Raw genomic sequence first — 144,179 nt, 5'->3', positions numbered from 1 at the left:
ACTGATGCCTGTTTTTAGACAGTATTGATTGTTTTATCACCATCCTTCACATGTGAAATAAGCGCATTTTCCAGGGACGTTTTATTATACACATTCATACCGCCTGACTACCTTAACACTTGTTGTTATCCTGAGCTGGTATTATTACGCCCTATTATGAATGCTGTATTTTAAGGGTGGTTTCACACACCACTGTAGTTGTTTCTATGTAAAGCACTAAGGGCACAGCACTTTTCCGTTTACACTTGCTTTTGTTGTGTTTTTTACAGGTTCCTAGTGGAGAGCAAGGCGCTCTACTACTTTTTCACATAGTAAGTTACTCAACAAGGGTTTCTTCCCTCTACCCCTCGAACTAAGGAGGTAGGGTTAGCACCTTTGGGATCATTGAGTAGTGAGTCCTGATGAAAGCCGGGGTATTAGATTGTGCCGGCTGAAACATGTTGACGGTTCTTGCAGAGTGGAGGGGTTGGTAACTCATAATAGGTTTTCCAAACCTTCATCCACGTGTCCTGGAGTGACCATTTTTTATTCTGGACTGGGTACCCAGTATTAAAATTGTTAGACGGGACTCCCTGTGGGCAGTTTTAAACACTGTTTCTGCATTAATTGTCACTTATGCTCCCCACAATAATTACCATTTATTTGTTGTATTGTCTTCCCCCTCCCTATTTCTCCACCTCCAGCATTGGTCTGCGCGGAGGTGTGTTAGCAGCCCTATGATGAAGCATGACATAGATGTATGTGTGTGAGGGCAGTTTTAACTGTGTGATTCCCTACTTTTCTCTGATTTTAAGCATCCTATGCACACAGTCCCTCTTCTATGTAGTGGTTTCATAGTTGTTGAAGGAGGTCGAAGCGGGACTTAATCCTCCTACCCCTTTTTGTTGTGATTTAACTAAAAACAAGCAGACCTGATCCCCGATACTTTCAGTCACAACTTTCTGATATTGTTACTACCTATCCCGTGGGAAACCTGTGCCAACAATGGTTGGAACATTCTATACTACCTGCATTGAAACAATCTCATTCTCTCTTGTCTGAAGTCATGAATTTATCCGATTTTCTTTTGGGTCCCAAATCTCTACATTCTAAAAAATGTATTTATGCTACCTATAGTTAAATTTGGAAATCATCCCAGATGGAAGCTGCTGCACGTTTAAGAGAAATTGACCAAGATAATTTGGATAAAGTGCTGTTGTTGATGATAGTATTAATACGTTCTTCTTGTATTTACAATTTAGCGCTTCGACGCGGCGCACATTCCTCCGCTGTGCGAGCGAATTGCAAGCGTGCGCAAATCGGACAGTCCCCTGCCATCCGACGCGCATGCCCACTGAGACATTGGATGGCCGGGGGCCATCCGGCACATGGAAGAGGTTACATAACATTGTATCATTTGTTACTGATATTATGCAAAGTGACATGTCAACGTGCATCATGGGCAAAGCCAGCTTAGATCTATTATGCAATTTGGCTAGACACTAAAAACACCTAAAAATGGGTGCATACCATGGCACTACTTGAATTGAAGTCATTTATTCCTGCCTTTTAATTTAACATGCAAACGACTGATGGTAATCAAAGACGCAGTTTATACATTGTTACACAAAGAGAAATTAGAATATCTTCCATTTGCTATAGCTGAGGCAAATTTGGCTAAGTGGTTGATACATGGCGTTATTTCTTTACTTGTCTCAACATTCCAGTTCACAGCTTGTATGAAACATTTTCCTGTTGGTAGATATAAACCCCTAGGGAGCGGTTTTCCTTACTGGAGAAGAATCGAACACTTCTGTTGAGCATTCACCTGTTTGCTAACACATTAAAATCCACAGCGCATGTAATACTTCAGCACTGAATTTGGCCTGTTATTTAAAAGGAAATCCAATTCCTGCAATTCTTCCTCTGATTACGGTCCTTTTAAATGGGAGTTATTTAATGCTTAGTGATCAGGATTGCTGCAGTATGTGAGCGAGTGTTCCCTATATTTTGTCTGTTTTCCAGCTCGTTACTCATTGCAACAATGTCTTGTTTCCCCCTCTGCAAGGGATCGTAAATAGCTCGTTGTTGGCTTCCATTCCAACTTTGCAGGCACACTTCAACAAGCTAAGCAGACTCAAAGCATTATTGCTTCCGCATGAGTTAGCTCTCACATCTGCCCGCAAAACCTTTGAATTGTGGGTGAGTAGAACTTCTAGTAAAATAGAGCCATTGTTAAACACAAACATTCCCCAGCATTTTGGTGAATTAGTGCATCAAGGGACAGATGTATGACCCATTTTAGCGCTTACAAACGTGAAATCGTCCCATTTGTGACTTCTAAAAAGTGTGGTGTTATGTGCAAACCCTAGTTTGTGAGTCAGTTACCAATTACTGACTCCCAAAATAGGGTTTGCGAGTCTCTATAAGGAAGGTGCATGCCAAGGGCATCCATTCTTAATAGCGAGTCGCACTTGTATGTGCAATTGTTTTGCTACCACAATTGCAGTTGCAAAACGCTTACAGGTTGCCAACTACTTCAAGTAGGTGGTAAGCCACTCTCAAACAGGAAGAGGTCCACTGCCTACTCTTAAAAAATGAAACAGAAGTGTTTCATTTTTTTTTTTAATGCATCCCATTTTCCTTTATGGAAAACGGGCTTCATTTAAAAAAAAAAAACAGCTTTATTGAAAAAGCAGTCACAAACATGGTGGTCTGCTGATCACAGCATTCCATCATCCATGCAAGTGCTGGCCATTACCAATTGGTTGTAAATTGCGACCTGCCTCATGAATATTGATGAGGCAGGTCATGTGCGACCTCATTAGGAATCGCAAATAGTGTCTGAGACACTGCTGTACATGTTGCGAGTCGCAAAACTTTGCAATTTTCGACTCGCAAAATGGAATGGTTGTACATCCGGCCCCAAATCTTTAATGCCACTATTACGGCCGATCTTGTGCACTTTTTTAGTGTCGGATCTGACCTTGTCGGTTTGTTCCAAACTGTTTTTGGAGTAATACTGGCTTTTATCCATTCCATTTTCCCAGTGTATTTGGAGAATTTCCACTGCTGTTATTCCTTATTTGTGGAATTCTCATCCTATTTCTGCTTCTCTGCGATTGATGTTCCTTTCGTTGGCCCTTTGGAACTACAACCACTCCAACACTATCATGAGCATATACTTCAGATTTCTGAATTCTTTCTACTGCAAGAATTGGATCTTGACTGGATCTTAACATTCTAGCCTGCTTGGTTTACCTGCGTAGAATCCGTGTTCCACTGCCTCTGGTGCCCCTTTGAATGGGCACTAGATATTTGCCTGACCTCACAGATATCCGCTGCCTTGGACATTGACCTACTAATGAGTCCCTTATCGACCCTTTTTTAGGACTGTCTCTTGGGTTTGAGACTTCTCCACAATGTGAGGTTTGAACCACTTACCCTCAAAGAAATATGTGCATCAGCACATGTATCAATGAATACAGGCCATACAAACACGGAGGCAAGTTGCCCAATAATTATTTCTGCATTGATTGGAAGCAAGGATCATGTCTGTTCTTTGAAACTTGAGACTTGGGCTGTTGATCAGTCACCCTTTTCTGAATCAAACTCCTTTGTGGAGTCCCTGGCCTTTGAATTGGTGAGTGAATCAAATGATTCCTCTGAAGCACCATGATTCAATTATTTCAGAATATTATTTTGCCAGTTATGCTTTCAGTTTGGTTACCTTTTAATTACATTCATATTATTTAGCTCTTTCTATAGTGCTATATATCCTGACCAAAAGGAGTGTGCTGTGTGGTCCGTTGTTGTTTTTCCTATATTTGCCTAATTGTGCACATTATAGGCCACTTTTATTTTGCACACATTACTATATAGTATGCTTGTTATTGTCACACAGAGCCTGCACATGTTTCTGTGTTTTATTCTTTTCCTGCAATTTAGTCTGAACACACTAGACAAGGTCAAATAACAATGCCTCTTGTTATTCTCTCTCATCAGACACTAGCACCTAGACATGACAAGAGAATGCACCTGCTGTTTGTGAACACACATATCTTGTCATATAACTGATGACAGGGAGACTGAAAAGAAGATACACTGAGCAAAGATGCTGAGGCAAGAGTGCTGTACTTAAACAAAGGGATCCACCCGCATGTATAACATACCAAGAGATTCCCATTCATACCATGTGTGTCCCACGGTCGTGGAGAATACACATCTGTTGTTAAAATACCCCTCACACACCAAAAGGGCCCTTGGTGTCATGCTTCATCATAGGGGTCTTCCCGCCCCTCTACGGGACGGGGCGTGCTACGACCAGCGTGTACGTGGGAGCACTGTTCTTGGTAGGACTACTATGTGTAGTGCAGGGGTGTGCAAGGAAGGGTCAGGAGTGAGTGGAGAGTGATGTTAAAAAATACCTGGCTTACTGGACTAGGAAAAAATTTTTATTCTGCCATCTAAGCTGGTATTAGTAAAAATGTGGGGATGGAGGGTGTATGCCTCAATGAGCTTGACCTCCTGATGTCGACATGTTTCGAAGCTTACCCCAAGCTTCTTCGTCAGGACCTAAGAAGATCCCTTCCAACAATGCACTGTGATGTGGTGAGAAATAGTGGGTGTAAAAATAAACATAGGAGGTAAATAGCCTCCAAAAGTTGGTACCGCCCCACTGGGTCTTACGTACTCCTTGTGACCTAAATGGAGAAAATGGTATGATATGAGAGACATACAGGACATTACTGTTATAAGGACAGACGCTCATTCCGTGGTGTTTAAAACAGTGATCTGAAAAGGAAGTGAGCAATGATCGTCTTCTAGCCTTATCACGTGATCTGTGATAAAAAACATAGTGTGACATACTACATTTAAAATACACAATAACAAAACAACAGAAAACACACACTCTACTCATAAAGGAAACGAAGTTCCTGTAGGGCGAAAATGTCATTTGTGGTTGTTTGCATGCCCAACAAAGCAGAGAAATGAACACATACTTGCTGCAAAAAGGATAATTTCCTCATGAGCTCATTTACCGGGTGGTTGAAGTGCCAAAATAGGCTACCTAAATAGCGAGAGAGAGGAAAATGTACTCCCATTGTCATTTTTAGAAGGTTGACCTTCCACCTGCCGGCTGTGCCGTACTTACGCCTCCTAGGATCAATGTCCTGCTGGAAAAACCACCCCGGTCGGCTCCGTCGATAAATTAAGATCGGAGTAAATGTACTTTAAATACCCCCTCCAATCAGGGAATGAGTGTCAGAAAACGCCCCGTATGGCGGACCAATAGACGGTCCCTGCTAGTAGAGTAACCTAAAGCGCGCAGGCGCTGCTGCACGAGACCCGGAGCCGGAAGGTAGAGGCAGACGGGTCATTGCAATGAGACTGTAAGGACCCCCAGGGAGGTGTCTAAGTAGGTGCCTGATGGAGCGCCTTACATAAACTCATAATTAAAAGAGTAAAAGAGGCTATGGGGTGTGTGTAAAGGATAATCTACATAACACAAAATCGAGTGTAATGGGACCTAGCAAAATAAATGAACTATGGAAGATATCATTATTAAGAAAATAATTAGGTGTCCAAATACTTTGCCTGTAACATACGGATTAACAGATATTGATCTGGAAGGTTGATATAAAAATAAATCTAAACATATGTAACAGGTAGGAAAAATGCCCCAACCAAGCCTAGTGAAGACACACAGCTGGTGTATGGCTGCATCAAGAGGTATGTGTATGTATCGGATAGCTACTACAGGGGGGCTTCGGCTGTGGTCAGGGGGCAAATGACAAGTACATGTAAAAACGAAAAGAGATAACCCAGTGGTCCTGGAGTGGTACCATGCTGGTTCTAGGCAGATACGAGGGGCAAAAGAGAAGGAAAGAAGGCAGACTTGAAGGGGTATCTCTAGTCAGGTAGATAACCGGTAGTTGAACAGTGCTTAGTTAAGTATGATGACGGTGGTTATACTCGGAACTGATTCCATGGTATATCCTCATTTAGTCCATGGATGTGTGTTTTGAGACGGAACACCCAACGTTGTTCCTTCTCTAGGAGGCTGTGTTCGTTACTCAATTGTTCTATCACTGTCCACTGTAAATCATCTATACAGTGGCTTTTGGAAATATAGTGATTGGACATCTTGGTAGTGCTCCTACCACATCTGACATTGCTGCGATGTTCGCCAATACGTACCTTGATTGGTCTGGATGTCATACCCACATACTCAAGGCCACACGGACAAGTAATTAGATACACAACATTTTTGCTGTTGCAATTCGTGAAGCTCCTCTGATCCCACTTATCGCCATTCCGGAATGTAATGTGTGTACTTTTTCTCGTCAGATGACAAGTGCTGCAGTTCCCACAGGGATGATGCCCCTGTACTGGGGGTAGTAGACCAACAGGTCTTGGTCGAGATATGTTCTTAGGTCTTGTATGAACAAGCATGTCTCTTAAGTTGCGTCCCCGCTTGTGGGCAAACATAGGTTTCGTTATGTTTAATCCGCAGGAATTGAGTAGACGCCAGTGTTTATTCACTATCTTAGTGATCTGGTTAGAATGTGTATTGTAAGTTGTTACACATATCGGTCTCTCATCGATCTGGTTTGCCACTTTGTCTTCCAAAAGAGCCTCTCTGTTATTATTCCTTGCTCTTTTTAAGGCTTTGTCAACGATTTTCTTAGGGTAATTGCGTTTCATCAGTTTGGTACGTAGTTCAGATGCTTGTTGTTTGAAGTCACTGAGTTCAGTACAGTTTCTCCGCAGACGCAGGAACTGGCCGTACGGTAAGTTTTCCCTCAGGTGACGGGGGTGAAAACTGTCAAACAGAAGTAAACAGTTCTTAGCTGTTGCTTTAAAGTGTGTCGTGGTTTTGAGTTTCCCCTGTTCAGGGTAGATATTCAGGTCCAAGAATACCAGGTTTTCCGCTGACACACTGTGTGTAAATTTCAGAAAAGCATTCTGTTGGTTAAGCCACAGCATGAATGCCTCTGTTGATTCCATGTCGCCCTCCCACACGACCAAGACATCGTCAATGTACCTTTTCCATACTTTGATGTGAGCAAGGTATGGGTTCGTCGTGTGTAGGATCTTGTTGGTTTCCAGATGGTGTACATAGAGCCCGGCTAGACTTGGAGCAAAGGTACTCCCCATGCTGGTACCGTGGCGTTGTTCATATATGTTGTCAGCATACATAAAGAAATTGCGGGTGAGAGCCAATGAAACACATTCCATCACCAGACTACAAGGTGTCTGGTACTCCCAGGGAGTAGAGAATAGAACCTCCTCAATGATTAGCAGTGTTTCGTCGTGTGGGAGACTGGTATATAGGCTCTCCACGTCTAATCCCATGAGTAAATTTTTGGTGGGGTCAAAATCAATATCCCGCAGAATTTGTAGGACGTTCTTGGTATCACGTAAGTATGTACTGGTGCTTTGAACCAACGGTCGAAGGAACGCATCTGCGAATCTAGACAGAGGTTCCAAAATGGAATTCACACCAGAGACGATGGGTCTACCAGGTGGTGAGACCAGATTCTTATGGATTTTAGGTATGGTGTAGAAATAGGGGATCCTGGGATTGGTATTAACCAGGAATTCAGCCTCCTTCTTGGAGATCCAGTCGTTGGCTAGGGCCTCCTCTACCATTGTGACAATCCTGACCCTTATCGACTCAGTGGGATCAGTCAGCAGGATTCCATAGTTCCTGCGGTCATCCAGCAGTTTCCTACATTCAATGTCATAGTTGACAAGAGTGCTGTGTCAGCTTCAAAGTAGAACATCCACCAGTGTATGCTGAGGTATGGGGTCTGTCACTAATCCCAGAGATATGTAATATATAATCATTTAGCCTCAGTAGAAAAAAGGGGGTGGGGGGTTGAACCTAATCTGTTTTATAACATGACACAACTTTTTATGATATATGGTCTGATAAAAATGCGAACGATATTTTCGATATGCATTTGTTTTCTAATTGTGGTACAAATACTGTATCTTAGAGCACAATAGTTTAAATAAATATCACAAACTGCCTTTGGGTCTCTTGTGTTTCTAATTGTGGATATTGTGGATCCTTCGAGACCGCTACCTTCCCTGAGAACTGGAAGCACGCAGAGAACAACGCTCTACTGAAGAAACCCAAGGCGGATCCGAGCGACCTCAAGAACTTCCAGCCCATCTCCCTGCTTCCGTTCCAGCAAAGGTCATTGAGAAGATAGTTAACATCCAGATCTCCCGTCACCTCGAAGACAACAACATCCTGCACCCCTCCCAAACAGGATTTCGCAGCAACCACAGCACCGAGACCGCCCTCATCGCCGCCACAGACGTCATCAGGATCCTACTAGACAACGGCGAGACGGTGGCCCTCATCCTCCTGGATCTCTCTGCCGCCTTCGACACCGTCTGCCACCGCACACTATGCACGGGCCTCCACGACGCAGGGATCCGTGACAAGGCCTTGGACTGGACCACCTCCTTCCTCACCGGCATAACTCAGAAAGTCCGCCTCCCCCCGTTCTGATCCGAAGCCTCCGAGATCATCTGCGGCGTCCCACAAGGATCCTCCCTCAGCCCGACGCTGTTCAAAATCTACATGGCACAACTAGCACGCATCGTCCGACAGCACGACCTCAACATAATCTCCTACGCAGACGACACGCAGCTGATCCTCTCCCTCACCAAGGACCCTCTCACCACCAAATCCAACCTCAACCAGGGAATGAAGGCCATCGCCGACTGGATGAAGGAAAGCCGTCTTAAACTGAACTCAGACAAGACAAGACGGAGATCCTCATCCTCGGGCCCAACCCCTAATGTTAGGAGTCCTAACTTTACTACTCCTAAACTGATAAAAATCCTAACTTTAAGACTTTCGGTATTCACAGAAGGCATTTAGGAGTTCTAAAGTTAGGACTCCTAACTTCTGTGAATACCGAAATGAGTAAGTGCCTTCTGTGAATATCAAAATGGGTAAGTGCCTTCTGTGAATACCAAAATGGTAGTAAGTTTAGGATTTTGTCTTAAGGTAGTTCTGTGAATCGGGCCCTGTGACTTTTTCCTGTGTAGAAATAGATTGAAGAAGAGTCTGTGGAGTACCCATAACTCAGGGGTTTGTGGGTGTTCTTGCATATGAATACCCCCACCCCACTGTTTTAGGAGATTTACCTATCTGTCATCGTACACCTCACTGGACATGACTACATTGATTGGAGAGCAAATTTACCCCTTGTTAATGTATTGCTCTGAGGAAATATGAATTTTGTGATCAGTTATGTCCCCTATCGTAGACCCCAACGGCTCCATGTGCATGCTATAAGTACATGTATGTTCCCTCCAGTTCCAGTTTTGAAGACGCAAATACATGTGCGTCCACCGTCAACATGTCCTCTTTCTGATCCGCCATGAATGGGTCAGATATTCCATTCCTAAGTATGAAAGGCCACCGACTTTATGAGGTTCACTTTCCACATTTCACAGATTCAGGCGAGTAGGCCCTGAATTCTGCCATCAAGCCTTTCCTGCTTTCTGCCTCTGGAAGCTCCAGCCCGAGCCTGCATCTGTATCCATGAACTTTGTCCTACTCCCTGCGCGGCTAACGGTGCCTGATCCAGCCTGTTGCCTGCCAAAAAACTGTATTTCACCTTCAAGATTATCTGCTCAGCTCCTCATCCGATGCATTCCTGTCTAGTAGTTTAGGTAAACATTCCTCCAGCTACCGTGCAAGGGGCCAGGCCTCACTGTCCTCGTGCAAGTAATTCATAGCCCCTGTTACCATGGAAGATTCCTGCCCCCTCGCATTTCATGTAGACACTTAGACGCTTGTACACGCACTAACAGTCAGTATAGAATAGATTTCATCCTAGAGACCTTTCCTTTTGGATAATACAGTTCTTTAAACATAAGATATTAGATATGATTTGGGATTAGGTTGACATGACCCTTCAGACTTCTGTCTCCACATGTAGAGCTAAATGTCAAGTCCCCTTCACCCTCTAGTTGCACGTCAATCACACGTCATGCGGCTGCGCGCGCATCTCTGCCAAGTATTTCTGCTGACATTGCAGGATTCTCTTATGGATCCACCCACTTGTGACATCATGTTTAATGACGTATTTTAGTTACACCCATGTTTACGCCTTTTTTCGTTACGTATGTGTATTATATCTGTATTATCAGCTGTTACGCCTCTTGCATCTGTCTTAATGTAATGCTTTCCATATAAATACCATTACTTGTCAATAATGTATTGCCTTCCTTCCTGAACCTTCATGGTGATGGAGTGTGAAGCCTGCAATTCGAATTGTATTTCCTTTGTAGAGGAATAAAGCCTTTTAGAACCTCTAATACCACGGATTCTGCCTCTTATATTTACTGAGTTATTCTTACTAGACTTTACCGCATAAAAAATAGTACCGGTAATGAAATATTTACCACAGAAATTGGCGCCCGAATAGGGACACTTTCTCATCTCACGCGCCGGAGGTGCGTTGCAGGCCCGGTCTCCTGCCACAGCTGAACGGACAAAAACGCGTACCTGCAGGATTTCCTGTATCTCCCTCCGGCCAAGCGGAGGTGACTGAGGCTGCGATCAACACCCAGACGAGGCGGTGAGAAGTGCGAAGTATCCCGACCAGAGCCTAGCTGAGAGAGCAAGATCCGAGGTATACAGAGGCCCACCAGGTTCCGAAGTTCCGAGTCCAGTCGAGTCGAGTCCAGTCCGGTCCAGTTTCAGTTCAGTTCCGAGGCCTTCCGTTCCGCGCTACCCGGTGAGTACCATTGCCGGGGAGGCATTTAAACGTGCACATAGTCTGTGCCGGTCAAGACGGGTTTGGGTACACAAATCCGGTCTGCACTGTTTTAGCAGTGTATCTGTACTGTTTAGCAGTATATCTAGTATGTTTTGCATATAAATAAGTATTACCTAGTGTCAGTATTATGTCAGTAACTAGTTTCCTATTAGTCATCATTACTCGTTAAATGTTAAATGTTTTAATACGTTCTATACATTGTGGTGTGAATGACTGTTCATTATTGTGTTTATTTGTATTAAGTGTGTTTAAGATTAAGTAACCAGATCTAAAAATGCCGCTCTTTTCGAAATTAAGACAGATCAAAACTAGAAAAGGGGTACTCGAAGAAGCTGTTCCCATTCCACCTAGGGACACTCCAGGATATTTTATGTATCATAAACATGGCCTAGATGCCGTGTTATTTCTTGATTTATGGGTGGACTACACCAAAGATTTACCAGAAAGTCAAAGATGGTCCGCAGCGGGGACCTGGGATGCAGATTGCATTATGAGAGTGGGAGAAGAATTATGGAAAAAGAAAGCCAGACAGTCACAGAAAGATGCCATTGAATTATGGCGTAAAGAATCATATAGACGTACAGAAAAAGCGCTCAGACAGGAAGAGAAAGGTAGGGAGAATTCAAATAAAACCCGAGAAAATTTATTAATAGAGGAAGGTACCCGAGTAAAAACAGAACAAGTAGATAGACAAAGAAATACTCTTATCAATGGTATGTATCCTCTTCTGGCCGAAGGATTACCTAAGGCTACCCCGGAAATACCAAAAGACTTGACTCCTCCATTGCTCCCGATAAAAGCACATCCTAAAACAGCAAAGGACGTTTTCCTTTCCTCCTATTTAGATGACGTAGCTCCCGAGTATGCTAATACCATACCACACACACCGCTTGCCGATGGTGTTCAACACCAAGAGCATCCGTCTGTATCTCCGCAGCAACAAACTCCTGCACTAGTTCCAACAGGTCCGTCCGTTTCTACTGTTTTTCCCGCATCTACAATTTCTATCTTACGCCCAACGAATCCTTTCGTGCCCAGCACCTCAGATGGTGCTACAGGAGGTACGACAGACACGTTTGCCACACCGCCACGAAATAAACAGACCCTTAGAGATTTAGCACTCCAACGTACACCCCAACTAGTGACATCCGACATGTTTAAAGAACATCTTGTGGATTGTAGATACGATCCAGTGCCAGGTAAACAGGACAGATTGTTAATATCATCACTACGTATACGACGAGCTACATTATATTTAATGACGATACCAGGAATGGTTGAACATCTAGACAATATATATCACTTTGTCCAAACAGGGCGAGGCCCAGAAAGTATTAACGAAGCTATGGAATACCAGAAAGTGGATGTACAAAGACAACTACTACGTTTTTTCATAAACTGCGTGATCAGGAACCAAGACAGGCCTGGGGCAGATCATGATACCATGCAAAAACTCGCCAAATGGGGTCAGAATATATCAGAAGAGAAACATGATAAACAGGCGTGTATAATCGCCATGTATCGAAAAATCCGCAAGGAAGTAGAACGAATACATAAAGAAAGACGAGAAGCAGACAGAATTGAATCAGAGGGAGAGGAGGAGCAAGAATCAGAACAAATAGAAACGATAGCTTACGTAGGTAGAGGAAGACCCCATAATAATACTAGAGGCTTTAATGATCCGATATGTCCGATACGTCCAGAATGTAATAGACCTTTTCAAACCCCTATGTTAAATACAAGGTCCCCTGAACACCTATTCCAAGCCGCTGATAAATTACTCCGAGATCGAAGGGGGTACCATATGCTCGATTCCATGGATGAACAAGAATTAGCCAGGTCAGCAGTACAATGGGCTGACAGTCCCAGCAAATACAGTGATGATGCACTAGCACACACGTTTCTGAATCTTGCCCCAGACGAACAGCGTTTAGCCAGTATATACATGATACAACACCTCCTTATATTATATAAAAGCCAACACTCCGATCCAGGACCCTTACCTGACATATTGATAGAACTACTCACGAATAAATGGAGAGGTTCAGGTACTGATTTGATTAAAGAAATTCTAGAATTTCGAAACCAGTATATAACTTTCGTGTGCCCAGAACACGTTCCAGTTCCCATTATGGGAAGAAAAATGTATCACATAGATAGACAGAACCCGTTACGCGAAGTACACCCAATCAGAGGTGAAGGTAATAACTTTACACGCGTGTTTGTGTACACGCCTATAACTAAAATCGAATTATTAGAAATGAAGAAAGTAGTACCCAGCCATGACAAGGATCCAGCAGGTTTCCACCGTGAGATAAAAGACATGCTACTCATGGGAGAATATACCTACCCCGACATTATGAAAATACTGAAAGTGTTAATGCCTGCCGGTGTTTACGAGAAACTCAAAGAAAAGGAATGGGAGGTGGGAGACCAAAAGATAGATTGGACAGCATTAGAAAACGAAGAAAAGGCCCGAGCTGCAGGAGCAGGGCTTGGGGAAAAGACTACAGCACTACCAGGATTACTAGTACAGGTACTGCCACGTTTATTAACTACGAAAAAAGAGGACTGGGGTGCAATCTCAGCCTGTAAACAAAAGCAAGATGAAGACACTAGTGATTTCTATTCCCGATTTGAAAAATGTTTTGGTATAAATAGTGGCATAAAAGCAAGTAGCGAGTCATATCCACATCTGTTTGTGACAAAATTAGTTGAAAATTCTCTGCCGCAAGTTAAGAATAGAGTATTGAAATTTGAGAGTACCTGGCAGGGTAACACCCCGTCACAGATGTTACAGATGTTACAATATCACCACAATAGAATTAGAGAAGAACAAGAACACGAACAAAGACGTATGAAAGATACAAAAATGAAAATGCTTGTTGCTCAGTCAGTTCCAGCTGATGGTCATCAAAAGGGTGATTCCGCAGGTCCAATGAAAGGGACATGCAACTATTGTAAACAACAAGGTCATTATATACACGATTGTCCAGTTCTGAAACATAATATTGCCACAGGTAGAACTCAGGAAAGACCACGTCCACCTAGACAGGATCAGAATCAACAACAAATTCCTCAGCATGCACAACCTAGGTCAGCTCCGCAACAACTAGCTCCGCAACAGGTACCTCCACAACAGACCGTAGCACCACCACAAGCGCAGCCTATTGCTGCCACACAAGCAACAACGCAACAGATGTACCAGTATGCACAAGCAGATTATCCTGATTATCAGCGATACACATGAAATAGCCTAGAGAGGGAAGTTGGCTTACCCCTTATTGAGGTTCCTGTAGATCAAGAGGGACCTTATGTACATAGTGAACTATTAGGGGAAGACAGAAAGTTTTTACTTGATACAGGGGCAAGCAGAACAACTATACGACGCAGTGAAGTTCCAGGGGCACCCCTCTCAGGCTCACAAAATATTTCCCTTGGATTCTCAGGAAAACCTATAATTAATGAAGTTACGCAACCTCTTCCACTTACGGTTGGTCCATTGACACGTACTACAGATTTATTGCTTACTAAATCATGCCCAGAAAACTTGTTAGGTATAAAAACATTGAAAGCTCTAGGAGCTATAATATGTTGTTCTCCGGAAGGAGTACGATTATTTTTACGTGATTTTAAAGGTCACTACGTGTCCAGAGACATGGATCACCGGCTGCAGAGTTTACCTACGCATTTATGGGCACAAGGCCCAACTGATGTTGGTTGCATGAACATTACACCATATCGAGTCACACTAAAAACAGGAGTAGTACTACCACGAATGCGACAATATAGGTTACCACCAGATGCTGTTGTGGCCTTACTGCAAATCATTGACGAGCTCATTGCACAAGGAGTGGTTGTAGAAACCGACTCCAATGTATGCAATTCCCCGATAATTCCGATTCTTAAAAGAACGGATCCAAAAGCACCGCCAGTATATCGATTAGTTATTGATCTGCGCGAATTAAATAAATGTATTGTACCACAATACCCTGTGGTCCCAGATATCTCTTCATTACTCACAGCTATTGACTCAGAAGCAACGTTCTTCACTGTAATTGATCTCAAGAATGCTTTCTTTAGCGTCCCAATAGATCCGGAAAGTCAATATCTGTTCGGATTCAGTTTAAATGGACGAAGTTTTAAATTCACACGCGCACCTCAAGAATTTACAGAAAGCCCCAGCATCTATAGCCAAGCACTGAAACGAGAACTTGACAGTATCCACATGCCAATTAACACTGCCTTGCTTCAATATGTCGATGATCTGCTGATCACCGCCCGAAGCGAACCTGAATGTGAAAAAGCGTCACTGACGGTTTTAAAATTTCTGGCTGACAAGGGGCACAAGGTGTCCCCTTCTAAGCTGCAATTCTGTGTCCAGCGAGTTGTTTACCTTGGGCACTCGCTGTCCAAGGAGGGAAGACAGCTTACACCTGATCGCATCCAGTTAATCGCTAACATGTCACCACCCAAGACACAAAAGGAAGTACGGGCTTTTATAGGTCTCACTTCATACTGTAGGCAGTGGATCCCTCAATATGCATTTCTAGCTAAACCACTCATCCAGTTGACAACACAGGAGACAGCCACATCGACTGTCCTCCCTTGGACTCAAGAACACACATATGCCTTTGAAAGCTTAAAGAAAGCTTTATGCCAAGCACCTGTTTTAGCAACACCATGTTACAGTAAACAGTTTACACTCTTTGTTACAGAACGCGAAGGTACTGCCTTATCAGTACTCACTCAGGAACAAGCAGGATCACACAAACCATGTGCTTATTTCTCTAGTACATTAGATCCAGTAGCTCAGGCTCTTCCTGCGTGCCTGAAATCAGTGGCAGCAACAGCTTTAGCAATCAGACAAAGCGATGCCATAGTGTTAGGACATCAATTGACAGTACAAGTACCACACGCAGTAGAGGTTCTCTTGAACCGCACACAAACACAACACTTGACTATAGCGAGACTCACCGGTTATGAATTAACATTGTTTCAACCACACATAGAAATCAGACGTTGTAATACGTTAAATCCTGCCACACTGTTGCCAGTAAACGGAACAGATCCATTAGCACATGATTGTATTGAAGTCATTACTATCACGACGAAACCCAGACAAGACTTGACAGATATCCCTTTATCAGATCCAGACTTGACATTGTATGTAGATGGTTCGTGTATGAGAACAAGTACAGGAGAGTTAGTGGCCGCTTACGCAGTCACAACAGACACTAAAGTCATTGAAACAAATTGTATTAACACTTTGTCAGCTCAAGCAGCAGAGCTCATCGCTCTGACACAAGCCTGTACTCAAGCTAAATATAAAAAAGTCAACATATACACAGATTCACGTTATGCATTCGGAGTCGTCCATGACTTCGGCGTGCTGTGGCGAGAGAGAGGTTATCTAACTTCTCACGGTGCCCACATCCAACACGGACCCCTCATTCAAGCCCTATTAGATGCGATTCATCTACCTACTGCAATATCGATTATGAAATGCAAAGCTCATACAAAAGTTACCGATATCATTTCTCAGGGTAATGACCTAGCTGACAGAACAGCTAAACAGACTGCTCAGAACCAGACTCATACAACTGACGCGACAAGGACAATAGTTCTGACACCAACACATTGCATGACAGTTAAGGATCCCGCCCTTGATATAATTGACATACAGACACATGCTACACCAGAAGAAATAAAGAAATGGACTGAATTAGGAGGGATCCAAACGGATCAAGGATGGATGACGAAGGAAAAATCTATATGGTTTCTTCCCGACTCCATGGTTCAAGTCATCATTAACACAATACATAGTCCAGCGCACCTAGGAGAAAAAGCTATGCTAGACAGTATTCAACACATTTGGTTCAACAAACACTTGCGAGCAGCAGCCAAACAGAAAGTACGTACCTGTATGATATGTTGTCAGTTTAATCCAGGTAAAAGCATCCCCGTAGAGCAGGGTGGATTTCAACCTCCCAATCATGCTTTTGAAGTCCTCCAGATGGATTATATCCAGATGGAACGATGTCGAGGATTCAAATATGTTCTCGTAGTTGTCTGTGCTCTTTCCCGTTGGACAGAAGCCTACCCGGTTTCAGATTACACCGCCCCGACTACTGCCAAACAGTTAGTTCGAGAATTCTTCCCACGGTATGGTTTGCCACGTGTTGTCTACTCAGATAACGGCCAGCCATTCTCATCGGAACTAATGAAACACGTTTCACTCTTATTAGGCTACCAATGGAAATTCCACTGTGTCCGACATCCTGAGGCAGCAGGTCTCGTGGAACGCCATAATCAAACTCTGAAAATTAGATTGTCCAAAATATGTAGAGAAAAAGGTGTCGATTGGATAGTAGCCTTACCAGTGGCACTCTTTTACATGAGAATGGTAGCACATTCTCGAACAGGGCTATCCCCGTACGAGGTGATCTTCGGTAGACCACCAAATATGTGGGGGACGCCTATACCTCGCAAAATCACTGATGTTGACTGTAATATGCTGACAGATTACCTGGCTTCCTTGATGTCTGCACTACAATCTTGTCGTTCACAGGTAGCTGCAGCTTTTCCCGATAACACTGAGGTAAAGCCCCATGACGTGGTTCCAGGTGATATGGTCCTAGTGCGGAATTTCGACCGGAAGACCCAACTGGAGCCTAGGTGGAAATCGCCAAAGCTTGTTCTACTGGCAACAAGGACAGCCGTGAAGATCGAGGGACGTAAAGGGTGGTTGCACTCGAGTCATATCAAGAAATTTTATGGACTACCGTCCAGTGTGGACACTAAGCCCTGCATTTCCTCACAGACTGATTCAAAGCTCCCCTTGGTTGAACCCATGAAAACTGAACTTTATAAACTAAAATTAAGGTCTAGTAAGTCAGACAATTTGATTGTTTAAGTCCTCTCCAAGGTGAATCGGTTGAATTTGTCTCTGACATGTATCCTCTAGACCGGAATAGAGAAAGAAATCAACAGATGCAGCTTAAAAAGCATGCGTATTGTAAATCACTTCGTAGTCACTGCACAGTAACATTATTAATTTTGTTTTTTCTAAGTCTTCTGATCATCATTTTTAGTATATTGCTGCATATGTATTACCCTATTTCTAAACGTGCTTACAATGTTACTGCTGAACATTCTTTTAGCGAATTACTTCCGCATGAGTTGTCCTATAGATTTGCGCTGCGCAACAACACTTTTATTAGTATGTTACATCATTCCCATCAGACCAGCAACGCTACAAATTGTTGGATATGTGGCCGACTCCCTCCCTATCAGAACTACAAGGGAGTTTTGCCCCTCTTTCCATATCCGTTCACACACAATGGCTCCTGTGGAGCATGGTTTAGTTTGATTAATTCCCTAGATTCAAATTCCGCAGTTTATCAAGACAACTGGGTATGGGGAAACCTGAACCTAGTTTTGCTTAAAGTCTGCTACCCTAACAAGGAGGGACTTCCCAAAAGAACAGGAACTGATCTAGAAAATGAAGTATATGGATTAGGTAATTTTACACTTAACCTCATGATCCTGAATGTTGAATCCGAAGCCACACCAATCTTGCCCGCTATGTCAGTGTTCCCAGTTAAAGGGGAATTATGTGTAAGAAAGAATGGTTCCATACACATGGGCCATAGTAAATGCACCACTGTAATAAAATTCAGTGATCAAGGCAAATCTACATTTAGAGCTTCTCGTCATTCCTACTTCATATGTGGCCAGACCGCATACATACGCCTACCTCTAGATTGGGATGGTACCTGTTACATAGCATTCCTTCTGCCACCTGTTTTCCTAGCTCCTCCTGATTATCACAGAAATACCCATTTAGTACACAATAGGCAGCAGAGAGATCTCCCGATTGTCGATTACACTGAAACGGCATGGGAACAATACACAGATTTCAATAAAGGTTTCTTTCCTTATATAGGTACAGTCACTAATAGTAAACTGATACGTAGATTAACTAGAACCCTTGAAGCAGTAGTGAACGAGACTACGTCCGCCTTAGGCAATTTAACAGAAGAGCAGTCTGCTATGCGGATTGTTGTGCTTCAAAATCGTCTTGTCCTTGACGTCATCCTGGCCGATAGGGGCGGAGCTTGTAGGGTCATCGGATCAAGTTGCTGCATTTTCATACCAGAAAATTCACCGTCAGTATATAAAGCCATAACCCGCCTTCATAAGATTATAAGCCAGATACACCAGAGTCCAGGCACCTGGACTTGGTCCGGTTGGTTCTGGAGCGTGTTGTCCACCTGGGGATGGAGGATCCTATCCTTCCTAGGTATTGGCTTTCTCATACTATTCAGTTGCTGCTTATGTCTACAATGTGGGCCAGCGATTTGTGGCCTGTGTGCCACATCGTGTATCCCACCTCCAAGTTTTCGTTCAAAATCCCGGAAGAAGAAAGAAGAACAAATGATGCTATATGAACAGATCGATGGATTGATGAAGATCGATATCTCCTGAGGGTCCGTAGGGGACAAGGAGGGAATGAGGAAATATGAATTTTGTGATCAGTTATGTCCCCTATCGTAGACCCCAACGGCTCCATGTGCATGCTATAAGTACATGTATGTTCCCTCCAGTTCCAGTTTTGAAGACGCAAATACATGTGCGTCCACCGTCAACATGTCCTCTTTCTGATCCGCCATGAATGGGTCAGATATTCCATTCCTAAGTATGAAAGGCCACCGACTTTATGAGGTTCACTTTCCACATTTCACAGATTCAGGCGAGTAGGCCCTGAATTCTGCCATCAAGCCTTTCCTGCTTTCTGCCTCTGGAAGCTCCAGCCCGAGCCTGCGTCTGTATCCATGAACTTTGTCCTACTCCCTGCGCGGCTAACGGTGCCTGATCCAGCCTGTTGCCTGCCAAAAAACTGTATTTCACCTTCAAGATTATCTGCTCAGCTCCTCATCCGATGCATTCCTGTCTAGTAGTTTAGGTAAACATTCCTCCAGCTACCGTGCAAGGGGCCAGGCCTCACTGTCCTCGTGCAAGTAATTCATAGCCCCTGTTACCATGGAAGATTCCTGCCCCCTCGCATTTCATGTAGACACTTAGACGCTTGTACACGCACTAACAGTCAGTATAGAATAGATTTCATCCTAGAGACCTTTCCTTTTGGATAATACAGTTCTTTAAACATAAGATATTAGATATGATTTGGGATTAGGTTGATATGACCCCTCAGACTTCTGTCTCCACATGTAGAGCTAAATGTCAAGTCCCCTTCACCCTCTAGTTGCACGTCAATCACACGTCATGCGGCTGCGCGCGCATCTCTGCCAAGTATTTCTGCTGACATTGCAGGATTCTCTTATGGATCCACCCACTTGTGACATCATGTTTAATGACGTATTTTAGTTACACCCATGTTTACGCCTTTTTTCGTTACGTATGTGTATTATATCTGTATTATCAGCTGTTACGCCTCTTGCATCTGTCTTAATGTAATGCTTTCCATATAAATACCATTACTTGTCAATAATGTATTGCCTTCCTTCCTGAACCTTCATGGTGATGGAGTGTGAAGCCTGCAATTCGAATTGTATTTCCTTTGTAGAGGAATAAAGCCTTTTAGAACCTCTAATACCACTGATTCTGCCTCTTATATTTACTGAGTTATTCTTACTAGACTTTACCGCATAAAAAATAGTACCGGTAATGAAATATTTACCACAGCTCCAATGGCCTTGTGAATTGAGTCCATAACGTAATAGAGCTACCAAGGACATGTCACTTTATCCCTCTGTTGGTTATTGATGTTATTATCAAACTTAGACATTCCTCAGAAACAAAGTAATCCCTCATATCGAAAAAAGTATCACAGGGCAAGATCCATTCATAGGTCACTGTTTTAAAAAAAATACCCCTGACCCCGCTGACAAAACAGAGTCGATGTGCCCCTGTTATAATCAAACTGCACAATACTTTTTGCACTTTATGTTTTGCAAATCGTACAGTCTAGCACATAGGCACTTTATCCAGCCTTTGCTACACAAACTAGGGGGTATATTCACAATAGCATGTGATAACTACCACAAGAGTAGCGTAACGCAACTTTCAATATTGCAGCCCATCGCGGGAAAATAACCCTGTGTTAACGTGGAATTCAAAACAAGGCGGTACCATGCGATAGACACCAGATAACGCGTCAAATGACATCATCAAAATCAACACCACACCGCAAAAATGCGAAACACAGAAATTAACGCGATGAGGCCAATCGTGGCACAAAAAGTAGTGAAAACCATCCACAGGCCTGCAAATCCCACGCATCCTGCGGGAAAATGCACCATAAGAACCACAGAAACAACACACCAGAAACAAGCCTAAGCACAGAGCAACATGGATGCACCCAGACCCAGCGCAGAGGACAACATGAACCCCACAACCCCCACAGACCACCAGCAAGGAACAATGGGCATGGTGGAGGCTAAGGAGAAAAGGGAGAGGAAGACGGGGTGCAGACTGCAGGAAAACAAAACCAGAGTCATGGAGGTGACAGAACACTACCAGCAACTGACCCACTTCCTTGAATGCAGCCGGTGTGTCGAGGAGGCCATCGGAGGAGGCCATGAGGCGCTGGCAGGACGTGATAACCTAAACCAGGTACAAACCCCTGCCAATAGGAAGGCAGCAACGGCGACAGGAGGTGGCAGCCCATGGCCACAGGAGGAGCTGGAGGAAACCCAGGCCACAGTCCTCAGTGTGGAGATCGTGCAAGGAGTAGGGAGTACGGACACAGCTCGAGAGGACCTGACAACATCAACAGGGAAAGTAATGGACAGGGACTGGGTTATCGGGGGGAGATGGGCACAATGACACACATGCACAACGAGGCGTAGAACACTCCACACCCACAATTGCCCAGGATCGTGTTCCACATCCCCTTGGCAGACTGCATCACACACACATAGCAAGAACAGCACACCCACATTGACGACAACGTGGTACAATGCGCATAGCCGACACTGCAGAACAGAATACACAACTGGTTCCGCACATGCACAGAAACATGCCTACCACATCTGACAGAGCAGGAAACTGTGAAATGGACCTCACATCAATCATGTAGTCCAAATCCACACTGTCCCGCAGAAGAATCCAGCACCTCACAAACAGTCACAATGTACATTGCCAAACAGTCTGCAGTCTGCATGTAAACCAGAACAATGCGCCAACATAAATGTCAACACAAAAAGTCAACATGCATCTCCCCTTTACATTGCAGAGGGTCACACAACTCCTCCAGCAGAGCACAGAAGACAGCACATCTGTGATGCCAGAGAGGACCACCTGACCTTTGACACCGATGCCCTACAACAGCCCATGGATATCCCACGCAAACCACCACCAGGACCAGGGCAGACAAGCTACTCAGAGGAGAACACAACCCCTGCAACAGACCACACAGCAGGAAGCACACGCAAGCACAGCTGTCTCAGGACACTTCACCCACCCACACATGGCACTCCAATGCCATGTGTCAGCACGACAAAAGGAGGTGGCCGACCAGGTGTGGGTGGGGTCCCAACCCATGGAAGGCGAACTAGATCACATACCTTGGTGTGTATTACCCTTCAGGGACCACCTACACCCCACAAAGGAGACCCACACTGCCATAGACACACATGCAGATGCACATTCACAGTACACAATCACGCCCAGAGGCACGCACATATCAGTCACACACCCACATTGGCACAGCATTCGACAGCCCTGGCCACTCCCCTTAAGAATTGAGTGGGTGACGACAAAGTTACATGTCCAAGCTCCAACCCGCTGCCTGCGATGACATGTCTGCATCCAATGTACACAGCACACTGTAATATCCTTGGCCCCAGGGCCCTCATGCATACAATAAGACCACAGGGACACAAGCAGATATCATGTGGAACTGGCTACGGGCACGTGCGCCCAGCCCCTTTTTTGGCAAGGCCACATGTATAGTGATGCCTGTGCTGGATGTGTTTGGGGTGAGTGTAAGCCAGTCCGCACGGAATGCTTGGTGCTGGCAACAACTTGAACATTGGACACCAGTGCAACGGAAACAGAAAACACATGCATAACAGAGTCAACTGCACAGCAACATGGTGGGAGCCGGAGTAAGGACAGAGGTCCCGTAATATTCAGTCAGGAGGTTCCGTGAGTTGCAGACCACTGAGGTAGGGGCACTAGAGATGAGTGCGCTCATGTGAAGGAATTGCTTGGATTGTGTCCCTTTGGGATAGTCCTGAAGCAGATGCAGTGGGGTGTGTTACACCTGCATCAACGTCCCAGGTCTCCCACACTGCCTGAAGTGACAGTTGCGTCCGCAGTCCACAGCACAATACCCAGTAATGGTTCCGGGTGTGTAGCTTGACTACCACCTCCAGTCTGCATTCCTGCCTTGGAGATGTTGCCTCCTGCCCTCCCATTGTCTGTGCCATCTCCGATACGCAGACTTGACACATCTTCCCCATCATATTCCCAGGTCTTCCACACTGCATGAGGTGACATAGCTGCGCAACATCTCCACAGCGGTGCACTGAGTCACTGGCACCTGGAGTGCTGATCAGGTTATCAGGCTGATGATGGCATCCATGACAGGTCTTAGCAACTCTGTAGGTCTGTCAGGACCACCGTACCAACTGGCAGATGGCGGTTGGAGGTGGTCCTTGCAGTGGTGGCATGTGCCTCCTGCGGTGAAGCGACATCCGGGCCTGTCAGGACCCAAATCTATGTGTGGGCCCTGGTGGCCCGCAATTGAGGCCGGAGGCTGCGGACAGCGCAGGGTCACAGGCATATGGCATTGATGACCACAAAGACCACTGTCACAGAGGTCTTCCAATATATCAGAAGAAGGGGTCCCAGACCTGAGCAGCACAGAGTTAGTGGCCCCGGATGCACTGCGGCCGGCAAAGGCACCCTCCCAGGGGACAGTGATTTGCAGTGCACAGAGGTAGGTCCACGTGCACTGGGTGGGTCCTCATCGATGTCCAAGGTGAATGTGGTGTAGGCTTGCGGGGGACAGAGGAAGGTGTCCTCCAGGGCAGGATGCGGAAGGTCTGATGTCATCAGGCAGCAGCAAATGAAAAGAAGATACACTGAGCAAAGATGCTGAGGCAAGAGTGCTGTGTCAGCTTCAAAGTAGAACATCCACCAGTGTATGCTGAGGTATGGGGTCTGTCACTAATCCCAGAGATCTGTAATATATAATCATTTAGCCTCAGTAGAAAAAAGGGGGTGGGGGGTTTAAGCTAATCTGTTTTATAACATGACACAACTTTTTATGATATATGGTCTGATAAAAATGCAAACGATATTTTCGATATGCATTTGTTTTCTAATTGTGGTACAAATACTGTATCTTAGAGCACAATAGTTTAAATAAATATCACAAACTGCCTTTGGGTCTCTTGTGTTTCTAATTGTGGATATTGTGGATCCTTCTAGACCGCTACCTTCCCTGAGAACTGGAAGCACGCAGAGAACAACGCTCTACTGAAGAAACCCAAGGCGGATCCGAGCGACCTCAAGAACTTCCAGCCCATCTCCCTGCTTCCGTTCCAGCAAAGGTCATCGAGAAGATAGTTAACATCCAGATCTCCCATCACCTCGAAGACAACAACATCCTGCACCCCTCCCAAACAGGATTTCGCAGCAACCACAGCACCGAGACCACCCTCATCGCCGCCACAGACGTCATCAGGATCCTACTAGACAACGGCGAGACGGTGGCCCTCATCCTCCTGGATCTCTCTGCCGCCTTCGACACCGTCTGCCACCGCACACTATGCACGGGCCTCCACGACGCAGGGATCCGTGACAAGGCCTTGGACTGGACCACCTCCTTCCTCACCGGCATAACTCAGAAAGTCCGCCTCCCCCCGTTCCGATCCGAAGCCTCCGAGATCATCTGCGGCGTCCCACAAGGATCCTCCCTCAGCCCGACGCTGTTCAAAATCTACATGGCACCACTAGCACGCATCGTCCGACAGCACGACCTCAACATAATCTCCTACGCAGACGACACGCAGCTGATCCTCTCCCTCACCAAGGACCCTCTCACCACCAAATCCAACCTCAACCAGGGAATGAAGGCCATCGCCGACTGGATGAAGGAAAGCCGTTGTAAACTGAACTCAGACAAGACAAGACGGAGATCCTCATCCTCGGGCCCAACCCCTAATGTTAGGAGTCCTAACTTTACTACTCCTAAACTGATAAAAATCCTAACTTTAAGACTTTCGGTATTCACAGAAGGCATTTAGGAGTTCTAAAGTTAGGACTCCTAACTTCTGTGAATACCGAAATGAGTAAGTGCCTTCTGTGAATATCAAAATGGGTAAGTGCCTTCTGTGAATACCAAAATGGTAGTAAGTTTAGGATTTTGTCTTAAGGTAGTTCTGTGAATCGGGCCCTGTGACTTTTTCCTGTGTAGAAATAGATTGAAGAAGAGTCTGTGGAGTCCCCATAACTCAGGGGTTTGTGGGTGTTCTTGCATACGAATACCCCCACCCCACTGTTTTAGGAGATTTACCTATCTGTCATCGTACACCTCACTGGACATGACTACATTGATTGGAGAGCAAATTTACCCCTTGTTAATGTATTGCTCCAATGGCCTTGTGAATTGAGTCCATAACGTAATAGAGCTACCAAGGACATGTCACTTTATCCCTCTGTTGCTTATTGATGTTATTATCAAACTTAGACATTCCTCAGAAACAAAGTAATCCCTCATATCGAAAAAAGTATCACAGGGCAAGATCCATTCATAGGTCACTGTTTTAAAAAAAATACCCCTGACCCCGCTGACAAAACAGAGTCGATGTGCCCCTGTTATAATCAAACTGCACAATACTTTTTGCACTTTATGTTTTGCAAATCGTACAGTCTAGCACATAGTCACTTTATCCAGCCTTTGCTACACAAACTAGGGGGTATATTCACAATAGCATGTGATAACTACCGCAAGAGTAGCGTAACGCAACTTTCAATATTGCAGCCCATCGCGGGAAAATAACCCTGTGTTAACGTGGAATTCAAAACAAGGCGGTACCATGCGATAGACACCAGATAACGCGTCAAATGACATCATCAAAATCAACACCACACCGCAAAAATGCGAAACACAGAAATTAACGCGATGAGGCCAATCGTGGCACAAAAAGTAGTGAAAACCATCCACAGGCCTGCAAATCCCACGCATCCTGCGGGAAAATGCACCATAAGAACCACAGAAACAACACACCAGAAACAAGCCTAAGCACAGAGCAACATGGATGCACCCAGACCCAGCGCAGAGGACAACATGAACCCCACAACCCCCACAGACCACCAGCAAGGAACAATGGGCATGGTGGAGGCTAAGGAGAAAAGGGAGAGGAAGACGGGGTGCAGACTGCAGGAAAACAAAACCAGAGTCATGGAGGTGACAGAACACTACCAGCAACTGACCCACTTCCTTGAATGCAGCCGGTGTGTCGAGGAGGCCATCGGAGGAGGCCATGAGGCGCTGGCAGGACGTGATAACCTAAACCAGGTACAAACCCCTGCCAATAGGAAGGCAGCAACGGCGACAGGAGGTGGCAGCCCAGGGCCACAGGAGGAGCTGGAGGAAACCCAGGCCACAGTCCTCAGTGTGGAGACCGTGCAAGGAGTAGGGAGTACGGACACAGCTCGAGAGGACCTGACAACATCAACAGGGAAAGTAATGGACAGGGACTGGGTGGTCGGGGGGAGATGGGCACAATGACACACATGCACAACGAGGCGTAGAACACTCCACACCCACAATTGCCCAGGATCGTGTTCCACATCCCCTTGGCAGACTGCATCACACACACATAGCAAGAACAGCACACCCACATTGACGACAACGTGGTACAATGCGCATAGCCGACACTGCAGAACAGAATACACAACTGGTTCCGCACATGCACAGAAACATGCCTACCACATCTGACAGAGCAGGAAACTGTGAAATGGACCTCACATCAATCATGTAGTCCAAATCCACACTGTCCCGCAGAAGAATCCAGCACCTCACAAACAGTCACAATGTACATTGCCAAACAGTCTGCAGTCTGCATGTAAACCAGAACAATGCGCCAACATAAATGTCAACACAATGTCAACATGCATCTCCCCTTTACATTGCAGAGGGTCACACAACTCCTCCAGCAGAGCACAGAAGACAGCACATCTGTGATGCCAGAGAGGACCACCACACCTTTGACACCGATGCCCTACAACAGCCCATGGATATCCCACGCAAACCACCACCAGGACCAGGGCAGACAAGCTACTCAGAGGAGAACACAACCCCTGCAACAGACCACACAGCAGGAAGCACACGCAAGCACAGCTGTCTCAGGACACTTCACCCACCCACACATGGCACTCCAATGCCATGTGTCAGCACGACAAAAGGAGGTGGCCGAACAGGTGTGGGTGGGGTCCCAACCCACGGAAGGCGAACTAGATCACATACCTTGGTGTGTATTACCCTTCAGGGACCACCTACACCCCACAAAGGAGACCCACACTGCCATAGACACACATGCAGATGCACATTCACAGTACACAATCACGCCCAGAGGCACGCACATATCAGTCACACACCCACATTGGCACAGCATTCAACAGCCCTGGCCACTCCCCTTAAGAATTGAGTGGGTGACGACAAAGTTACATGTCCAAGCTCCAACCCGCTGCCTGCGATGACATGTCTGCATCCAATGTACACAGCACACTGTAATGTCCTTGGGCCCAGGGCCCTCATGCATACAATAAGACCACAGGGACACAAGCAGATATCATGTGGAACTGGCTACGGGCACGTGCGCCCAGCCCCTTTATTGGCAAGGCCACATGTATAGTGATGCCTGTGCTGGATGTGTTTGGGGTGAGTGTAAGCCAGTCCGCACGGAATGCTTGGTGCTGGCAACAACTTGAACATTGGACACCAGTGCAACGGAAACAGAAAACACATGCATAACAGAGTCAACTGCACAGCAACATGGTGGGAGCCGGAGTAAGGACAGAGGTCCCGTAATATTCAGTCAGGAGGTTCCGTGAGTTGCAGACCACTGAGGTAGGGGCACTAGAGATGAGTGCGCTCATGTGAAGGAATTGCTTGGATTGTGTCCCTTTGGGATAGTCCTGAAGCAGATGCAGTGGGGTGTGTTACACCTGCATCAACGTCCCAGGTCTCCCACACTGCCTGAAGTGACAGTTGCGTCCGCAGTCCACAGCGCAATACCCAGTAATGGTTCCGGGTGTGTAGCTTGACTACCACCTCCAGTCTGCATTCCTGCCTTGGGGATGTTGCCTCCTGCCCTCCCATTGTCTGTGCCATCTCCGATACGCAGACTTGACACATCTTCCCCATCATATTCCCAGGTCTTCCACACTGCATGAGGTGACATAGCTGCGCAACATCTCCACAGCGGTGCACTGAGTCACTGGCACCTGGAGTGCTGATCAGGTTATCAGGCTGATGATGGCATCCATGACAGGTCTTAGCAACTCTGTAGGTCTGTCAGGACCACCGTACCAACTGGCAGATGGCGGTTGGAGGTGGTCCTTGCAGTGGTGGCATGTGCCTCCTGCGGTGAAGCGACATCCGGGCCTGTCAGGACCCAAATCTATGTGTGGGCCCTGGTGGCCCGCAATTGAGGCCGGAGGCTGCGGACAGCGCAGGGTCACAGACATATGGCATTGATGACCACAAAGACCACTGTCACAGAGGTCTTCCAATATATCAGAAGAAGGGGTCCCAGACCTGAGCAGCACAGAGTTAGTGGCCCCGGATGCACTGCGGCCGGCAAAGGCACCCTCCCAGGGGACAGTGATTTGCAGTGCACAGAGGTAGGTCCACGTGCACTGGGTGGGTCCTCATCGATGTCCAAGGTGAATGTGGTGTAGGCTTGCGGGGGACAGAGGAAGGTGTCCTCCAGGGCAGGATGCGGAAGGTCTGATGTCATCAGGCAGCAGCAAATGGAGGAGTGGAAAGCGGCAGCCTCGTTTTCACCACCAATTAGGTATCAGCTACATGAGGATGAAAACAGCCCCTAGTCCATAGACTCAGACGCCACCAATGTACGACCAGAGAGTGTCCATGAATGTTGGGCAACAGACTTAGTGGTACCGGTGCTAAGCGGGGATGCAGTCTGCGATGATGCCGGTACACTGACATGAACTCCGCCATTGCCAAATCAAGACTGTGACCTACTGGACCGCAGTGTAGGCCGGAGGCAGCGGTCAGCAGTGGCCCACAGCCACGTGTCGTTGGCTGGCGAGGCACAGAGTTAGTGACACCAGGGCAGATGTCGGTAGTGTTCGATCACCTCTGTAATGATGATCCTGTTCCCTCCGAACTGCAAGGCGTCATCCTCTTACGCCTCTCCGTGCGTGCATTGACATGTATTCTGCCTTTTGAATAACCGATATTCAGTTCCAAATCTGTGACCCACTTGTGTGCAGCGTAGGCCGAGGGCAGTAGTCTGCGTAGGCCCAGATACATGTGTGGTTATGATGCCATGCACAGATTTGTTGGCACCACATCGAAGGGGGTATAGTGACTTGTTCTATGCCTTAATTGTTCACTGCCATGGTGTAATCAAGACTCATTTCCAAATGTTTGACCTACCTGACCATGGTGTAGGCCTGAAGCAGCAGTCAGCATGGCCCATTCACAGAGTGTCTCCGGCATAGGTTGGATGGCCCCACCGGCCTGCATAGTTCAGGTTCAGTTGCACCACGTGTTCGGACACCTCCGTATATGTGACCCAGGTTTTGTCCGGACTGACCCACATCTTCCTCTTACTCCTCTCCGTGTGACCACTGGTGTGGACTCTGCCATTCGTGATTTGTGCCCCAGTGCAGGATGTGGGACCTACTGGTCCGCAGGGTAGTTTTGGTCCCTCATCCACGTGCCGCCAGTTGGCGTTCAACAGGATTAGTGGCACCACGTGTCGCAAGAAGCCCATATGGAACTATGCCTCAATGATCGGGTGGGGCCTGGTGTTGTTGCCGCTGACCCGGATTTGGGGTCACTGGCATTCATGACTCAGGACACAGTTTCACATATGGGACCTACTGGGCTGAAGAGTAGGCCTGAGGTGGCATCAACAAAAAAGGAGTAGAGTGGGCCTGTGTCGTGGAGGCTGTGATGGTCTGAGGATGCTGCCAAGTTTGCGGGACTCGGGCCTGGAGCTTGCGCCGGAACGTGGTGGGCCCTCCTTGACACACACTGGTGTCGAAAGGTGATCAGTGAGGCCTGGCTGCGCAGGGTCAGGCCTGACGGGTTCGTGGTCCAGCGTGCTGAAGTCCAGCAGGCACACAGCGTTACAGGCAACTCCACTCTTGGCGGCGTGAGAGGTGCCACCCTGGCAGAGACATTGGGCTTTCCGGAAGAGGACCACGCTCAGGGCTACGTGCTTCCTATTCACACCCCTATGCTGGCGTGGCGTGCACCGGGCCATCCCACTCCGGTCAAGCTTAGGGGGGCGCAACAGGCAAGATTTCCGCGAGGTCCCCCACTAGCTGTGGTTACATGGTTGTGTCCACTGTTCACTACACTCCATACACCAGAGGTGTATGTTTCCATGGATATGGTTGTGTGCTGCATACTGCAGTCTGTCCGGCACATCTCCGCCACACTTGGCATTGTGTACTTTCCCAGTCATGATATCATGATACTGCTGCATCCTTCACACATGCCTGTTTGCCCCCTCTCCCCACATTAGGCTGTTGTTTCTGAGGTGCCATGCCATTGATGGCTCATGATCACGGCTTGGCCAGGTAACCATTGTGAGTTGTTCTGTCGTGTCTGGTGGGTGGGCATGTTGTTGTGCATGTTGGTTGTGATTTTGTGACATGTGAATTGCCAGACTTGTGATTGCATGGTTGTGGAGTTGAGGTGAGTGAGGTGTTCATTTGGAACTTGCCAAGGGGCTGTGCATTTCCCTTGTGGCCATCCTGGGTACGCTGGTTGATGATGGATGGTCGGAGGATGAAGGAATAATGCACACTGGCTGTCTATATGAAGGCTACATTGTTGGAGTTTCCACGGTGTTCTGTTTTTGCCTGCACATTGGGGTGGGACGTGTGCTTTCTGTTGCTGTGATTGTGTGCTGTGTCACCCGGGGGCACAGATGAGACATGTGTGCTGCATCCTGTTATGGTGTATGGACCTTGCTTGGTCTCTAGCGTGACCTGCGCATTGTGTTTGACGTATGGGGACTGGGGTACCAGGGTGATGGTGATGTTCAAGACAGGTGTGAGGGACTTGGATGTGGCTGGCAGTGAGACTCCTCTGGCGAGTGTTGGTTGGGGTTACCAGGGGCCAACAGGTGCAGCCAAGCCAGCAGCTTGGTGTGGGGTGGGATGTTGGTTGTCCGCTATGTTGGTGCCGTAGGCCTGTTGGGCGATGATGGTCGGGATGCGTGGGATGGTTGTCCCTTTCAGCCTGTGGTGGATGGTGACATTGTCAGAGGTTGGGTCTGTGCAGCTGGTACACTTCCTGGGGATCTGCTGTCTTTGTCTGTGCTGCGTCTGTGGTGGTCTGGTGGGGGGTGTTCCGGGTGTGAGTTGTGGTCCTGGGGTGGTGTCTGTGAGAATTGTGGCCCTCTTGTGTGTCAAGGGCAGCGTGATGGGTGGCTCCATGGCATCTGTTGCCCTTCCGATGTGGCCCTGGGCTGTGCTCCCTTTTGTTGTGCAGGCTGCCGTCTGACTTTACACCAGGTCAGAGCAGGTGTAGATTTCCTGGTGCTAACGCGCCTTATCACCTGTTTTGTGTTTTTATCGCAGTTCTGTCTGGTCGTTAAGAATGTTGAGGTATGATGTTGTCGCGGCTTTTGGCACGGAAACGCTCACTCTGCATCTCATTAGCGATAGTTGTGGCGATGTTTTTTGCGATTGCTATTGTAGGTAAACTGGTGCTGTGGGTTGTTAACACCAGCTTGTGAATGGGGCGATAACTTTATCGCAACTTTGGCTGCGATAAAATGCCGTTAACTCGGCGATAGTTCCTTGTGAATATGCCTCTAGGTTTCAGACAGGGTAGAGTAGCCCTGCTCCACTTACAGTTTTAAAACTCATAGTAATTTTTTTTTTGTGTGTGCTTCTCTGAAAGCAGCCATTCGGGCCAGAAAAACTATGGATGGCTAACTCACTTGCACTGAATCCTCCCTCCGTCAGATGGCATCAGATCAACGTGTTTCTCTTCTATTCTTCTAGGGTTAGCTAGGAGCACATTGTGGACCATATTTGAGGTTTTTTGTCCTCCTATCTTGCTTGAAAATTTTGTATTTGTGTCCGTGTTTGCTTTTTTTTTACCTATTGTAAATTTGTATTCTTACTATTGTCACACTGTGGATTTATATTTTGATATCATGTGCTTTTATGGCCTAATTTATTCAGCCAAATAAAGAATTTTGTGGGAGAGTGAGAGAATAAAGTATGAAACTACACATTTAATAACTCTAATTTAACATATCGGACACTGGCACTTTTGATTTTCGAAAATGGCATCTGTTTGCTGCACGGTGTATTGCAGAGGTCTCAGGAACCCCAGTGGGCATCCCTTTACCAATCTCACCATCGCTCTATGCGCTTTGTATTTTTTTTTTTTTTATTAAAAGAATTCCTTTAACTAAACTGACAAGTAAAGCCGGATTGACACATCTCTGGGCCAGATTGACTGGTCAGTCATTTTTTACCAGACGATCTAATGGGACTACTTCTGGTCTTCATCTCTAGAGGACCAATGTTTACCTCCTTCGAAGTGTTGATGTAAAAGCAGACATAAGGAGGCACGTCCTCCGGTGGATTAATTATCACACCTGCGTTCTTGAAACATTTTCAAAGCCTTCCTCTGTTAAAACCTGTTAAGGGGATGTCTAAGCTGGGAAGAGTTCTTTCCTTGGCTGTCTGCACCTTTCAGGTGTGTGTCATGGGCAAAGGTGAAGTTCATGTAGCTTAGTAGAGCCAACATCGAAATGATCTGGTAGAAAATACCGATTTTGTGTCCATTGAACCAGGTTGGGTACCAGAGATGCTTCATGCAAATCACGCAAATATAATTGTAAGAGAAGGGAATATGGCCTCAATTTTCTCTGTTCCTTTGTTTCTCACAAGTACATACTCATCCATTCTACGGTTCCTCTATGGTATTGCAATTTGCTTCCCAGACAGCCGAAGAACATTATTAAGAGATGTCAATACTGAATGAAGCCGTCAAATCTCTTAGTAGAAAAGGCAAAATGGATTATGAGTAAATTCTCATTCTCTTCTGGCATTTCCTCACTTTGGGCTGACTCTGAAGTGTATAAAAACATGAACTTATTAAACAGAGAAAGTATTGATGCTATGATCGTCTTCGGCTATTTCATTTCTTTCATAGAGAAATCTGTTGCATCTCCTAGCATCTCCTAGCATAACCAACCTAAACCTCTTCAGAGGAAACTCTGATGTGTCTCCTATTATGATATCCCTAAACACCTTCAATGGGGATTTCTGCTGTGTCTCCTATCATGATAGCCCTGAAGACCTTCTGTGGAGATCTGTTGTGTCTTCTATCATGATAGCCCTAAATGCCTTCAGAAGAAGCAATGATGTGTCTCCTATCATGATAGCCCTAAGCATCTTTAGGAGATCTCTCCTGTGTCCCCTATCATGATAGCACTAAACACCTTCGGGGGAGCTCTGCTGTGTCTCCTATCTTGATAGCCCTAAACAGCTTCGGGGGAGCACTGCTGTGTCTCCTAACTTGATAGCCCTAAACACCTTTGGGGGAGCTCTGCTGTGTCTCCTAACTTGATATCCCTAAACACCTTCAGGGGAGCTCTGCTGTGTCTCCTAACTTGAAAGCTCTAAACACCTTCTGGGGGAGGTCTGCTGTGTCTCCTAACTTGATTGCCCTAAACACCTTCAGGGGGAGCTCTGCTGTGTCTCCTCATTTGATAGCCCTAAACACCTTCGGGGGAGCTATGCTCAGTCTTGTGTCATAATAGTTCTAAACATAATATAGAACTATACTGCATTTTTGAGTCTAGTAAATCTGAGTCTCATAAGATGGAGTTCAGCTGCATCATTTTCCATAGTATGCCTGAAGTTCTTTCAGAGAGAATTCTGCTGCATTTCCTGTTGTGATAGCCCAAAACACCTTCAAGGGGAGCTTTGCTGCATCTCTTGTCATATCGCCCTAAATTTTTTCAAGGGAGATCTTCTTCAATTCCATCAATTTTCAGCCCTAACCTCCATCTGGCTGAGCTGTTGTACATCAACTGACATGAGCATCTCAAACTGATTCAGGGAAAAGGGATTTTATGTGTTACTTATGTCCTACTAAATTATCTTAAACAGCTTTACAGATCCCTTTGTTTCATAGCCTATCATGACAATAAAAGCACGTTCCACAACTTATGTATACATTTGTGCATCATTCCTCTTCTCCAGTTCTCACAAAATATAGCGTTACTCCTCTCAGTGGTGCTACATCACTTTGATTACAGCAACTGCATCATAATTTGAAAAAGTGCAAAAAATTCAGAGCCACACAGCAAGGCTCATCTGTGTTGTCATGCACAAAGATCACTTTACTTCCCACCCCCAGATCTCTACATTGGCTACCTATCAAAATGAGATCCCATTTTAAAACATTATGCATTGTACATAAATCTGTCCCTGATCTTGTGTTTGCTTATCTGTCTAACTTTTTCAGCACAGCCACCTACCCACTCATTTAAGATTGTCCTCTGCAAACCTTCTAGCTGTTCACTCATACTCTTGAAACCATATTTCTCACTACACGTCACATTCCTGACTCCATACACTGCTGTGCTGATGGCTCACTCCTTACTACACAGTTCACAATACTGATTGCACAATCCTGACTTCAAACTTCTGACTCCAAAATGCATCCTCCACATCCCACATACCACATGCCCTAGTTCAAGCCCCACACTACACACATCCATGACTCCACAGTTAGCATTCACATTCAACGCTCTTGCCTCTGGACTCCTAACTCCAAATCCCTGTTGACACACTGCTTAGGCTCCTAATAACGCCCATAAGAAAATACAGGGCACACTGGAAGCATTGGGCTCTGGGACAAGAGCAATGCAGGCTGTGCCAATACCTCTCTGACTCAGTTGCCTACATTGTATGCTGCTGTGGAACTTATTACAACAGAGACAAGTAATTAAGGCTAATATATCTGTGCAGGATGGAATAAGAACGTTGAAGGAAGGACTATCTGTAACTTCAGAGGATCTAGCACAGTTTGGCAATTCTTTCGCAGAAACTGGACGGCTCCTACTAGAGACTGGACAAACAACAAGGGCCACCCACCAGGGGCAAACTATAATTTATTAAATATTTTATGGCTCTTTCACTTGCAGTTATTGTAGCATAGCTTTACTCATCTAAACTTAACCAATTTACACAGGCACAGTTTGGGCCAGTTAAGATCACATAAGCAAATGAAGCACTAGACTAGTTTTAGATTTAGTATGAAATGAGGTCATTAGTATTATGTAGCACAACAGGGTCTAAATTTACAATGAAATCCAGGCTATTGCGCAGGGTTTTACACGGTCTGCCTCTTGAACTGCTTATTTGCAAAAGCCTACCTAATCCATCTAAGTTTACACATATCGTTTTGGCGCTCTTCTATATAGCACTTGATTTAATCAAAAAATTAGATGCGTATTTGTATAAATTTTAAGTTTGATCTAACCATGTCTGCTTTATCTTCACTTTGTATTAGCAATTTTATTGGACTTAACTGTCTAAATTAATTAAATTAAATCATAATTAATTATAATCAATTATATAAATCTAATTATAATGTTTATGTTAAGCTTCAAAAACATTTCAGTTGAAGAATGTTGCCAATGAAGCAGTTTTAGTCAACACAATGCACAATACACTTTACGTGCTAGAAACAGCATGCACTTTAAGAATGTCTAAAACTAGGAACAGAGCTTGTGCTTACCTTGCTTTTTTTGCACATTGAATCAACTCTTAGGCGAGGCACTCATTGGGCTGCTATGTAATAATGAAGTGTGTGTGACAGTTCTAGTTAGCACATGCACTTTATGGTCCCTGTAAACTAGGCCAGTGTGTACATTGCTCATTTTGCACACTGATCCAACAGCCTAATTTTGCACATCTAATCAGCTTCAGGCAAAACTTTTATTATGTTCCATCTCATGAATGAATTTTGCACTTTTTCGGTCTGGCTAGCCTCACATGAGTTCTGTGCTCTCAAAAAATGTATACTGCTTTGATTATTTCCACACAAGGAATTAACGGTTGATGTTATGTCAATCAAGTTTTTTTTTAATTATGAAACTTGCTGCACCATGATTTTATTATGCTAAAATTGTTATGGTTTTAATGAACTAAACAATAAAAATTTACCATACCATACCTTATCACTGCTGAGTTCAGAAGAAAAACTCTGATCATTGCGGTCTCATATGCAGATTTGTATAGCTTAGTTATTTGTGGCCAGTTCTCTGTCTCCAATAACTTGCTGTTTACACTGCATTTCATAATACAGTTCTGCCCTTTCTAAGTGCTGTAAATGGTTTTTGTATTACCTAATGTAATGGTACTCAGTTTGTCAACCAAGGAAAGGTGGAAGACTGAGTTGGCCATGTAGAGAATCAAATGTCAAATCACAGATGAAAACAAACAATAGTTTTAAACACTGGGGGCCTCATTACGATGTAGGTCGGAAAGGCTCCGAACAGCTTCGGTTTGTCAGAATCCATGTCAGAACCCGTGTTTCCGACCAGCTTGGAAACATTTCAGACCAACGGATTACAATGATAGGTAACCGTTCAGTCCTTCCAACTCAGTTCTGACCTGCATTCGGAGGTGCTGAGTCAGTCGGAGCCGACTCAAATGGGTCTATGGACCGCATTTCCGACCGACAGATTATGATGTCAGATTCGGACAGCCTTTCTGACTTAGTTTGTCCAACATGGATCAGCTGTCAGAATCCGCCTTTGGGGGCCCATAGTAGGCCCCCCTTCACCCGGAGGCCTCTGGTTGGACCCTGTGGTGGTACCCATGGGAACCCTCTTTGCAGGGTGCATGGTTTTCTGCAACAACCTCTTTCTTCAATGGGAGCCTGTGTTGTCTGTCAGAACACAGGCTCCCATTGAATTCAATGGAAGTCTGACGAACAGTGTTCGGAAACATCTGAATTGGTCGGTCGTACTGCCCAAACCTGAGTCAGTCGTAAACCATTCCGATACCGAGTCGGTCTGAAGGCTTTCTGACCAATATTGTAATGAGGCCCTTGGTTGTATGTGATTTCATAGAAAAAAGATTTAATGGAATACCATTTCATCTAAAGTGTTTAATAGAACTTTTCAGAATGAATGGCTTTTACCTTTTCATAGAAACCAATTCAAAAAATGTCTTTTTGGTCGAAATTGGCTTTTGAATGCTTATTTTTTAAGTGAGAGGATATGGCCTTATGGCTAGAGCAGTCGACCTTTAAGCTGGGGCACCGGATTCGAGTCTCGACAGCGACGCTTAACATCCTGTGAGTCTGGGCATGTAAGTACTGGTATGGGTCTGTGAATGGGTTTGCGAATGGTTGTGGGTTAGTGTGAGTGGGTGTATGAAAGGTTCTATGAAGATGTGAGTAGGCGCATTAATGAATTTGTGGATGATGTTGTCAGTGATGTAATTTGATATGTCATCAGTGATGTAATCAGTGATCTGCTCATGTCATGAGTGATATCATATGTGAGGTCATAAGCAGTACATTGCAGGGGTGCAACTTCAAAAAAAAGAAAAAGGGGTCAGGATAGGATTACCCTGACCCTTCTGACATGGTGGGGGTCCCACAGGGACCTCGTCTCAGGTTTAGTGCATCTTTTATTCAATTTTGCCACACATTTCCTGGGGCCAAATCCTGGGGTCTGTGTTTTTAAATTAAGTTGAGGTGACCATGCAGCCCCCCCCTACCCTGGGGACGACCTCCTCCCCAGGGCAAACAATAAAATGATGGGGGAGGCTGTACCAGTGAGTGAGTGGTGTGTGCGTGCCTCTATGAAGGAGTGAGTGTGTATATGAATACTGGTACAGGTCTGTGAATGGGTAAGTTAGTGATTGTGTGTGAGTGGGTATACAAGAGGTTGTATGGGGTGTGAGTGTGTTTGAGTGGTACTGGGGATGATGTTATCAGTGATGTCATTTACGATGTAATCATTGATGCATCAGTGATGCCACTGACCACGTCATGAGTGATGTAATATGTGAGGTCATAAGCAGTGCATTACAGGAGCATCATTTATAGTTAGCTCAGGTAACTATAACTGCTGAATTTCACTGGTTTTGCACAAGTGAAATCTGAGGCTATCATCCCTGTCACCTTTGTTGTTTTTCATGAAATTTCTCATTGAATTTTTTTTTTATTTCCTAACTATAACGATAGTTATAGTTAGGACCGTGTTTCCATAGGAAATCCGCAACATTCTATTTTGAATAACTTTGGCGCCGATTGACGAATCCTCGCGAAATTTTCAAAATAGGTGGGGCGCTCCGCTCCACTCCTTCCCTGAAAGTCTCGGGGGGATTCGTCAAGCGGGGGCTGAGAAAAAGGGGGGTCCCAAAACACGTTTTCCCCATGCATTTTTCCGTAGGACCTTTAGTCCAAGCTGCAGCCCGAACGGCTGAACAGAATTACTTGAAATTTGGCAGAGAGGTAGTCCTCAGGTCAGGGATGTGCCTTTTGCAGGTCTGGTGTAAATCTGTTCAGTATTTCCTGAGAAAATAGCATTTAAATCAATATATATATCTATAGGCGCGCTCCGAGCGCGTACCGTGAGCTTACCGTACACGCACGCTGCCGTGCGCGAGCACGATTCTGATTGGTTGTTAGATCTTAGTAAACATTCAAATCGGTCGAAACCAGGAAGTGTCGGCCGCCATTTTGTCTCTCGCAGTCTGAGGGGGTGAAAAACAAAGGTGGATAACGTGAAAAGGGGGCAGGCTGGACAGTTCCTGACCCCCTAGCCTTGGTCAGGGGGTCCCAGAAGGACCCCCAAGGGCAAAAATGTATTTTAATTTTTTTACGAAAAATCGCGGAGTGCGCGTAGCGTACGCGCACGGTAGAAACGGAAAAATTCCGCAAACTACGTAACGTGGGCGCGCGGTGCGCGAAGCGCACCGTGCACGTACGGTACGCGCACGGTGAAAAAACTTTAAAAAAATAAATAAATAAATACATAAATTAGCATTTAAAAAACCGCACAAATTCACTGAAAAAACCATAGGTTTCACACACGTTATAGTTAGGAATTAGCATTTAAAAAACCTTGCAAATTCACTTAAAAAACCATAGGTTTCACACATGTTATAGTTAGCTGGGCATTTCACTCGTGAAAAACCATTGAAATTTCCACGTTATAGTTAGTGCAGGCAACTATAACTCACGCGACCGCAATCCTCTGTTGATGCTAATACTGTATTTAGACACTTATTTACCCATGTCTTCTTCCATTAATTTTTAGCTATACATATATTACAAATATTTTTTTTTCAGAAAAACACATATGTCATCAGTGATGTAATATCTGACATCATCAGCAGAGGATTGCGGTCGCGTGAGTTATAGTTGCCTGCACTAACTATAACGTGGTAATTTCAATGGTTTTTCACGAGTGAAATGCCCAGCTAACTATAACATGTGTGAAACCTATGGTTTTTTAAGTGAATTTGCAAGGTTTTTTAAATGCTAATTCCTAACTATAACGTGTGTGAAACCTATGGTTTTTTCAGTGAATATATATATATATATATTATTTTATTTTTTTCACTGAAAAAACCATAGGTTTCAGGGACGTTATAGCTAGTAATTAGCATTTAAAAAACCTTAGAAATTCACTGAAAAAACCATAGGTTTCAGAGACGTTATAGTTAGTTGGACATTTGACTCATATAAAACCAGAGAAATTCGCCTGTTATAGTTAGTTGAGCTAACTATAACTCACGCGCTCGCAATGCACTGCTGATGACGTCACATATTACATCACTCATGACATGGTCAGTGACATCACACATGCCATCACTGATGACATCTCAAATGACATCACTGATGACATCACTGATGACATCATCCACGTGATAGTCTGACACACCTCTTCACACTCTAATATAACCTTTAATCCAAGTGGTCCTCCCCACTATCAGGAACCTCCTCAATGCCTCTATTACTTCCGGTATAGTTCCGCTTCCCTGGAAGCAGGCTATGGTGCGTGCTTTACTGAAGAAACCCAACCTTGACCCGGGCAACTTTAGTAACTACCGCCCCATTTCCCTGCTCCCCTGGGTGAGCAAAATTCTAGAGAAGCACATCAACATACATCTGACGGACTTTTTGGAGAACAACCAGTTGCTGGATGATACCCAAATGGGTTTTCGACCTAGACATGGGACGAAGACTGCCCTACTAGTGGTCACCGAGGAGACCAGAAGGATCTTGGATCGAGGCGGATCAGTGGCAGTGGTCCTCCTCGATTTGAGCGCAGCCTTTGACACGGTTAGCCATGACGTGCTGCTGTGCCGCCTTTCTGAAGTTGGAATCTCAGGCAGGGCACTACTGTGGCTCAAATCCTTTCTGAGCAACAGGTCCTTTCAGATCTTTGAGGGAAAAACAATCTCCTCTAGAAAACCCCTGAGTTGTGGGGTCCCGCAGGGCTCTTCGTTAAGCCCTGCGCTATTTAACATCTACATGAGACCACTGGCTGAGGTTGTTCGTCCGTTTGGCATTAAGATCATTTCTTATGCGGACGACACTCAGCTGGTGGTATCCTTGGCACAGGAGGACGGTCGATCTTCTCAAATGGGACTAAGGCAATGTTTGGAGGAAGTGAAAGGCTGGATGACGAGATCCTCCCTTAAACTTAATGGGGATAAAACTGAGCTGATGCCCCTGGGCCCCGCTGCGCCATCGTTTTTTTACTCCCTCTGGCCTCCATGCCTAGGCATCCTGCCTGCACCTAAGGACAACATAAAAAGCCTGGGAGTATGGCTGGACAAAGCCTTAACCTTTGACACCCAGGCCATCAGGCTGTCTGCGACCTGTTTTGGCCTCCTCGGGATGTTGAGAAAAGTGCTCCCACTCCTACCTATGGAGACCAGGCAAGTTGCTGTTCAAGGCCTGATCCAGTCTCGACTGGACTTTAGCAACTCCCTGTATCTCGGTGCTCCTGACTACACACTACGTAAGTTGCAGATTGTCCAAAACTGCGCTGCTCGCACATTGCTCCAGCTGCCACGGAGACTATCAGCTGATCCTGGGCTGAGGAGCCTGCACTGGCTGCCGGTCTGGCAAAGAATCACTTTTAAGGCTATGTGTATTTCCCATCAAGCCTTCTGGCACAAAGGACCGGCAATCAGCCGTAAACTAATTACACAGCACCACCCTAGAAAACACCTTCGCTCCGGCCAGGCTTTCTTAGCAACTGTTCCCAGAATCAGGAGAGCAAGAGCTGGTGGCAGGATGTTCTCCTACAACGCCGCCAAGCTGTGGAACCTCCTCCCCCTTCAACTTAGATCTAACCCTAACCTGCTCTCCTTTCGCAAGCATCTAAAGACCTTCCTTTTTAATTTTCATAATTAACCCCCTGCTGACTGCCTCTGACAAACGATTATACTTTTCAGGTAGCGCTTGGACGCCTCAGGGCAGCAATTTGCGCTTTATAAATTTACGTTTTCATTTCATTTCATTTCATACACCCACTCTAAAATACAGACTACCATTTTCGAAACCATAGATACACCAATACCTAGTACAGGTCGGTCATCATATCGTCCATCATCTCCAGTAGAAAACAGCTGTGGAAAACAACGAGCTTCCAAGCTCTTCTCCCATACACTCATTGGAGTTCCCTGTGCTTTTTTCATTTGAAATAACTCAATGCTGCTTCCTATTACTTCTTTGGAATGCAAAGGACATATTGTGTAATGTCCATAAATCTCTTTAGTCCTTGACTTATCCACTTTCTCTATTTGACCACTTGAAATTTCACATTCATCTTCTAAACTTATTACCTGTTCATCCACATTTACAGTTTTGTGATAAATATTGTTCTCTATAAGATATAAGGTAGCCTTTTCAACTTTATTAACATCCACAAATTCTTGCCATATTTTCCGACTCTTTGTTGGTACACCATTTACTAGAATGACTACTGTCTCATTTTCCTCTTTCTCTCCAGCAATAGTTTCAATATCTTTCTTAAAATCCAAAGGTGAGTACACCACTCTTCCTTTCAGCCCTCTTTTCAAGTCTGTTGGTGGCAGTTTACCTGTTTTAGGCTCCATCCGATTTATAGTTTGAAAAGGATGAACAGATTGAATTGGAACCGACTCATAAGTATTCAATTCTGCCTGTTCCTCCGGAATAGCTACTAATTCTAAGTTAATATGTACTGCTCTAGCAGGCATTTTATTCTCTTCTAATTTGTTGTAACAATATTTACATATCCGTTGATCACTACCGAACTCAAATCGACCGTCCACGAACAAGTAAGTTTCCAAATTCTTCCCACTTACTATTGTTCTCCTTTTCACTTTTCAAATACAAATCAACATTCCTAGTTTGACTTTATAATGACTACGTCAACAACAAATACAAACATAGTTTGGAATTTCAGAGCACACTGCATTAAACCTTCCAATTTCTTCTTCCAACTGATCAGTGCTAATAACTTTCCCATCTCTTTCAACATCTGTAATTGTCGAACTTTCACTTTCTATTGACTGCTCTTCTGAACCAAAATATTGCATTTCAATATCATCAAACTTTTTTTGAACATCTAATAAAGAACCATATAAAAGAGATGTATTCAGTTCACTTAAACATAATGCAGGACTTTTTACATAGTACAGTTTCCTTACAAACTTCCGCATTTCTGAACGGTGTACTGCTAACATCCTCAAGTGATGAAAAACACTTGTACACACTTTTCTTGAAAGACAAGCTAGAGAATGCCCATGTTTGTCAGTATATTTTCTTACATTACATGGATCTAGTCCTTGCAAGAACTTAATCTTCTGTTTAATACTTTGCTGTGTATACTCTCGTAGCAAATTTCGCATTATATCAATAGATTCCAGTTGAATACTACAAATACTGCTAAAACCCCACTTATACACAGGAGCTTGTGTACATTTCCCTTGCACTTCTTCAACTATTAACTCTTCTGCACTTTTACCAACCAATTCCTCTTTTGGAAGGGGACAGCCATCCTGAACTTCGTAGCAACGACCTCCAGTATCAACTGCAAATGGTAAACTATTTTCCTGGAAGTAACTTTCCTCATTAAAAAAAGGCTCACTACTAGAAGTATGTTTCCAATGTCTACTAAAGATTTTGCAACAGTTGGTTCTGTTCACAAGTCTTTTCCTTCTATTTTTCTCTTTCAACACTTTGATTACTTTTTTTAATACTTTGATCCTCTTCAAAATCACAAAGAATAACTTCTGTTTTACAGTAAAAGTAGTATCCACTATACTTTGGATACGCTGCTTCTGTGTGAATTGCGGCACTTTCTTTTTATATTTGCAGCATGTTCTCATTAAATTCTGAATCACTCTAGTTCGAAAAAGTCTCTGACGAATTTCTTGAAATTGTTTTTTGTCTCCGGGTAACAGATACTGTTTCTTTATCATGTTTTCTTTTTCTTGTATTTGAAATTGAAGTCTCCTTCTCCTTACTTGAAAAATTCTTCTTTTTCCTTTGTGTCGTTTTAATTTCATTAAGTGTTCGTAATATTTTTTGCAGAAATTGTCTATTGTTTTTACCAGAAGAAACTGTTTGTGTAGTGCTCTCATTTTTTTGTAATTGAAATTCTTTTCTTTTCTGCAAATATAAAGGCTTCTTTTCTTGTCTTTTTTCTCAGTTCTTCTAGGCATTTTCAAATTTGTATCCAAACTAAATAATATACTGAAAAAAAAAATAGATTCAATTATTTTTTACATCAGTTCAATATATTACAATAATAGCATACAATTAAATAAATTCTACTGACGGCTTCTAGAGGCAGTGCTGCAATGTTATGGAGAACGGCAGGGGAGCAGTAGGATGACGGGTAATGCCATAGAACATACAGCAAGTATTTATTTAATTATTTACATACACCTTTACAATTTACACGTAACTGCACTACCTTGTACTTTTCACCTCTCCACTATACCCCACCACCCCACACACTCCCTCTGCAACCCACCGCAGACAACTTTATAGATAATATTTTTAAAAATTGTAATCTATATTCTTAGGATGATATTATCAACCAAACGGCACACAGAAAAATTACCATTATTAGCCTAACAATTTTATCTACAACTTCGCAAACATAACACTACACCAAAAGCTTTAATTGGAGGGAATGGAGTCTGAGCACCGGCAGTTTATTTTTCGGGGTCTCGAAACGGATCTCTGTGGGGCTCTATATTCGGGCCTTGCAAAGGTAGTCCGTTGTTTTTTTTTTATTGGACTGTAGTGAGACAGTGAGACCATGCACATTGCTCACTACTAAAAAGTGGAGACATCATGCCAGGTGAGTCGCGTTGTAGGAGAAAAGAAATCCTTTAAAGAAAGCCATTTTCTCTCACAATTTCCCTTCTCTTTTTGCAGCTCAGGAGCAACATCATTGTGGCGTGATTAGCAGAGAGACCACCAGGCGCACAATGCCCATTGCCCCGGACTCTCTGAGACAGCTTCCCAATAGCACACACAGAGCCACACCCGAGTACTTCACAGGTCTTCAAAAGACCATTTGCTTGTAACTGATGCTCTGTTTTTTCCACCCCTTTTTAGAGCCCCTACATCCCCACTCTGCCTATTGCTGAAAGAACTAGCCTCCCCCGAAATTTCGCTCTGGTTGCGTCTTTGGAGACGACCACACGCAGCCAACTCAAACACAACCCTGCTCTCACCTTTCACAGGGTGTTGTTGTAGTGCTACGAAAACACACACTTTGCCTGGCTCACTTAGAGGCATATTATCAAGAACGGCGTTAAAATTATCGCTGCTTTAGCAGCAGAAAACTGCAGCTAAAACGGCGATAATAAGATTGACAATATGCCCTTGTGAATTCCCATAGAAGCCCAGCTTCACACCACAACCTGGCCGGCTATGGGAATTGACAAGGGCATATTATCAAGCCCATTATCGCCGCTTTAGTGGCACTTTCCTGCCGCTAAAGCGGTAATAATTTTAACGCCGTTCTTGATAATATGCCCCATTATCTTTAAATTAATGTCTTACACTGAAAAGCTGCTTTACATTTCTTTCCCTACACCAACCTTGGTTTAAAACACCACCAGAGAAGGGTGGTGAACTCTGGTCCACAAAGAGCAACTCAAAGCTTTCTTGTTCTTCATCAGAACTTCATCTGCCTCTCAATGATTATCGCCAGCCTTTTCGGCCCCTTAAGAGGCTGGCTGGATGAGTATAATATGCAGTATTTAGGATCGGCGGCAGAGAGTGCACGAAAATAAGGACAGATAGTTAAATAAAGGGAGACTGGATGGATGGCCAGATGGATGAATGGATAGCTAGATGGATGGATGGATGGATATATGAATGAATGGAAGGATAAATGGATGCATGGACCAGTAGTTAGGATACACGGGTGGGCTGATAGATGAGTAGGATTGGTTCTGGGACAGATGTATGTTGTCAGGCGCTGAGCTTGGGCGCCTACCCTGTATAACACTGGTTACGGGACTACAGCAACCACAACACCCGGGTACAGGAAGGCGGGGCTGAGAGCTCAAATATCGGAGACGCGAGCCGACAGGCACGCGTAATTCTGCACTTTGACCCCGGAAGCAACGGAGGACTCCACGCTGACGGCAGGACGTTGTGGTTCCCTCAAGGTTAGCGCCACTATAGCCATACATAGCCTTAATTTCAACAGGTGTCTCCCGGAACGCTCATCAGCAAAAGGTATTGAAACTATTTTCCAAGTAAAACATACACCATACCATAAGGCGGTTTATAAATAGTCCCAGTACCACTACACCACCTCCACACCCGCCCTTGCTTAACTTTACGCAATAAAACAAAGAGCCGCAGCAAACCTGGAAGCGCCACTATAGCCATACAGAGTCTTAATTTCAACAGATATCTCCCAAAACACTCATCAGCAAAACATATTAAAACATGCAAATTTGCAGGTAAAACAATTACCATGCCATAGGGCGCATTATAAATGGTCCCAAGTGGTACTACATCACCTTTAGTAGCTAGACATCTGCACGTTACTAAAGTCTGTGTTTTAATCACCAACATACCCATCTCCCCCACCCCCACCCCGCCATTGCTTAACCGTACAAAATCAAAGAGAAATGCCACCATTCCTAGTACCGCCACTTTACCCATACACGGGCTTAATTTTTAAAGGTGTCTTCCATAACGCTTATCATCCAAAATTATTCAAACATGCAAATTGGCGGGTAAAACATAAACCATCCCATAGCATGGTTTATAAATGGGCCCAGTGGCACTATACCACCTTTACTAGCTACACATCTGTATGTTACTAAAGTTGTTTAAACACTCTGTAGAGTGTATAGCAGGGGATGGGGAGAGTAAACAAAGTTGTAATTCCAAAACTTTTGATATACCGTCACTTTACTGTATGTATATTCAGCACATTAAATTGAATGAAAAAACTTGACGAGTGTCTCAAAAGAGATAGTGAAAATGAGAACTGGTAAAACCCGAACCACTTAAACACCTACATATATTCAGCACAGGAGCACAGCCTGACAATTACTATCACTTGTAATGACATGTACTTTACTAATGTCAAGAAACTCATACAGAAAATATACTGAACATTTTCATTTCTTTTTTTATCTCTCACACATTTATAAAACATCTCTTCTAAAAAAACACTCCCCAATCACTTCTATTTCATGAGAACAGACAATAATTAATACGTTTCCTACCCTATATTTTAGTATATCTAACTTTTTATTATTCACTAGTCACAAACTACTAAAATTATTAACTATACCCAAATGCAAACCAGAAACCATGTTCATATTATATCTCAACCTATATTAAAATGATTCAAACTATGCATACATATAAAAGGAATGTATCCCTTTTACTATCTCCATCTCCTCTCCATGTAATCTCCAAACACTGTAGATGGCCTCACAGTACAACAACCTACCTAGACTTATATTCAAATCTACCTCTCACTCTCAAAAATGAGACCACAACCTGTCCACATAACATTTCTGGCTTTTTTATCGCTTTTAACTTAATAACACATACATCTCCTACCCCCACCCTTCCCCACTACTTCCACAAAAAGCATAATTTGCAAACGTGGGGCATTTTGTTTATCTCGCCTGGATACATTAACAAACCCAATTTAACGCTGTACCTCATTTTCAAAACCATACAGTCCTTTAAAGATGACAAACTACATTTCTTCTTTGTGAAAAATTCCTAAACATGTATAAAGTACTTATATAAAAACAGGTCAAACTTTATGCATATTTTATAACCAATATGTAACACCACACTTTACTGACATGATATTATTTTGAAATAAAAAATACTTTCAAACTTAAAAATATCACCTCAAATACTTAATCACTACTACCTTGTTCATTTCTACCTCACCTTTGTAGTTGGTATGCAGATTTCAAATGTCACACACGCATGCAATTCTTTCTTTGTCACACAGTACATGTAATGCAGTGCTTTCATCAAGAATGGAACCAGTAATGGCACAATTTCTCTGTCTCTCCACATATAAATACATGTAAAGAACAAATCAGAATACTTCATTCCTTCATCGACATTCCAAAACTTATCTCCATTGGTTATTTTTGAATTTTCCATCTGAAAAGCTACTTAATATTCAGTGCCACATAGAGGTCAGAAGTCCAACCTATTTTATCACCACACTTTCTGGAACATTCTACGACACCTGCAGGTTAAAAGTTCATGATTTTTTTAAACGTAACGTTTTTTATTCCAGCATATTCTTGAACATTTAACAGAACGTGCGGGTTAAAAGTTCACCATTGTTTTGAGTACCAAATGTACCTCCCAAATGCAAGTAGCACTTCTGGTTGAGCTTTGCACAATTCATCCTATCGAATGTACTCCACGTTTAGACTGCTCTTTATTAACCAATGACAAACATGCTTTTTCACACAACAAATATGCACTCTAGTCTTTAGTACCCAATGCTTCTTATCTTCCAATCAATTATCATTTTCTGTGTAGTTTGCACTTTACAAATACCGTATTGATTTACCTTCACACTCCCTGTATAACACCACCTAAGCACCATATACAAATTACTGTGTTCCAAACAAAACTTCCTCCTACTATGTATAAAATATTACTGACACTATTTAGACAGGTGTGGCACAGCGGCCAGGGCACATGACTTCACACTATAAGACACACAGTTTAGGCTCACGCTTTCATACCCGACTCCCGCACCAGCTCACCTTAGCAGCATCAGACGCTATGCAATACCTCACTTAATTTCCGTACCCAGCACTTTCGCCCCTCTATAGCACACCCTAAACACCCCCACAAAGGTTACAGTGCTCCTACTGTCCTCTTTCCTACTTTTTTGCCCTTTTTTCCCCTTACTCGCTTTGACGGAATCACAAAATGGTGACCAACACTTCCTAGTTGCAACCGCTCGCAGCGCTCCCAACCAATAAGCAGCAAGCTCGTGCTCGTACCGCCTCAGCCAATCAGATGGCAGAATTCCCAAATATGGATATCTGTAAATTTCGATATTTCTCAAAAACTACTGAACGGATTTACACCACATAAACAAAAGTGTGCTTTCTAGACCAAGACCCTTCTCCCTGCCAAATTTGGGGTAATTCCGTTCACCCATTCGACCTGTAACCTTGTCTAAAGTTTCCTATGGAAATTAACATGGAGAAACATGTTTTGGGAACCCCTTTTTTTCTTGGCCCTCCCTTGACGAATCACCCCCAATCTTACCACATAGGAGCTGATATGGACAAAGAATTAGTTTGGAAAATTCCAAGTAGATTCATCAAACGACGCCAAAGTTATAAGCAAAACAAAAATACTTGTCCTATGGAAACTTGGTCCTAGCTATAACTACCTACTGGTGACCGCCAGTAGGTTATATATATATATATAAATATATATAAATATATATATATATATATATATATATATATTGTTAAGCAAAATATCCCCTGTTCGAAGAGCACTCCAGGCGCAGACGTAGTGAAAACAGCCAGCATTTCTTTATTCAGAGAATCCTTAAAAGCCTTACGCGTTTCGGAGTAAGAACTCCTTGTTCACAGGCATCTCCATGGGCTGCGCAGTATTAAGAAGACATTGTCCCAGCATGCTCTTTTCACAGGTGAGTCCAATGTTTTGCAAGCTGGGATGTGTAGTTCAATTAATAAAATGCCTTCCTTTACAAGTGATCGTCCCTTAGTAGGTTCTGCGCCTCCTCACGCTATTAATAGATTTGTAATTTAGCCTCCAGTGGGCCTCTGAAAGAATATTGATAATTTTGCAAGTCTGTTCCTCCCATGCAGACTCGATAGTTCGTGTCCGTGGCCCCTGTGTCAGGGTGGTGCTTCTTCACGGCTGGATTGCCGTTAGTTCATTGTTAAGCAAAATATCCCCTGTTCGAAGAGCACTCCAGGCGCAGACGTAGTGAAAACTGCCAGCATTTCTTTATTCAGAGAACCTTTAAAAGCCTTACGCATTTCGGAGTAAGAACTCCTTGTTCACAGGCATCTCCATGGGCTGCGCAGTATTAAGAAGACATTGTCCCAGCATGCTAAATGAAGGCATTTTTTTAATTGAAGTACTACACATCCCAGCATGCAAAACAATGGACTCACCTGTGAAAAGAGCATGCTGGGACAATGTCTTCTTAATACTGCGCAGCCCATGGAGATGCCTGTGAACAAGGAGTTCTTACTCCGAAACGCGTAAGGCTTTTAAAGATTCTCTGAATAAAGAAATGCTGGCTGTTTTCACTATGTCTGCACCTGGAGTGCTCTTCTCTCTTTTCTACTAATTTCCTGGGAGAAGGAGCAAAACAACCTTTTCAAGCAAAAACTTCAATTGAAAATGGCAGAGCACCACTCCACTTCAGAAAGTGAGGAAGAGACCTTTTTTGAACCAGCAAGAACAAAGAAACAGAAACACTCCTTCATTTGGAAATGTTTTACATTTCCTGATGGACAAAAGAAGGTAAATGCACCAAAAGTAACTTGCACTGTATGTGGGACAGTCTTATCACATGGAGACCCAACCAAAAAATACTCTTTCGGTATTTTTTCGATGATTCGACACTTTAAAAAAATGCACCCTATAGCATATGCTAAGGAGTCAACACGGGCCATGAGGGAGAATCCTGAATCTGCTCAGCCGAGCACTTCACCTGCGGCTGCAGAATCACCATGCTCCAGATCTCTGGACATCCGTCCTGGCTTCAAAAACGTCCACATTCATTGCAACATGTGCAATGTCACACTCTTTGCATCAGCACTCACTTTTGAGTCATCAAAGTCTATCATGAATAAACCAGATAATGTTTTCACTCGTGACAAAGCAACATATGCCATACCTTCTTTAACCCCTTCCATGCGGGGCGGATTCCCCTGCTGTGCTGAGCGCTGCTTGCGCGGGCGTGGTCATGACGGAACGGTTCCGTCATGAGCACAGCTCAACCGACGCTCATGACGGAACCGTTCCGTCATGAGCGTCGAAGGGGTTAAACACACTAGATCCAATGTTTACAAAAGCACTATCTACAGTTAATCCTTGAGATTTGTGAATAGTTAAAGCATATGCTAGTGAAAATGGACACTGCTTCCTCCGTACATATAAGTCTTTCACAAGCAAAAAACGAACTGAACAACGACTAATGTCTTTAACCTCTTCAATCTGATCAAATTTTATTTTTAAAAATTCAATTCCATCTTTTTTCTGGTAATTAAAAAAACCCACAACTTTACCCATAGCTCCATTCACTAAACCTTTTTCTACATTCAAATTACGTCTTAAAATTACTCGACAGTTCATACATACATAAAGATTCTTTTCTAAACCAGCTGTTTTCGATGTGTTTTTCTCTAGTGAATCCAATTTAGTTTTCAATTTACCTGTCAATGTAATAGTTATTCCTTCATGCTGTATTTTGTCCACTGCTTCCATTTTCATAATCTCTTGATTTTCCAATTTCAAAAGTTCTTAATTAAATATAGAGCATTCATGTAGTGTTGGCATTAAGCAGATTACAGTATTTTTTTCTGCAATTTTCTTGTAGATTTTCTCTGGAACTATTTGTTCTGTTGGAATCAAATTATATAGCAATCGACTCTGTAAAGCTTTTCTGCCATGTTCTGTGAGTAGTCCAATTCTGATATCTTTCAGAATACTTGCATAATCATCGTCATTTGCTTGCCGCATATTGGTAATGAGTTCTTTGTACTCAAAGTATGTCCAAATATTCACATTACCTATACTTCCTAATGACTTTTTCGTGTCTTCATGTGTAACAGTATTAAATACTGGTTGTCCATTAACTGGAGTGAGCTGCAGTAGATCCCCAAAAACTATAACATGTTTTCCTCCAAATAACACGTCATAGTCTGTCTTTAGAATTTGCTGCATTCTTAAATGCAAAAGGCAAGCATTAAGTTTGATACCATGCTTACCTCATCAATAATGAGAACTTTCATTTTCTTCAACAGTCTTGCAACTTCAAAACATGCTTCTCCTGTTAGCTTGTGGTATTCTATTTTGTTCTCATGCTCTACTGGTAACATTAGCAAACGATGTAGGGTAATTCCTTTTATGTTATATGCTGCTAACCCAGTTGGAGCAGTAACAACACAAGACAAAGTTGAATCAGTTTTTTTCTGTAGGAAGCTTCTAATTACTTTAATCAAGAGACTTTTTCCAGTTCCAGCTTGTCCACTCACATACATTCTGATTGGTTCAAATGCTGTGCATGAGCACTCTTTATTTTCATGTAGTAATCCATGATCAAGTTTTTTTGTGACTTCTTCATAAATTTGTTGTTGTTCATCATCCAATTGTTGTTCCAAATTTGGTAAGTCTATTAAATCTTCCTGAGCTTGATTCATAGCTGTTTCCACTTCAGTCATGGCTATTGCAGCTTCATTTTCTACGATTGGTTGTCCTAGGGGATCTTAACTGAGCGTACCAGAACTTTGACTGTCTTGAGAACTGTCTCTAGCTACTTCAGCTGCAATTGTAGCTTCTTGTTCAATTTCTTCATTTAACATTTGTACATATTTTGATAAAGTACTGCATTCTATGTTATCTTTGCATGCATTAAAGGAATCTTCATAGCTCTGAAAATCTCCAAGTAATTTATCCTCTGAACGCCATGGTTTAAACAGCTGTAAAAGTGCTAAGTAGTAAAATTCCTTTTTTTCAGTAGTGTCGCAACTCAGCTTCCTGTGATTAATCAAACTTCCTTTTGTTTGTTTCACCAAACATCCTTCCTCACCAATGACTTTATATGTTCCATTGTTGATGTTTTCTGTGGCATTCCATTTAAAAATGTAGTTCTGCAGCACTTCATAGAGACACATGTTCTCAAGATGATGACTTCTGTTTGGGTAATATGTGTCCAACATATTTGTTTTCAAAATGTCTGTACTTTCTGGTTCTTTCTCTGCTAAATATTCAATTTCTCGAATAGATTTCAGTACCCGATTTCACATTCCTGCAAGGCCTAAACTTACCCAAATTATTCTTCTGGATTTGGAGTACAGACTTGCAGATGATAACCTATCTGAACATTCGTAAGTGCCAATTTCTCAATGCGATAACATCTTTAAACTGAAACAGTATAGCTTTTTACTGACAGTCTTCTCGTGAGAAATCTCTTCCCACATTTCTTTCAATTCCATTTTCTCAGATTTAGTGATGTAAGATGTGACATACCGAGCAACAGCAATAGAATTGTCAGCTACATACTGAATATCCATGTTAGCATTCTACATGGATAAAATGACTGGGTTGTAGTCATTTATATATTTTGACTCTTCTTTTCTTCTTAGGTTGTAGGTATTTTTCGGAGATTTTCTTGTAATGGTATGTCGCACAGCTGACATAAAACTGTTTACTCTTCCTTTTGAAAGAACAGGTCGTGGAAATCCAAATCGACATTTTGTGTAGAATTTATCTTTACTCTTGTACTTTCGTCGACAGTATTTTCCACACCGATGACTTTGGAAACGTAAAACTTGCTCTTAAGTTTTTTCTTCTTTGCTTTTAGGTATAGCACATGTTGCATATTCTTCAATGAAAGATAAAACTACATCATCAGAATCTGTTCCAAATTTTGGGGCATCCTTGATCCACAACAGCATATGAATATGAGGAGCACCTCTTGCTTGGTACTCTTTTCTCCAAAAGAAATCCACAACTTCTCCAAGAGGTGGATTTTTTTTATTGCAGATGAAGGACATCATAGCCTCAAATCTATGATTGAAATATCTGCAAACATTAACCGGATCCAATGAGCACAATTCTCCTGCTGTCTTGTATTGGATGTTTTCAATATTTGAATTTGCCTCTCGAAGAAAATCCAGTAAATCATCCCAAGCGTACTCAGCACAGCTTAGGGTAAGGAACCATGTAGGAGTTCCTAAATTCCGTAACATACATTTCAATTCTCCATGACGTCGGTACCAATATTCATTAGTTCCACGCTGACAAGCCATCAGATTAATCAATTGAGATTCCAAATGATCATCTCGCTGTTGCACTTTGTTCATAAAATCCTTTGCAGACACATTATGTAGATGTACTCCAGTTTTTAAAATGTGATTTACTGCATAAGATAGTGCAGACAAGTCACTTTCAAATAAAAGATGGAACAAATAAGGAATACTTTGACGAAATCTTGGATCTTCTGCATATAATCTTGTAGTCCGATACTCAGAAGCAGGAATCTGTACTGGACGTTCATCATATCGTCCATTTTTTCCTGTAGGAATCAGCTGGGAAAAACAACGAGCTTCCAAGCTCTCCTCCCATACACTCACGGGAGTTCCTTTTGCTTTTTTCATCTGAAACAGATCAATAGTGTTTCCCAAAACTTCATTAGAATGAAGAGGATGTATGCTGAAATGTTCATAAATTTCTTCTTCTTTGACTTATCCACTTTTTCAATTTGCCCAGTTGGTATTCCTGTGTCTGTTAGTAAAACTTCTTCATCTTCATCCATATATATTGATTCATAGTATTTATTATTTCTTTTCAAATATAAATTTGCTTTTTGTACTTTTCGTACATCTTCTAGCTCCTGCCAAATTTTCTTATTCTTTGTAGGTACACCATTAACCAGAATAACTAATGGTTCAGTTTCCAAACTATCTGCATCAATTGTTTCAATATTTTTTTTCAAATCTAATGGCAAATAGACAACTCTTCCTTTTAAACCTCTTTGTAAATCTGAAGGAGGTAATTTACCTGTTTTGGGCTCCATACGAACTATAGTCTGAAACGGATGGACACATTGAATGAGTATAGACTCATACGTATTTAAATCACTAAGTTCTGCAGGAATATCAACCAATTCTAAATTATTATGTACAGCTCTAGCTGGCATTTTATTTTCTTCTAACTTGTTATAACAGTATTTAGAAATATGCTGATCTTCACCCAAATCAAAACAATTTTCCAGAAACAAATATGTAGCAAAATTCTTCCACTCATAATTATTTTCTTTTTCACTTTTTTTATATCAACATTCCTTGTTTGTGTTTTATAATGGCTTCTCCGGCAACAAATACAAGTAATATTTGGTCTTTCATTAGAGATGATAGTAAATTTTGTCATTTGATCTTCAAATGTTTTACTAACAGTGGGTTCTACATTCTCTTCCACATTTTCTTCAATAACTGTGTCATTTCCTGCACTTTCTTGCTCTGGACCAATGTAACAAAACTCAATATCCTCACAAACCTTCTTCACATCTGATACAGATCCACGGAACAGAGCACTATTTAACTCATGTAATGCTGGACTTTTAGCAAAATACAATCTTCTCACTAACTTTCTCATTTCAGTATGATGAACTGCCAGCATCCTAAAATGGTGAAAAACACTTTGACAAACTTTCCTAGAAAGACAAGCCAGAGAATGTCCTTGCAAACCAGTATTCTTTCTCACTCTGCATGGATCTAGTCTTTGAAGCACCTTAATCTTCTGTTTAACACTTTTTTTTACTATATTCTCTTAGAAAGTCACGTAATTTATCAATAGATTCTTGTCGTACAGTACAAATACTAGTACAATTCCAAGTGTACACTGGGGCTTTAGGACGTTTCCCCATAACCTCATCAGCTAACACTTCTTCCTCATTTCTTGGAACCATTTTCTCCTTTTCCATTACACAACCATCCTTAACTTCATAAGCTCGACCACTGGTGTCAACTGCATGCAACAAACTATTACTTTGAAGATAACTCTCTTCATTAAAAAATGGTTCAGTACTTGAACTATGCTTCCATTCTCCTAAGAACACTTTACAAAAGTTTTTTTTTTTCACTACTCTTTTCCTTTTGCTTTTTGACTTCATTACATTGACTATTTTATCTAATGTACGGATCCTGTTCAAAACCAAGCCTTTGCAACAAGTGATTCAATATGTTTCTTTTTCTTATAAAATGTTGCTTTCTTCCTATATTTTTTCACATCCTTTAGCAAATTGAACATCACTCTTCTCTGAAACATTTTTCTACGAAGGTTTTAAAATTCTGTTTTTCTTTTTAAGTCATTCTTTCTTGCTTCTGATTGTACATTAGCATTTAGTATTTTCTGTTTATTGTCTTGTTGTTTTCTACTTGAAACACGATTTGCAGTAGATATATTTTTTACATTTTTTCTATGTTTGAAGATATTTTTTAAAAAATCCTTAGTCTGCTTACCAGAAGACTTTTTCTTTTTTCCAACATGAGGTTCTTCAACTAATTTGTGTTGTCCAGTTGTCTTCAAATATGGGTGTTTTTGCTGTTCTTTTCTCTTTCTTGATTTTATAGGCATGTTTAATTTATTTCAGTGTTGTTAACCAATACCTAAAAGAAACTAAAAAAAATTCCTTCATGTAATTTAAATATATTACTATATTTTTTTGAGCTTTTCAAATCCTATGATATGAGCTGCCCCTTTCCTACGAGTGCAAGTCTTACAGAACAATAGCAACACAAATTAAATCTCTGACAACAATTCCTGTGTGCACACAGACTCATGGTGTGATTCTAGGCAGAAAACAATATTTGATTGGCAATTTCAAAGCACATTTACTACTGTGGTAGAGCAAGTGATAATTACTGTAACAGCCTGACACATTTTCCTTATAGTTTAGAGAGGCAGAAAAGACCACATGTCCTAACAGCTACTTGAGACAATGAGCATGTGGAACCTGGGTGAGTGATTAGACTAGAGCAAAGGAAATGAACCTTGGTGACATTGAATGTCTTAACGTTACCCACTGCTATCTGAAATATCACACAGTGCTGAATAGTAAGCATGAGAGTACAGGAGAAGCACCTGGCTGTGTGCTAAAAGTGTGCTTCTGGAGAATGTGTATTGTCAGATGCAAGAGAGATCTGCATGGACGCTTGCACAACTGCATGAAGACTGCAGAGATGTATGTAAGAGTACATGTGTGGTAAGGGTTAATTGGAGTTTGGAACATATAGGAACTACCTCACCCATTGCAGGAGTGGAAGAAAAATCTACCATGTTGATTTCAAATGTGTTAGCATTTGCCTCTCATGTGTGAGATATTGATTCGTGCTGAATGCTAGCCATCACAGTTCAAGAAAACAAGCTGCCCCTTTCCTACGAATGCAAGTCTTACAGAACCAGCCCAACATGAATTAAATCTCTGACAACAATTCCTTTGTGCACACGGACTCATGGTGTGATTCTAGGCAGAAAACAGTATTTGATTGGCAATTTGAAAGTACATTTACTACTGTGGTTTTGCAAGTGATAATTACTGTAACAGCCTGACACATTTTCCTTATAGTTTAGAGAAGCAGAAAAGAGCACATGTCCTAACAGCTACTTGAGACTATGAGCATGTGTAACCTGGGTGAGCGATTAGAGTACAGCAAAGGAAATGAGCCTTGGTGATGTTGAATGTGTTAGCGTTACTCACTGCTAGGCCTGGGCGAACATTTTGTTCCGTTCACGGAAATTGCGATAATTTGACATTTTCGCGTTCCGCGGAGAGCGCAAAAATGTCAAAATTTCCGCATTCCGCAGCTAAGCGATAGTTTGGTTCTTGCTCGCGCTGTAAAATAATACATTCTCGCACGCGCGCGATCGCCTTACCTGAATCCCTGCGTTCGCCGACAAGTTTTCTTGATCCGGTCGCGTTCTCCATGAGATGTTATATTGTTTTTAGCCATTTGCGCTGTTTCGCGACAGTTCGCGCCCGCAGTGATGTCATGCGTCGCGCGATCACGTCTTTCTTCTCGCGATCATGCACCGCGAGACAACTGAAAACAAGATGGCCGTGCCCACGAGCAACCACATGGGTAAGTTGGCGAGCCGCAACCATGCAGAAAATCTCGCGAACATGTGGGAAAAAACCTTCTGCATCTTCGCGATATTTCCGCGTGTTTGCGATAATTTTTTACATTTTCGCGATAATTTGCGAAAGTGGATTTCGCAAATTCCGCCCACCCCTACTCACTGCTATCTGAAATACCACACAGTGCTGAATAGTAAGCATGAGAGTGCAGGAGAAGCAGCTGGCTGTGTGCTAAGAGCGTACTTCTGGAGAATGTGTATTGTCAGGTGCAAGAGAGATCTGCATGGACGCTTGCACAACTGCATGAAGACTGCACAGATGTATGTAAGAGTACATGTGTGGTAAGTTTTAATTGGAGTTTGGAACATGTAGGAACTACCTCACCCATTGCAGGAGTGGAAGGAAAATCTACCATGTTGATTTCAAATGTGTTAGCATTTGCCTCTCATTTGTGAGATATTGATTTGTGCTGAATGCTAGCCATCACAGTTCAAGAAAACAAGCTGCCCCTTTCCTACGAATGCAAGTCTTACAGAACCAGACCAACACAAATTAAATCCCTGACAACAATTCCTTTGCGCACACAGACTCATGGTGTGATTCTAGGCACAAAACAGTATTCCTGAGTGATACCAGTACACCTTAACTTATGGTGAAGACATACTCTATAATATCTTAAAAGTTCAAGGCAGTTAAATATGTTCCAAAACATAAAATGTAAAACACAACTTTAAAAGAAGAATCACATTTCTATTATTTATATCAAAATGCACCACATCCATCCCCTCTCAAATTCATAACTCACCTTTAAAAGTAGTTAGTTGAGAAAGAAATGTGGCACTCACACAGCAGATTATCAGAGCCAGAATCTCTGAGCTGTACACCTCTCACCAGAACCAGTAAATGGCAAACTTTCTCTCTCTTTTTTCACACATATACATGTTAACTTCAAATCACAGTGCTTCCCACATTTTTTCAAATGGAAACACACATTTCTATTGGTTGCAAATTTCAACCCTTTCCAAATGATCCCTACCCCCAACATGATTTCTTCCTGCTATCATAGCAACAGATCTTGGAATACTCATGTGAGCAGAGAGGTCAGAAGTTCAGCACACAATGTTTCTAATCCAAAGAGCAAGAGTGCTTGACTTTTCAAACCTAACAGCAAATCCAAAATAATGTTCTGTGGGAACACATTTTTCTGAACCAATACAAAACATGCTTTTAAAAATTTAAACATACAGCCTAGTTTTTAGTGTTGAATGGTCTGAAACAGCCAATGAGTTCATTTTATTAAAAAAAAAAGTATGTAAGCCTTCATTTTACAACTATCTTTCTTTTCATATTGCCATTCTACTGAAAGGCACCTTCTGAGTGCATCCAGATCTCCTTGAAAGATTTTCACAGTGTGGATTGTAGGTCATAGCTATGTCTTCTGGAGTGAAAAGTATGCAGAAAAAAGAGGTATTGTGAAAGACCTTGCTTTGCCAAATGTAGACATTAAATGGATTGGTCAGAGAGGGTTAAAGTGGCACCAATTAAAGCCTTTGGTGAAATCCTTTCTACATCTCCCACAGCCTAACCTTATACTTGTGCACTGTGGTGGAAATGACCTAGGCACTTTAACTGGGGTAGGTCTGGAAATGCTTGTTAAGGACACCTTTGTGCAATTGATGTCACTTTTTCCACAAACTACCTTTGTATATTCTAATATATGCCAAAGGCAAAAGTGGAACTGGTCCAACCAATATTGTCCGCAGATTGAGAAAGCAAGAAAGCACATCAATAAGTCTGTTCCTGCTTTCCTCAGAGACTATGGTATATACCACAACAACTTGCGTTACAACATGCAAGGCATTTATAGAGGAGACGGTGTACATTTCACAGATGAAGGCAACAGAGTCTTCCTCTTGAACTTTAGACTCTGCATCGGTACATACTTGTAGGTACAAAAAAACACTCAATGAACACAACGGCTCTTTTTAGAGCCAACCAACATCTAAACACTTAAATTTGATTTTTAATTCTATTTTTTTTATGAATTTATTGCCGCCGTGCGTGCACCGTGCATGCACCATGGGCGCACTCCGCGATATGTATTAAAAATTATTTATTTATTTTTTGGACCTAAGGGGTCTTTCATGGTCCCCGTAAGAAGGCCTAGGGGGTCAGGAACTCTCTACCCTGCCCCCTTTTAACGTTCTCCACTAGTGTTTTTAACTCTCTTCTTCCTCTAAAACGCAAAATGGCGGCTAGGGGTGCGCGCACGCCGCGATCTTTTTAAAAAAAATAAAATGTTTTTGTCACCCTTCGGGGTCCTTCAGGGACCCCCTGACAAAGGCTAGGGGGTCAGGAACTCTCTACCCTGCCCCCTTTACACGTTCTCCGCCTTTCTTTTTCCCTGCACACACACAACACACAAAATGGCGGCCGACACTTCCTGATTTCGACCGATTCGAATGTTGACTGACATGTAACCACCAATCAGAATTACGCTTGCGCACGGCACCGTGCGCGCACGGTGCGCGCACGGTGCGCACACAATGCGTGGCTATAGATATTTATGTACTTTTAACTGCAATGTTCTCAGGAACTACTGAACAGATTGACACCATATATGCAAAAGGCACATGCCTGACCTGAGGACTACCTCTTTGCCAAAATTTAAAGTAATTCTGTTCAGCCGTTCGGGCTGTACCTTCGACTAAAGGTCCTATGGGAAAATGCATGGGGAAAACGCGTTTTTGGACCCCCCTTTTTTCTCAGCCCCCGCTTGACGAATCACCCCGAGACTTCCAGGGTAGGAGCTGAGCGGAGCGTCCCATTAGTTTTGAAAATTGCGCGAGAATTCGACAACCGGCGCCAAAGGTATTCAAAATAGAATTTTGAGATTTCCTATGGAACTTCGGTCCTAACTATAGCTATCTACTGGCGACCGCCAGTAGATAATATATATATATATATATATATATATATATATATATATATATATATATATATGTATATATATATAAAATGATACAAATCCAAAGTAAATGCGCTTTCAGGATAAAGGAATCAGGTCATCATAGTTCGGTTGAAGCGTTTATTACATGACGCGTTTCGACTACCGCCTTAGTCTTGGTCACATGTAATTTACAGTGATAACATGGTTGGTTAAATAAAGTCACCTGACATCTGATACAGGAAGTGCTTTGCCGACAAAAGTTTGGGGGCCATATTGTAATGTCTAAAAATATATTCAAGACAATGCTAAACAAAGGAAATACTCCCAGCTTATGAAATATAAGCAGAGAAAGACACCCAAGTATAACGCAATATGACAAAATAGATGCGCACATGGGTATAAATCATACATTCCGTAGGTCTGTGGTAATACAAAATAAAATAAACCTGTTCACCAATCAGAGACCTCAATGCATAAACATCACAGACCCACCGGACAGTGAATCCTAATGGATTGCATGCGATCCCATAGTTTTTAAGTGCGGTGACAAGTGTATCCGCAGGCATCAATGGCCATACTCTACTATTCCAAATGCCTAATGCGAGTGAGATAAAACAATTGTATCCAACCCATACATTATTAAAGGTGGCACAGAATCGCACATTGGGGTATTGGTAACTCAGTTGACAGCATAAATGTATGTGACATCTCAATAGTATTACAGTAATATATGTCTCAAGTGAGATGAATCACCTATCGTTTGCCACCACTCAAATGTTCGTAAAAGTCATACCAATACCTATGGCGATCCGCCGAGAGCAACATTCATAAATGACAAGTATCATAGCCCAGGCCCTCGCAAGATAGAGTTTACATACAATTGTCTCCCAATATGTACATAAAATTGAATTGATCAAAACAAGGAGGAAGTCCGCCTTACTAATACACAATGAATCAAATCAAGTGACATTAACAACCGATGTAGTGCACAGCGAAGAAAAGGGTAGGTGACCCCTACCCTTTTCTTCGTTGTGCACTATGCTATGTCAACTGGTTGCATAGCATATGCGCCACCTCTCCTGGGTCGAAGTGGTACCAGAAGGAGCTGTCGGTAATTTGGATATATATATATATATATATATATATATATATTTTTTTTAAATGTAAATAATTTTTAGTTAGGCAAACTATATACATTCTTTTTTTCCCCTCCAATATTATACAGAAGTTGCGCACCCTTCGCGCACCCTACAAAATGGCTGTGCGCTTTCCGATAGCCATTTTTGAAAAGTATGAAATATGTTTAAATTAATTATAAATAAACGTTTTCCTTTAAGTGTTTGTCTAAATTTATTTATAAAAGTATTTTTAAAGTATTATTTACGATATAATTTAGCACAAAGTAAAGTTACGAAATGCACGGTATAGCCTCTTAATGTGCGCGACATCTCCCCGCACGTATTTACAGGGTCGCGCCGTGATTGTGCAGAGATCGTGCCGACATTGCGTCTTCGGTGTATTTTTAAAGTTTAAAAAATTACTATAGAAAGTTTGAATATGAGATTAGAGTAAATAGGTTTGACAATATAGTTACTAAAATATTATAGAAACTTTTATTTATAGTTTATATTCATATATGCAATATTTCACAGGTGCGCGAAGGGTGCATGACGTAGCCGTGCACCGTACGCAACTTTATGTCAGTGAGAAAAAGAAAGGATCTGATTGGTTTACATCATTTTTATTCTAGGAGAGGGAGTATCCATCCCTATGAACTTCCCTTTATCTTTAATATCCATTGAGAGAAGACCTATTTCTTGCTTCTCTGTCTTTTGTAGTTTTTTTGTGTGTATTTGTTTTTTGATAGCAAGAATGGCATCTAATCTTGCTACAGTAGATCCATTTGCTGTGGAGGAGAAGGAACAGCTTCAGCAGCAGAACCAGAAGAAGAAGGAGAGTATTGTGTGGGCTTTCTTCACAGTTCCAGAGGGTCATAAAAAAAGTCAATGCCACAAAAGTGACCTGTATTTTATGGTCCAGAGTGCTTTCAAGAGGGTCTGAGAAGAAGTATTCATGTGGCACTTCTAATATGAAGATGCACATGGACCCAATACATCCAGTCCCTCTTGCCAAGGAACAACGACGGAGGGAGTTGAATGCTGCAGCACAGCAAGACCGTAAAGCTGCATCAACATCTGGTCAGCAATTTGCAGCTGCTCCAAGGCCCCACATTGTACCTGAACTCTTGAATGCAACTATATGTTGCAAGAAGTGCAATGTTCAACTCTGCATTGCTGAACAATGCCTTGATGTTATTACTGATGCATTGAAAGCACATAAATGCTAATGATTTTTTATGTGCTTCTGTTTTTGTTAAAGTTTTTTTCTTGTTCCTCATTTTTCTGTTTTAAAAAAAATCAAGAACACACAAAAAACTTAGAAGTGTTTTAAAAATACAAAAAAAATCAAAATTGTTAAAAAAAAACAACAGCGGTTCTCACGGAACCACCTCTGCTGGTTAAAAAAAGGAAAATTACCTGAGAGATTGTACGAGTGTATGGAGACTGTGTGGGTGATTATTGGACTGCAAAGCTTCTGCATGGTTGTTTTATGAATGTTTCAGTATAGTGTAACGTGATTAAATGAGTTCTTGGATAATAGTTTGGGTGATTGAAGGTGTGCACGAGGAGTGACAGAGTTATTGCTGGACTGCATGTGTACTACCTGGGTAATTTAAGGAGTGAATCAGTAGTATGTACCTGGTTAGAGGTCTGCATGGACAGTGTTCAGAGGATTGTAGCAGTGCTTGTGTTAGTGGCTGAGCCATAGTATGAGTATGTGAGCAGTGACTGGATGACTACAGTTCTGTAAAGAGAGAAAATGGTGAATTTATAAGTGCTTGGGTATTGGCAGAGTGATTGGATAAGTAGATAGTGCTAGATGTGTGATTGGAGAAGTGCATGGGGACTGACAGGGGGATTGCTAGACTGCATGGGTACTACATGGGTAATTAGAGGACTGAATCAGTAGTATGTAGCTGGTTAGAGTTCTGCATAGATAGTGCACAGATGATTGTAGCAGTGCGTGTGTTAGTACCTGGGCCATTACATGAGTACGTGAGCAGTGACTGGATGACTACAATTCTGTAAAGAGAGTGAATGGCAAATTTATAGGGGTTGGGTATTGGGGACTGACAGGGGGATTCCTAAACTGCATGGGTACTACCAGGGTATTTAGAGGAGTGAATCAGTAGTATTTAGCTGCTTAGAGGTCTGTATGGATTGTGCACAGAGAATTGTAGCAATGCTTGTTAGTGGCTGCACCATTGCATACGTACGTGACTAGTAACTGGATGATTAGAGTGCTGTACAGAGAGTGCATGGTGTATTTATAGGTGCTTGGGTATTGGTGGATTGATTGGATAAGTACATACTGCTAGATGGGTGATTGGAAAAGTGCATGGGGACTGACAGGGGGATTGCTAGACTGCATGGGTACTCCAGGGTTTTTAGAGGTGTGAATCAGTAGTATGTAGCTGGTTAGAGGTCTGCATGGATAGTGCATAGAGGATTGTAGCTATGCTTGTGTTAGTACCAAGGCCATTGCATAAGTACATGACTAGTAACTAGAATTATTACAGTGCTGCAAAGAGAGTGCATGGTGAATTTATAAGTGCATAGGTATTGGTGTACTGATTGCATAAGTAGATAGTGCTGGATTGGTGATTGGAGAAGTGCATGGGACTGACAGGGGGATTCGTAGACTGCATGGGTACTACCTGGGTAATTAGATAAGTGAATCAGTAGTATGTAGCTGGTTAGAGGTCTGCATGGATAGTGCACAGAGTATTGTATCTGTGCTTGTGTTATTACCTTGGCCATTGCATAAGTACATGACTAGTAACTGGAATGATTACAGTGCTGCAAAGAGAGTGCATGGTGAATTTATAAGTGCTTAGATATTGGCGGAGTGATTGGATAAGTAGATAGTGCTGCATGGGTGATTGGAGAAATGCATGGGACTGACAGGGGGATTCCTAGACTGCATGGGTACTACCTGGGTAATTAGAGAAGTGAATCAGTAGTATGGAGCTGGTTAGAGGTCTGCATGCATAGTGCAGAGAGTATTGTAGCTGTGCTTGTGTTAGTACCTGGCCCATTGCATAAGTACATGCCTAGTAACTGGAATGATTACAGTGCTGCAAAGAGAGTGCATCATGAATTTATAATTCCTTAGGTATTGGCGGAGTGATTGGATAGGGAGATAGGGCTGGATGGGTTATTGGAGAATTGCATGGGACTGACAGGGGATTCCTAGGCTGCATGGTTACTACCTGGGTAATTAGAGAAGTAAATCAGTAGTATGTAGTTGGTTAAAGGTCTGCATGGGTAGTACACCGAGAAATGTATCAATGCTTGTGTCAGTGTCTGGGCCATTGCACGAGTACGTGACTAGTAACTGGATGATTACAGTACTGTAAAGAGAGTGTATGGTGAATTTATAAGTGTTTGGGTATTGGTGAAGTGATTGGATAAGTACATGGTGCTGGATGGGTGATAGCAGGTGTACATACAGAGTGACAGTGTTATTGCTGGACTGCATGGGTACTACCTGAATAATTGAAGGTGTAAATAAACAGTATGTAGCTGGTTAGAGGTCTACATGGATAGTGCACAGAGTATTGTAGCAGTGCATGGATAGTGCTTGGGTGACTTAATCTTACCTGTTTTGAAGTTGATATGAAACTGATTAAAACATTTTTTCACTTTTTTTTTAAATGTAAATTTAAAATATTTTAAACTTTAGTAGTAGGGTCTGTAAAAGAGAAGAAAGAAATCCTGTTATTACATATAATTTTATAGTTTTAAGAACACAAGTTAATTTTACAATTACATAACATATTCAGTTTTCCTTTTTTGCTGTCTTCAGATTCTATTGAATTTCATCATACACAGTGATTTCAATGTTGATCATCCTGTTACAGCGGGCAAAAAAATACAATCAATTAGATTGTTAAAAACAAGCATATCTATTTTTCAAATATCTACAAAAAAACTCAACTCTCTATTTACATTTTTACAAATGAACATCCTTAATAATATTCTATATACTACAAAGATTAAATATATGAGCACCTTCTTTTGAACAAAATTTTCCAAATGCAATATCAAAGAACAGAGTCAATAATTCAAACCGTAATTATTGACATCTCCCCAATAGGCTGAATGATGTTTCTGAAATCATTTGTAGTGAAAGTATCCAAAATATACTCTTTAATACATGTTGACATCTTCTCAGAAGTTTGGCATCAAAAATAAAAGATATGAATTTGGTAATTCATTAGGTAACCGACATTTGAACTCTAAGGTGCGGATTCCGATCCGGTACAAATGGTCGTACGGAGTGTTTTCTCCGTACGACTCGTACCCGGGAATTCTACCGTACAAACCAGCAAGTACGATTCGTACAGAAATACCATTTCCGTACGAATCGTAAAAAACACCGTACGGCTAAAAAATACATACAATTCCGATCCTGGACAGCGCGTACGCGACGTCCGCATGGAGTCAGGCAGCGTTTTACGGACCAGCAAGTACGATTCGTACCTAAAGCAATCCGCATGGCTATATTTTTACGGGAGCCAAAAAGTGCCGGAAAAGCTAAGTACGCTGCGATGCACGAGGGAAAGGGGGCCCGCTACATGACGTACACGCCATCACCCACATCGTATGTGTCATCATGTATGGTGCGTCATCATGTATGGTGCGTACCCCACCATGGCATATGTATGGCCCGTACCCCCCAGCCCCCTATGTACGGCCCGTACCCCCACCCCCCGTATGTATGGTGCGTACCCCCCGTATGTACGGCACGTACCCCCCACCCACGTATGTCTGCACCGTACCCCAGGTGTACCCCCCACCCGCGTATGTCCACACCGTACCCCAGGCGTACCCCAATCCTCGCGTATGTATGGTCTGTACATACTCGAGGATTGGGGTACGCCTGGGGTATGGTGCAGACATATGTGGGTGGGGGGTATGCCTGGGGTACGGTGCGGACATATGTGGGTGGGGGTACGCCTGGGATACGGTACGGACATACGCGGGTGGGGGGTATGCCTGGGGTACGGTGCGGACATACGCGGGTGGGGGGTACGCCTGGGATACGGTATGGACATACGCAGGTGGGGGTATGCCTGGGGTACGGTGTGGACAAACGCGGGTGGGGGTACGTGCTGTACATAAGGGGGGTGGGGGTACGGTGTGGACGTACGTGGGAGGGGTGGGAGGCTGGGGGCGACTCGTACCCCGGGCACAAGTGTACTCGGGGTAGGGCTCATACAAAGTTCGCTCCGTACGGAGCCTTTTCCATGCGCATGTGTTTTCGGACGGGCGGTACGGATCGTACTTGCGCGCTCAGACTTCAGTTTTACAATTTGTATAAAACTGTCCGGGGACGTCTCGTAGACTTTTCCCGAGGCGATTTGTATGTATTTTTCACGTACGAATCGTACTTTGCCGTTTGTACGGGACTTGTACGATTCGTACGTGAAAAAATACGGATACGAGTCATACGGGAAAAAAAAAAACAGGATCGGAATCTACCCCATAATGTGCTTCATTACTTAGTGTCCAGCCTTTATTGCATTTTGAATACACAGTATAGTGTCCAGATATGGAAGTAGGTCCATCGCTGAAAACAATTGCCACTGTTTTAAAAGTTCTTCCTGAAATTGACACTTGACCAGCCACAACATTTTTAATTTTCATTTCCAATTATGTTCCATCTACTCTACAACGTTGCAGCATTAAAACAACACATTGTCTAAATCTTTCTATAAATAATTTTGACAACAGTTCCATTTTGCACTGAGTGCAACCCATATCTTAATTAGCTGATTTCACTAATTCATTAAAAGACACTGTTTTGCAATCTCGTATAGTCAAATATATAAATTGTTCAGTGTCTATTTTAGTGGTAGAAGAAAATGAACAGCTGTAACATGTATGTTCCCATTTGTAGCGTAGTCTAAACAGATTTTCAATTTGTATTCCTTCATCTTCCAATACTGCAAGCATAAACATAAGAAATTATTGAGCATCTTGCTGTACATTAAGTGTAAATTGTAAAGAACCAGTACATATTTCCAAAAGATCCCACACTCCAGAAGAAGTATAGATTTCCGTTTTATCAGTTTTCAACTTTTCAAAAATGTAATGTAACAAAGAACAGAATCTTTTGTCTGGAAGTTCCATAATTGCATGCTGTAGATTTTCTAAAATAAATACAAAGTTCACGATTACGTTAGCATAGCAGTTGATACCTGAACTATTTTCTAACTGATATCCTACAATATTAGCAACCGTGTCCACTTCCATTTTCTTTTCAGACTCATCATTCTTTTCAATTCTTTTCTTCTTTGCAACCTCACTAAAATGTTTAACATATTTTCGTTTTGGATGTATCAAACGTTTTTCATAAATAGGATATTCACCTAAGCTAGGAGCATAGAGTCTTCTTAACCTATTGTACTCTTTTACAAAATTTACATCTGCACTAACCTTTTGCTAATCAAAATCAATCAAATACAATCCGGATAATGTTCTTACTCGAGACAATGCAACATATGCCATACCCTCTTTAAACACAGAACTTCCAATATTTACCAAAACACTGTCTACACTTAAACCTTGAGATTTATGAATGGGCACTGCTTATGCTAAACAAGCAGGAAACTGTTTTCTACGAACATACAAATCTTTTACATGCAAGAAACGAACAGAACAACGAGCAATCTGTGTCACCTCTTCAATCTAATCAAAATTAATCTTCAAAAATTCAATTCCATCTCTATTTGGATAACTAACAAAGTCAACAACTTTGCCCATTGCTCCATTTACTAAACCTTTCTCAACATCTAAATTACGCCGTAATATTACCCGACAGTTTACAGATACATATAAGGTCTTTTCCAAACCAGCAGTCTTAGATATTGATTTTTCCAAAAAGTCTAATTTTACCTGTAATTTCTCTGACAGAAGAATAGTTACTCCTTCATGTTCTATTTTATCAGTGACTACCATTTTCATTATCGGTTCATTCTCCAGTTTCAAGAGTTCTTCATTGAATGTAGAGCATTCTTTCATTGTTGGCATAAGGCAAATGATAGATTTCTTTTCTGAATGAAGATCTCTGAGTGAATTCTGGGGACCCCTCACCTTAGAAGAACCTAGTACTGGTTACATCACAAGCTCTGCAAAGCTCTGGTTCGTAGAAGGGAATCTTCCGTCTGTTATGAGAAAAAATGGTGCGTGTTAGAATATTGCAAGCATTTCTCAGTCGTGCCAAAAAGTGCAGCATTTTTATGGATAAGCAATATGGACTAACACCAGAACTCCATAACAAAGTGGCTTGTTTTTCGACCTTGTACACAGCGCTCAGACAGTAGCAGTATGAGCTTATTTGGGCTCAGTGTTGTCTTACACAACAAGCTGCAAGGTAACGTGCGCAAAAATAAAAGACACAAAGCTAAAATGGTTGCATGGCTCGGGCTAACTAAGCAAAGACTAGAATGATCCTAGGGACCATATAACACTACTAGTGTCTACTCTACAACCTGATTTTTACTAGTGATGTATGTTGTATATGTATGTATTAACTTTTTTTTAAATCTTGCTAGTGAAGAATAGGGGAAGGTATATATGGCATCTAAAAAATGTGTAATGTTTTTTCTAGGCATACTACCAACCACCAGTGCCGGGGCAAGCGACAAAGCTGACGCGGCTGCTGAGGGAGGAGAAGATGTAGCAGTTGCAGGAGGAGCTGCAGGGGGTGAGCCAGCAGCAGTGGCGGGTGGTGGTAAGTTATATTCCTAATCCTTACTTATTGACATTACACTCACTTCAAGGGTGTACTGTATACTGTACTGTTGAGACTTATTAAGGAAGACGTTGTTGTGAACGGTTGAAGAAGACAACCTTTACTTAGCATTAGCAAAAGCATTAGTGGCGGGAGTGTTGAGTAACCAATGGCCTTTTCTATCTGACTTCAACTCAGCTGTGAAAGTTTTATGGAGAAGACTAAAAGTCAGATCACATGACCTTGATGGATGGGTTGAATGAAAAGGGAAAGAAGGGTGGAAGGAAGAAGGACGGGCGAGATTTAATGTTTATGACTGGCAGAGAAGGATACGTGGGATGCATGCATGCATAGGTGGCTGATAAGAATCAGATGCATGGGTGGTTGAATGCCTGAAACTCCCACAAATGTTAGAGGCCAAGGAAGTGGGAGGATAGATACATATCACAAATGTTATGTACTGTGCTTGCTAGTGCTACCGTGCCACTATGAGTAGAATTCATTTGTCTTACTGCTTTGCTAAGTCTTGTTTTTTCTTCTTGATATAACTACTCCTTCGAAAGGGAAACCGAATAGGAAGGAGTTGGCAGCCAAGGCCTGGTGCCGGAAGCTGGAGGCCATACAAATAGAATGCCGGTGGCTGGTGGTTCTGACGGAGGAGTAGGTGGAGGAGGAGGCGGCAGCAGCAGCCTCCTCGAATGCCCCGGGCCCCAGCCACCCCCCTCCAGTGTTACGGCGCCACTGTCTGGCAGCTGACCGCCGCCCCTATTTTAATAGCACTGCTGCCCCCCGTGGATGCAATTGGCGTGCATTGAAGCGCCATGTGGCCCGTATAGAGGAGCAAGTTCGTGTCCTCCTGAAGAGGCAAGCCCGCCGATAAACAGACCCTGGTAATTGCCCCTTTTTTATTTCTTCTTTTGGTGGGTGGGAATCGGGCGTTGGGTTCACTTTATTTGGTCAATTGGACACTTAATTTGTTGGACTTTTCCATTCCGGACATTGGTTGGGTTTAGGGAGAGGGGAGGGTCAGATGTTGTGGGATTTGTTACATAGTTTATTTTTGTTAGAGGATTAAATTATATATTTATACTTTACATACGATGTTGTTAATGTTTTGTCGGTGGGGTTACTGTTTTACGTCACACTGTTTCCTTGCTGGTGCAGGGCCACAGCCAGTGTTTTATTTAAATAAATGGCTGACTTTGTAAGACACAAATACTGAGTGACCTCTCCTACTAGTACTGTCAGTTTCTCCTCCTAGTCTATGCATTCTGCAACTGGACTCACAGGGGTGTGTGAAATTGAATTAATGAAATAAATTCCATTATTAATTATGCCTCCCCCAAATTTCTTCTCTTACCTGTGCTTGATGTTTAACTTAGGCACACCGATGGCTGCATGGTGATGATGGTTTTCTTTCCCAACATGCCATAGTTGTGGTGGTAGTAGTAGTAGACACTGGCAGTAGCATTTGCAAAAACAAAAAATGAGACAGTCAGTCGCCTGAGAGAGACTGTTGAAGGAGTAGTAGAATGAAGTACAGTACAGAACTTACTGCCAAACAATAATATGCAAAAATACTACAAACTCTAGTTGTGTCGATTCACTCGACTAGGCCTACAGTACACTCGACACAAGCATAACCGTTAGTGCTGTGTAGGAGGATGACAACAAATCCAATCGATGCCGGCAATTAATGCTGATGGATTAGGTTCCTTTGGTACAAAAATGACTTCGCATTCTGCTCATGGGTGGGCAAGCAGAAGAAGATCCTCACCCTGCCTTGAAATTGAATTAGTGTTGTTTTTGCCACATCCGCCGAGCAAGTGTTTGATAAATTATTGGTGTCCATTTAATTTAGTCACACCTCAATAACTCAAACAGCCCGGGGGAAGAGGGTTAGGGTTTGATGAATGGTTGGGAAGGGGGGTTTGGGGAAAGGTTTGACAAAGAAAAACAGTACGCATGGACAACAAAAAAGAAAACACGATCTGGGCAGACGACCATATCCATAAATCTGTTAAGGGAGATAAAGGAAATGCATGCATGATGATGATAACTTGATGGTTAATGAAGTACTTACTAACTACTACTAGACAATTAGACAGTACAGGGAAGCAGTATATTATGCAATTTGTCTTGCCTGTCTGTCCTCCAAGAGACCCGAATTACATACAGTTTCGGTTCTGTTGTACCGGCCCAGGCTTACTATTAAAGATAGCAAAGAAAATTCAAAAATAGCTGTAGGGATGAAATAAATTATAAGCAGAGAGCAAACATACTAACAACAACACACAGTAGTAATGATTAAATACAAAAACGGAATCAAATTATTTAAAGATGATGAAAGTTGATACTGTCACCATACATTATCCTGGTCAAAATGGGGAGTTGCATCTCGACATTCCTCTTGGTCCTGCCTTCCATGGTCGCTCCGGCCATCCATCTTGGATGACGCCACTTCCTGCCTGGCAGATGTAGATTCATTGGTAAGGTAAGTGTGAGTTGTTTTTCCCAGTATAGCACAGGGTAAGGGCCGGCCTGTAATTGTAGATGGAAAAACAAAAGGGATATTGAAAAATCCAGTAGAAACAAAAATGCATAAATTACGGTGGAGTGCAACAAGATCACTTTCAGAGGTGGCATGGATACATCATGTCTACTCTAGTCTGTTTCCGGCATTAACCTCCAACAACAAGACAGAGCAGACCCATGGCACCAGCTGTGACCCATCCTCCATTTAGCGTACTTTTTTGGGGGGACAGTGGCAGACAAAGTACATATACAGCAAAACAGCATTTTACAAATTAAGTGACTAAATCAATGCACCGCTCTCTGTTATACCAACACATTCGACTCCACCACTACACAGACATGTAGGTCTGCAGTGGTTGTTGTTGACTTGTTTACCTTTTATGCCACTCATGAAACACCCTGAGTTATTCCATCAATCATCTTGGATCCTACTGAGTGACTGCGAAGATATTATGTCACTGTAGGGGGCGTGGCCTGACGCCGATGTAGACGGACGCGGACCTCGGAGCTCCTCCGTTGCCTCCCTACGTTCACATAGATCCTGCGGCACTACGGGGGCCTTATTCTACCATCCTGACTAGGAGTACCTGGTGGCCTGGTGGCCGCTTCCTCGACGACGTAGGCGCCTCAACGGCAAAAAGTGATTTAATTCTTTCCCCCACCGCACTGCTGGCCGCGGCAGCTTAAGATGGCAGCCACGACTTGCGGGTAAGACCGCCGTAACCCGCGGCACTTTGAGGGCTGTACATCGACCTGGAGAGTGTCAGGTGACCTTGGCGCTGACCCTGTTGCGGCGGCGGGCAACAGCTCAGACAGTCCGACAGAGAGCGGGGTGAGTGGAGCGCTGAGGTCGGGCGTGTTGCCTGGACTTAAGATGGCGGCCCGGAGCTGATATTGAGGAGCGGCCTACCTGATGGTGCGGTAGGCGGGAGAGTGCTACTGGGAAGCCGGCGGAGCGGACCCACTGCTGGGGACCGGTGCCTCTTGTGGAGTGGCGTGTGCCTGCCGGGCAGTTCCTGCAACGGTGAGGTGGCCTTAGCAGGGGTGAGTGACTGTCTGGAACGGTGCCCCCTTTGATGTTTGGACGCTGTTGACGGGCAGCGGAGCATGACTGTGGGCTCTCCGGGGCTGCTCACCGTTGGATCGGCGCCCTGCTGCTCCCCCAGATTGCCTTTCTTGACTGGCCCTTGGATGTGACAGGCTGCATGGTGCTGAGTGCGGGGCCCACATGCAGGGGCTGTCAGCTCCGGTGGTGGCAGTGGTATTTGGAGGTGTTGCAGTGGTATCTGGAGCCTCCTGGCTCATGTTCTTCGCCGAAGGGCAAGTGATTCTTTCATGGAGTGGAGGGTCTAGAGCGGCAGAGTCCTGTACATGTAGGCCGCAGGGTCCCTGAGGTACGCTGCTGTACCGGGGTGACTCGTGGTGGTGCGGGAGGCCAGAGGGCCCTCACGAGTTGTTGGCTGTCCCCTTTGTTGTGCTGGCTGCATGGTGCTACCCACTTCCATCCTCCTAGTTGTGACCAGGGAGTTATGGGGGCCAGTTCCTGGACTCACCTGATCTGTTTGGCCCTGGGGCAGAGCGTGGCTGCCCTGCCTATCCACGCTTCCCTGGGGCTTAATCTGCTGCACCTGATTTGCCGGCCGGGTCGGCGGCATCACTTCGGCGCTGCTGGGGCAGACGGCATATCGCGGCTGGTGGTGGCCCCGGGTGAGCTACTGAGATGGGCCGTACGTCAAAGAGATGAGGGTTCGCTGTCCTCCAGGACAACGATGGGGGGCACCGGTCTGTGGACGAGGATGTCATGACGCGAGCCTCCGGGGTGGAGGTTCCTAGAGGCCCTACCTTGGTGGATATAATGCAGGTCATCACAGCTTCCCAGGAGGCCGTCGAAACAGAGATAGACACCTCGCTATTGGAGTGGACCTCCCTTTGCTGAAGGATGATCACAAGAAGAGCGGGTGAAAGCAACTGAGAGGCCATTGGAGGAGGTGCCAGACAAGGTGACCAACTTGCAGCATTCCTTGATGCAGGTGGAGAACAGGGTGGGGATTCTGGAGTTGAGAGCAGAGGACAGTGAAGGGTGCTCTCGTAAGGAATAATCTCCGCCTAGTGGGAGTACCAGAACGTGCGGAAGGTGATGATGCAGTCCGGTACTTGGAAGGCTGGCTCCGGTCGGAGGTTGCTCCGGAGGGGCTATCCCCATTGTTTGACCTTGAGAGAGCCCACAGGGTCCCAGCTAGGCCTCCTAAACCGGGAGCGCCCCCGAGACTGATGATGGCAAGATTGCTGCACTACCGGGACAGAGACCACCTCCTGCAGCAAGCCTGAGAGAAGCAACACTTACAAATCGATAACTCCAGGGTGATGCTCTTTCCGAACTACACCCGAGAGGTTCAGAAACAGCGCACCTCCTTCGTTGCTCTTAAGCAGAAATTGCATCAATTCCACATTCCCTAGGCAATGCTCTTCCCAGCACGGCTGCAGGTGGTGGACGGCCCCAGCATGCTCTTTTTCACCGCCCCCCAGGACGCGTGGTACTGGCTGGGGACACGGCAGGCAAGGTCGGAGAGGAGTTCACCAGCGAGCGCTGCGGAGAGATGATCTCCTGATGCTGCGAGTCCGTCGAGGGCTCTCACGCTACCGGACCATCAGCTCGAACGAGACAGAGCTGTGCAGGTGGTGGTAGCGATCAGTCAGGGTGGAACCAGCCCAGCTTCTGCTTCCTCTGGCCGAGTGCTGAAGGGCTCTGGGTCTTCTTCGGCTGGCAGCGTGAATGGGGATTCCGAGACTTAACTACCAGAGGTCACTCCGTAGATGGCTGACTTGTTTGGCTGATCTGAGCCTAGATGATGGGGAAGGACACACTTGCACTGCAGCCCAGATTTGTCCTGCGAGCAGAGGGGAGTTGGTTTTTCTTGACCACCATTATGGGGGCACCCAGAGGGCTGATGCTGGCTCTTTCACACTGGGCAGGGGGAGTGCTGAGGGGGCTTTGGAACCCTATGGGTCGGCTCACGTCTCACTATCCATGTTGGCAAGGTTGATGGTTCTTTCAGTTTGGATGGGGGCTAGTTTCAGGGAACGTATCCTGGGGAGTGGGAGTTGGGGGAGTTGGGGTGCAGGGGCAGGGGCAGGGGGAGGGGGAGGAGAGGGTGGGACCAAGCATGTCGCCGTGGGAGGCTACCACCGTAGGTATTAAATGTCTATCTTGGAACATAAGGGGGATGCACACTATGACTCGCCGTCACAAGATTCATGCTTATCTTCGCAGACATGGGGTGCAGATAGCACTGTTGCAGGAAACCCATTTAAATAAGCAGGAAAGGCTAGCATTACAACGGAGGTGGCAGGGACAGGTGTTATGTACCGGTTTACAGGGACTATTCTTATTTCTCATCATTACATGACCTACATGTTCGGCTGGACTCGATCCTTAGCTCCCCAGATGTCCACGGGGCGATAGTGCATAGTGAATACTTAGCTAGGACATCGTCTGATCATAACTCACTGTTGACAATCCATCATTTGCTGCGGGATCGCCCTGCCATTCCCACTTGGTGACTCTGCCCTGACACGTTAGAGGATCCAGTGTTCCGGGCTACTATTGGGTCGCCCATTGACGAATATTTTTGGTTTAATGCCTACACGGCATCTTCTCTGGTCTTCGAATGAGATGCTTTTAAGTCGGTAGTTCGGGGGCACTGTATAGGCGAGGTAGTGGGAGTGCGCAGAGGGTTGCTGCAAGACGTACAGAAGGCAGAACAGCGGGTACACGATTCAGAGAAGGAACGCCCGGAGCGTACGGACAGACAGGCAGGGTTACTTGAGGCTCGGGAAGATCTAGCAGTTCAAATCGAGAGATTGCGCTGCTTCGACTATAAGGCCTACATAGATAAGGCGCACGTGGAACGTGATAAGGCGGGTGCATTGCTAGCTTGGCAAGGTGATGAGGTATTTCACTCTCAAAAGCATATTAATGATTATTTCTTACAGTATTATACTAAGTTGTACTGGAGTAGGTTGGGTCCCGGGATCCCGGGAGATGAGGAGTTTCTGCCTAAGGCGAAGTTGCCGCGGCTTGAGGCTGAAGACGCTGCGGTTCTGGGTCAGGACATCGAAGCGGGCGAGGTATGCAGCGCCATAAAGCACATGGCCAGGAACAAAACTTCGGGCACCGATGGGCTCCCAGTCAAATTTTACGCTACCTACATGGATGCTCTGGCTCCCTGTTTGGTGGCGCTCTATAACACGGTGCGTCAGAAGGGTGCCCTCCCTGTCTCCACGCGTGAAGCCCTCATAGTTCCCCTCCTCAAGCCGGGCAAACCTGCTTGGGGCTGTTCCTCGTACAGGCCCCTAGCGATGCTCAATCTTGACTACAATATCTTAAGCCGTATCTTGGCCAGTCGTTTTATGCCTCATATGACGAAACTGATCCATACGGACTAAGCCGGATTCATTCCCTCCCGTAATACTGCAATTAATGTGCGCAGACTTATGCGAATTTTGGGGTCCGACTCCTATGATAAGGATGATGCCAGCATTTTTGTAGTCGATATTGAAAAGGCCTTCAATAGCCTGGAGTGGCCCTACCTTTTTAATGTATTGCGAGAGTTTGGACTGGGAGAATGCTTTATACAGTGGACGACGCTGCTATACAGTGCTCCTACTGCCAGGGTGAGGACAGGGGGCTTGATTTCTGCTGCCTGTACAGTAGCTCGAGGGACGAGGCAGGTGTGCCCGTTGTCCCCTTTATTATGTGCCCTGGCGATGGAGCACATGGCGGCTCACACCAGATCAGGACATTATTTCCCTGGGCTCTTGGTGGAGGGACGATTGCAACACATAGCATTGTATGCGGATGATCTCCTCATGTTCCTGCCAGACGCTGGAGACGCCCTAAGGGGAGCGATGGATTTGCTGGAGACCTTGGGGAGGGTGGCGGGACTCCGGGTGAATTGGTCCAAGTCATGTTTGTTTCCTACCAGGCCAGACGGTATGGATCATCCGAGGACAGGGCATGTCCCGTGGGAATGCCGGTGTTTGCCATACTTGGGGACTTAGATCTATCATGTGCCTGATGATCTTCTGGAGGGCAATGTGGGGCGGGCAGTGCGCGGAGCGAAAACCTGTTTTGATTTCTGGGAGACTCCACCATTATCGGTGGCCGGCAGGGTCGCCTTGGTGAAGATGGTCATTTTGCCCAGGTTTCTCTATTATTTTGGGGCCCTCCCCATTTGGATCATGAGTAGGCTCTTTGCTCAGCTGAACGCTTTGATTACAGGATTCATCTGGGGAGCTGGAAGACGGAGAGTTGCGTTGACCACCTTGCAGAGGCCCAGGGCAGAGGGGAGCCTTGCGTTGCTGGACCTGGAGGCCTATTACCATGCCGCGCAGCTTCAATGGTTTACGAAGTGGGTGGCGGGTCATATTAGGTGCCCAGAGAACCAGGGTGGGTTGGTTCTGAGCTGGCACCTTTTGTCTTGTGTGCTGTTACATGCCCGCTGAGAGGCGACTCACTACCACCATATTTTGGGTCAGTGCGACAATGCTGGGCGCGCCTAGCCAGGAGGACACACGTTGCGACCCCCTATGCACCCGAGATCCCGCTGTAGATGTGTGAGGTTTTGCCTCACGGGGGATTGGAGCCAGTTGTTGGCCTGGGAAGAGGCGGCAGTTACGGCAATAGGTGATCTTTATGAAGGTGGTAATCTTCTCCCTTTTAATGACCTCAGGGAGCACCATGATCTCCCGTGGGGGGCTTCCTCTTGCATGCGGCCCTGACCGCGGCTATCAGGAAGCATTGGCGTTAGGGACTGTTAGAGCCAGATACGTCTCTCGCTTGTCAATATGTAGTGATGGTGGCGGGTACTTTTAAAGTGGTGACCTGCCTTTACCGACGGATCACTTGCGATTTGCGCCAACCTCTGACGGCGTTGCAACTCAAATGGGTGGCAGATCTGGGGGAGCCCATTGCTGAAAAACCTTGGGAGGCGATTGCAGAGCGCCCATGGAAATGTTCTCGGAATGTGCGTTTCCAGCTCATCCAATTCCATGTTTTCCATAGGGCCTACCTCACGCCTAGTAAAATTGATGAATATTTTGGGGGGTCGGCCACTTGCCCCCATTGTGGCCTGGATGGGGCGAATTTCCTTCACATGTTCTGGGACTGTCCACGGGTGGGAGGCTTCTGGCGGAAGGTGACGACTGCTCTGCTGACTGTGATGGAGAGGGAGCTAACATTGACCCCAGGGGTCTGCTTGTTGCATTGGTTCCCGCACACTGCCAAGACTAAGGTCACCAGCCGGTTCATTGACTTGGGGTTGGTCTTTGGTAAAAGGGAAATTACTTCCCACTGGAAGGCGAGGCAGGGGCCTAGTTTAGTCCGTTGGAATAGGGAGATGGTGAAATGGGCAGAAAGTGAAGGGAACTATAGATTACGGTTGGCTCAGCGTAATGGAAACACAAAGTCACAGGAAATGGCCCGGGCATGTGTGGCACTTTCGGAGCTGATCAAGCATCCGACTGTGGAAGACGAGGTGGCCGTTGATGAGAGGGACGTGGCACGGGCCCCTTGAGTGACCCTTCCTGTCTGTGGGAGTACAGTGCGAGGTGAGGCCACTGGGACCATGATAGGCAGCTTCGCCCTGTGGTCTTGATCCACTTACTGCTGCGCCCCGCAGGATGGGGAGACTGATAGGTGGTACGGGAGTCATATTTGCCTTCTTGAATATCTTAGAGGCTGGCGACATGCTTGGGAGGGTGGTTGGGGCAGGGGTTTCTGTTGGGGGAGGTCCGAAAAATAGAGGGGTGTGGGTAGGGGGGGTCTTCTTATTGCTCTGCACCATTGAACTGGATCAAGCATGCAGACGGACTGTGCTGTATCACGGACGCCTTATGGGAAGATGGGTGTGAATCTGTACTCAGTTTGACGTGATGCCCATTGTATTTCATGCTGGTTTCCTCTGTTGACCATTCAGTGGGCAGCGGGATTGAATGTATAGTTCATGAAAATCAATAAAAGTCTGTTTAAAAAAAAAGATATTATGTCACTGTGGACGTCATCATGGTGTTGTCCAACTCAGTGTGCATTGTACAGATTGAGTCCCCTTTCCATATTCAAAATGCAATGGATCGGCCTGCAGTAGAGGTACAAATTTGTTATTAAAAAACAAGAAGGGAAACAAACATTGCCTTGAGTTACTTTTACTGTGTAGATTAGATAATAGAACACAATGAATTAACTTCATGCACTACAAACAGCAACACAAATCACTCAGTCAGCGTCCAATGCATGTCATCATTCATTACCTGTTTCTTCTCATCTTCAGTTAATGGGCAGTCTCTCTCAGCTCGGAAAGGAGGATAGCTATAGTAGTCATCAACATGTTCCACTTCTTTTGGAGGGACTCAATGAGGCAAGATTTTCTTTTTTCTTCTTCTATGCTAATCATCTGGCTTGAGGGCAATACATTCAGGGCGATTCAGGAGGATGGAGGAGCAGGACTCGGAGGAGTGGTCTGAAATGCAGAAAACTGAAACTCATATATGGCAATAAAAGACTAGAAGACGGTGGTGATGGATTTGTTGTGATTCAAAGTTTCCAACCAGAAAAAAAGACACACAAATAGAAGTAAATACGGGAGGAAGACAGTAAGAAGTGGAAGTCTAGTTATCAGGGAAGTTTAGCTCGTCTCCAAACTCTGGGGGTTCAACCAGAAGTAGGTAATCATCATCTAATACGCTACTTCCGTCACCTGAGCCACTGTCCTCATCTTCCTGCGTTGATTCATGTATTGTGTAATTCGGTGGTATAAAGTGCTGATTCATTTTGATCATGTTACAATAGAACCAGAAGCACCGAAAACACGTTCAGAAGAGACAGGGCAAGCCAGATAGTTTATCACCAGCCTTCTGGGCAGTGGCCATTGGCCCCTTTTCCCATACCAATACCGCAATGGGTTTTGATCAATGTACAATCTCAAAAAAGAGAGTTTCCCAGGGACCAGAAAGGACTGGGTGTCAGATATTTATCAAAAAAGATTCCTTTCTGTGTATTACTCTTTTAGTTGGTGACCATGAGGCCTACACATTTAGATCAATAACCTTTGATTTTTGACTGTGACACTGGACAAATATTATTACTCCAGACTAGAATATACTTTTTGTTACTCTCAAAATTTATTTTTCATAGGAAAACACTTATGTTCAATAAAATCATATTTTAAAATTGCATTCAATATATACTCTGATTGGGTGCTCTGGTACAGTCTAATATATGCTATCTAACAATTCCGTATTACGGTATCTATCTCAGAGTCACACACAGTTCAAATCATGTACTTTCAAAATTGCAAATTAAATACTACACAAATACATTTCATATGCTTTAAAAAGTCCCTCTGTCGACGCGTTTCGGTGCATAGGTTACAATAGTAGCACCTTCCTCAGGACGGACGAGAATTTAAAACCAAAGTTTTGTTCTTCTTTCTAAAAAAGAGAATGCATATAATTAATACCATTTCCCTATGGAGAGTTGATTCTAGTTCTGGGCTATGCTGTTAGTGTCACTTATACATATTGTCTGCCCTTACTTTAAGTGTAGGGGTTGAAGTCCTTCTGTGGGTGTTCAGGACGACTTTATCACCTCTCAACTTTTGTGATTTTAGACCACTTGCATCATAGTGAGTGGAGTCATAGAATTCTACAAAAAGAGCATGGAGTTATTTCACCATACTTTTTGAGCCTATTAGCCTATTTTCATGCTGTTAAGCAAAACACTTACTTTTAAAAAGTCACGTTGACACATGTTCAATGGTGTCTTAAAGCAGGTACGTCTTTCGATATGCACCGCCTGTATTCAATTGTTTAGCTGTGCCTGTAAGGTACATAGATAATGCTATATACTTCAAATAATGATGTCATGGCACTAGTGTTTATTCTCAACAAATACATCCATATACCTACCAATAGGTTTTTCGCCTAATGTTTAAGTTCAGGCTGTCCTTCCCTGCACCTTTTCAAGTGGTGTCCTGATACCTGTACCGGAATAACATGACGTTCAATTTAAGTGTACAGTTATCCATAGATCATGGCTTTAGACATCTACCTATCTCCTACTCCTTCTAAATTAGAAAGGGGTTCAGTACATACCAGTTAGAGCCTGCAATATCTTGTGGCAGCCTGAATCTTGACAACGCTGTCTTCTTTTCTTTAAGCGTTGTCAGACACACTGTAGGTTTTCTTGGGGGTGTTTTTACTTTTACTCCCAACCTGTGTATTAAAAGTCATATTGGTGGAGGTTTTATTTAGATCCTCGCATAGAAGAATCTTCTTATCGCATTCCCCAGATTTTGCCAAATTTGCTAATTACAAGTATGTCCTCTACTCTCATTGTCACTTATGCTGTTTTAAAGCAGTGCTGAGGTGTACTTTAATATTTCTTTATCAGAGGTAACTAACAGAAACCTCTGCAAACTGTTCGCTTTGCAGTGCTACAGCGTTAAGAGCGATTGTCACAAGCAGCCCCTCCCTAGAGCACTTGCTTAATGACCCTCCCTAGAGCACTTGCTTAATGCAAGCTGATAGACTATGGTCTTCAGAAAAGGAGTACCACAACTTTCCCCCTTTCCTAGGATTTCATTCTTGGAATCCTGCATAGGTTCAACCAGAAGTAGGTAATCATTATCTAATACGCTACTTCCGTCACCTGAGCCACTGTCCTCATCTTCCTGCGTTGATTCATGTATTGTGTAATTCGGTGGTATAAAGTGCTGATTCATTTTGATCATGTTACAATGGAACCAGAAGCACCGAAAACACGTTCAGAAGAGACAGGGCAAGCCAGATGGTTTATCACCAGCCTTCTGGGCAGTGGCCATTGGCCCCTTTTCCCATACCAATACCGCAATGGGTTTTGATCAATGTACACCTCTGTTGTGTCATCCAGATAGGTCTGGACCATCCGCTCAATGTTCAGGGGTTCTACACTTTGTTCGGCCTCTTTTGTCTTTGAATCAGCACTGGACCTAGCAAGCCCTTGCTGTAAATACCAATCCTTTAATAATTTAATAATTTTACTGGGGCTGATGATCCGGTTCTTGCTGTTGTCGATAGTGTTGGTGAGTGTTCTGAGCCAAACGCACTGCCCTCAGGCTCTCCGAAGTTGAACTTGACTCCGGATGCCCTGCTGCAGTACTTGTTGTGGGTTTATGTAGCGGGGATTTAATTATAAACCATTCATTTTCCAACTTACTGGCTGCCTCAGCTATCCAAGTTTTGTACCGGGCAACATCCACTTCTGAAAAAGGAATTAATGTCTTACTTCTCAGTGCCGATTTGGACCGTGGCTCCAAAATTGTGGCACAAATGTAATGTTCTTGTGACAAAATCTTATTTTGCACCCTTGTATTGTCAGCTAAGCAACAGGATAAGCTCTCCACCAACTAATATGCTTCTTTTTTTTCCTCTACACCTTTGTACGCTTCAGACACCTCCTTCAGCTGTTACTCTAGCATGTGCAACAATGGGATAGCTTGGCCCATAGTACAGTCCTCCTTGCTGACTTCATGTGAGAAGACCTTGAAAGGAAGAAGCATCTCAGTCAGGCATTTAACTAGGCACCATTGTTAAATCTGAAGGGTCATGCCTTTCACAGTAGCATCCCCTATTCGCATGAAATATTCACTGATTGGTCTGTACTGCTCAAACAGATGGTCAAGCATGTAATAAGTTGAGTTCCAACGTGTTGCCACCTCCTGGATGAGTGCTTTGACTGGCATTCTATAGTCACGTTGAATGATACTCAGCTGCTTCCGAGCTTTAAAAGGATGGCTGAAATTAGTGCATATTCTTCGGCAGGTGGTCAGTAAGTTGCTAACTATGGCTTCTTTTTTCAGAAAGTCTTGAACTATAATGTTAATGCAGTGCGCCAAACATGGGACCTTGAAATGGGAACCAAGCTCCATGGCCTTAAGTACATCACCGCCATTATTATGTGGAAATGAAACCAATCTTAAGCCCTCTTGGGCACAGCCATTCAAAGACCTTGCTGTGAAATTCTTCCAAAATGTTTACAGCAGTATGAGATTTCTCCATGGCGAACATGGCTACAGTTGCATGTTTCCGAGTAGCATTAAAAATCTCAGCTGTGTCAACAGCACCTACTTCAGATAGATTATCTCTCACCCCCACAAAAGAGACCCAGTGTGCAGTGATGTACATGTAATCAGTGGCTTGGCAACTGGTCCACATGTCTGTTGTCAGGTGGATATTGTGAACAGCACTCTACTGCAAAGCTTGTGTAACCAATTCCAGCACATCGTGATGTAGTACTGGAACAGCAACTCTGTCGAAATAGGACCGGCTGGGAACCTTCCATTTAGGGTAGATGGCTGACACAAATTCAAGGAAACCCACCCCTTCCACAAATGAAAAAGGGAGAAGGTCCAGCGCTAACATTTTAGCCAGCTTTGCATTGTACAACCGTGCCATTGGGTGGTTGCGTTGGTACTGCCGTGCAAACCTAAGCCTGCTCTCAATGGTAGGCTGGATTTTTTTCCTTTGTGGTGCAGCTATTTTCTTGAACACAGTTAGGCTCAACTATGCACTTTTTTTCATTGCAGTACTTGGTCACCTTGGTGTCTCAGCTGACTCTGAGTATGGCAATTACTGCGGTGCCACTGAGATGTTGCTGAGGATGTGGGCGGTACCACTACACTGCTGAGGACAGTGCTAGAAATGTCTCCCTCTTGTTCACCTTCCACCGCGATCATATCTTCCCCTAATTCTTCATCCCCAAGAACAGCAGTGGGTTCAGTTTTACTTTTTTCTAAGTGAAGTAGGTGAGCCTCCCACTGGATACTGTGGTGTATTTTGAGATGACTTGTTTCACCTCCGGTACCATAGTTTGTCCCAAGTTTACCTCGCCTAAGAGCATGTCGACAAATTGAGCATATAGCAATGTTCTCCTCCTTACTGCTAACCGAAAAGTCCCAAACTAGGGAGGAGAACTTTCTGGCACTGCAGGATATGCCACTTTCAATACCAGATGAACTGGAGGGTGGGCTTGGAATGTGACTCTGTGCAGCTACACTACCACTACCTACTGAGGTGGTGGATGAGCTGGATGTAGGTCCCTGCCAGGCCTTTGCAAATGCAAATATGGAAGCTGGAGGTCGTGGTGGTGTTACCTGTGTTGGTGATATCCGTGCTACATCCTTCGCATCCATTTTGGATAGGGTAATAATGTTTGTCTCTATCTCCTTTGGGCCGGGAGTGATGTTCGTGATGACTGGTTCGTCATCATCACCAACCTCCTCTTGTACATCTACCTCCATAACTCTAAGTCTTTCTGGAACCTTACTTTTCACTAGCCTTGTCTTGTGGCGTGCATCACTCTCAGACTGAGCTGGTGGCTTCCAAGTGGCATCTCGATCATCAGAAGCGGGGCTTGAAGAAGAAGATGATGGACTAACCGTCCTTTTCCTTGCTGGGGGTCTGGAAGACAATGGATCTTCTGAAACAGTGGCGTGCTCCACTTTGTCTGCAGGAAGCTCGATTTCCTGAAATGCTCCTACTTCAGTAGGAACAACTACTATTGTGGGCTGTTGTTGTGGCTGTTCTTGCTGCTGTTCTTGCGGCTGCGGCTGTTCTTGCAGCTGCTGCTGTACTTGCGGCTGCTGCTGTTCTTGCGGCTGTTGCTGCTGCGCCTGCTGCTGCGCCTGCTGCTGCCCACTTATCTGCTGAGTTTCCGCCTGTGTTGATTGTGTACTACTTTGCGATAATGACATTTCAACATCGCTGCTCGTTAGTAGACTGGCTACCTCTGCGACACTCATGGGCTTTGGCCTAGGTTGGTGGGGCTGGCACGCTGATGCGGATGTGCTGCTCCCAGCTTGGTCTCCTGAAAACGCTGCTGCAGCCGTCATTTTTTTTCCCCCAAAAAAAACCTGAGGCGGCACACCAGTCTTGGTAAGTGCCACTTCCTTTTTCTGTTCCTTCTTCTCACTGACAACTTTCTTGGTGCTGGAGGACCTGTTACCTTTCTTTGGGCCCATCTTCTTCAGATGTCAGCAGGACACAGGTCCACAAGTTGCAGAGATGTCTGTGGTCACACGTGGACGTGACGTGGTGCGCTGCAGGACTTCTGTCTGGCAGTACAACGGGTGATGATGATGATATCTCCTCCTCTGTCTTTTTATGCACCTAAAAGCAAAGATGCCAGGAGAAGAACATCATGTTGTTGTGGTTCAATTACTACTAGTACAAATAAAAGATATAGTGTAGCCATTTGTGAGACTTTGTCAACAAGGGCTTTTATGGTATACTGTGTACACTACACTCTCAGGAAGGATAGGAAAGAAGAACAACAACAAAAATACAAATGTAATGGAAGTGGACCCTGTTAGGCATTACATTATGTGCTCATCACATGATTCAGGGAGCTGCTGCTGGCAAAGGGGATGGATGGAAGCACCAAGCTAAGAGGAAAACCATGCAGGCCTATATGGCAAAAGCAGCTTACTAATAACTCCTACCAGAAATGGCCACCAGCCACATGGACACTCACAAATCACAAGCAACAAGCAGGAGGCCTGGAAAACAATGTACTGACAAAAGGCCTATAATAGCCAGGCAAAGGCTGCATGCTAAACCACACTGTTTTGCCTTTAAATGCAATAAAATGCAAAAATGAAAATCCACAGGGCTAAAAGAGGTCTGCAAGGTACACAACAACACACCACACACAACAAAGGCATTTATTTAACACACACTCAAAAACAGAAATATCCCCAAAAAACACATTTTGCAATTCAATCCAATGCCATCCATGCACTAAATGAAGTTTAAATTCAACGGAACACACAAAAACAGTTGTTTCATGCACCTGTGACTACCTCTGAGCCTACTGGATGAAAGGCCTGTTGGCAGACTAGGCCACAAGCTTGCAGGCCTATGGCAAAAGCACACTATCGGTCTTCAAAATGGACACCAGCCACATGGCCAGGCCCACACAACTACAATAAACTGAAGACAGACAATGCAGACCTATTGCAAAAAGCACACTGCATGTCTTCAAAATGGACGACAGCCTCATGGCCAGGCCAACAACAACAAGAAGCCTAGCCCACAAAGGAATAACATGCAGGACTATATAGCAAAAGCAGCACACTAATAACTCCCACCAGAAATGGCCACCAGCCACATAGACACTCAGAAATCACTAGCAACAAGCAGGAGGCCTGGAAAACAATGTACTGACAACAGGCCTATAATAGCCAGGCAAAGGATGCATGCTAAAACACACTGCTTTGCCTCTAATAAAATAAAATGCAAAAATGAAACTCCCCAGGGCTAAACAAGGTCTGCAAGGTACACAACAACACACCACACACAACAAAGGCATTTATTTAACACACACCCAAAAACAGAAATACCCCAAAAAAAACACATTTAGCCATTCAATCCAATGCATCCATGCCCTAAATGATGTTTGAAATCAATTCAACACACACCAAAGGAACAGTTGCTTCATCATGCACCCACCCATGACTAGCTCTGGGCCTACTGGCTACCCAGTACAATAAAAAAAATACAAATAATGATAAGTACCAACATTGTAGTTGCAGCAACTGCAATGCCCCAATCAAACAAACAACAACACCAACTTACTTATAAAATATCAAATTCAAAAGTCCTCAAATCCAATGATAATGATGCAGCAGACAAAAAGAGTGATCCTTCCAGCTCAAAATCCAAAGGCAGAAGGAACAGGAGATGGACAAAGCACTGGGAGGAGCCTGCTGGACAGGAACAGGAAGTTGGGGACTCTGTGGCACTTCCTCCCTCTCCCCAAAAAAGAACTCCTTGTACAAAAAAGAACAGCCAAATGTCAATCTGAGGAGTTTTTTTCATCCAAATCATCATTTACAGAAGGTTTTATGCTGCTCGAGATATTATTCTTCTTCAGATTGAAATGATTGCGTGTTCAGGATCGCGAGCTTCACCACACTTCCGCCGGATGTCGGATGGCGTGTCCAAATGACGTGTTAGCGATCGCACTCTCTCTCGCGCGGTGGTGAATGACGTGTTCACGATCGCAGACTCTCGCTGTGTCCGATGGTGCGGCGAATGACGTGTTCACGATCGCAAACTCACGCGGGATAGCGCGACCGGCTGCCAACATCTCGTGGCGCACGCGAACAGATCGGAAAACTAGTCGGTGAACGCAGGGATCCCGGTAAGTCGACCGCACCCTCGAGAACGCATTTTTAAAGTGCGAACATAAAAAATATCTCCGCTAGGCCGCAGATCATGGAAATTTTGACATTTCTGCGAAAATGCCTAAATTTCGCAAATCCCGCAAGCGGAACGGAATTTACTGCCGACCCTTAACAATAACATGTTTTCCTCCAAATAAAACATCGTAATTTGTTTTTAAAATCTGCTGTATCCTCAAATGTACAAACGCAAGCATTAAGTTTGAGACCATGATTACCTCATCAATTATCAGAAGTTTCATTTTCTTCAGTACTCTTGAAACTTCGAAACAAGCTTCTCCAGATAGCTTGTGATATTCCAACTTATTTCATGTTCTACTGGTAGCATAAGTAGACGATGTAATGTAATCCCTTTCATGTTATGTGCTGCTAACCCAGTTGGAGCAGTTACAACACAAGACAAATATGAATCCATTGTTTTCTGTAGATAACTTGACAAACATTTAATCAAGAAACCTTTCCCCATTCCAGCTTGTCCACTGATGTACATAAGAATAGGTCTAAATGATGTATATTGGCAATCATTATTTTCCTGCAGTAATCAATGTTCTATCTGTTGTGTAACTTGGTGATATATTTCTTTCTGTTCAGTATTCAGATGTTCCTCTAAGTTTTTCAAATCAATATTCTTCTGTTGTGCTTGTTGCATCACCGTTTCCACTTCACTCATTGCTATTGCTGCTCATTTTCAAGTATGGCTTCTCCTAGTGGATCTTGACTTTGTGGAGCAGAACTCTGACTATCTTGAGAACTATCTCTAGCTATTTCAGCTGCAATAATACTTTATTGATTAATCTCTTTGTTCAACATTTGGAGATAATTTGGCAAAATTGTACATTCAATGCTATCTTTACATGCATTGAAAGAATCTTCATAGGAGTCAAAATCTCCAAGTAATTCCATTTCAGTCCGCCAAGGTTTGAAGAGTTGTAGAAGAGCTAAATAGAAAACTCCCTTCTGGAGTATCGCAACTCAGGAGTCCATTAGGATGTAGGGCGGATAACCACCACCCACATGGTGGTGGCGATCCGCCCTACATCCTTCCCCGCCCGCCACCCATTTCCCCCCACCATATTAGTATGGTGGGGGGTACCGCAACAGATGGGAAGACCGTCCGCTGCTTTTTCGGGCAGAAAAGGGTTTAATATGGTGGCGGTGTCTGCTAGACACCGCCATCCATATCAGGATGCAGGTGGGAGGCAGACTTTCCGTGGTGGCAATGCATGCGGATTTTGAAGTTTGGGGCCCACAACGGATGGTGTGGCGGCACATCGGGGGTACCTATGGTACCCCCCTGCATGTGCATGTACAACATGCATTTTTGGCATTGCATCGGGTGATGCTGAAAACACCGCCTGCCACAATGTTAAAAATTCAGGATGCGCCCAGCAGTGTGCCGGGCGCAACCTAATCATCCCCACGGGACCGCCGCTGGTCCCTTTTTACGTCAGAATGGATGATGCCCTAAGTTTCCTGTGATTAATCAGATTTCCTTTGGCATGCTTTACCAAACATCCTACAGATCCAATTACAGCATATTTTCCTTCATTTATATTTTCTGTAAAACGTTTTTAAAACTATAATGTTGCAGTATTTCATATAGACATATCTTTTCCAGGTGTGGACTTCTATTTGGATAGGACGTATCCAAAATATTTGTTTTAAGAAAATCTGTACTTTCCGGTTCATTCAGTGCCATGTATTCAATTTCTTGTACAGATTTCAAAACACGATTTCTTGTTGCAGCAAAACCTAGACTTATCCAGATGATTCCTCTTCACTTTGAATATAAACTTGCAGATGTCAATCAATCTGAACATTCATACAATCCAATTTCTCTATGTGAAAGCATCTTCAAGCTGAAGTTGTACAATTTTTTGCTAAGTGTCTTCTCCTGTGAAATTTCCTCCCACATTTCTTTCAATTCTGTCTTCTCAGATTTGGTAATATATGACGTGACATAGCGAACAACAGCAATTGAGTTATCTGCAACATATTGTATGTCCATATTTGCATTCCACATCTTCAAAATCACTGGATTGTAATCGTTAATGTACTTCGATTATTCTGTTCTTTTTACATTCTAAGTATTTTTTGGTGATTTTCGAATGATAGTAAGCCTCACTGCTGACATAAAACTGTTCACTCTTCCTTTGGACATTACTGGACATGGAAAACCAAATCGATATTTTGTGTAAACATTTTCCTTTGACTCGTATTTCCATCGACAATATTTTCCACATCAATGACTTTGAAACCGTAAAACTTGCTGTCTTAAGGTATTTTCTCCTCCTGTTTTCGGAATCGCACAGGTAACATAGTCCTCAATAAAAGATAAAACAGTCTCATCCGAATCCGTTCCAAATTTGGGTGCATCCTTGATCCACAAAAGCATTTGTATGTGAGGAGTACCTCTTGCTCGGTATTCCTTTCTCCAAAAGAAATCAATACCATCACCAATAGGTGAATTCTTTTTATTACAGATGAAAGACATCATAGCTTCAAACCTATGATTAAAATATCTTTAAACATTTACAGGATCCAAGGAACACAGTTCTCCAGCTGTCTTCAATTCAATATTTTCTATATTTGAATTTGCTTCTCGTAGAAAATCCAGTAAATCATCCCATGCGTACTCAGCACAGCTAGGTGTAACAAACCACATAGGGGTTCCTAAGTTCTTTAACGTACATTTTAGTTCCCCATGACGTCGATACCAATATTCATTAGTGCCACGTTGACATGCCATCAAATTAATTAACTGTGATTCTAAATGTTCGTCTCTTTCTTCAACTTCCATAAATTCCTTTGCAGAAAGATGTGAAAGATGAGTTCATGTTTTTAATACATGGTTGACTGCATAAGAAAGTGCAGACCGGTCACTTGCAAATAAAAGATGAAACAAATATGGAATACACTGGCGAAATCTTGGTTCTTCTGAGGATAGTCGTAAAATTTGATATTCTGAAGCTGGAATCTAAACTGGTCATTCAAAATATCGTCCACCTTTTCCAGTAGGGAACAGCAGTAGAAAACAACGAGCTTCCAAACATTTTTCCCATACACTCATGGGAGTTCCTTTTGCTTTTTTCATCTGGAACAATTCAATAGTATCTCCTATCAGTTCTTTTGAATGTAGAGGGTGTATAGTATAATGTTCATACATTTCTTCTTTTCATGAGTTCTCCACTTTTTCTATTTGTCCACTTGAAATGTGTGTTTCATCTTCTAAACTCATTACTTGTTCTTCTACATGTACAGTTTTATAGTAAATATTGTTTTGCACCAGATATAATGTAGCCTTTTGGACTTTCGTGACATCTACTGACTCTTGCCATATTTTCCAACTATTTGTGGGTACACCATTAACAAGAATGACTACAGGTTCAGTATCCTCTCTTTCTACACCAACAGTTTCCACAGTTTTCTTAAAATCTAAAGGTAAATATACAACTCTTCCTTTTAAAACTCTTTGTAGATCTGTTGGAGGCAGCTTACCTGTTTTAGGCTCCGTACGAATTATAGCCTGAAACGGGTGCACAGATTGAATAAGGATGGAATCATACGTATTTAAATATTTAAGTTCTGGAGGTATAGCGACTAATTCTAAGTCATTATGGACAGCTCTAGATGGCATTTTGTTCTCTTCTAATTTACTGTAACAATATTTACAAATACATTGTACAGCACCTAACTCAAAACGACTTTCCACAAACAGATAAGCAGCAAATTCTCTCCATTTATCATTGTTTTCCTTTTCACTTTTTAAAAACACATCTACATTCCTAGTTTGAATTTTATCGTGAGTACGTCGACAACAAATGCAAATATAGTTGGGATTTTCACCAGAAACTACTTTAAACTTCGTTATTTCTTTTTCAAACTTCACATCAGTAGTATCTTCCATCTCTTCTTCAACACCTACACTTATCAAACTCACTTTCTCTACACTTCTATTCACCAGCAAAGAAACGTAACTCTATATCATCACAAAATTTTTTGCATCCAACACTGAACCATGCTAAAGAGCTCTATTAATTTAATTTAGACATAATGAAGGACTTTTCACATAGTATAACCTTCTTACTAACTTCTGCATTTCAGAATGATGTACTGCTAGCATTCTTAAATGATGAAAACGACTATGACACACTTTCCTAGAAAGACAAGCCAGAGAATGACCTTGCAACCCTGTATTTTTTCTCACTTTGCAAGGATCCAGTCCTTGTAATATCTTAATTTTCTGTTTTACAGTTTTTCTTCCATATTCTCTTAGGAAATTTAGTAAAATATCAATAGATTCCAGACGTATACTACAAATACTACCTCAATCCCATGAAAACACTGGAGCCTAGGTACATCTCCCTTTAACTTCCTCAGCTATTAATTCTTCTACATTTCTAGGAACTATCTTTTCTTTTTCAATTGGACAACCATTTTTCAGTTAGTAACAACGACCATAGGTATCAACTGCATGCACTAATGTATTTTGTTGAAAAGAGCTTTCCTCATTTAAAAAAGGTTCCGTACTAGAAGTATGCTTCCATTCCCCGGAATTTTTTTTACAAAAATGTGTTCTATTTACAATTCTTTTTCTTTTACATTTGTCCTTCATAGACTGCATTATTGTATTTAAAGTTTTCAATTTTTTAAAAGTTAAGATAAACAATATTTTCAATTTAAATGCTTTTTCAATGACACTTAGAATCTCCTTTTTGTGTTTGTAAAATGCTGATCTCCTTTTATATTTTTTAAATTTGTTTTGTAAATTTTGGAGTACTCTACTTTTATACAATCTTTTTCAAATTTCTGACAATTGTTTCTTCCTGCCTCCAACATAATCTTTTTCTGATAATCCAATTTTGCACTTTTTTGTACATTTTTCTTTTCCTTTCCTTTGGTTTCACTGTTCTTGTTCTATCTCTCTCTTCTTTATTTTCAGAATTTGAAACACAAAACAAAAATTAAAAAAAAAATCTTTACTTCTCTTACCAGAATGCTTTTTCTTTAAGGATCCATGTTGTACTTGATCTAATTGCTCTTTTGCTATTTTTTTTACATAGGCTTCTTTTCTTCGTTCTCTTTTTCTTTGCTGTTTTCTTGTCATTGTAACTCTGTCTTAATAATTATGCAAAATATCTGTAAAATAAGAAAAGTTTTGAAAACAATTTAACATAATTAAAATAATTATATAAAAATATTCACGTGTTTAACTATAAAAATACATACAAAGATACTACATCAATGATTACAGCAGTGGAACGGTGCTACCTGCATAATTGGAGGATTGTATGAGTGGTGTGTAAGATATTAGAGCACAGCATTAGTAGTACACATGTGATTGTGGAACTGCATAGCTAGTACCTGTATCACTGCATGAGTCCATGGCTACTGACTAAAAGATTACAATACTGCAAGGAGAGTGCCTGAGTGCATTTATAAGTGCTTGGATATTGGCGGAGTGATTGGATAAGTAGATAGTGATGGATGGGTGATTGGAGAAGTGCATGGCAACTGACAGAAGGATTCCTAGACTGCATGGGTACTACCTTGGTAATTATAGGAGTGAATCAATAGTATGTAGCTGGTTAGATGTCTGCATGGATAGTGCACCGAGTATTATGGCAGCGCTGGTGTTAGTGTCTGGGCCATTGCATGAGTACGTGATTAGTAACTGGATGATTACAGTGCAGCAAAGACAGTGCATGGTGAATTTATAAGTGTTTAGGTATTGGTGGAGTGATTGGATAAGTAGATAGTGCTAGATGGGTGACTGGAAAAGTGCATGGGGACTGACAGGGGGATTACTAGACTGCATGGGTACTACCTGGGTGGTTAGAGGAGTGAATCAATAGTATGCAGATGGTTAGCGGTGTGCATGGATAGTGCACAGAGTATTGTAGCTATGCTTGTATTAGTATTAAGGCCATTGCATAAGTCCATGACAAGTAACTGGAATGATTACAGTGCAGCAAAGAGAGTGCATGGTGAATTTATAAGTGATTATGTTTTGGCAGACTGATAGCATAAGTAGATAGTGCTGGGTGGGTGATTGGAGAAGTGCATGGGACTGACAGGGGATCCCTAGACTGCATGGGTAGTACCTACGTAATTAGAGAAGTGAATCAGTACTATGTAGCTGGTTGGAGTTCTGCATCGATAGTACACAGAGTATTGTAGCTGTGCTTGTGTTAGAACCTAGGTCATTGCATAAGAACATGAGTAGTAACTGAAATAATTACAGTCCTGCAAAGAGAGCGCATTATGAATTTTTAAGTGCTAAGGTATTGGCAGAGTGATTGGGTAAGTAGATAGTGCTGGATGGGTGATTGGAGAAATGCATGGGACTGACAGGGGGATTTGTAGACTGCATGGGTAGTACCTGGGTAATTAGAGGAGTGAATCAATAGTATGTAGCTGGTTAGAGGTCTGCATGGATAGTGCACAGAGTATTGTAGCTGTGCTTGTGTTAGCACCTGGGCCATTGCATAAGTAGATGACTAGTTACTGGAACAATTACAGTCCTGCAAAGAGCGTGCATGGTGAATTTATAAGTGCTTAGGTATTGGCGGAGTGATTGGATAAGTAGATTGTGCTGGAAGGGTAATTGGAGAAGTGCATGGGACTGACAGGAGGATTTCTAGACTGCATGACTAGTAACTGGATGATTACAGTGCTGCAAAGAGAGTGCATGGTGAATTTATAAGTGTTTCGGTATTGGTGGAGTAATTGGATAAGTAGATAGTGCTCAATGGTGATTATAGAAGTGCATGGGGACTGACAGGGGGATTCCGAGACTGCATGGGTACTACCTGGGTAGTTAGAGGAGTGAATCAATAGTATGTAGATGGTTAGCAGTGTGCATGAATAGTGCACAGAGTATTGTAGCTATGCTTGTATTAGTATTAAGGCCATTTCATAAGTGCATGACTAGTAACTGGAATGACTGCAGTGCTGCAAAGAGAGTGCATGGTGAATTTATAAGTGATTATGTTTTGGCAGACTGATAGCATAAGTAGATAGTGCTGGATGGGTGATTGGAGAAGTGCATGGGACTGACAGGGGATTCCTAGACTGCATGGGTAGTACCTACGTAATTAGAGAAGTGAATCAGTACTATGTAGCTGGTTGGAGTTCTGCATCGATAGTACACAGAGTATTGTAGCTGTGCTTGTGTTAGAACCTAGGTCATTGCATAAGAACATGAGTAGTAACTGAAATAATTACAGTCCTGCAAAGAGAGTGCATTGTGAATTTTTAAGTGCTAAGGTATTGGCGGAGTGATTGGATAAGTAGATAGTGCTAGATGGGTGATTGGAGAAATGCATGGGACTGACAGGGGGATTTGTAGACTGCATGAGTAGTACCTGGGTAATTAGAGGAGTGAATCAATAGTATGTAGCTGGTTAGAGGTCTGCATGGATAGTGCACAGAGTATTGTAGCTGTGCTTGTGTTAGCACCTGGGCCATTGCATAAGTAGATGACTAGTTACTGGAATAATTACAATCCTGCAAAGAGCGTGCATGGTGAACTTATAAGTGCTTAGGTATTGGCGGAGTTATTGGATAAGTAGATTGTGCTGGAAGGGTAATTGGAGAAGTGCATGGGACTGACAGGAGGATTTCTAGACTGCATGACTAGTAACTGGATGATTACAGTTCTGAAAAGTGAGTGCATGGTGAATTTATAAGTGTTTCGGTATTGGTAGAGTGATTGGTTAAGTAGATAGTGCTCGATGGGTGTTTGGAGAAGTGCATGGGGACTGACAGGAGAATTCCTAGACTGCATGAGTACTACCTGGGTAATTAGAGGAGTAAATCCATAGTATGTAGCTGATTAGAGGTCTGCATGGATAGTGCACAGAGTATTGTAGCTCTGCTTGTGTTAGTACCTAGGCCATTGCATAAGTACATGACTAGTAACTGAAATGATTACTGTGATACAAAGAGAGTGCATGGTGAATTTATAAGTGCTTAAGTATTGGCGGACTGATTGCATAAGTAGCTAGTGCTGGATGGATGATTGGAGAAGTGCATGGGGACTGACTGGGGGATTCCTAGACTGCATGGGTACTACCTGGGTAATTAGAGGAGTAAATCAGTAGTATGTAGCTGGTTAGATGTCTGCATGGATAGTGCAGAGAGTATTGTAGCTATGCTTGTGTTAGTTCCAAGGTCATGGTGAATTTAAAAGTGCTTAGGTATAGGCGGAGTGATTGGAGAAATAAATAGTGCTGGATGGGTGATTGGAGAAGTGCATGGGACTGACAGGAGCATTCCTAGACTGCATGGGTACTACCTGGATAATTAGAGGAGTGAATCAATAGTATGTAGCTGGTTAGAGGTCTGCATGGATAGTGCACAGTGTATTGTAGCAGTGCTTGTGTTAGTGTCTGGGCCATTGCATGAGTACGTGACTAGTAACTGGATGATTACAGTGCTGCATGGTGAATTTATAAGTGCTTCGGTATTGGTGGAGTGATTGGATAAGTAGATAAACTAGACTGCATGGGTAGTACCTGGGTAATTAGACAAGTGAATCAATAGTATCTAGCTGGTAAGAGGTCTGCATGGATAGTGCACAGAGTATTGTAGCTATGCTTGCGTTAGTTCCTGGCAGTACAAAAGGGGGTGGTGATGGACGGAGCATCAGAACCAATCAAACACTCACACCCAGTCAACAGATCTGGGTTTGATCCATCACTGTTCTTTAGCCCACTCTGCCACCCCAGTTCAGACATGGCCATATGCAAATCAGTCTGACCCTGTGCCTCATGGGAACAGTCCAGCCCGAACTGCCAAGCCATGCCTTCCCTGGACCGGAAACAAGCTTCCTAGGACCGGTTTCTGGCATTTCAGCCGTCTTCAGCCAGGCTTGCTTGAATCCAGTGGCAAAGTGAGCAAGGGACTCAACGTCTGAGCATACCCTGCCAACTTATGGCGAACAAAGCAGTACAAAAGGGGGTGGTGATGGACGGAGCATCAGAACCAATCAAACACTCACACCCAGTCAACAGATCTGGGTTTGATCCCTCACTGTTCTTTAGCCCACTCTGCCACCCCAGTTCAGACATGGCCATATGCAAATCAGTCTGACCCTGTGCCTCATGGGAACAGTCCAGCCCGAACTGCCAAGCCATGCCTTCCCTGGACCGGAAACAAGCTTCCTAGGACCGGTTTCTGGCATTTCAGCCGTCTTCAGCCAGGCTTGCTTGAATCCAGTGGCAAAGTGAGCAAGGGACTCAACGTCTGAGCATACCCTGCCAACTTATGGCGAACAAAGCAGTACAAAAGGGGGTGGTGATGGACGGAGCATCAGAACCAATCAAACACTCACACCCAGTCAACAGATCTGGGTTTGATCCATCACTGTTCTTTAGCCCACTCTGCCACCCCAGTTCAGACATGGCCATATGCAAATCAGTCTGACCCTGTGCCTCATGGGAACAGTCCAGCCCGAACTGCCAAGCCATGCCTTCCCTGGACCGGAAACAAGCTTCCTAGGACCGGTTTCTGGCATTTCAGCCGTCTTCAGCCAGGCTTGCTTGAATCCAGTGGCAAAGTGAGCAAGGGACTCAACGTCTGAGCATACCCTGCCAACTTATGGCGAACAAAGCAGTACAAAAGGGGGTGGTGATGGACGGAGCATCAGAACCAATCAAACACTCACACCCAGTCAACAGATCTGGGTTTGATCCATCACTGTTCTTTAGCCCACTCTGCCACCCCAGTTCAGACATGGCCATATGCAAATCAGTCTGACCTTGTGCCTCATGGGAACAGTCCAGCCCGAACTGCCAAGCCATGCCTTCCCTGGACCGGAAACAAGCTTCCTAGGACCGGTTTCTGGCATTTCAGCCGTCTTCAGCCAGGCTTGCTTGAATCCAGTGGCAAAGTGAGCAAGGGACTCAACGTCTGAGCATACCCTGCCAACTTATGGCGAACAAAGCAGTACAAAAGGGGGTGGTGATGGACGGAGCATCAGAACCAATCAAACACTCACACCCAGTCAACAGATCTGGGTTTGATCCATCACTGTTCTTTAGCCCACTCTGCCACCTCAGTTCAGACATGGCCATATGCAAATCAGTCTGACCCTGTGCCTCATGGGAACAGTCCAGCCCGAACTGCCAAGCCATGCCTTCCCTGGACCGGAAACAAGCTTCCTAGGACCGGTTTCTGGCATTTCAACCGTCTTCAGCCAGGCTTGCTTGAATCCAGTGGCAAAGTGAGCAAGGGACTCAACGTCTGAGCATACCCTGCCAACATATGGCGAACAAAGCAGTACAAAAGGGGGTGGTGATGGACGGAGCATCAGAACCAATCAAACACTCACACCCAGTCAACAGATCTGGGTTTGATCCATCACTGTTCTTTAGCCCACTCTACCACCCCAGTTCAGACATGGCCATATGCAAATCAGTCTGACCCTGTGCCTCATGGGAACAGTCCAGCCCGAACTGCCAAGCCATGCCTTCCCTGGACCGGAAACAAGCTTCCTAGGACCGGTTTCTGGCATTTCAGCCGTCTTCAGCCAGGCTTGCTTGAATCCAGTGGCAAAGTGAGCAAGGGACTCAACGTCTGAGCATACCCTGCCAACTTATGGCGAACAAAGCAGTACAAAAGGGGGTGGTGATGGACGGAGCATCAGAACCAATCAAACACTCACACCCAGTCAACAGATCTGGGTTTGATCCATCACTGTTCTTTAGCCCACTCTGCCACCCCAGTTCAGACATGGCCATATGCAAATCAGTCTGACCCTGTGCCTCATGGGAACAGTCCAGCCCGAACTGCCAAGCCATGCCTTCCCTGGACCGGAAACAAGCTTCCTAGGACCGGTTTCTGGCATTTCAGCCGTCTTCAGCCAGGCTTGCTTGAATCCAGTGGCAAAGTGAGCAAGGGACTCAACGTCTGAGCATACCCTGCCATCTTATGGCGAACAAAGCAGTACAAAAGGGGGTGGTGATGGACGGAGCATCAGAACCAATCAAACACTCACACCCAGTCAACAGATCTGGGTTTGATCCATCACTGTTCTTTAGCCCACTCTGCCACCCCAGTTCAGACATGGCCATATGCAAATCAGTCTGACCCTGTGCCTCATGGGAACAGTCCAGCCCGAACTGCCAAGCCATGCCTTCCCTGGACCGGAAACAAGCTTCCTAGGACCGGTTTCTGGCATTTCAGCCGTCTTCAGCCAGGCTTGCTTGAATCCAGTGGCAAAGTGAGCAAGGGACTCAACGTCTGAGCATACCCTGCCAACTTATGGCGAACAAAGCAGTACAAAAGGGGGTGGTGATGGACGGAGCATCAGAACCAATCAAACACTCACACCCAGTCAACAGATCTGGGTTTGATCCATCACTGTTCTTTAGCCCACTCTGCCACCCCAGTTCAGACATGGACATATGCAAATCAGTCTGACCCTGTGCCTCATGGGAACAGTCCTGCCCGAACTGCCAAGCCATGCCTTCCCTGGACCGGAAACAAGCTTCCTAGGACCGGTTTCTGGCATTTCAGCCGTCTTCAGCCAGGCTTGCTTGAATCCAGTGGCAAAGTGAGCAAGGGACTCAACGTCTGAGCATACCCTGCCAACTTATGGCGAACAAAGCAGTACAAAAGGGGGTGTTGATGGACGGAGCATCAGAACCAATCAAACACTCACACCCAGTCAACAGATCTGGGTTTGATCCATCACTGTTCTTTAGCCCACTCTGCCACCCCAGTTCAGACATGGCCATTTGCAAATCAGTCTGACCCTGTGCCTCATGGGAACAGTCCAGCCCGAACTGCCAAGCCATGCCTTCCCTGGACCGGAAACAAGCTTCCTAGGACCGGTTTCTGGCATTTCAGCCGTCTTCAGCCAGGCTTGTTTGAATCCAGTGGCAAAGTGAGCAAGGGACTCAACATCTGAGCATACCCTGCCAACTTATGGCGAACAAAGCAGTACAAAAGGGGGTGGTGATGGACGGAGCATCAGAACCAATCAAACACTCACACCCAGTCAACAGATCTGGGTTTGATCCATCACTGTTCTTTAGCCCACTCTGCCACCCCAGTTCAGACATGGCCATATGCAAATCAGTCTGACCCTATGCCTCATGGGAACAGTCCAGCCCGAACTGCCAAGCCATGCCTTCCCTGGACCGGAAACAAGCTTCCTAGGACCGGTTTCTGGCATTTCACCCGTCTTCAGCCAGGCTTGCTTGAATCCAGTGGCAAAGTGAGCAAGGGACTCAACGTCTGAGCATACCCTGCCAACTTATGGCGAACAAAGCAGTACAAAAGGGGGTGGTGATGGACGGAGCATCAGAACCAATCAAACACTCACACCCAGTCAACAGATCTGGGTTTGATCCATCACTGTTCTTTAGCCCACTCTGCCACCCCAGTTCAGACATGGCCATATGCAAATCAGTCTGACCCTGTGCCTCATGGGAACAGTCCAGCCCGAACTGCCAAGCCATGCCTTCCCTGGACCGGAAACAAGCTTCCTAGGACTGGTTTCTGGCATTTCAGCCGTCTTCAGCCAGGCTTGCTTGAATCCAGTGGCAAAGTGAGCAAGGGACTCAACGTCTGAGCATACCCTGCCAACTTATGGCGAACAAAGCAGTACAAAAGGGGGTGGTGATGGACGGAGCATCAGAACCAATCAAACACTCACACCCAGTCAACAGATCTGGGTTTGATCCATCACTCTTCTTTAGCCCACTCTGCCACCCCAGATCAGACATGGCCATATGCAAATCAGTCTGACCCTGTGCCTCATGGGAACAGTCCAGCCCGAACTGCCAAGCCATGCCTTCCCTGGACCGGAAACAAGCTTCCTAGGACCGGTATCTGGCATTTCAGCCGTCTTCAGCCAGGCTTGCTTGAATCCAGTGGCAAAGTGAGCAAGGGACTCAACGTCTGAGCATACCCTGCCAACTTATGGCGAACAAAGCAGTACAAAAGGAGGTGGTGATGGACGGAGCATCAGAACCAATCAAACACTCACACCCAGTCAACAGATCTGGGTTTGATCCATCACAGTTCTTTAGCCCACTCTGCCACCCCAGTTCAGACATGGCCATATGCAAATCAGTCTGACCCTGTGCCTCATGGGAACAGTCCTGCCCGAACTGCCAAGCCATGCCTTCCCTGGACCGGAAACAAGCTTCCTAGGACCGGTTTCTGGCATTTCAGCCGTCTTCAGCCAGGCTTGCTTGAATCCAGTGGCAAAGTGAGCAAGGGACTCAACGTCTGAGCATACCCTGCCAACTTATGGTGAACAAAGCAGTACAAAAGGGGGTGGTGATGGAGGAGCATCAGAACCAATCAAACACTCACACCCAGTCAACAGATCTGGGTTTGATCCATCACTGTTCTTTAGCCCACTCTGCCACCTCAGTTCAGACATGGCCATATGCAAATCAGTCTGACCCTGTGCCTCATGGGAACAGTCCAGCCCGAACTGCCAAGCCATGCCTTCCCTGGACCGGAAACAAGCTTCCTAGGACCGGTTTCTGGCATTTCAACCGTCTTCAGCCAGGCTTGCTTGAATCCAGTGGCAAAGTGAGCAAGGGACTCAACGTCTGAGCATACCCTGCCAACATATGGCGAACAAAGCAGTACAAAAGGGGGTGGTGATGGACGGAGCATCAGAACCAATCAAACACTCACACCCAGTCAACAGATCTGGGTTTGATCCATCACTGTTCTTTAGCCCACTCTACCACCCCAGTTCAGACATGGCCATATGCAAATCAGTCTGACCCTGTGCCTCATGGGAACAGTCCAGCCCGAACTGCCAAGCCATGCCTTCCCTGGACCGGAAACAAGCTTCCTAGGACCGGTTTCTGGCATTTCAGCCGTCTTCAGCCAGGCTTGCTTGAATCCAGTGGCAAAGTGAGCAAGGGACTCAACGTCTGAGCATACCCTGCCAACTTATGGCGAACAAAGCAGTACAAAAGGGGGTGGTGATGGACGGAGCATCAGAACCAATCAAACACTCACACCCAGTCAACAGATCTGGGTTTGATCCATCACTGTTCTTTAGCCCACTCTGCCACCCCAGTTCAGACATGGCCATATGCAAATCAGTCTGACCCTGTGCCTCATGGGAACAGTCCAGCCCGAACTGCCAAGCCATGCCTTCCCTGGACCGGAAACAAGCTTCCTAGGACCGGTTTCTGGCATTTCAGCCGTCTTCAGCCAGGCTTGCTTGAATCCAGTGGCAAAGTGAGCAAGGGACTCAACGTCTGAGCATACCCTGCCATCTTATGGCGAACAAAGCAGTACAAAAGGGGGTGGTGATGGACGGAGCATCAGAACCAATCAAACACTCACACCCAGTCAACAGATCTGGGTTTGATCCATCACTGTTCTTTAGCCCACTCTGCCACCCCAGTTCAGACATGGCCATATGCAAATCAGTCTGACCCTGTGCCTCATGGGAACAGTCCAGCCCGAACTGCCAAGCCATGCCTTCCCTGGACCGGAAACAAGCTTCCTAGGACCGGTTTCTGGCATTTCAGCCGTCTTCAGCCAGGCTTGCTTGAATCCAGTGGCAAAGTGAGCAAGGGACTCAACGTCTGAGCATACCCTGCCAACTTATGGCGAACAAAGCAGTACAAAAGGGGGTGGTGATGGACGGAGCATCAGAACCAATCAAACACTCACACCCAGTCAACAGATCTGGGTTTGATCCATCACTGTTCTTTAGCCCACTCTGCCACCCCAGTTCGGACATGGACATATGCAAATCAGTCTGACCCTGTGCCTCATGGGAACAGTCCTGCCCGAACTGCCAAGCCATGCCTTCCCTGGACCGGAAACAAGCTTCCTAGGACCGGTTTCTGGCATTTCAGCCGTCTTCAGCCAGGCTTGCTTGAATCCAGTGGCAAAGTGAGCAAGGGACTCAACGTCTGAGCATACCCTGCCAACTTATGGCGAACAAAGCAGTACAAAAGGGGGTGTTGATGGACGGAGCATCAGAACCAATCAAACACTCACACCCAGTCAACAGATCTGGGTTTGATCCATCACTGTTCTTTAGCCCACTCTGCCACCCCAGTTCAGACATGGCCATTTGCAAATCAGTCTGACCCTGTGCCTCATGGGAACAGTCCAGCCCGAACTGCCAAGCCATGCCTTCCCTGGACCGGAAACAAGCTTCCTAGGACCGGTTTCTGGCCATTTCAGCCGTCTTCAGCCAGGCTTGTTTGAATCCAGTGGCAAAGTGAGCAAGGGACTCAACATCTGAGCATACCCTGCCAACTTATGGCGAACAAAGCAGTACAAAAGGGGGTGGTGATGGACGGAGCATCAGAACCAATCAAACACTCACACCCAGTCAACAGATCTGGGTTTGATCCATCACTGTTCTTTAGCCCACTCTGCCACCCCAGTTCAGACATGGCCATATGCAAATCAGTCTGACCCTATGCCTCATGGGAACAGTCCAGCCCGAACTGCCAAGCCATGCCTTCCCTGGACCGGAAACAAGCTTCCTAGGACCGGTTTCTGGCATTTCACCCGTCTTCAGCCAGGCTTGCTTGAATCCAGTGGCAAAGTGAGCAAGGGACTCAACGTCTGAGCATACCCTGCCAACTTATGGCGAACAAAGCAGTACAAAAGGGGGTGGTGATGGACGGAGCATCAGAACCAATCAAACACTCACACCCAGTCAACAGATCTGGGTTTGATCCATCACTGTTCTTTAGCCCACTCTGCCACCCCAGTTCAGACATGGCCATATGCAAATCAGTCTGACCCTGTGCCTCATGGGAACAGTCCAGCCCGAACTGCCAAGCCATGCCTTCCCTGGACCGGAAACAAGCTTCCTAGGACTGGTTTCTGGCATTTCAGCCGTCTTCAGCCAGGCTTGCTTGAATCCAGTGGCAAAGTGAGCAAGGGACTCAACGTCTGAGCATACCCTGCCAACTTATGGCGAACAAAGCAGTACAAAAGGGGGTGGTGATGGACGGAGCATCAGAACCAATCAAACACTCACACCCAGTCAACAGATCTGGGTTTGATCCATCACTCTTCTTTAGCCCACTCTGCCACCCCAGATCAGACATGGCCATATGCAAATCAGTCTGACCCTGTGCCTCATGGGAACAGTCCAGCCCGAACTGCCAAGCCATGCCTTCCCTGGACCGGAAACAAGCTTCCTAGGACCGGTATCTGGCATTTCAGCCGTCTTCAGCCAGGCTTGCTTGAATCCAGTGGCAAAGTGAGCAAGGGACTCAACGTCTGAGCATACCCTGCCAACTTATGGCGAACAAAGCAGTACAAAAGGAGGTGGTGATGGACGGAGCATCAGAACCAATCAAACACTCACACCCAGTCAACAGATCTGGGTTTGATCCATCACAGTTCTTTAGCCCACTCTGCCACCCCAGTTCAGACATGGCCATATGCAAATCAGTCTGACCCTGTGCCTCATGGGAACAGTCCTGCCCGAACTGCCAAGCCATGCCTTCCCTGGACCGGAAACAAGCTTCCTAGGACCGGTTTCTGGCATTTCAGCCGTCTTCAGCCAGGCTTGCTTGAATCCAGTGGCAAAGTGAGCAAGGGACTCAACGTCTGAGCATACCCTGCCAACTTATGGTGAACAAAGCAGTACAAAAGGGGGTGGTGATGGAGGAGCATCAGAACCAATCAAACACTCACACCCAGTCAACAGATCTGGGTTTGATCCATCACTGTTCTTTAGCCCACTCTGCCACCCCAGTTCAGACATGGACATATGCAAATCAGTCTGACCCTGTGCCTCATGGGAACAGTCCAGCCCGAACTGCCAAGCCATGCCTTCCCTGGACCGGAAACAAGCTTCCTAGGACCGGTTTCTGGCATTTCAGCCGTCTTCAGCCAGGCTTGCTTGAATCCAGTGGCAAAGTGAGCAAGGGACTCAACGTCTGAGCATACCCTGCCAACTTATGGCGAACAAAGCAGTACAAAAGGGGGTGTTGATGGACGGAGCATCAGAACCAATCAAACACTCACACCCAGTCAACAGATCTGGGTTTGATCCATCACTGTTCTTTAGCCCACTCTGCCACCCCAGTTCAGACATGGACATATGCAAATCAGTCTGACCCTGTGCCTCATGGGAACAGTCCAGCCCGAACTGCCAAGCCATGCCTTCCCTGGACCGGAAACAAGCTTCCTAGGACCGGTTTCTGGCATTTCAGCCGTCTTCAGCCAGGCTTGCTTGAATCCAGTGGCAAAGTGAGCAAGGGACTCAACGTCTGAGCATACCCTGCCAACTTATGGCGAACAAAGCAGTACAAAAGGGGGTGTTGATGGACGGAGCATCAGAACCAATCAAACACTCACACCCAGTCAACAGATCTGGGTTTGATCCATCACTGTTCTTTAGCCCACTCTGCCACCCCAGTTCAGACATGGCCATATGCAAATCAGTCTGACCCTGTGCCTCATGGGAACAGTCCAGCCCGAACTGCCAAGCCATGCCTTCCCTGGACCGGAAACAAGCTTCCTAGGACCGGTTTCTGGCATTTCAGCCGTCTGCAGCCAGGCTTACTTGAATCCAGTGGCAAAGTGAGCAAGGGACTCAACGTCTGAGCATACCCTGCCAACTTATGGCGAACAAAGCAGTACAAAAGGGGGTGTTGATGGACGGAGCATCAGAACCAATCAAACACTCACACCCAGTCAACAGATCTGGGTTTGATCCATCACTGTTCTTTAGCCCACTCTGCCACCCCAGTTCAGACATGGCCATATGCAAATCAGTCTGACCATGTGCCTCATGGGAACAGTCCAGCCCGAACTGCCAAGCCATGCCTTCCCTGGACCGGAAACAAGCTTCCTAGGACCGGTTTCTGGCATTTCAGCCGTCTTCAGCCAGGCTTGCTTGAATCCAGTGGCAAAGTGAGCAAGGGACTCAACGTCTGAGCATACCCTGCCAACTTATGGCGAACAAAGCAGTACAAAAGGGGGTGGTGATGGACGGAGCATCAGAACCAATCAAACACTCACACCCAGTCAACAGATCTGAGTTTGATCCATCACTGTTCTTTAGCCCACTCTGCCACCCCAGTTCAGACATGGCCATATGCAAATCAGTCTGACCCTGTGCCTCATGGGAACAGTCCAGCCCGAACTGATTGGTTCTGATGCTCTGTCCATCACCACCCCCTTTTATACCGCTTTTTTCGCCATAAGTTGGCAGGGTATGCTCAGACGTGAGTCCCTTGCTCACTTTGCCACTGGATTCAAGCAAGCCTAGCTGAAGACGGCTGAAATGCCAGAAACCGGTCCTAGGAAGCTTGTTTCCGGTCCAGGGAAGGCATGGCTTGGCAGTTCGGGCTGGACTGTTCCCATGAGGCACAGGTTCAGACTGATTTGCATATGGCCATGTCTGAACTGGGGTGGCAGAGTGGGCTACAGAACGGTGATGGATCAAACCCAGATCTGTTGACTGGGTGTGATTGTTTGATTGGGTCTGATGCTCTGTCCATCACCACCCCCTTTTATACCGCTTTTTTCACCATAAGTTGGCAGGGTATGCTCAGACGTGAGTCCCTTGCTCACTTTGCCACTGGATTCAAGCAAGCCTGGCTGAAGACGGCTGAAATGCCAGAAACCGGTCCTAGGAAGCTTGTTTCCGGTCCAGGGAAGGCATGGCTTGGCAGTTCGGGCTGGACTGTTCCCATGAGGCACAGGGTCCGACTGATTTGCATGTGGCCATGTCTGAACTGGGGTGGCAGAGTGGGCTACAGAACGGTGATGGATCAAACCCAGATCTGTTGACTGGGTGTGAGTGTTTGATTGGTTCTGATGCTCTGTCCATCACCACCCCCTTTTATACTGCGTTAGTTCCTGGGCCATTGCATAAGTAGTTGACTAGTAACTGGAATAATTACAGTCCTGCAAATAGAGTGCATGGTTAATTTATAAGTGCTTAGGTATTGGTGGACTGATTGCATAAGTAGATAGTGCTGGATGGGTGATTGGAGAAGTGATGGGGACTGACAGGGGAATTCGTAGACTGCATGGGTACTACCTGGGTAACTAGAGGAGTGCCTCAATAGTATGTAGCTGGTTAGAGGTCTGCATGGATAGAGCACAGTGTATTGTAGCTTTGCTTGTGTTAGTACCTAGGCCATTGCATAAGTTCCAGACTAGTAACTGGAATTATTACAGTGTTGCAAAGAGAGTGCATGGTGAATTTATAAGTGCTTAGGTAGAGGCGGAGTGATTGGATAAGTAGATAGTGCTGGATGGGTGATTGGAGAAGTGCATGGGACTGACAGGAGCATTCCTAGACTGCATGGGCACTACCTGGATAATTAGAGGAGTGAATCAATAGTATGTAGCTGGTTAGAGGTCTGTATGGATAGTGCACAGAGAATTGTAGCTGTGCTTGTGTTAGTGTCTGGGCCATTGCATAAGTACGTGACTAGTAGCTGGATGATTACAGTCCTGCAAAGAGAGTGCATGGTGGATTATTAAGTGCTTTGGTATTGGTACATTGATTGATTAAGTAGACAGTGCATGGGGACTGACAGGGGGATTCCTAGACTGCATGGGTACTACCTGGTTATTTAGAGGAGTAAATCAGTATTATGTAGCTGGTTAGAGGTCTGCATGGATAGTGCACAAAGTATTGTATCTATGCTTGTGTTAGTACCAAGGCCATGGTGAATTTATTAGTGCTTCAGTATTGGTAGAGTGATTGTTTAAGTAGATAGTGCTTGATGGGTGATTAGAGAAGTGCATGGGGACAGACAGGGGGGTTCCTAGACTGCGTAGGTACTACCTGGGTAATTGGAGGAGTTAATCAGTAGTATGTAGCTTGTTAGAAGTCTGCCTGGATAGTGCACAGAGTATTGTACCCGTGCTTGTGTTACCTGGGCCATTGCATAACTACATGACTAGTAACTGGAATGATTACAGTCCTGCAAAGAGAGTGCCTGGTAAATGTATACATGCTTATCGTATTGGCGGAGTGATTGCATAAGTATATAGTGCTGGATAAGTGATTGGAGAAGTGCTTGGAGACTGACAGGGGGATTCCTGGACTGCATGGGTACTACCTGGGTGGTTAGAGGAGTGAATCAATAGTATGCAGATGGTTAGCGGTGTGCATGGATAGTGCACAGAGTATTGTAGCTATGCTTGTATTAGTATTAAGGCCATTGCATAAGTCCATGACAAGTAACTGGAATTATTACAGTGCAGCAAAGAGAGGGCATGGTGAATTTATAAGTGATTATGTTTTGGCAGACTGATAGCATAAGTAGATAGTGCTGGGTGGGTGATTGGAGAAGATCATGGGACTGACAGGGGATTCCTAGACTGCATGGGTAGTACCTACGTAATTAGAGAAGTGAATCAGTACTATGTAGCTGGTTGGAGTTCTGCATCGATAGTACACAGAGTATTGAAGCTGTGCTTGTGTTAGAACCTAGGTCATTGCATAAGAACATGAGTAGTAACTGAAATAATTACAGTCCTGCAAAGAGAGCGCATTATGAATTTTTAAGTGCTAAGGTATTGGCGGAGTGATTGGGTAAGTAGATAGTGCTGGATGGGTGATTGGAGAAATGCATGGGACTGACAGGGGGATTTGTAGACTGCATGGGTAGTACCTGGGTAATTAGAGGAGTGAATCAATAGTATGTAGCTGGTTAGAGGTCTGCAGGGATAGTGCACAGAGTATTGTAGCTGTGCTTGTGTTAGCACCTGGGCCATTGCATAAGTAGATGACTAGTTACTGGAATAATTACAGTCCTGCAAAGAGCGTGCATGGTGAATTTATAAGTGCTTATGTATTGGCGGAGTGATTGGATAAGTAGATTGTGCTGGAAGGGTAATTGGAGAAGTGCATGGGACTGACAGGAGGATTTCTAGACTGCATGACTAGTAACTGGATGATTACAGTGCTGCAAAGAGAGTGCATGGTGAATTTATAAGTGTTTCAATATTGGTGGAGTAATTGGATAAGTAGATAGTGCTCAATGGGTGATTATAGAAGTGCATGGGGACTGACAGGGGGATTCCTAGACTGCATGGGTACTACCTGGGTAGTTAGAGGAGTGAATCAATAGTATGTAGATGGTTAGCAGTGTGCATGAATAGTGCACAGAGTATTGTAGCTATGCTTGTATTAGTATTAAGGCCATTTCATAAGTGCATGACTAGTAACTGGAATGACTGCAGTGCTGCAAAGAGAGTGCATGGTGAATTTATAAGTGATTATGTTTTGGCAGACTGATAGCATAAGTAGATAGTGCTGGATGGGTGATTGGAGAAGTGCATGGGACTGACAGGGGATTCCTAGACTGCATGGGTAGTACCTACGTAATTAGAGAAGTGAATCAGTACTATGTAGCTGGTTGGAGTTCTGCATCGATAGTACACATAGTATTGTAGCTGTGCTTGTGTTAGAACCTAGGTCATTGCATAAGAACATGAGTAGTAACTGAAATAATTACAGTCCTGCCAAGAGAGTGCATTGTGAATTTTTAACTGCTTAGGTATTGGCGGAGTGATTGGATAAGTAGATAGTGCTAGATGGGTGATTGGAGAAATGCATGGGACTGACAGGGGGATTCGTAGACTGCATGAGTAGTACCTGGGTAATTAGAGGAGTGAATCAATAGTATGTAGCTGGTTAGAGGTCTGCATGGATAGTGCACAGAGTATTGTAGCTGTGCTTGTGTTAGCACCTGGGTCATTGCATAAGTAGATGACTAGTTACTGGAATAATTACAGTCCTGCAAAGAGCGTGCATGGTGAACGTATAAGTGCTTAGGTATTGGCGGAGTGATTGGATAAGTAGATTGTGCTGGAAGGGTAATTGGAGAAGTGCATGGGACTGACAGGAGGATTTCTAGACTGCATGACTAGTAACTGGATGATTACAGTTCTGAAAAGAGAGTGCATGGTGAATTTATAAGTGTTTCGGTATTGGTAGAGTGATTGGTTAAGTAGATAGTGCTCGATGGGTGTTTGAAGAAGTGAATATGGACTGACAGGAGAATTCCTAGACTACCTGGGTAATTGTAGAAGTGAATCCGTACTGTGAAGGTGGATAGGGGACAGCAATTTTAAACCAAACACCAAATTATGTAGCATATTTCAACTGTACCTCTCTAGAGATTTATGAAAAATAGTCTCATCAGATATACCTCAACATATGCAAGTACAGACATTCTTTACACACAAGTCCATGCACATTTTAAAACTTGACAGACTGCACTTCTATTTTGAAATGTATGGTTTCTGCCTGGGTCATTTTATGAGTACACACAAACTGACTGGATGATTAGAGTACTGCTAGGAGAGTACATGGTGAATTTATAAGTGCTTCTGTTTTGGCAGTGATTGGATAAGTACATAGTCCTGGCTGGGTGATTGCAGAAGTGCATGGATACTGACAGGGTGATGGCTGCACTGCAACGGTAGTCCTCAGGACATTTTAACACTGCATGAGTTAGTACCTGGGTCATTGCATGAGTATGTGGATACTGACTGCATGATTAAAGGAGTGCAAAGAGAGTGCATGGTAAATTTATTACTGCTTGTGTATTGGCACAGTGAGTACATAAGTACATAGTCCTGGATGGCTCATTGTAAGACTGTATGGGCAGTGATAGGGAGATTACTGGACTGCATTGGTACTACCTGGGTAATTGGAGAAGTTAATCAGTGGTATGTAGGTGGTTAGAGGTCTGCATGGATAGTGCACAAAGTATTGTATCTATGCTTGTGTTAGTACCAAGGCCATGGTGAATTTATTAGTGCTTCAGTATTGGTAGAGTGATTGTTTAAGTAGATAGTGCTTGATGGGTGATTAGAGAAGTGCATGGGGACAGACAGGGGGGTTCCTAGACTGCCTGGGTACTACCTGGGTAATTGGAGGAGTTAATCAGTAGTATGTAGCTGGTTAGAGATCTGCCTGGATAGTGCACAGAGTATTGTACCTGTGCTTGTGTTACCTGGGCCATTGCATAACTACATGACTAGTAACTGGAATGATTACAGTCCAGCAAAGAGAGTGCCTGGTAAATGTATACATGCTTATCGTATTGGCGGAGTGATTGCATAAGTATATAGTGCTGGATGGGTGATTGGAGAAGTGCTTGGAGACTGACAGGGGGATTCCTAGACTGCATGGGTACTACCTGGTTAATTAGAGGAGTAAATCAGTATTATGTAGCTGGTTAGAGGTCTGCATGGATAGTGCACAAAGTATTGTATCTATGCTTGTGTTAGTACCAAGGCCATGGTGAATTTATTAGTGCTTCAGTATTGGTAGAGTGATTGTTTAAGTAGATAGTGCTTGATGGGTGATTAGAGAAGTGCATGGGGACAGACAGGGGGGTTCCTAGACTGCGTGGGTACTACCTGGGTAATTGGAGGAGTTAATCAATAGTATGTAGCTGGTTAGAGGTCTGCCTGGATAGTGCACAGAGTATTGTACCTGTGCTTGTGTTACCTGGGCCATTGCATAACTACATGACTAGTAACTGGAATGATTACAGTCCTGCAAAGAGAGTGCCTGGTAAATGTATACATGCGTATCGTATTGGCGGAGTTATTGCATAAGTATATAGTGCTCGATGGGTGATTGGAGAAGTGCTTGGAGACTGACAGGGGGATTCCTAGACTGCATGGGTACTACCTGGGTAATTGTAGAAGTGAATCCGTACTGTGAAGGTGGATAGGGGACAGCAATTTTAAACCAAACACCAAATTATGTAGCATATTTCAACTGTACCTCTCTAGAGATTTATGAAAAATAGTCTCATCAGATATACCTCAACATATGCAAGTACAGACATTCTTTACACACAAGTCCATGCACATTTCAAAACTTGACAGACTGCACTTCTATTTTGAAATGTATGGTTTCTGCCTGGGTCATTTTATGAGTACACACAAACTGACTGGATGATTAGAGTACTGCTAGGAGAGTACATGGTGAATTTATAAGTGCTTCTGTTTTGGCAGTGATTGGATAAGTACATAGTCCTGGCTGGGTGATTGCAGAAGTGCATGGATACTGACAGGGTGATGGCTGCACTGCAACGGTAGTCCTCAGGACATTTTAACACTGCATGAGTTAGTACCTGGGTCATTGCATGAGTATGTGGATACTGACTGCATGATTAAAGGAGTGCAAAGAGAGTGCATGGTAAATTTATTACTGCTTGTGTATTGGCACAGTGAGTACATAAGTACATAGTCCTGGATGGCTCATTGTAAGACTGTATGGGCAGTGATAGGGAGATTACTGGACTGCATTGGTACTACCTGGGTAATTGGAGAAGTTAATCAGTGGTATGTAGGTGGTTAGAGGTCTGCATGGATAGTGCACAGAAGATTTGTAGCAGTGCTTATGTTAGTGCCTGTACCATTGCATGAGTACGTGTGTAGTGACTTAACTTTTTACAGTGCTGCAAAGAGACTGGATTGTGAATTTATGAGTGCTTGAGTATTGGCGCACTGATTGGATAAGTGTATGGTGCTGGAGGGGTGATTGGAGGAGTGTATGAGTACTGACAGGGTGATGGCTGCTCTGCAAGGATAGTGCTTATGGGATTGAAGTAGTGCATGAATCTCTGCTGCTACTTTACCATTTTACAACTACTTTTAATGTTACACCTAGCCAAAAACAAAGCAGGAACCTTTCACATTTCTCTGCTATAAATATCACCATATACCTAAAAAACATAAATGGATATCTCTCTACTACAACACTATCTACACCTCGTAAATTTACAAACTTAAATTTTAAACCAAACACCAAAAATTATGTCGCATATTTCAACTGTACCTCTCTAGAGACTTATAAAAACTAGTCTCATCGCTAATACCTTAACTCAACATATGCACTTCCAATTTGAAAGCAACGCCTAAAATTATGCAGTATACTCCTAATGTACATATCCACACACTGAAACAAACTACCATAATCAGCAATCCCAATTCCAAAATAGACATAATACTATACAGAATCTATATTAAACAACATTTAAATACATTACAAAAAACTGCAATAAACATTTCTACTTTTCAAAATATATCTCAAACTTCAAATTTCATGATTTATATTTTATCTTTAAAAACAAAGTCACCACATAGTACACCTCACAAATCTATAACTCACCTATCAAATTGATTTGTAGATTATGAAGTATCAGAAACTCACACCAGATTTTCTTATGCACACAATCAATATAGTGCACTGCTCTTAGCAAAACCAGTAATGGCAAACTTTCCCTCTCCTTCTCCACAGATATAGATGTAAATAACAAATCACATTGCTTACCAGATTATTTCAAATTCTAAAACACATTTCTATTGGTTACACATATCAACCCTTGCCAACTGACTTCTAACTGAACCCAAAATGCTTCTGGAATTTTCTGGAGTCGCGCCTGCACCGTGCACCATAAGCGACGGCACCGCAAATCCATACAGGAGTTCAAAAATATATTACAAATAATTTTAAGACTTTTTTTAATAATACACTACTTCTAAAGATAGCGCTGCATTGGGAAATCTCACTGTAATAACATATTACTTTAATATTTATAACAAATTCACATTTTAATGCCACATTTAACTTCCAAACCTACCCTCATTCTCCTTAATCCCTGTTTCCATAACTACAGTTGATGGAAAACTCACCTGAACTCACAGGTCACAAGTTCAGCACACAATGTTTCAAATACAAACATCAAGGTGCCAATTCCGATCCTGTAAAAGCCGGGTACGAATGGTCGTACGGAGCGTATTCTCCGTCCGACTCGTCCCCGGGTACAACACCTTACAAACCCGCAAGTACGATTCGTAAAGAAATACAATTTCCGTACGAGTCGTACAAAAGACCGACTGACAAAAAAATACCCACAATTCCGATCCGGGACACCGCGTAGGTGACGTCCGGACAGAGTCAGGCAGCGTTTTACGAACCAGCAAGTACGATCCGTGCCTAGGTCACTCCGCACGGATAATATTTTACAGCAGCCAAAAACTCCCGGGAAATTGAGGACGACGCGAACAAGGAGCACCGGTACGTGACGGACAGCCATGGACCCCATCCTACGTGCCATCCCGGCCCTCATAGCCTACAACCTTGTGTACAGAAACCGACGCAGACGCCGCAGAAGGTCAGAACAACCCCCAGGGGCAAATGGGGGGGGGCAAGGGGCAGGAAACATAACGCACACCCCACAAAAAACAAATATATCCTGCACATTAATTACCTCCATGGTCTGGTCACTTCGGGGGGCATATCCACCAATCCCACGTCCCGCCACAACGGAAGTGGACATGGACGCGTACCCGTCACCACCACAATGGTGGTACGGGATGTACCCACGCCCCTCAGAGCGTGGGCACGGTCCGTACCACCATTGCAGTGGTGATGTAGGGGTACGCGTGTACGGACCGTACCCATGCCCCCCAGAGCGTGGGTACGGTCCGTACACGCATACCCCTACATCACCACTACAATAGTGGTACGGACCGTACCCACGCCTCCCAGAGCGTGGGTACGGCCCGTACCACCATTGCAGTGGTGATGTAGGGGTACGCGTGTACAGACCGTACCCATGCCCCCCAGAGCGTGGGTACGGTCCGTACACGTGTACCCCTACATCACCACTACAATGGTGGTACGGACCGTAGCCACGCCCCCCAGAGCGTGGGTACGGTCTTGTGAGAGGGATGGGCGGAAAAAGAATCGAGGAGGTCTTATGCGTGGATCTATGATGGCATATTTATTAGAGATATAAGGTGGAAAACAAATAGGTAAACACAGGTGGGCTTCGTGGTAGGTGGTTCGTGATTGACGCCGTTGTTTCGTCTGCCAATGGGGTCCTCTCCAGGTTATTGGTGTTGACGTTCCCCGGGTACCATGGAAAGAGAAGAGACAACAGGCGGTAAGTATGACTGTCGAGGGGGAGAATGATTACCGCCACCAAGGGTAAAGGAAAAGAAAAAGGGATTTGACACACCAAGTGCTCAGGCTCAAGATATTGTGTAATGCCCGGTTGTTCGGTTTAGGCCGTATGAGTATGTATATGGAACAGAAAAGAAGTTGTAATCACAAGCTCGCCCCTTGCTTCAGGTGGCGAGTGCTTCTGGGTTACACCGTTTACTGTGCTATTTCCCCCGGTCCCAAGTGCTGTATAGAGTGACGACAGGGAATTGCTCATTGACTTGGTCTATTCGTGCCCCTCTCTTTATTCCTCCCCCCCTTTTCGTTTTCTTAGCAAATTACAAGGCACACAAGAAGGGCCGCAACTCCCTCCCAGCCCTTCTTATCCTCCCCGCCCTCTTACACGTACCTCTGAAGCCATAACTCTCCAGAGTTACAGTGGCATGCAGGCGTCCTCTGTGGGCGTCCACCAGTCCCCCGACCACTTCTCCGGTTCTGCTGACGCTTCGTCTTCGCCGACCAGGCTGGGGCCGATGTCGTCAAGGTCCTGGGATGGTCCCGTTGCCGATGTCCTCGTCTCCTGCTTCTCCGGTGTGTCTCCGTTGGTCCGTCGCTCGCCGTCTTCCTCTCCCTCGGCGTCTTCCGGAGACTCCCCCTTCGCTGCCGGGTCCGTCCTTCTAAGTCCCCAGGACTCTTCCCATTGGACCGCTTCCTTTAGTGGGCGTTCCTGCGGGGAAGACGAGGTCGGGTTAATTAACCCTCGCCTGACTGGCGCGTACCGCTCGATGGCCTCCTCCTCACAGGTCTGTACACGCGTACTCCTACATCACCACTACAATGGTGGTACGGACTGTACCCACGCCCCCCAGAGTGTGGGTACGGTCCGTACCACCATTGCAGTGGTGAGGTAGGGGTACGCATGTACGGACCGTACCCACGCCCCCCAGAGCGTGGGTACGGTCCGTACACGCATACCCCTACATCACCACTACAATGGTGGTACGGACCGTACCCACGCCCCCCAGAGCGTGGGTACGGTCCGTACCACCATTGCAGTGGTGATGTAGGGGTACGCGTGTACGGACCGTACACACGCCACCCAGAGCGCGGATACGGTCCGTACCACCATTGCAGTGGTGATGTAGGGGTACGCGTGTACGGACTGTACACACGCCCCCCAGAGCATGGGTACGGTCCGTACACACGTACCCCTACATCACCACTACAATGGAGGTACAGGACGTAACCACGCACCTCAGAGCGTGGGTACGGGCCGTACCACCATTGTAGAGGTGACGTAGGGGTACATGTGGTACGGCCTGTACACACCCTATGAATGCAGGGGTACGGGCCGTACCACCCGTACCCCTATGGCCCCATTACATGATGGATACAAGGCGTACACACGCCACGAATGTTGGTCTACCGCTTGGTGCAGCACATCAGCTGTAAATTTGGGGTGGTGTATGTCCAGGACAGCAGTGTACCACAGCAAGGGGGCAAGTGGGTGGGTGGGTGGGTGCAGAGGAATACCAGCAGTGGACAGAGACATGTGAGGGGTGGGTGCAGAGGAATACCAGCAGTGGACACAGACATAGGGGTGGGTGCCTATCACTCCCAGCAGTGGACAGAGACATGTGAGGGGTGGGTGCCTATCACTCCCAGCAGTGGACAGAGACATGGGGGTGGGAACCTATCACTCCCAGCAGTGGACAGAGACATGGGGTGGGTGCCTATCACTCCCAGCAGTGGACACAGACATGGGGGTGGGTACAGAGGAATACCAGCAGTGGACACAGACATGTGAGGGGTGGGTGCAGAGGAATACCAGCAGTGGACACAGACTTGGGGGTGGGTGCCTATCACTCCCATCAGTGGACAGAGACATGTGAGGGGTGGGTGCAGAGGAATACCAGCAGTGGACAGAGACATGTGAGGGGTAAGTACCTATCACTCCCAGCAGTGGACAGAGACATGGGGATGGGTGCCTATCACTCCCAGCAGTGGACAGAGACATGTGAGGGGTGGGTGCAGAGGAATACCAGCAGTGGACACAGACATGGGTGTGGGTGCCTATCACTCCCAGCAGTGGACAGAGACATGTGAGGGGTGGGTGCCTATCACTCCCAGCAGTGGACAGAGACATGAGGGTGGGTGCCTATCACTCCCAGCAGTGGACACAGACATGGGGGTGGGTGCCTATCACTCCCCGCAGTGGACAGAGACATGGGGGTGGGTGCCTATCACTCCCAGCAGTGGACAGAGACATGTGAGGGGTGGGTGCCTATCACTCCCAGCAGTGGACACAGACATGGGGGTGGGTGCCTATCACTCCCAGCAGTGGAGACAGACATGGGGGTGGGTGTCTATCACTCCCAGCAGTGGACGAGACATGTGAGGGGTGGGTGCAGAGGAATACCAGCAGTGGACAGACACATGTGAGGGGTGGGTGCCTATCACTCCCAGCAGTGGACAGAGACATGTGAGGGGTGGGTGCCTATCACTCCCAGCAGTGGACAGAGACATGGGGGTGGGTGCCTATCACTCCCAGCAGTGGACAGAGACATGGGGGTGGGTGCCTATCACTCCCAGCAGTGGACACAGACATGGGGGTGGGTGCTTGGGTGCCTATCACTCCCAGCAGTGGACACAGACATGTGAGGGGTGGGTACAGAGGAATACCAGCAGTGGACACAGACATGGGGGTGGGTGCCTATCACTCCCAGCAGTGGACAGAGACATGTGAGGGGTGGGTGCCTATCACTCCCAGCAGTGGACAGAGACATGTGAGGGGTGGGTGCCTATCACTCCCAGCAGTGGACACAGACATGGGGGTGGGTGCCTATCTCTCCCAGCAGTGGACACAGACATGGGGGTGGGTGCAGAGCAATACCAGCAGTGGACACAGACATGGGGGTGTGTACATCCTTATCAGATGACCCCAATTCCATGGGTGTATGTACCCATCCCGATATTTGGACTATGTTGATAGTGCCATAACAACACATCACTGACAGCAGTGTCCCACTCCCATGAGGATGGATGTCTTTCCCCCACTGCATGACACACTACATCTGGGTGTGAGGACAAATCACACATGCATACCCACCCCTGGCGGATGCAACACAATGCACACACAGAGATCATGCCACAAGACTGGATGGTCATGTCAATGCCTACTTAACTAAGAGAGACAAAGGGAACACACACTGTCACACACATCCCAGGACTGATAGTAATGTACAGGTGCTGGGACAGCCACCAAGATGTTGTCTGTCATGGAAGGAATAGGGTGGAGTTCCCACAGATACAATGCCCACAATTGTGAGTCAGGTGTTCAAATACCCAGCAGAACAAGTACCATATGTGTGCTAGGCTGGGATTACACACATGCATTGTGCGGAAAAGGGACAATTTCTCCATGAAGGCATGGCAAAATACTCTATACACAAGTACAGTGAGTACCAAGGATGGCACAGACGATGCAGCTGGAGACATTGCTGAGCAGGCATGGCCAGAGTTGAAGGGATCCATCACCAACAAAGGAAATGTAGACACAGGGCAACACAACAATTGTGCAACCCTCTGCAGGGGAGATGTCACGTGCCACAGAGGAAGGAACACTCCTAGGGACAATGTCTCCAAACACAAAGAGCAGACACGACCAAAGATTCTTTGCAGAGACCTTGTGAGGGCACGCAGATACCAGGTTCCACCCCATGAGATGCAGACTACAACATTTCCATGAAACATAACACATTCCCACAACCCCAACTTCTGGAGCCTCAGCATCAACATCAATACATGAAATGCAAGACTTTTCAAAACGGAAAAGAAAATGCTTTATTCAGCATGAAAAAATAAGATGTAGTAAAGAACACTATGTACAAAGGCCAGTCCAGATATGAAGTCCTTGGGGGGGGGGAACATGGCCACGCGTCTCCCCTAGCTTGCCTGCACATACTAAACCTCTGGTTCAGCGACTGGGGGGGGCATCATGTGGGGAAGGACCAGGAACCGCAGGGACAGGAGGGGTAAGGGTAGGTGTGGCGGACGACTCCACCACAGGGGGTGGGGCAGCGCCAAAGGTGGAGGCGAGCTCGGCGCTGCACACTTCTGCCAGATCTTGAAGCGTCTCCCCTGCACCCGGTGAAACAACAGGCCCCAAGGAGGGGGGGGGGGTCGGAGGGATGGCCTGCAGCACTACTGGAGGAGGTGGTGGACAGGCTGGGGGACTTAACTCCCCTACCCGTGGAGTGCCTTGACCGTTTGCGGCCAGGTGAACTAGTGGGGCTGAGGCCCAGCCCAGCGAAGTAGGCCTCCTTCTCTGATTCTGGGGCAGGGGAGCCAAGGGGAGTGACATCGGAGGGACTGGGGAGTGAGTCATGTGGACGAGGACTGTGTCTGCGTGCCTGCCTGTGTGCCCCCGACCCAAGTGGGTGTGCCTGCTTCCCCCTGAGTGTGCTTGTCAGGAGGTGTGCGCTTGCCCTTACGTGGTGGTGTTCTGCTTGTGTCTGGTGGGGTGCGTGTGTGTGGATGTCTTGGTGTTTGGGACAGGCATGGGTGTGGGACTTGTGGATGGTGCAGGGGTAGGGGGGGATGCAGCGCTGCAGGTGACTCACTACTGCCATCAGTGACGAGTCCAGGGACCTCAGCAACATGCGTTGGTCAGACATCGCTGATGACATGCCCTCCATGTACGACACCATCTGGGTCAGCAGTCTGGTGTAGCCATGGAGGACAGCCAGGATCGATGTCTGGCCAACCTGCAACTGCCGCTGAATGTCCACAGACTCGGCAGTGAGGGCAGCAGGGGGGACAGGGGCAGGGGGTGCGGTGCCTGGCACGAAGGAGACATGTGGTCGCCTAGCACGGACAGAAGGGACCCGAGCAAGTGGGAGGGCGGTGATGGGAATGGAGGGCACGGTGACGGATGGAGTGCTGCTGCCAGCTGTTGGAGCAGCCTCCGCCCCCTCAGGGAGTTCAGCCTCGGACCCGTCAGCCTCGTAGTCAGTGTTGGTACTGGGCAGGTCCTCCGCCTCACTCCCCTCGCCCTCCGTGCCACTAGATTCCGCCGACTCCTCAGCAGTGGTGGCACCAGTGCTCGATCCCTCTTCCACGTCCGTGCCGGTGTCTCCCTTGGTGTCCTCCGATGATGCTGTGGGCAAGGTGAAGAGACAGGAAAAAATCAATCACCTGTATACATCTGACACATGAGTCCAAACAAAATAGGCAACAGTGCATAACAGGAAAGGCATCATGAGTAACATCTAGAATACTCCCCACATACGTAAGCCCTGCACTCCCCAGTTGGTTGACCCACCATGCCACTTTGAAAAAATTAAAATTAGGACACAACAGCAAATAACTTGAAATAACAAGATCCTGAGAAGCTAGTGTCTGGGATCAGTTGAGCACAGCAAGACTATGAAGGCATGCCACCTCTTCTTCACTGTGAACCCAACAGTAATGTCGCACCCACCCTGTGAGTACTTAGGAAACCCCAAAGAAATACATTGTGATTCCTAGAGAATCACAACCCTTTACACAATGGACATGTCTAGAATGTGTGAATGTGCCACTTTGTGAACAGAACACACGTGTCTGTATAACAGAAGTCACACAAGGAGGTGCACACCAAACTACATGTACACAGTCATTGTCAGAGCTGCCAGACTCATTCAAATAAGCCACTGTTAGGCAGAAATGGGGTATCAGTAAGTACATATACATGGCACCACGGTGGTCTGGATGACTTGACACTCGTAAGTTGGTATCGGCAACAACCAAGGACTAACCCAAATGCAACCACACTGTGGGAACATGTATATGTTTGAACTCTAAACAAGTTTTGTTCAAACTGTATCTTACTTTAAAATGTGCCAGCGGGTCCCAGGAAAGTGTAAAGGTGGTGTCTTGTGCACTTCCTTGGGAGACATCTGTCATGCAGTCACATTATTGTCCTTCACAACAAAACAACAAGGTCAAGCATACGAAACATTGAGACATGTTGACAGGTGTAGTGATTGCCAAGGTACAATTTCTCTGAGTAACAACTTGAATAATGTCATTTGTCACATGGCTCTCCGTCACCTGATTACACAGTTGGCTACACATATGACCTACTGACTGTCATCTGGAGTGGCACACATGTCCACACCCAGGACAATGATTAAGCTAATGGGCCTGCAATTGTTTTGTAAAAAAGCATAGCTGTACTGTGGGGACACCCTCATGGCAAGCCAGAATGTACCCACAGATGTCAGCACACAAAGTCACAACTGTGTAGCATCTGAACCACACACAGGTGCAAAAAATGTACAAGCAGGATACATGATTGTCAAAAACTGACACAGACTACGAAGCACAAACATTAAGCACTGGCCAACATCACGGGGGCACTGCACAGTGACTTTCTGTACTGCGAATTATCACACACAAGTCAGAACTGGCAATGAAAAATCAGGGTTGAACATGTACGCCCCTCCCGCACACACCGACCCATACCTGAGTCAATGTGACTGATACCGATCAAGAAGTGACACCTCTTATTCATGGTTACAATAACTGTGCTTGAAAACTCGCTTCATTAACACAACATCACCTTGTAGGGCTGGCAAAACATATTTGTCACAAACAACAATCAACATATTGTTGTGAATAGCCACACAGGCACTGCCCAGTGTGAGTATGCACAAGCAAACTGGTGTATCCCTGTCCAGCTGACACATGTAGCACACATGTGAAAAATACAACCTAGGCCAGGGAAGAATGCCACAGAGGCAGGGCCATGCTGAACCCACAGTGAATGTGCACAGTGTTGGATGACACACATGATTAGGAGGGCAAGCTGTGTCAGGGGACTGTAGTGGGCACACTGCTCCATGGTCCTGGAATGAGCTGACTGTAACAGGAGCAACCGTCCCGGCACTATGCATATCTCCCACTCATGCACATCATGTCTGAGGCCACAACATTGGTAATGCATGCTGCAAGTCTGTTCTTTTAAAACCTCACACTCCTATGTTGAGACTCAGCATCAGTGCCAACAATTATGCACCCCCAAATGACTGAACAGGACAGGGTACAGGCAGACCACCCCCACACATGATGCTGAAAGCAGTGTGCACCTTGATTAACTGGCAGCCTAGATGACCATGTGCAATAGTGATAACACACAGACCAGGTAACATATGTCAAGGAGGGGAAGGGAGGAAGAACAGCACAGGTTAACTTGGGGGAACAGGATATGCACTGCACACATATACCCTGGCAGTGTCTCCAGGCGACTGAGCAGCAACAAAAGCTGGTGACACACAACAAACACACATGTACCTACCCCCTTCCTGCTGCTGTAACTCCTGTATCCGCCTATCCAGGTCAGGGAAGACCACCGCCAGGACACGCTTCATTTGGTGGGTCAGGCGCCGGCGCCCGCAATGCTTGCGGGGAGCCTCCTCCTTCAGCATGACCCGGGCGATCCTCCGGATCCAGCACCGGATGTCCTGCCATCTCTTCCTCACTTGTGGCAGGCGCCGACTACGACCCTCCACCGATTAAACAGCCTTGATGGCCTCCTTCCAGATCTTCCCCTTATGGTAGGCGGTTACCTGTGAGGATGACAAAGTGGGACAACATCACTACACCTGCACCATGTCACAGAGACACACATTTTAACATCTTTGATTTGTTGAACAGGGCATAGTATGCTGGCAAGTAATAGCACCTTAGTCATAGTGACATTTGCCACTGTGGACGCACCAATGTACTACATGGCATAGTAAGTACACAGGTGGCAGGAGGGGTGCGAACCAATCCCTGATCATGGCACACACTGTGCATCCCAAGCAACACAAGGCTGATGGCCAGCACCGCAAAGCATTTACATGCCCCAGGCCACTGACAAAACCGCAGCAGAGTACACAGACACACACAGGCACAGATCAATCACCTGCCATTGTCAACAGCGGATACAAAGCTCACTCTGCACATGTGCCACTTGCCAGGGGGGTGTCACAGGTGTGGGGCTAGCTCAGCAAGTCAGACACACAGCACGGCTTCCTTCTCACATCAGATGGGTCGAGCAGTTGCCTCCTCCATGCAGCTGTGGTGCAACACTCCACATTGACACTCACCCACATTACAAGGAACATTCACACACATCAATGTCCAGGAGGCGTACACATCATTTGGACACCCTCACCACTCTCACCACAGTTCCACTCAACTCACACACATCTGTGGGTGCAGTCACCTGTCACACCAGGGTGACCACTGAATAACTGCAGTTCAATAGAACAAGAATGCCCAAGAGGATTAGCCAGGCTGAATGTGCCATGCACTAGGCAGTGAATGTCACAGTAAGCACAATGCAAGTGAGGAGTGCACACATGAACTACATCAAGCCCTGCATGAGAGACATGAGCCATCCACCCCCCCCCCCCCCGGGACCCACTCTAAACAACATTGCATGTCTGTCACACCTGGACACAATGCCAGAAGTGACAGATACAAAAAAGGTGCACAGGCAAAGGTAGTGGAGTCAGCACTCACCTGCCCCCCTGGTCGACCATACAGCATGGGGTACCGTGGGAGGATCACATCCAGCAGGGCCTCATTCTCCTCCTGGGTGAAAGGCTGGGCCCTCTCCACAGTCCTTGACATGGTGCCAGAGGGAGACAATACAGCAGCAGTGGTATCGACTGACATGTTGTCCAGGCAAGTGCCCTCTCATGGGTTCTGCCTGCCTTATATCTGCATTGCTGGCCTATTTCATTTACAGGAGTACAGAGTGATTGGTCAGACTCATTTGCATCCTACGTTTCCTCCAATCCCTTTAAACATACACCAGTGACAGCCTTAGCATCTTTCAAATTTGCAGCATCATGTCAAGTCAACAACCACTTTGCAACAATGTATAATGTGGCCAACTGCTTTTTCCAGACCACATGATGTAAAGTTTTGAACTTGAAACTAGGTATCCATGACAACCAGCATGCATTTATGCCCTAATACTTGTCCCTCATGTGTCCCCTTTGTAATTTTTAAATCCCCACACAGGTACGGCGCGTTTCACACGTACCCCTAGGGCACCATCACTACAGTGATACGGCCCGTACTCACGCGTGTACGGGCCGTACACGCGTGAGTACGGCCCCTATCACTATAGTTGTGTTACCGTAGACCATAGTGATAGGGGCCGTACTCACGCGTGTACGGGCCGTACACGCGTGAGTACGGCCCCTATCACTATAGTTGTGTTACCGTAGGCCATAGTGATTGGGGCCGTACTCACGCGTGTACGGGCCATACACGCGTGAGTACGGCCCCTATCACAATGGCCTACGGTAACACAACTATAGTGATAGGGGCCGTACTCACGCATGTACAGCCCGTACACGCGTGAGTATGGTCCCTATCACTATAATAGTTGTGTTATCGTAGGCCATAGTGATAGGGGACGTACTCACGTGTATACGGGCCGTACATGCGCGTGTACGGCCCGTACTCACGCGTGTACAGGCCGTAAACGCGTGAGTACGGCCCCTATCACAATGGCCTACGGTAACACAACTATAGTGATAGGGGCCGTACTCACGCGTGTACGGCCCGTACACGCGTGTGTACTGCCCCTATCACAATGGCCTACTTTAACACAACTATAGTGATAGGGGCCGTACTCACGCGTGTACGGCCCGTACATGCGTGAGTACAGCCCCTATCACTATGGCCTATGGTAGCACAACTATAGTGATAGGGGCCGTACTCACGTGTGTACGGCCCGTACACGTGTGAGTACGGGCCGTACTCACACGTGTACAGCCCGTACACACGGCTTCAGAGCATGTGTACTGCGTTTCACAGCTTACACTGGTGATAGGAGGTGCACACTAAAGGAATGGAGGTGTCAGACTCGCACAAGGCTGTACATCAAGCCATTGTCAGTGCAGTCCTTCATGTGCAGGGCCTAGGTGTGTCAGGCAGTGATGTGGCACATGTCTCCTCATGTTGTGGCACAATAGATGTGTGATGAGCTGTTTACACATGTCATGGGCACTACGTGGCACACTTCCCCTTCACACTTTGCACATGTGTGCATGTAGTACAAACGTGTCAAGCACTGCATCACTGGTATGACACAGTCACCAACACCCGCAACTGTCCCCTGATGGCAGATACACGGATAATTTCACCTGACATGTGACTACCAGCGTGCCAAGATGTGACTATGTCTTGTGTGTGTCATGTGTTCCCATGAGCTTGCAGTTGGTGTTCCGTCAACTCCATCTGCTGTTGCAGCATCCAATTACGCACACCATGCCACATGTGCAATACCACGTGACATGTGTCTGCATGCATCGAACATGGTATTGCGACCTGAGGACATATCTGCGTTGTCTCAATGTCTGGGTTATCAGCATTTGACATGTACCCCTTCATGGAAAGGTGTGTGATCTGCCCTTTTTAAATGACATCTGACCTGTGCATCTAGCTTCCCGCCTGCTGGCTGTATGAGATTACATCCTTCAAATGCAGATATGTGGATGTCTGTCACTCCTGTAATGTGTCTGGCTGTTCACTTACACTGGCACACAGCTCGTTTCATTGCATGTCACGTCGACCTTGCAAATAAACTATTGTAGCTGGCTCTTCATAGAAGTATCACCTTGCTGGCATACGTGTGCTGGATGTATTGCACAGCTCATTTCATTGACATTGTTGTTGTGATGTACTCGCTCATCGTTATTCCTTCCAAATCTCTGCAGGGCACCGCCTCTCCCCCGACCAATGCCAGACCTGGGTGCCATGCGTGAACATGACTGCATCCGAAGATACCGCTTCTCGCAAGAGTTGATTGAGCGCTTGACCACCCGGCTGGAACCACACCTCCAACCGCGACACAGGTATCCTACTGCTCTGACCCCCAAGATGAAGGTGATGGCAGCCCTACATTTTTTTGCCACCGGTACCTTTCAATTCACCATAGCTGATGTCGGTTGCATGTCCCAGACAATGTTCAGCCGTGTCCTGCATGATGTTTTAGAAGCCATGTTGGAGCACCTGGATGAATTCATCCATTTTCCCACTCGTGAGCAGTTGACAGTTGTCAAGGGTGAGTTCTATGCCCTGGGAGGGTGCCTCTTGTAATTGGGGCCATTGATGGGACACATGTGGCTTTGGTACCACCACAGGCACAGGAGGTAGCCTTTCGGAACCGCAAACATCATCACTCTATTAATGCCCTTGTGGTGTGTCTACCTAACATGTGGATTTCCCATGTCTGTGCCCGTTTTCCAGGGTCAGCACACGATGCTAACATCATGAGGCGTAGCAGGGTGCCAGAAATTATGCTGCAGCTGCACGACGAACGAGCATGTCTTGTTGGTGGGTATACTCTGTTTGTCCTCTGTTTAGCGGTATCTTTGTATCTTACGGCATCTCCTGACCCACTTCCTCACATAATGTTTCCATGTAGGGGACTCTGGCTATCCCAACATGCCATGGCTGATGACGCCTCTCAGCAATCCCAGAACAGCCGCAGAACACCAATACAACGACGCCCATGGGCAGACCAGGCGCGTGATTGAGAGGACGTTTGGACTCCTGAATAGGGGTGGGCGGAATTTGCGAAAACGACTTTCGCAAATTATCGCGAAAATGTTACAAATCTTCGCAAACACGCGGAAATATCGCGAAGATGCAGAAGTTTTTTTCCCGCCCGCTCGCGGTATTTTCTGCGTGGTAGCGGCTCACCAACTTACCCATGCGGTTGCTCGCGGGCGCGCCCATCTTGTTTTCACTCTTCTCGCGGTGCATGATCGCGAGAAGAAAGACGTGATCGCGCGACGCATGACGTTCCTGCGGGCGCGAACTGTCGCGAGACAGCACAAATGGCTACCAACAATCCAACATCTCGTAGAGAACGCGACTGGATCGGGAAAACTTGTCGGCGAACGCGGGGATTCAGGTAAGGCGATCGCCCGCGCGCGAGAATGTATTATTTTACAGCGCGAGCAAGAAACAAATTATCGTTAAGCTGCGGAATGCGGAAATTTTGACATTTTCGCGCTCTCCGCGGAACACGAAAATGTCAAATTATCGCAATTTCCTCAAGCGGAACGGAAATTTAGCCCAGGCCTACTCCTGAAGAGCCCATTCCGGTGCCTCCACAAGACCGGCGGGTCCCTCCCATATGCCCCGGTGAAGGTCAGCAAAATCTTCCTTGTGTGCTGCATGCTGCACAACATGGCAGTGGAGAAGGCAGTGCCACTCATCCTGGATCCCGATGAGCAGGAACATCCACCTGTGGAGGATGAAGGGCTTGGGCACGAGGAAAGTGAGGAGGAGGACATCCGGAGTCAGCTCATCCGCAACTTCTTCTCATAATGGTGAGTCCCTGTATCTGAGTGTGCACGCTTTGAGCCTTGTGTGGCATGTGTTTCAATGTGTGTGTCCAGCTGACTGTGTGCTAAGTGACATGGAGGTGTGTTCTGATGTGTCATTCAAGTGATGATGTCATTCCACACATTTTAGCATGGACACTAATTTGTTAAATTAGCATGGTGACAACATCATTCCTGTTGAGTACATGTCCATGTCTGCCGATAACTAGCTCTTTGCTGACTTGTGGTGTGTCTGTTATCCACAGTTTCTTGCGCATGTCGTCTGCTCGTGTCTTCGTTGGCCTCCAGCTATTCCTCATGAGTATTGCAACGTGTGCTGAATCAGCCTTCCATGCATGGACATGGTGAAAAGTCATTTTGGGTAAGGAGTGCAGCACGGCATTTTGTGTGTGGTACGTGTTTGGTTTATGTTGGGACGGCTCCTGTGCATGTTGTGTTACCATGCATACCTGTCGACTCACCATGGGGCACATGACATGTGGCATGGCTCCCATGACTTGATATTCACCCTTCTTGACAGTCATCTGTAATGTTTTGTGGAATGTGATGAAGGCATCAATGTGTGTAAAACGTCCCTCAGGAGCATACGGGATGCTGATGGTGGACATAGTGTGGGACATCCCCATAAGAGGCTCAATGGCAAATTGCAGACTCTCCGTGTGGAGCAAGGGGTGTTTGGCTCACACACTTCACTTGTGTGCCAGCTCAGTAAGATTTTACACATCTGTGTGTTGCAGGGGGTGTCCAGTGTAGGTCCCACATGGTCAGAGGAATGACCTGTGAGTCTGTTCAAAAGGATGCATTTCCCTTAGTGTGAGCCTGAGTAATAAAGGTGTTCCTCACACTCCAAGGTGCATCATCTCTGTCAATGCTGGTCTCTTGCCACTTTGCATGCGGCATCTCTGGCATAGTTGTGAAAGATTGTGCAGAGGAGTCCATGTGTAGTTTAGCAACATGCATGCAGTTCCTCATGGATTATGATCCCTATTGTGCATGAAGTCCATGGTTGTGTATGTATTTTGGCATGTTGGTCCACACAATGGGCCATCAACACCTGATGAGGGTGTGTCTCCTGTGTGCAGCTTGGCCTTCAGTTCCCTGATCCGGTGTCATTCATCTTTGGTGTTTGTGCATGCATTGTCTCTGGGTGTGCCATGTACAACCGGACACTCCTTCCTTTACACACGCCTGTTGCAGTTGTCCTTCAGACATCCTAGTCTTTGTGTGCAAATTTTGGAATATTTTCAAGGACATGCCGCCTGCTGCTGCGGACCCTGCAGCAAGGGCCCACAGAGTATCCTGATTTGGCAACACACACGCCTCAAAGATGCTCCTCCCTTCCTCCCTCCACCCATTCATTTGGCTGTCCTCAGCTTGTCTATGCCACCGTTGGCGCCACGCGGTGGCAAAGGCTGGACCATCAGCACATGCAACATGCACATTGCACGACCCTCATGTCCTTGCATGACACAGATCACACTACAGTCTGATGTAGCAGCCACACTCCAAGCAATGTCCATCCGCAAATCTACCGCATGCTGTCAGACATACCCTAAGCGCACACATGACAACTTTGCATGCTGAGTGTGCTACTCCAACTGCCTACACAGTGCTGCCATGCCTTCCAGGCCCTGTCACATCAACCAGGTCATGTCCCTCCTACTCCCCACCGGCTCTGTACCCCAGCAAGGCCATGGGAGTGGGACTCAAGGCTTCTGCATGTAGTATGGTGTCGTCGTCTGGCACATGGCACAGGTATCATCTCTCAGCGTGTCAATCTACAATGTGTACAGGACCCCCCTCTCCACAATCACATGCGTACAGCACCTCATCAGCTGGTATGCCATTGACGGCCAGGTGCTCCTCACCCTCACCAAAGACGCAGACATTGCCAGTTCCATTATTCCTGAATGCATGAGATCCATTGATGAATGGCTGTACATGAGCCACCTGAGGCTGGACTTGTACAGGACTGAGGTGATCATCTGAGGATTGTCCCCTTACAGCTGGGTCAAGTGCTTGTGTCCCACCCGCAAGAGCCCTGCCCCGGCACCCAGTGGCCACACACACAAGATGGTGTGCATCATGTATTGCTCGCAAACATTTGCCATGTCAGTCCACAGCATCTGTACGTCATGCTGCAACGCCCTCTGCATTATGCACATGATCCACAGATGGATCCGCTCCAAGGAAAGACAGACCATCCCCCATGTCCACGACAACATCCGTGTCAAATACTGGCCTGCCCTCTACGGAGCACGTACATCCAAACTCCCGGTAAACTTGTCCACATCCAGGGTGCATCTGCACACCTCAGCTTCAACATCCTGTGCCCCAGCCACATCACCGTCCACCATAGATAGCTGCAATGGATCACTGTCTGCTGCAGGATGACCTCAACACTCCCCACCCAACTCAGGAGGCAGTCCACAACCCCGACACAAAACCAACCTTGTACGTCTTGTCATACGATACCCCGTTGGGCCATCTCCGTGCATCCGACCTTGCCCTGGCCACCATTCTTCACATCCACCGTACTCCAGCATGCAGGACATAGTTCTCCCACCTGCCAACACATACCTGGGACTCCCTCCCCGGGAACCTCCACATGATCCATGACCTCTACGCCTTAATGATAATCTTCCAAATAGGTCTGTCCGCTCAGTATTGCAAGCCCCCCCTCAGCAGCTTGTGGCCATCACAGGTGAGTGTTCTGCTCCATGCCTGCTTTGAATGATACCTTGTGACCCATGTGTGTCCTGTACCAGACTCAGATCCCAGGGTATGGATGGATGGAGTTAGTTTAACACTCAGGCATAGTTTGGCATTTACACACACATATCTTGTGGAATTAAGCAACATAACAGCAACGTCTCATGAACCAAATATTATTTTTATTTGCGGTGGGGTACGTGTTTTGGTAGGTGAAATTAGGTGCTCTACCGGGGGAATAGAATCCAAAGTTCACAGGGGGAGATGGTATCCTTGGCATTGGAAGTCATCAGAGTCCAGAGCACAGTGTTGGTCATCATTGGTCAGGCTGTGACCAGCAAGTCCATGTGGCAGAGAATGTCATTGGATGAGGTGCTGCTGTTGCGCCAGAGGGCCAGGTGCCAGGCCAGTTAACCTGGGAGATGTTGATGGTCCGCTGACTCTCACGGTCTTTTCCGTGGACGACCCACCTTCCTTCGGGGACCCTCAGATGCAGGCCTTGACGATGTTTGGGATGCTCCGTCGGATGAATCCTCCTCCTCCCCCCTGTGGCTGGTCTGCACTTGCTGTCACAGGGAGGGTTGCCCATGTTGTCGGCAATCCGACGGAGTGAATGGCTCATGTCCCTTTGCACCGCCAGGAGCTCAGCCTGTCTTGCCTCCATCCGTCCTTGGTGTTGTTGTTGACTGGCATGTTGCTCGGCCTGCATGTCCTTGATCTCGTTGAGGGTCCCCTGCATCTCTGTGAGTCTTGACACTACCTGGCTGATGCCCCTGGTGTCACGCCGGGATGTGGCGTATGTGGGACATACTGGTTCCCTCAGCTGGCTGGTCAGGTTCGCGGCTCCGCCTGCCTCCGCCTGCCTCCACTCCCACCACCCCTGCCCACTTGAGCCTGGCCTGCCGTTGTGGGCACATCGGGTCTACGGGACCCCTGAGGGAAGGCATTTGCAGGGTTGCCTGCCTCCTCCTGGGTGCCCGGAGAACCTTGTCCCTCCTGGTCAGACTGGCTCTGTTGTTCAGTGCGAGCAGGGCTCCTGGGTATCTCCTGGGATGTGGCAGCAATGGGGGTAGTGGTTGGCACAGATGTACCTGACGCAGGTGCTGCAGGGGCTTGGGCACCAGAGGGGCCAGGTTGGTCGGGGTCATCCACGGAGTGGTGAGAGTCGTCGCTGCCGGTGGTGTCATCTTCACGCCGAGCCGGGGACTGTGATTGTTCCCCCCAGTGTTGGGGCGAGATCCACGACGTTGCCCTGTGTGTGAGAGAGAGACAATGTTAATGCTGTTTCATGCGACATCCATGTTTCATACATATTCAAGTTGTCACAGTTCTTCCAGGTAGTTGGATGTGCCTAGCATTCATCTCAATGTCCACTTGGGGATGGGTATGTTGCGGGGGACAGATTGATATGTTCTCCTGAGTGTTTGACCTGTAGAATTTTGGCTAGGATGCTTATTTGGCTATGGATTGGTCTTGTGTCACATGTCCATTGTGAGAGTGTGTAAATCCGTTTCCTGCCCCAGGGGTGTGTGCTTGTGTAAGGGGGGTGTGTGTGACCGGCACTGCTGTTGGGTATAGTGTGAGTTGGCATTGGGTCTCCCAGGTGATGTGTCTGTCCCCTCATGGTGAATGCTGGCATGACAGTGAGTGTGAGTTCCTGTGCTAGTTACCTGTGCTTGTGGAGTTGGTGTTTGAGTGTACAGTGGTCCCAGGAAGGCCTTGTGCTGCATACAGCAGGGCCAAGTGTCAGCGACCTAGTCAGTACTTTGCCAGTCCCTGTGCATTGTGCATGGGTATGTACCTTTACCATATGGGCTGAGGGCATTGGTGTCTGCTTCTCATTTTCACAATGTGTTGTGTGAGGCCCACCCTCCCAGCCTCCCGGACATCCAGTCTTGGGTTTGTGGTTGGTGTAAAATACACAACAAAGGACCTGCCTCTTGCGTCAAGCTAAATTCCTACTTTTCTAAGCACGAAGACTGATAGATGTTTTCTATTCTACTTATGGGCTATAGGTACAGTACGTTATCCTGTAGCTAATGATACTTAAAATAGTAATGTAAACAATTCTATGGTCTCGAGCTCTACCGATACTTGTGGACTAAGTGAATTAAATATAGGTTCCCCTAGAAACCTGTGTGGCCCCCCCTAATATATAAAGAAGGAAGGAAAGGCAGAAAAGGAGAGAGCTTAAACAATTTCACCTTCCACCCCCAAAGCTTGTTATCTACTTCGATGCCACAAAGGAAAAGTGTAGACAAAGTGGAAAAAATGAGGGCGGCAATACCTCACGGACGTAACCCCCACGAGGTGTAAGCGGACAGGTACTCGTCCGTTACCTCACTTTATCATCATTGGTTACTGCCGTCCACAGTGAAAAACACAAAAGTGACACAACAGGTATAGCGTTTGTCTCTAGTGCCTATTGTGGGAAGAACTAATAACTTAACTGTGTATGTGTGCAACCAAAAACAATGGGTGTCGACCCTAAGACTAGGGAGAATGAGTCTGATCAGGACCCAAATATTCCCAATTTAAAACCGGGTAGCCCACACTAGCTAAAGAGACTTTTTATTCATGCTGTGTGGCTATCCCCTTAAAAAACCAACATGTTTCGTTGCCTGTATGGATTGGCGGCAACTTCATCAGGGCTAGGGTCGACTAGCCTCTTAGCTTTGTTTATGCTGGCCAATATATGATTTGTCAGCACCTAGGGGAAACATAAAAGATAGACATATACAGGTTCAGTGCATACCACAACTGTACCCCAGCAGGGTAGACATACATTCAGCCAGGCAGTGGGCATACTGCCTGTTACACTCACAGCAGGTATATTTACCGTAAGGGTGTCCCTCTTACTGCATACCTCACCCCCACTGATTTCAGTGGTCAGCGTTATCTCAGACACTTCTGGATAGCGTAACCGCAACCTGCGGATTCTTATATCTAAAATGTATGGAAAAGGCGGAAAGGTTAGAGCAGCCTGTGTTAAAATGGCATTGAGCATTCCCTTATGGACACTCACATCCACGGTGTGAAACCCAACTACATAGGGTTCTGTCAGTATCCCTGCTTTTTACTTGCACTCGAGGTCTGCTTACTTAGTGCCTGGCCTCGTACGTGGCTATTCTTACGCTGACTTAATACCACTGTGTATACCAATTCCCCTCGTCAACTTGACCCTCCTTCGCTCTCAGTACACACCTCACTGTTGTGTCCTGGTGTCTGCGTGGTCTATGTTCCGGGTCAACTGTACTGTTAACCCGCCTGTCTTGCCGGATATGTGGATCATGTTAAGGCTCCCGCTAGCTCCATGTCCCTATCAGAGCCTATTTCAGTATGTTACTGACCCAACCGCTACTCGTTCAGGTTCTCACCTCGTCAGGGTTGCGTTGCGTCTTAAAATCAGCCTTCATCCCGGGTTCTGTTTTCCCTTGACCGCTTAAGTACTCCGCGCCCCGTGATGTTATGTGGGTGTGATCTTACTCGGACGACTGCCGCGGCCATGTTGTGTAAACCACACCGGGCTTTTCTATTGGAGGGAATCTACATCCCCTATCAGGCATGCGCAAATTCGCAATGAGGGTGGCGGGGGCCATCTTGTGTCTACTCGAACTCGTAAACTCAAAATTGTAAATGTTATATTGGGATACAGTTCTAAAATGAAATGTCCTATACTGATGGCATTATTCAGATAATAGTTCTGATAGATTCACCTTGTTGGTTCGTCTATCCTTTATCCATTAGTGTGACTCACAATGGATAGTATGTATAGGTATCGCTGTCCCCAGTGAACACCCATGGCCTGCACCCACCTGTCACTGTGTTTTTAAGACCCTGTGAGTGTGTTATCACGTCATGACCTGGTTCCATTCTATGCAGTCGTTCAAGCCCTGTCTGTCTGCTCCCTCTTGGTAGATCCAACGCGCTTCCTTAGTTGTTAGCCTGGTGTTCATATTATGGCTATCGCCCCACACCCGTTCCAATACCACCCATCGTAATTCACGGGGGCCATGTCTGGCTGTTCTGAAATGCTGGACTAGCTTAGTTGTTAGTTTGCCTGTACGGATTGTGCTCAAATGTTCTTGTATGCGAGCCTTCACTTTCCGTGTGGTTAATCCAATATAGTGAAGGCCGCATGGGCACGTCAGTCTGTATATTACGTTGTTAGTATTACAGTTACTGAAAGCATTTAGGTGCCAACACTTGCCATTCGCCAATATGACGCTCTTAGTCTGGCGTGTTAGTTCGCACACGTTGCAACCTCCACATTGATAATGTCCCGGGGGCACGCCTGTAGGTTTATCATCGCATTTAGGTCGTGTATGCACCAGGCGATTCCTCAGACTGGTGGACCGCTTAAAAGCAAATCTGGGTTGGGGCATGGTCATAGTTGCAGTGTGGAGTAGAGGCCAATGTTTTTGAATCACTTGTCTGATCTGGGTTGATAAAGGGCCAAATGTGGTAACTACCGGGATACATTCTCCAGATGTTTTTGGTGTTCTCTCCAGAAGGGCTGCTCTTGGTGTATTAAGAGCTCTTTTCTTGGCCTGCCTGATAACTCGGATAGGGTAAGCGCGTGCCTCCAGTTTACCTGACAGTGTTTCTGCTTGTTGTACAAAGTCCTCGGTGTTTGAACAGTTCCTGCGGTACCGCAAGAACTGTCCGACCGGCAGGTTGTCCCTCAGCGCCCTAGGATGGAACGAATTATAATGTAGGAGGGAGTTTTTGTCGGTCGGTTTCTGATGGACATTGGTGACCAACTTTTGGTTCACGGCAGTAATGTCAAGGTCCAAATATGTGGCTGTGGAGTTACTAATGGTCCAGGTGAATCTGAGACATTCATCGAGACCATTCAACCACTGGAGAAACCTATCCAGGTCTACTGTAGAGCCGGTCCATATACACAGGACATCATCGATGTACCTCTTCCAGAGTGTAATGTTCCTCTGGAAGGGATTAGTGCAATGGAAAATGTAGTTGGACTCAAATTGGCCTACATAGATACAAGCCAAGCTGGGGGCGAATGTAGCCCCCATCGATGTACCGGACACTTGTAAATAGAGTTGATCCTTATACGCAAAAAATTTTTTGGTTAAGGCCAATTCAATGCACTGGAGGACAAAGCTTTGGGGGACATCGTAAAACCATTCACAAGCCCCCAGGGCATGTGCTGCTGCCACCAGCGTTGCTTCCTGGGGGATGCTGGTATATAATGATTCGATGTCAATTGTGACCAGTAGTTGTTGTTGCGGGTCAAATGCAAGATCGTTCAGGATGGTAAGAACTGAGGTGGTGTCCTGAATATACGAGGGTTGGGTAATAACACATTCCCTCAGGAAGAAATCTGCGTATTGAGATAATGGCTCAAGGACTGACTGAATGCCCGATACTATGGGGCGTCCCGGGGGCGGTCTTTGTGCCTTGTGGATTTTCGGGACAATGTAAAATGCGGGGATCCTAGGTGTTTCATTGACCAAAAAGTCCGCTTCCTTCATCGTGATCCACTTTTTTCCTTTGGCTTCGGCAACCATGGTATTTATGGTCGTCTGTAGATTCACCGTGGGGTCCCTCATCAACGGTTAGTAGTTATATCGTACATCCAGCAGCCTGGTAACTTCCCGTTCATAGTCCGTAGTATCCATCACTACCACCGCGCCCCCCTTATCGGCGGGTTTAATGGTAATGTCTTGGTTCTGCTGTAAGGAGTGGACTGCTGTCCAATCATCCTTGGTCATATTACTACGGGTATGCCCTTGATGTTGTTTTTCCAAATTACTGATGTCCTGCATGATTTTTTGTTCAAAAACAAGGACTTCAGGGCCTACAGAATGATTTGGGGGGCAAAACTGGGACGGTCGTCGCAGGTTAGTGGAGAACAACGAGGGAGCCTCAATTTCTTTCCCTTGAAAGAATTTATTGAGTTTAATCTTTCTCATCAACCCATATAGTTCACCTCGCAGCTTAAAGCTGTCATGTTTAGGGGTAGGGACATATCCAAGGCCTTTATTCAGGACCCGATTTTCATCTGGTGTTAAAGTGTAAGATGACAAATTTACCACTATGTCATTGATTTCCCTCGTTATTGGGGTGTCCTGCCCCTGCTGCGGGTGATCCTGGGGGAGGAGTTCTGCCACATTGGGTTGTTGTTGTGGCGTGCTCTGCCTCTGCCTCTGGCCCTCCCTCTGTAATTGGTCCCTCTCTGATCCTGAGGGCGTTGTTCTAAAAAATCCCTCAACATGGCCCCCAAATCTTCATTGGGCCTCTCATTGGTGTTGAATCTGACTCTCTGGTTGGGGTGGGGTGTAGAGGCCGAGGTAGAGGGTTGTGCGTTGTAATCATCCTCTTCACTGCTGGTATTATCAAACGTCCAGTTGTTGAATGTACGTTTCCCTTGCTGGCGCCCTCCTCTGAAGCCACGGGTGTATTGTGGGGCGACTGGGGGTTGCTGTTGATAGTAACTGTCCTCGACATACGGGAAGGCCCACTCATGGCTGAATCTCTCTAGATTTCGTTTGAGACCTTTCATTTTTTGATTCACCATATAGATTTGATATTCACCCACATCGTTCTGAATTGTGGTGAGCTGTGGTTGGTGTAGCCTGGGACATGGCATTGGCTTGATTTGTGAATGGTGCATGGAGACGTTGGTGGCATGAGCGTGGTTTTTGAGTGTGGTTGTGTGCGGTGAGTGCTTGGAGGAAGTTGCATGCATTTGGTGTATTTGTGGTGTGGACCCCATTGCCCACATGTTACGTAAGTTGTTTTTGTACTCACCAGGCTCTGTGACTCCTTCAACTCCATGTACTCCCACCGGCAGAAGCAGGGCCATCACCTTCTCCTCCCAGGGATGGTAGTGTACGGGTCTGTGGGGCAGCCCGCCTCCAGTGATGTTACTCTGGGCGTATTCCTCATTCATCTTTCTCTTGACTGCCCTGCGCAGATCGTACCACCTGGCTTGGCATTCATGCCTGGTCCTTCGGATGGGCGCAACAGCATTCACCTTATCGACGATCCTCTGCCACAGGCTGGTTTTTTGGGCTATGCTGGTAGGTATGTGGGACCAATGTTCCAAACAGCTGTGGCTCGACTCTGATGACTTCGTTGACAAGGAGCTCCAGCTCCGCCCTTGTGAACTTTGGATTCTTGTCTGTGGGCATGGTGTGGGGTGTGGGTGTGGATGGTTGTGGGTGTGTGGGTGTGAATGTGATGGTGTGTGTGTGAATGTGAGTGGGGGTGTTTGTGAAGGAGGTTGCGTGAAGGTGTGTGAGTTAAGGTGTAGTTAAGGGGTCAGTAAGGTGCAGTTGTTTGTGTGTGGGGTCTGGCAGCAGTGGGTCTGTTGCAAAGGCTCATGGGTTGTGTGTGTGGGCCCTTTTTATTGGTCCATTTTTGGGTGTGGCTGTGTTTGAATTTTGGTGGGTATGTTCTAAGAGGTGGTTGTGAGTTTGGGCCTCTGTTTGCCTGTTTGGATGTGCCAGGTCAGCCTTTGAGATGTATTTTGTCATGTAGACGTGTTTTGTGGTGTTGTGCGAGTCGAATTGACACTCCTTGTGCTGTTTTACAGTGTCCTGGTTCTGTACGAGTATTTTTCGCTTAGGTACGGTCCGTACATATGCGATGCTGGGTGAGGGTGCTTGGGTATGGGGTTGGGGTGCTGCGCGTACATGCGGTGGGGTTACGGCGTGTACATGTGGGGGTACGGCGCGTACAGGTGCGGGCCTGGAGTACCCGCATACATGGGGGGGTACGGCGCATGCATGCGGGGGTACGGCGCGTACAGGTGCGGGCCTGGGGCGGTGAGGGTACGGCGCGTACAGGTGCGGGCCTGGGGTACCCGCGTACATGGGGGGGTACGGCGTGTACATGTGGGGGTACGGCGCGTACAGGTGCGGGCCTGGGGCGGTGGGGGTACAGCGCATACAGGTGTGGGCCAGGGGCGGTGGGGGTACGGCACGTACAGGTGCGGGCCTGGAGTACCCGCGTACATGGGGGGGTACGGCGCGTACATGCGGGGGTACGGCGCATACATGCGGGGGTATGGCACGTACAGGTGCGGGCCAGGGGTACCCGTGTACATGGGGGTACGGCGCGTACATGCGGGGGTACGGCACGTACAGGTGCGAGCCTCGGGTACCCATGTACATGGGGGGTATACGATGCGTACATGCGGGGGTATATCACATACAGTTGCGAGCCTGGAGTACCCACGTACATGGGGGGTATGGCGCATACATACGGGGGTACGGCGCGTACATGCGGGGGTACGGCGCGTACAGGTGCGGGCTAGGGGTACCCGCGTACATGGGGGGGGTACGGCGCATACAAGCAGGGGTACGGCGTGTACAGGTGTGGGCCAGGGGTACCCGCGTACATGGGGGGGTACGGCATGTACATGCGGGTGTACGGCGCGTACAGGTGCGGGCCTGGAGTACCCGCGTACATGGGGTGGGGGTACGGCACATACATGCGGGGGTACGGCACGTACTGGGGGGTACGGCGTATACGCGTGCGGGCCTGGGGTACAGTGCGGACAGGGGGGTGTACGGTGCTGACATATTGGGGGGTGGGGGGGCTGTACGGCTCATACACGGGCACAAGTTTACCCGTGTACATGTGTGCTACTGCGTTGGCTCCGTACGGGGCCTTTTACATGCGGTTGTGTATTCGGACGGGCGGTACGAATCGTACTTGCGTGGTCGGACTTTTGTTTTACGATTTGCACGTAAAAATGTCCGGCTCCCTCTCGTACACTTTTCACGAGGCCATTTAGACGTAAAAAATTCTGACTCCCTCTCGTAGACATTTCCCGTCGCTATTCGTAGGTATTTTTCACGTCCGAATCGTACTTGGCCGTTTGTACGGTACTTGTACGATTCGTACGTAAAAAAATACGGATACGAGTTTAACGGTACATTTTTTTGACGGATCGGAATCGGCACCCAAGTGTGCTTGACTTTCCAAAATATGAGCTCATCCTATCTAATGTACCTTTGAAACATTTTTTACTAACCAATAAGAAACATGCTTTTAAAGACAGAAACATGCACCCTATTTTTGACTATATAATGTTCTTAAACAGCCAATCATTTCTCTTTTTTTTTAAACTGCATATTGTCCACCATTTTAGATACCTCTCATTCTACCAACTGCCTACTTCAGCTATACACATCTTTTCAGTGCATCCAGACTTCCCTTCAAGATGCTTAGAGTATGGATTGTGGGACACAGCTATGTTTTCTGGTGCAAAAGGTATGCTGAACACAGAGGCATTGACAAAGATCTAACTTTGCAAAATGTGGACATTAAATGGATTGGACAAAGAGGATTAAAGTGGCACCAATTGATGCCTTTGGTTAAAACCTTTTTACATCTCCAACCCCCTAACCTCATGATTGTCCATTGTGGTGGCAATGACCTAGGCACATTGACTGGGGTTGGGCTGGAAATGCTAATGAAGAACACCTTTGCAGAATTGATGTTGCTTTTGCCTCAAACTGTCTTTGTATACTCTAACATATGCCAAAGATAGAAATGGAACTGGTCCAATCAACTCTGTCCACAGATTGAGAAAGCTAGTAAAAATTTCAATAAAGCTGTTTCTGCTAATCTCAGACACCATAGTATGGGCTCCATATACAACAACAATCTGCGTTTTGATATGGATGGCATCTACAGGAGTGATGGTGTACATTTCACAGATAAGGGAAACAGAGTCCTTCTCAACAACCTAAGGCTCTGCATCGGAACTTACATGCAGCTACAAAAATCTCCCAATAAACACAAGGGCTCTTTTTCGAGCCACCTAATAACCCAACATATAATTTAGTTTAAAAAAAAAAATATTTTGTTTTTTGTTGCTTGGAGTCCTGCACCCACCGCGACTTCCAGAGCAGCGCGCCCATTGCATTCACATGGGGGGGCCATGCTGAGAGCCACGCACCCATCGTGTTTACACAGGGGTCATGCTGAAAGCTGCGTGCCCATCGTGTTCACACAGGGCCGCGCTGAGAGCTGCGCACTCATTGCGTTCACACGGTGGGGGCCATGCTGAGAGCCGCGCGCCCATCCCATTCACACGGGGCCGCGCTGAGAGCCATGCACCCATCGTGTTTACATGGGGCGGCGTTAGGGTCGCGACGCCCCTCCCAAAATATCAAAAGCACCGGGGAGGTGGTGATCCCCGGGGCAAGGGGGTCCATAACGGACCCCCAAATTAAGTGCCCCGGGGAGGTGGTGGTCCCCAGGGCAGTGTGGGGGGATATGAGCTGTCCCAAACACATTTTTATTTATAGCCCCGGGGAGGTGATGGTCTCCAGTGCTTGGGGGGGTCCTGCAAGGCCCCCCACTAATTTCAATTTGTGCCCCAGGGAGGTGGCGATCCCGGGGCTGCAGGAGCCCTCACGGGACCCCCTGAACAGGCCAAGAGAGGCAGGGTGTTTGTACCCTGTCCCCTTTTATTCATTTTCATCGCGAAACCACCGCAGCCATAGATGTCGATATTTTTACTTTTTGGATTTTCACAGCAACTACTGAACGGATTTGCACCATTTTACAAAAGGTCTCATTCTGAACCAAGCACTACCTTTTTGCCTAATTTGGGGTAATTCCTTGCCTAAAGTTTCCTATGGGAAAATGATTTTATGACTCTTATTTTTTTAATTTCTCAGCAACTACTCAACGGATTTACACCATTTTAAAAAAAAAAGGTCGCTTTCTGACCCAAGAGCTACCTTTCTACTAAATTTGTTGTAATTTCGTTCAGCAGTTCGGGATGTAGCCTGTCTCAAAATGATCTAAGGAAATTACCACACGGAAAACGTGTTTTGGGACCCCCTTTTTTCTCAGCCCCCGCTTGACGAATCACCCCCAAACTTTAAGGATAGGAGCTGATCTGGATAGACATTTATTTGGGAGAATTTCATGAAGATTCGTCAAATGACGCCAGCGTTATTAGCAAATCTAAAAAAGCATTTCCTATGGAACTAGATTCTAACTATAACTACCTACTGGCGACCGCCAGTAGGTAATATATATATATATATTTATATATATGAATGAACCACGATGTCCCTGCACCTCCTCCTCGGTGAACAGAGACACCACGAATCCCAAAAATAAGGCAAGATGTAATTTATTTGAAGAGTTCCAAAAAATCTGATGCGTTAAATATGCTTTGTGTTCACCACGTGGGATAGTAGTCATAGACAAAATACTATGTACCTGAATATATTGTTAACATTATGCTGGGATCTAACAATAAAGAGCACATGACTGTCAGCAAAACAGATATATTACAGTAGGCACGAATGCAAATTGTTTTCTAAGCTACTCGCTTGATAAAATAAGTGATGCGCAAGCCATTCATTGATCTTAAACAAGTGTGCAAAACTAATGCAAATTCATGTGCAAATATTGCAAATAGATATGTGCAAAATAGAGCATATTGCAATGTGTGCAAATTACGCTGTGTGCAAATATCGCTATAATCATTTGGGTACACTTTATGTAAACAATTTACAAGGTATATGTGCAAATGATGCAAACAATGAATTAGGCTTTCAACAATGTCAAATATAGTCTCTTAAAACAATTAATGTTAAATAAGCAGCATGAATGCTTCTAAATCCTATTTGTGCTTCCAAAAATGAGAAATCCTATTTTTGAATATTGATCCCAACATAGAAAATATTGAATATGAAATGACTGGACCAGATCTTATGTGAACATGTCTAAATCACCTTAGAGTGCAATTGACATGAATATAAAGAAAGAAAAAAACGAAAAAAAGATTTTTCCCAAAAGTGTGAAACTAATATCTATTGTATAAATACTCAATTGAAAAATAAGATAAAAAACAACGATGCTGCAGGGAAGCAGCTGGATTAGTTGATGCTACCATTATTATCTCATATATAATTTATAGATAAATATCATTTTATAAAAAATGATACACGTCCTCCGTAGTGTTTAACCAATTGGGAAACTTACTATCCAATCCTAAAATCATTCTCAACTCCAGCTTTCTTAACATCTTGTCCCTGTCTCCTCCTCTCTGTGGTCTCGGAATTGCTGCTATGACAAAATACCTGAGACATTGTAGGTCATTGTTGTGGACTGCCTTAAAATGTCTTGCAACAGGGTATGAACTGTCGTCATTTACGATTGCTCGAAGATGCTGGAGAATTCTGACATGCACCTGCAGCTTGGAACTACCAACGTATTTCAAGCCACAGGTGCATGTCAGAACATAAACTGCATATTCTGTTTTGCAGCTGTAAGTTCCCTTGATTTTAATCATATCTGGGCAAAAGGGGGTGGCATATTGCGTGGTATTTATTCCAAACTTACAGGCCCTGCAGCTGGAACATTTGACAAACCCCGGCCGGGGCTGCAACCACATGGAGTCTTTGCTCAATTCTGGAAAGCTTTTGGTAATTTGAGCTCTCATTGAGGGTCCTTTCCTATAAGTGATAGTTGGAGCTGTGGGTAATCTGGGGGCTAAAACCCCACCAGTTAAGAGTATTGGCCAGCTTTGTGTAATGATAGACCTAATTTTCCTTTCTTGGTGATTATACGTTGTGACAAATCTGGGAATACCATCCATACCCGTAGCTGCTAAGTCTGTTGCCTGTATGGTTGTAGGATCATTATCTAGTAATGCCTCTCTCGGTTTGGGTTACATTTTCATTATTGCCTGTTTCAGAATGGCATCTTTGTAACCTCTGAATTTGAACCTATTTAGGGCCTGTGTGGTACAATATGCCAAGTCCTCCTCCGTGCTACAGATGCGTTTGAGCCTTAATAGCTCACCATATGGAATGTTATTGATGACATGTCTGGGGTGCGCACTGCTGGCAGGTAGGATAGAATTCTCAGCAGTGCTTTTTCTGTGGAGAGTGGTTGCTATTTGTCCTCAACGTATGTAAATATTAACATCTAAAAAATCTACTTGTTGTTTATTTATATTAGACGTGAATTTTAAATTCTCATGATTGATATTTATATTTTCGACAAATTCAATTGCACTTTGTTCATCCCCTTTCCATATGATAAAAATGTGATCAATATAACGCATCCATGTAAGAACATGATCATTAAAAGCAGAACTGTGTCTGTGCTTGAGGACCTGCTCCTCCCCCAGCCCACTTGGAGACACACGTAGCTGGGAGAAAAGCAGGCCCCCATCGCAACACCCCTCTTTTGTAGATACAAATCTTTTCCAAATAAAAAGTAATTATTATCAAGACACCAGGTCACTAATTCCATAAGCATTTTATTGTGACCATAACATTGTATTGGAGTACTGCTTAAAAAATACTCCAATGCCTTTAATCCCGTTCGGTGTTTAATACTGGTATAAAGGGATTCGATATCCAAAGTAATGAATATCAAATCTGAAGTCGAAGATATGTTCTTAATCTTTTTTAAAAAATCCCCAGTGTCTTTAATATATGTTGGCAAACTCGTAACTAAGTCCTGTAAAAAATAATCAATATATTGGGTAATATGTTCTGCAACTCCTTGTATGGCCGATATAATGGGCCGTCCAGGGACAGGTGATATCATTTTGTGCACTTTAGGGATTAGATACAACCTCGGCAACACAGGATTTTCAACATGTAGGAACTGGAATTCTTCCACAGAGATCATTCCTTCTCTTTTACATTTTGAAAGAATTTTTTTGAGATTGTCTTTAGCTGCATTGTATTCCCTATGTGTAGTTTTTGCATAGCATAAGGGATCATTGAGCTGTTTGTCTGACTCTGCAATGTATTCCTCCTGAGGCCAAATGAAAATATTGCCCCCCTTATCAGATGTGGTAACAATGATATGATGGTCATTGCTCAATCGTTTGATTAATGCAGCATAATCTTTTTCTTGTTCACTTTTGTATCGTCTCCTGTGTTTGATTTTATAGTGCAGTTTTTTTAGATCTTCCACAATCACTTCATGGAAAGTGTCAATAGCGTCCCTTGGCATATTAGGCATGAAAGTGGACTTTGGCTTAAAAGGGCTGGTATTGGCTCCTGTTTGTGGAATGGTGGCCGCATTGAGTTCTTGTTGCGTTGATGAGGCCTCCCTGGATTCGTCAATGTCTTGTTAAAGTTGATGCATGGTAAGAAATAATCTTTCATCTGCTGCTGTCAATTCAGTGTTGGACTGTTTGCTCAAATTATGTTCTCGTTCCTTGAGACCTTCTTTGATACTGAAAACTTTTGTAATTTCAGTTTGCGAATATAACAAAAGACATCTACACGTGTTCGTGTGTAGTCAAAGTCGATGACAGGACAAAAGGACAAACCGAGGCTGAGGAGCTGTTTTTCAGCCTGGGAAAGAGTAATGGTTGAAAGATTTACTATAGTATTGTCTTTTATTGATTTTTGCGCCAATATTGCCTTTTTGTTTTTCTGTGAGAGTTTCCACTTTTTGCGGCGTTCTCTCCGTCTTTTGTTAATTCTTGTTCTTTTTTCTTTTGATTGTGTGGCCTCAATGTTTGCAAACGGTTGTACACTAAAAAATCAATTTCCTCACCTAGGTCCAATATTTTGGACCTATCATCTGTTACTAGGCTACTGGTACTGCCTTCATCCGATGACACCATGCTAATTATAGATTCGCTATCACTGTTCGCAGCGGCAGATTGAATATTAGCACTTGCCATTGCCTCTTTATGTGCGGGCACGGTGGTTGTTGATTGGTTTAATTTGGAATTTTTTGATATTGTCGAATTTGCGCGCAAAGGTGTAGATACGTCCCTGCTCATAGTCCTCCTTGTCTCGAGCGAATTTATATACTTTGCGTGCTTTGATCTTGTCTTCTTGTTTGACCAACCGTTCCTGCATTTCTTTTTTTGATTTAGAGATAGATTCATTTGGTTCAAATTTGCACAGCATTTCATTTATTTCATCAATTTGCTTAACCAGAGCCAGTCTATCAACTTCCGCATATTTCACCAAATTGTTACCAAATTTGTTGATGCTGCCAGATTACTTTGTCCCCATTCCTTCAACATTTCCGGATTGGGGTTCTCATAGCTTGGGGCTAGTAAGATACGTAGCCCCCTCGGTACTCTCCCCTCCTCAAT

The sequence above is a fragment of the Triturus cristatus genome, chromosome 5_1 (genome assembly GCF_964204655.1).
Source record: "Triturus cristatus chromosome 5_1, aTriCri1.1, whole genome shotgun sequence".
Lineage (NCBI taxonomy): Eukaryota > Metazoa > Chordata > Amphibia > Caudata > Salamandridae > Triturus > Triturus cristatus.
Note: the sequence above shows the minus strand (reverse complement) of the source record.